Genomic DNA, 144,179 nt, shown 5'->3' on the forward strand with positions numbered 1-144,179 from the left:
TCTTCCTTAAGTAGTGACACGAAAAGCCACACAACCACTTTGCATGATATTTACACTCTGTTTTATATAAAATGCTAGTATATAAGTAAAACATTTTTTTTTTAATTCCATTCATAAAAACAGTAGAGAAAACCCAAACTATGATGAAGAAAATTATATACTATTTGTGTGTATATAACAATGTTTAACTTTCAGCATAAACACAACTAAAGTTAGTTAGTAGGCTGCCAGATGTATTCCTTAAAATTGTCAATACTAAGTTTTCCTAAAAACCTGAAATATTCAAATAAATCGAAATATCTGACAATATGAGAAACAACACATACATACATATGCATGTAGACTGGTACATAAATGCACACATGCATGCACATATAAATTGTAGGATAGATATATTCGTATGAGCAAAATCTATCTTTTTTTTTTTACATAATCACATAAAAGTATTGTATGACCAGTTTTTGTTTTTAAAAGTCAATAATTGTTATAATTAATAAGCCCTTGATTGTATCCGGGATAGTGCATTGAAGTTACAAGAGCGGGGTCTTTTGTAGGATAAATCAGTGTAAGTCGACTTAAAGATTTGAATGTACGACTCGTAAAATAATACTTGAAACGTCTTGAACTTAGCCTAATTACCAGCTCGGCAGGAAGTAGTATCATTTTATACTGAGTACCGTAAGGACAAGATTTCCTACCAAATTACTTATTTATATTCGCAAATTAAATTATCAACCCTAAAAGGCAGCATGTATGTTTACAAAATGGAGAATGTCATTATGTTTGTTTTAATAATATTCTCATTTATTTTTATTTCACAAGGAGGTAAGTGAAATACGTTTTCTGTAGATTTATGTCGCATGCGTCAACTTAAAATGACTTCATAACAATTATAAAGTTATGTTATTTTTATTGGTACTCATTGTAAAAATAAGAAGTTCTGCTGAGACAACTATCCAACAGAGATCAAAATGACGTTGCACTTTACAATTATAGAAATTATTACAAAATGTAAAACAATTCAAACGATAATACTAACTGCGTGATTCATGTACAAAACAATAAACGAAAAACAAATATGATATACAACAGCGATCGACAACCATTGACTTTCAGGCTCCTGGCTTGGTACAGGCGCGTATCATATACAGAATATGGTAAATCAAGATAGTTTAGTCAGAAGATAACGAATAAAGCAAATGTCATTCCTTTCGTAAACTCTTATTGTCGTATTTGTACAACAGTTTGAACAGTACAGTACGGAACAGTACAGTACGGATTCAGACTATACAACAACGAAATAAAGTTTGTTCACATCAAACTCACATCTGTTAATATTTGAAGTTCTCAAAAGGAGTAGGGGAAATAAGGCCCTTAGTTGGCCCAAATGTTTCGCACATTTAAAAGTTATCGTAAGTTTGTTCTATCTGTACTAAGATACACGATATTCAAAAAATAAAAACAAATTTCACATGGCAACATACCATGGAGAGATTTGTATATGTTAGTAAAATTTCTTGATTTTCCTTGTTTTTCGTCAAATATTATGTATATTTTAGATATGAAACGCATGTGCGCATCATATTTCAATAAGGTGTTTATTATGTCAATAGTTATAATAAAGCTTCTCAAAAATCATTTTGTTGTTTGTTTGCTGCGCACGATGTTTCCTTAATGGAAATAACGATGGAAAACTGCATAAATTCTACATTTTGCATCGCTTTAATGAAGACGGTACATATACATGATATAAAGACGCAATTCGGACGTCTTCAGATAAAAATAAATGTTTTTCATTAATACATCTTAAGGTTTTTGACCCCTTCTGTAGCCAGTGAACTGCGAACTTTTCAAACTGCAATAATATCAAAACAACAAATATAATGAATAATAGAGATAGGCCATTTTGTACATGTACCAAGGGAAAACTTCGTGCAAAGCATAATGTGTTACTGATTTGTTGCATTCAATAGAAAAAGAGGACGTTGTGGCAAAAAATCCAAGATTTTTATAGAAAATCCACAGCCTTTAATACAGAGATTTTTGTTATAAAATTTTAAACATAGATTACTCACTTGCTTTTCTATGATATGCTAGCGTTTATTGTTTAAAAAAAGTCATAAGCAAACTTAAAATTCCAAAAACCTCGTGCTGAGTCACTAAACTCGAGCGCACCTTGAAAGGTGTACTTGATTTTGTCCATATCTATATTTGTTTAACCCAATAACTATATTAATAAACTGCATGCAATAATCCTCTATCTAACAGTCGCCGAATTGCCAAATATGAGAGTACAAGGGGAAAGGCTGTGGATTTTCTATAAAATTTCCATATGTTTAGCATTGAATCGACACAAGGGTACATAATCCTTAAATCTTTGCATTTCCCAATATCATGTGCCTTTTGGAATAGTTTTCAAACATTTTTTTTTCTATCTTGGGTCAAAAACGGGCCTGAATGCCCTTCTCCTTTGCCAATATTTCTATCTAAATAAACATAGTCTACATAGAAAAAGATACATGTAGCAGCCATTGTAAAAACGTGAAGTAAATAAGAACTCTTGTCGTTTATACTTAATCTTGTTTTGATTTCTTTTTATTGAAAAAATAAAGAGTAAATGAAATTGCAGATATCATTTTTATCTGGTTATTATATTTTTAGTTAAACACGGCAGAAATTTAATATGGTCTATGAGTCCAACGAGCTTAGGTGTATCTCGAATAGTTGGCATCGAAGGAGACCCGAACGACTGGGTGAAAACAGGGAATGTTACAGTTCGACATATCAGTGCACCTCACTACGGGTGGCAGTTCCGAGCCCTTGGGTTCCATTATACGACGAAATCTATATTCTGGAGTGAGAAAAGTTACAAAAGGATCCAAGAACTAACATTAGATGGTAGTACAGCTACACGATCACTCTTTACAAAAACCTCCGGATATGTAGATGGACTTGTAATAGACTGGATTTCGGATAACATGTATTTCTCGGATTCCAAATATAACTGGATTATCATGGTTCCACTAAATTCTACAGATGTTTACTATAAACTGATTATCACGACTGGATTATATCAGCCTCACGGACTAGCCATTTTTCCAAAGAAAGGGTAAGTATTTATCTAGTAGACGAAGTGTCAAACAAAATCCGAGTTTTATTAACTATTTCTGACAGTTTCCGCGAAATTGGGTGTTGTTAAGATGCGATCACGCAATACGAAACGGAAACGGGAACAGAAAACGATACAGAAAGAATTTAAAGCTTTTCGTTTTGGTTATTTATTTTATTAGGCATGTTTTATATAGTACATGTATATCACATGTTTACGAAAAAGGATACAGAGGAATAAATCATAAATTAACGAAAAAAGATTTGAAAGCATAATGTATTGGAATGAATGGCAGGAGATGATGTGCCTATTATTTTAAATTATCTTATAAGGGCATGCATATTGTATATCATTTATTTGCTTACACTACTCCCAATTGTTGCGTTAGTTCATTTATTTTACATTATACTTTTGCACTTAAGATCATGAACGCTTTATACTGTCTGAAAATTCAGTCTCATTCATGTAGCCGTGAACGTTATTTTATAATTATACAATTGGAAATGTTATCACTCATTATGTATAATGTTTTAAGCATTACTATAATTGAAAGCATTTACACATATATATATATAAGAAGATGTGGTATGAGTACCAGTGATACAAATCTCCATCCAATTCACAATTTGTAAAAGTAAACCATTATATAGGTCAAAGTACGGTCTTTAACATACATGTGTTTATATTCATACACCCCAAAGGAATGTTGAAATTTGAAAGTTATTCGTATTTATATTAGTAGATTTTAATGCAGTGTTTTGTCATAATAACTGAGAAATAATTATTCGCTGTTCCTTTTTTTTTACATATATTTTTACGACCAAAAAGATACTTTATTTTACACCACTGATCGTTTGGGTGTTTTACTGTCCAACACCGGTCCAGGTCTGTGCCTTGAGGTAATCACAAATCAAAGATGGACCAGTTTGGTTTTGTCCAATTTACCATAACTCTTTCTATAATGAGTTTATTCTTTACCTGTGGTAGCATGGAAATGAGTCTATCCAAAATAGTGTTTTACCTGATGTTCCGTAACTGTTTTGTTCAATTTTCTTTGAAGTAGTTCATTTAGGCTGTGCCGAAGGCTTTTCCAAATCTTATGAAACGTCGCACGATACTGGTGTCACCTAACGTTACACACTCAAATACGTAAGCCAAAATAAAAACTTTGGAATGCATGTTGTTCAGATGGCTTTTTACAATAAATTTTAAAGGATAGATTTTTTTCCCTAAGAAAGGATCAATTGTTTTTTCTTAGATAAAAGATGTTGAGCTTTAGTTTTATTAACAAATAAAAAATAAAAAAAATAACTTGAATTGAAACCATTTGTTTTATATATACATTTTAATTATAAAGGCAATCGATTGCCTTTTTTATGAATAAACTATGCACTGCAAATGCACTCATCTTTGCACTCCAGACTGTCAAGACGAAAGGACTACGGCATATCTAGCATGTCAGTTCTGCACAAATATATGCAAGGGAATTAGCGGGAACAATTATTATTGCTGGTTTTTTTTTTCTATTAATTTGTATTATGGCGGATCCGACTATTATAGTCCGGAAAACTTCAGTTCCGCGAGAAAATCCCCCCCCCCCCTTTTTCTCTATGAATCGGTAGAGCTTCAGCATAAAACATTAATTTTAAAGTTTTCTTATTAAGCAACAAAATAAAATAGCCGTATTCCAAATCGTCTGTGAAAACCGCAATAATGACAATTAGACGGAACGTTAGAAGTATATAATTTTATTAAATAACGTCAAAATCGTATGTGGGGACATTTTAGTTTTATCTGATATCTCGTATATTAGATTTAATTTATGGGAATTTAATATCAAAATAGAAATAATTTTTTGTACTTTTATCCATTATAATTTTTTTTATGTAGCGAATGGCACTGTATTAAATAAACATCATGAAAAAAACAGAAAAAGTAACCCTATGTTTAATTTGGTTTGAAGGGGACAAAATGTCGGACATTGCTATTCAACTCGAATAATAAGAATTTATTTTAAAAATTCCTGATTATTGCAGGAGGCGAAATTTAAACCTATCTTTGTACAAAATACTAGTATAAGAATTATTTACTTTCGACATGGGGATTGCTCTGGAATTCCCTTTTTTGGGACAATTTAACAAAATTTACGGAAACCTTTCGTGCATGGGACACATAATTTGTATCATCTTGATCCCTTTTTTTTATATATATATTTCCGTCTTTTCGAGAGAGAAAAAATCGACATTACGTCATCGCCCAATTATGAATTGCTTGTTCTAGACAAACTTTTATATCGTTTGGTAATAAAATTTATATGTTTTTTTTTACGGTATTCAGAATTTCACAAAACTAAAAGTGTAACGCGGACAAGGAAATCATATTGCAAAATAAAGGTTTTATTGAGTTTTAGTTAATGGAAATGGTCTGTTACATATACAAAATTGCAATAATCTGAAAGAAGATTTAAAAGCTTTAAAATGATATACAACACTTTATAATATCAATTTTTATGTTTAAAAATTAATAAGATGAATGTGTCTTGTCCGTGATTTTACCAAAGTAACACCAGTAGCGTGCGACGTTTCTATATAAATATATCTGATTGGTGTTCTTTATCTATATTTTTTGGCCCAATCATTGATGACAATACATAGTTATGTTTCTTGCCTGTGGTATTTACGATAAGTTTATTGTTTGTCATTGATAATATTATAATGATCTAGGTGACTCATTATGTTTGAACATACTTTATGTTCGGGCATCTTGTAGAAATTGCAAGTTAGGGATACTTATAAGTAGTTTACCAGTATCAAATGTCCAGCCTTCTTGAAAAGTGGACATATGTCTGCTGTTGTCCATTCATCAGGTAATGTATTAAGCTGGTATTGATAAATCATTGAAAACAATTTGATTAATGATAGATGTTAGTCCAGTTTATGATTCTTTTAGCATTCTATGGCTCTATTCGTCAGGCCCACTACTGTACGCATATTGGTTGTACATAAAGACGACAATAATTTTAAAAACATTGATACAAATTAAAACACGAAAAAAATGGTATCCATGTAATGAAAACTTATATCATTTTAATGCATCCAATCATATCAGAAAACGTTGGACGTGCATGTGTCGTGCATTCATTGCTATACATGTTCGAAGTTTACCACAAATAGTTATAATTGAAACTTCTTCCGACACAGACATCTTAAATCTTAAATCGTTTTCCCTGATCTCCGGTTGTCCAATTATCTGTGGTCTACGTAGACGCTAATATCCTGTCTTGTTTTTCCACATATGGTACTCTAATACTGTAAACTTTCACTAAAAGCGTGCAGAAATGCTAGTGTAGTTCTTCTCTCCAAAAATTGTTGTCACACTGACAATTATAGATGGACATTATTTGAAACTTCTTCCGACACAGACATCTTAAATCTTAAATCGTTTTCCCTGATCTCCGGTTGTCCAATTATCTGTGGTCTACGTAGACGCTAATATCCTGTCTTGTTCTTCCACATATGGTACTCTAATACTGTAAACTTTCACTAAAAGCTTGCAGAAATGCTTGTGTAGTTCTTCTCTCCAAAAATTGTTGTCACACTGACAATTATAGATGGACATTATTTGAAACTTCTTCCGACACAGACATCTTAAATCTTAAATCGTTTTCCCTGATCTCCGGTTGTCCAATTAGCTGTGGTCTACGTAGACGCTAATATCCTGTCTTGTTCTTCCACATATGGTACTCTAATACTGTAAACTTTCACTAAAAGCTTGCAGAAATGCTTGTGTAGTTCTTCTCTCCAAAAATTGTTGTCACACTGACAATTATAGATGGATGCTATTTGAAACTTCTTCCGACACAGACATCTTAATCTTAAATCGTTTTCCCTGATCTCCGGTTGTCCAATTAGCTGTGGTATACGTGGACGCTCATAATAATTCTATCTTCTTTTTCTTAAGTTTCCCAGTTAGTTTTGGCAGGTGATCAGGGAAAAAGATATTGTATTTCTCGAAATTAATTTTCTTTCATGGGTTATTTAAAGATGAAATATTACTAGGTAATGCCCCAAGACGTCTGAAAAATGTTGAATTCGATTTGATAAACAAAAGTTCTAGAAATTAGTTGTATGGATAAATATAAAAAAGAAGACGTGGTATGATTGCCAATGATACAACTCATCACGTAACGTATGTTTATTCTGATTGATATTTACGTCTGTATATTTAATTGGTTGTTTTTTTTGTTCCATGCTTGTTGAGGAACCGTTTCAACAACTCTCTGGAGCTAACCTTTCTAACATAGCCTTATTACCTAAGAGTCAATACAACTTCCCGCACTGTGAGAAATACTATAACCTGCTCATGGTTATCTTTGGAGAACCTATCTGTTTATGGTTATCTATGGAGAACATACCTGTTTATTGTTATCTTTGAGACCTGCCTGTTTATGGTTATCTTGGAGACCTGCCTGTTTATGGTTATCTTGGAGACCTGCCTGTTTATGGTTATCTTGGAGACCTGCCTGTTTCTGGTTATCTTGGAGACCTACCTGTTTAGAGTTATCTTGGAGACCTGCCTGTTTATGGTTATCTTGGAGACCTGCCTGTTTAGGGTTATCTTGTAGACCTGCCTGTTTATGGTTATCTTGGAGACCTGCCTGTTTATGGTTATCTTGGAGACCTGCCTGTTTCTGGTTATCTTGGAGACCTGCCTGTTTAGGGTTATCTTGGAGACTTGCCTTTTTAGGGTTATCTTTGAAGAGCCGTGTCTGACCATTAGATGCACGTTTTTTTCAGTAAAATTGTATCCTGTTTAAGAGTTATACGTTTTTTTGAATCATGTTAACATTTCTCTTTGAAAAATAAGGAAAGTTTATCCGGATCTTCAAATAACAGTATGTAACATGGTTGCTGCATAAAACTCCTGAAATGAGATTTCTTTTGCTTTTAAACGAAAATTGTCATCTATTAGTATATATTAACCTTGTGATCCTATGGGCGTTTCTCATTTGTTTCCTTAGTACGCGTATTACATTCGACGGGAATCAATAGCCATGTCTTTAAAGATGTATTACACACTTAGGCATGTAAATGTGTTAAATAATTTTAAAGTTTTTAAATCAATTTACACATATGAATTAACAAAATATTAATTTCTGTAATATTTATATGTTTTGAATTGTTTCACATTTTGTCATGGCGAGTCCATAATCTAAATAATAACTAGTATATAGTATTTTTGACATCTCCCTTTTCCTGTGCTCTAGATCTGATCTAGAAAGCAATTTCCAGCGAAGAGGAGTGTCGCTTAGTTCACCAAGGTAACCAGTCCACTAAAAAGGTTTAGTTTTGCTGGTTGACAAGTGAGCGAAGGAATAACAGAAAAAATAAAGTCTTGATTTTTAAGTACTTACTTACTTATCCTCTTCGCTCCGATCTGAGCATAAGGTCAACACAAGTCCTCGCCACTCTGTCCTGTTCTTTGCCATTGTTTCTGCCTCTCCCCATGTCATCTTTAGGTCTTTTAATTCATTCTCTATTGTCCTCCGCCATGTTGTTTTGGGACGTCCTCTTGGTCTCTTTCCCTGTGGTGTCCATCTAAGGGCTGTTTTTGTTATGCTTGAGTTTTCCTTTCTCAAAACATGTCCAAGCCACCGGAAGCGCTTCTGTGTTATCTCGTCGATTATACATGACGACTCTGTCATTTTTAGTAGGTTGGTGTTCGAGATGGTATTAGGCCAAAATATTCTGCAAATTTGTCGGAGGCAGCTGTGATGAAATGAAGAAAGTGCCCTCATATCTGCTTTCGTAACTCTCCAACATTCACTTCCATACAAAAGAACAGGTTTTACGTTGCTATTGTATAATTTGATTTTTGTTTTTCGGCTGTATTGCTTTGATCTCCAGATGTTCCTTAGTTTTTAGAATCTTTAGTGCTGATGACTGTGCCCAAATAAATAAATTTATCAACTTTTTGAATTTCATTTCCATCAACCTCTAGTTTTCTTTGAGATGAGGTGTTTAATCTCATTTCCTTTGTTTTCTGTGTGTTGAGTTGGAGTCCGGTTTGGCTTGCGAAATGGCTGAGTCTGTTGGTCTTTTCTTGCATATGATCATGCCGAGATGATAATAAGGCAATATCATCTGCAAAATCTAGGTCTTCCAGTGTTGTAAACATAGACCATGTTATTCCTCTTTTCTCGTCACTTGTGGTTTTTCTCATTACCCAATCGATTGCAACTAGGAATAAGATAGGAGAGATGATGCATCCTTGTCTTACCCCGGAGTCTACTGCAAACCATTCTGTCTCTTTGTTGTCTAATAAGACAGAACATTCAAATTTTGTGTATAAGCATTTAATGAGGGTCACTATCTTGTCTGGTACTCCGTATGATCTTAAAATTTTCCAGAGTGTATCTCTATGGACGCTGTCGAAGGCCTTCTTGAAGTCAATAAAGTTGATAAAGAGTGGTGTTTTCCATTATATTGACTGTTCTACAATGTTTTTCAGTGCAAAGATTTGATCTATGCATCCTTTGCCTTTTCTAAAACCTGCTTGTTCTTGTCTTAGGATTCTATCTAGTTCTTTATCTATCCTATTGAGGAGTATGCGACAGAAAACCTTACTAGGAATTGATAGTAGGGTGATGCCCCTCCAATTGTCACAATTTCCTAGATCACCTTTTTTGGGAAGCTTCACTATAAGACCTTTTGCCCAGTCTTTTGGGATGATGTTTTTCTCCCAGATAGTATTGAATAGACTGTACAAAACATCTGTTGCAGTTACTATGTCGGCCTTTAAAAGTTCAGCTTGAATCCCATCTATGCCTGCAGCTTTTCCGGTCTTCATGGATTTAATGGCTATTTTTATTTCTTCCTTAGATGGGGAGTTGATATTTATATCAAGTTCACATTGTTGTTGCATGCCTTCAAAAGGTACTGTTGGTTCTGGCCTGTTCAGGACATTTTTGAAATGTTCTACCCATCGTTTGGTCTTTTCATCATGTGTTGTTAACAATTTACCATTTTTGTTTTTAACAGGTGGTACTTGACTGGCTTTTCCACTTAGTTCCTTGGTTATTTTATATACTGTATTTAAATCACCTTTTTTTGCTGCCTTTTCTGCTTCTTCGGCACGTGTCTCGATGAAATTTCTTTTATCCTTTCTTGCTGATCTTTTCACCTCTTTATCCTTTTGGTTGTATTCTTTCTGCAGCTTTTCTTTTAGTCTAAGTGACTTGGTGTTAAGGACTTTTCTTTAATCTTTCGTCTCTCATCAATTATTGTCCAGGTGTCTTGTGTTAGCCATTGTTTATCGTTCTTTCTACGAAATCCAATTGTTTTTTCAGCGGTCTCTTGGTAGACTTGTTTGATGTTTTCCCACTTATTTTCTAGATCAATTTCTTCCATCTGACTGAGATCTTCTAATGCTTTAAACCTGTTCTTAAGTTCAATGCAAAATTTCTTTTTAACTTCTGCATCATAAAGTTGTTTTGTATCTATGATCTTTCTACATGTTCTTTTCATACTTTCTGCCTTCTTCAATTTGAGTCGTACTTTTGCTATTATTAGATGATGGTCACTATTTACATCAGCTCCCCTATATGATCTTGTATCAAGAAGTGATCTTCTCCATTTGCCGTTTATTATAACATGGTCTATCTGATTTTTGTCACGGTTGTTTGGCGAGTTCCATGTTATTTTGTGTATGCCTTTGTGTTTGAACAAGGTACCTCCAATAACAAGCCCATTTGTTGAGCAAAAGTCAGCTAGTCTTTCTCCATTTTCATTCATGATTCCAAGCCCTTCTCTGCCCATTGATCGTTCATGTTGGCTGTTATCATTACCAACCTTGGCATTCTGATCACCAATTATCAGAAGGACATCATGTTGAGGTGTTTTGACTATCTGTGTTTGTAAAGCTTCATAATAAGCATCTTTCACTTCATCTTCTGCATCATTTGTGGGTGAGTAACATTGGATTATTGTGGTCTTTGCATAGGTGAAATTGAAGCGAGCTTTTATGAGTCATTCATTTATTGGCTCCCATTCTATTAAGCTTTTAGCACTTTCTTTGTTCATGATCAGCCCAACTCCTTCTTTATGTTGGTCATCAGCTCTTCCAGAGAAGATGATGGTGTGGTTGCTTGAGACAGTTTTCCCAGATCCTGTCCATCTACACTCACTTATTCCCATGATGGCTATGTTGTATCTGTCCATCTCTTTAATGACTTGCGCCGTTTTTGATACCTGGTACATTGTTCTTACATTCCAGGTACCAACCTTTGTGGTTTTCTTTGGATCCATGAGGTTACGAGTCCTGCCTAAGGCCTCCCTTTGCAGGCTTTTTCCTTGAGCATTCATATCGTTACTTGTATTTAAGTAACTCGTCGCCTCAAGGTTTCCAGCTGTAATTTGATTTCTTGTGTTGATTTCTGTAATAATAGTCTTTTTACAAGATGAGGTTATTAGCCTCATGCTTAACCCCCACCTAGGAGGACCAGGGGTTTTTCATCTAGGTTCCCGTCCTATAGATCAGTTGCCTACCATGGCTATCGAGTTGTGATCTACCCGGTTTAGATAGAGTTTACTCTCATAGATGAGTTACCAACCAAGGTTAACGACCCTCATCTGGCCAACTATTTACCCATAGCTGGGGCAAGGTTGATGAGTGCTAGGGCATGTCCACACGCCGGTGGGCCTACACACTGCATCTCTGGGGTCCTTGCTACTCCGAGATCCTCTACAATTATGCCTTATGATTTTTTAGTGACACATTGAAAAAGTTTGAGAAAACGCCATGAAATGAAAATTCTTGATTAGCAGTACAGCTGCTGTTTATAGTATACATGCGTTCGACCTTTTTTCAATACATTGTATAATGTGTATAGTATGCCTTCGACCTGTAACTCGGTACATTGTATTCTATGTATAGCATGCGACTTGTAATTCAATACATTGTATTCTGTGTATAGTATGCGTTCTACCTGTAATTCAATACATTGTATTTTGTGAATAGTATGCGTTCAAAATATTGAAAACAACACGTTTAATAACTCCATGCATCTGAAGCGCTTTTCTGGATTTACCTTCACCAGGAACGCTCAAAGCCAAACATTTGAAATTCGAAGACGTATAAGTACCGAAACCGTTGAAGAGCTATATAACAAAAATTTCTTAAATATAAAATAGCCAAATTCATCTAAAGTCAACTTTGCCTAAGGGAGTATTCAATACATTGTATTTTGTGTATAGTATGAGTTCGACCTGTAATTCAATACATTGTATTTTGTGTATAGTATGAGTTCGACCAGTAATTCAATACCTTGTATTCTGTTTATAGTATGCGTTCAATCTGGAATTCAATACATTGTATTTTGTGTATAGCATGCGTCCGACCAGTAATTCAATACATGGTATTGTGTGTATAGTATGAGGCCGACCTGTATTCAATACATTGTATTCTGTTTATAGTATGCGTTCAATCTGGAATTCAATACATTGTATTTTGTGTATAGCATGCGTCCGACCAGTAATTCAATATATGGTATTGTGTGTATAGTATGAGGCCGACCTGTATTCAATACATTGTATTCTGTTTATAGTATGCGTTCAATCTGGAATTCATACATTGTATTAACATTATTTCATACTTGTTTGATCAAAAATTGACAGGCAATATAGTTAAAATTGTATTAAATTATTAACCATGCGACATAGTTAACTCGGTTGTAGACATAATGCACGAGCAACAAAGTCAATGCATACGCATCATTGTTTATAGAACATTGCACGCTGTTCCCAAAAATGTCCACGCAGAAAAGCTACAGAAGGCGTGCACAGTGCGAAAACATACAAACTTTGAAAATATAAAAATAAGATTTGCAAATTGAATTTTAGATCCAATATGATGTAAAGTTTTTTTAAGAATTGAATTTCAAAAGACTTTGTTATTTTAAACAGCAGCATACATTCAAAAAAGGAAACTATGTCACCTGGAATGGCGGGTGTCCTATTATCGCAAGATACAACAAACCGCTATGACATTTCAGATACAGATCTTTATTACATACAACGATACTAATCATACCATGCCGTCTACTATTAGTCGACATCTCATATTAGAATAAATGACACTGATCAGCACAGTACTACTTCTAAAGAAAATGCACTATTTTAGTTTGTAATAAAAGATGCCAAACTCGCTGGTCATTCATCCTTTAAAATGTGATTCCACCAGGATTAACGATATCATGAATTGTGAAAAGACTAATATATAAGTTTTTACAGAGTGTGCATTTTGCGTGTTAGTTTTTGGTGCGAGTACCTGGCCATAGATCAGTGTTCAATAAAAAATGCTAACGTAAAAATTTACAGTTCACCATGAAACATTTTATATCTGATTTCGTACCATATGGAACTTTATGAATTAACGATTCTTACCACGTAATACTCTATGTACACGTAGAGGGAAGACTACTGGAATGTGTAACTGGGAACTGCTATATATTATTGCAATTTTCTATTTTTTTATAACAAATTTAGGGAGATAGTATTATACTATGTTTCTTCAGCAGCCATGCGATCGTCTAATCCTACGTTTCATATTTCAACCCATGAACACAGAAGCCGTTGTCTATTCATTAAGAAAACATTTTCATACAGCATTCGAAACGGTGTTATATGTTAAAGTATTTTTGTGTATCAAAGTAACAAATGTCAAAGTTTCCAATAAAGGGGCCTTTCATAGCCGACTTTACGCTTACGGAATTGGTTTTTCTCCTTAAATTGTAGAAGGTTGTACGGATGCCTGTATAACTGCTTATGTCCACTTATTTGAACTTTAATGGATAAAGCTTAATGAGTAAAATAGATAAACCTCGATTTCAGAAAAAAACGGTTTTTTTTACGAAGGAGCGTTCTTCAATCATGAGAGGTTGCATTGTTTGAAAACATCAACAATGGCTTGAAAACTAACAATAACAGGTTTATGTTAGAAGTTTTTTGCAATAAAGATCGAGTCGTCCTCCTTAAAGCAATGTAAAAAGAATGTTAGGATAGCAATTGAAGTAACAAAAATTTATTCTGCAGTATTGGCAGAATTGGTATGAACTAATTATGAGCAACAAATATTATAAGATTCCTAATCAAGTATTTGTTTTCAGAGTATTTGGGAAACTGAATTATGTTTATTGTGTAGACCGATTACCTTTCAATATTAAATACGACTGGATTTATCCTCATCGAAAGCAAAAAAATGCTTAATACATGTGTTTAGGAAACAGGCACAAGATTCATAGTTTCAAAGTCCTTTTGATTAGTATCTTATTTGTAAAATTAATGATAAGTTAATGATAATCAGCATATGAATCAAAAACATTATCCAAACAAATACAAAAATACAAATAACCTTTTAATGGTGTATTGACTTAATACCACTAATAAAGTACAAATCAACTTTTAACAGAACATAAAAATACTAATTCAAACAAACAAAAACGTGTCTTCTTGTAGCTCTTTTTATCAGAATACATCTGTCTTACTCAAAACAAGATTCTTATGTCTTCCCTTTGACGAGGTGACATCAACATATACAATTTTTGCATCCATTCTTTTACTACAAGTTGGTGTATCGCTTATTTCATGAAATTAATGTTACGATGTGTCGCGTTCCATTGGATAGTATATTTTACCTTGTCCTTTGACTTTCAAGGTCTAATTCTTGATCTGATAATGTTCAAAACCGGACATATTATAGCTTCTCATACCAAGACCTTCTATGTCGACATAAGTCACATCACCTCATATGGAATTTTGTAAAATATTAAAAAAAAAAAGAAGAAAAAATGGTCAAATATAAAGCTGTAAACTTTGTATATTCTAAATTACCATATGTTTTGTCCCCAGGAGTAATTGTGAAATGATGGTTGATGGGACTTACTCCTGGGGACAAAGCATATGATATTGCTAAAGAGAGGTTTCACTGTAATGTCGTTGTTTTTTTAAATCGATTTACATTCCAAATGTTTTCAGTTTAAAGGAGTTAGTTTACATTCTAATTCGTTTTATGCAAGTTTTAATTTGACATGTTGCCGATGTGCTCTTAATCATGTTACGCTACAGACGGCCGGGATTTTGCTGTTTCCGTTAAGTGATTTAGGTAGCAATACACAGTTAGGAGTTTAGTTTCGCATTTTTGCCCCTGTAGGAGTTTAGTTTCGCATTTTGGCCCCTGTAGGAGTTTAGTTTCGCATTTTGGCGCCTGTAGGAGTTTAGTTTCGCATTTTGGTTCCTGTAGGAGTCTAGTTTCGCATTTTGGCCCCTTGGATTTTTCAAATAGGAAAGTAATTGTGTAATAAAATTCATTTTTAGACAGATGAGTGCTAATTTAGCCTTCAAAGATGGTTTATAAGTGCATCGATATTATTTTTTTACATGTTTTATGAGCTGTTTTCTGTTTGACAATCCGTATTTTCATAGCTAGACCGGCCATCGGTCCAGAAATTAATGTACTGTTTACAAACACTCTTTTTCTACACGATTTTTCTTAAGCAATTTTACAAAAAAAATGAGACAAAAGACATATGATTTTCATTGGATTTGCTGAATGATATATGTACACAGTTTCAGAAAAGGTATTACTTCAATTCTGCATTCTGCATTTAGCCAAATTTTGGGAAAATAGGTGACATCTCCCCCCCCCCCCCCCCCCCCCCCCCCCCCTTTTGCAATATTTTATATCAAATGAATGCAGATTGTTGCCATGGATATACCAAAAAGAAATTATATTTTACCATTTTATATACTGGATATAAAATATATAGAAGATTCTGATTACATACATATGCCCATATATGACACAAAGTTGAAACAGTAAGCTTGATATTGCAAGAAAGCAATGAAAAGGGGATGGTAAAATTCACAAGAGCAAATTTTAGTATTTTTTCCTAACTGTCAATTGTTTTCTTTTTTCTGTCTGTAAATCCGATATGTTTGTGGTTTCATGATCTGAAATCTTCCAGTTATTGATACGGGAGTTGAAAACATCATCAACATCTTCGCCATTGATAACATGCATTACGTTTTATAACCATCAATTGTACTTGATTCATGATTTTAGTATAGCTATAAAAGAGGGAAAACATTTAAGACTTGAATTCTGTCCTACAGATAAAACATTCAATCACGTTTTTCATTGATGGTTACTTTTTAAACTAAAAACATGGTTTAATGGGATTCATTTTATAAACTAAAACAATCGATTCGCACCATTCAACGCGAAAAATTCATAAGTCACTTCTCAAGACTATAGACCCTTGTTGATACGTTTTGTGCTTTCATTTGAAACCGTCGTTCGGGAAACAAGTAATTGCTGTGCGAATGCTGCCTTGTAGCGGCATTAGCTTGTTACAAGGGTGTATGTTTACGTGCAAGAGATACGGCTCTCTCTTAACACGGGTCAGCCATTAAATCGCCCAATTCCGAAGGACTATCCCACTTTCTTAGGACCATACTTGCAAATGGTGTCAAGAGAGGACCGACAATTCCACATTCTTGACGGTATTATAGACCGACTGAAGATGTAATTTTCAACTAAGTAGTTTGCGGCTTTCGATCTTTGTAGCATTTGACATTTAATCATTTACAAAACTGCCCTCATCTTTCCACTGCAGAGTTATAATACACTTGTTTCCCCGATCCCTTTTTAACTATAAAAATAACTTGGGCTATTTACTGAAGCGTATTAGGACTATCCTTTTTTATTTTTTTATTTAGACTAACTAAAATCACTTTAATATCATTTGACATGTTGTTTATAAGAAATCTGATGACACAGCATGTTGCTCACGAAAAATGAAAAAAGAAAAACTATGAATGTTTATTTTGAATCTAGAATTAATACAAGTAGAATGACACTATGTTATTTATATATTTGACGTAGGTATCTGTTTTGGAGTGACTGGGGAGATATTCCCAAAATAGAGATGTCAGATCTGACTGGAGGAAACAGGAGAATACTCGTCAGTGAGAATATAGTTCATCCACGTGGTATTACAGTTGATTATGACGCCAACGCTATTTACTGGGTCGATAGCTCAAAAGATACAGTAGAAACAGTTGAATTTAATGGAAATAATAGAAGAATAGTTCTTTCACTCCCAAATACAAACTTTTTTGGTATTGCACTTTATGAGGTAAGCATAAAAAAAAAATAAGATTTTTGACACTATAATTTAACAAAAAATACAGATATATGCACGGGAAAATGAAATTATCAAAACTGTACAAAGCAGTTTGCCTGGAATTTATAATATAAAGGTATGAAACCTATACTAGTTATGATAGACACGTGTGTCTGATAGCATTCATGAGTAAATTAACATGCAATCAAGAATGTCTAAGAAGAAAGATAAGTAATAGAAAATTATGTCATTCTCGCACTTGAAATCAACTTACGACATGCTTTTTTCGTTATGATTCTTCAAAAAATGAATACTATTTTTTTAAGTTGATTTTTAAGAACGAAGTATATTTTTAGTGAAAATGAGTAGGCTGAAATATTGAGAAATATGACGACAAAAAAATGTCACACTAGGACTATTTTATTTTACCAAATTCATCTTTATTTTATCTTAATTTTCATTTTAGATTGAACAAGCTTTATTTGATTTCGGGCTTCCCTTTGTTTAATGAGGTTTTTTTTCATATACTGTCCTCACAATTTTGTATTTACATTGTGTCATATATCAAATGTATTCGTTTAGTGTATGTTTATTTGTTTTTGTTAATATGTCTTTTAGTTGAGTTAGGCCATTTCAATTGATATTTTATAGAATGTCTTTCTATGTTGTGATGTTAAATTCAGGTTAGGGTGAAGTTTGGGCCCTGTTAAAATGTTTAAACCCGCTGCATTTGTTGCACTTGTTCTTAGCCAGGAACCTGTTATTCAGTGGTTGTCTTTTGTTGATGTGGTTAATAAGTGTTTCTCGTTTCTCGTCTTTTATATAGATTAGACCGTTGGTTTTCCTGTTTGAATGGGTTTACACTAGAATCGTATTGTATATAATTTATAAAAATAAAGCATTTTCTTCTTTTATAATTACAGAAGTTTATATTCATGACAGAGCAAGAGGAGGGACATTTAAAAATCTATGACAAAATCACTGGTAAAGGATATACAAACTACAAATTAGGCTACATACCATTCGCCATAATGATGTATGATGAAGATATGCAGGCGGGAGAACTTTCTTGTAAGTTATAATTATAACTGATCATTCTATATCTTTTATAGGTGTCAGCGACTTTCTTATTTGTACTTAAATGACTTTTTAATACTATCTGGTAAGAAAATACTGTCATAATAACTGTTGGTTCTGTATCTTTAATTGGTAGCAGCAACATTTTGATTACTAGCACTACTTAATATGACCCTTTAAAACTATCTGGTATAAACATCTCCAATGTTTGATTTCTATTTTGACGGATATTTAAGAAGTATTTTAATTTTAATCTATAATGAACAAACAATTTAAAAATATACCCACTAAAGCGACAAAACTTTCTGTTGTAAAACAACAATGGAAATAAAAGTATTTAAGACTTTTTATGTAAGCATCCGGTCTGATTCAAATATAATATACTTTTGACCAGATAATACATTTACCAGTATTTTATGCAAGGTTTAAGGTATTTAGGAACTCCAAAACCCGTAAATCATGCCAACTCTGAAATATTTATTGCAGATTTCTGTAGTTGACTATACAGTATGAGTTTGCTTATTGTCTAATGACACAGCGTTACCTATACTTACTTTCATGGTTGTCACATAGCCAACCATAACGGTTTATTCCTTGAATGCCAACATCCTTTGATAAACCGACAATTTATCTGTAAAATAATGTTGGCGTTCGAGGAATAGGTGCAAGTAGTTAAAGTAGTTATCACAACAAAAGTGATCCTTATCAAAACAATCATACTAATTAAACACATAGGTATTTTACAGGTAGCTAAATTTAATTCATGCTATTTCAATTGAATGAATGAATGAATGAATGAATGAACGAACGAACGAACGAACGAACGAACGAACGAACGAACGAACGAACGAACGAACGAACGAACGAACGAACGAACGAACGAACGAACGAACGAACGAACGAACGAACGAACGAACGAACGAACGAACGAACGAACGAACGAACGAACGAACGAACGAACGAACGAACGAACGAACGAACGAACGAACGAACGAACGAACGAACGAACGAACGAACGAACGAACGAACGAACGAACGAACGAACGAACGAACGAACGAACGAACGAACGAACGAACGAACGAACGAACGAACGAACGAACGAACGAACGAACGAACGAACGAACGAACGAACGAACGAACGAACGAACGAACGAACGAACGAACGAACGAACGAACGAACGAACGAACGAACGAACGAACGAACGAACGAACGAACGAACGAACGAACGAACGAACGAACGAACGAACGAACGAACGAACGAACGAACGAACGAACGAACGAACGAACGAAAATGGCACAAAATGTACAAAATGGCCTATGTACCCTTCTGTAGCCATTTTTGTACGAACTTTTCAAATTTCAATTGTATCAAAACTACAGATATAATGAATAATAGAGATAGGCCATTTTGTACATATTCCAAGGGGAAACTTAATGCAAAGCATTATTTTTTACTGTTCCATTGCATTTAATAGAAAAAGAGGACTTTGTGGCAAATAAATCAAGATTTTTATAGAAAATCCACAGCCTTTATCCTTGTACTCTCATATTTGGCAATTTGATGACTGATAGATATAGGATTATTGCATGCAGTGCTAGCATTGATTTCCTTAAAACAAGTTTATAAATGTAGTTATTGGTTAAGACAAGTATAAATAAGGCCAAAATCAAGTACACCTTTTAGGGTGCGCTCGACTTTAGTGACTCAGCACGAGGTGTTTTGGAATTTATAGGTTACTTAGAACTTTTTAAAAAAATAAACACTAGCACATCATAGAAAATCAAGTGAGTAATTTATGTTTCAAATTTGATAACAAAAATCTCTGTATTAAAGGCTGTGGATTTTCTATAAAAATCTTGATTTATTTGCCACAAAGTCTTTTTTCTATCAAATGCAATGAAACAGTAAAAAAATAATGCTTTTAAAATCATTCCTCAGTAAAGGACCTAAATATCGTCCCCCATCAATTATTAATTGGAATGAGTGTCGTAATATCATTCACGACTCACTCCATACGTACTGTATGAAATGGATAAAACGGGAAAAAGCTGACAAAAAATCTTTGGACTCTTTTTTTAATTCAGTAATGAAGATAGTTGATATACGTATTCAACATTTTAAAGAAGATTTTACTATAAACAATAACCACAATAAACCTATTTCTCGTATCAAAGACAAACTAAAAGAACTAGCCAAGGAATTTGTTTTTGTCCCGGCCGATAAAGCTGCTAATAATATTATTATTGTTTGACGTAAATTTTACATTGAGGTTCTGAAAAAGGAAATCACCAATTCAACAACATTTCAACTGACTCCATTTTCAGAAAACGAAATCTGTAACAAACATAAACTTTTAGCCACCGCTTTACAAGCAGAGCCAAATACAATGAAAGTCCCAACTATGTATTGGCTTCCGAAGCTACACAAAACCCCTTACAAATATAGATTTATTTCGTCTTCAAGCCATTGTTCAACTACTAAATTATTCTTCTTACCAGCACACTTGGTACAATTAAAAACCTGATAATAAATTGTTCAAATAAGGCCTTCGAAAATAGTGAAATAAATTACTTTTGGAGTGTCAAGAACTCGTTGGAAGTACTTGATAAATTGCATGCTTATATTGGTGATTTTGAATCTGTTCAAAGTTTTGATTTTTCTACCCAGTATACCACATTGCCTCACATTCTCATTAAGAAAAAAATTAAATGGACATTCAAAAAATCAGAATGTGAATATATATGTTCAAACTCTTTTAGGTCATTTTTTAGTAGCAATAAACAAAAAAACTATGTTAATTGGACATGCTTTGATACTATATATGCCCTTGAATTTTTACTAGATAACATTTTTGTTCGCTTTGGGGATTCCGTATATCGTCAGATTATCGGAATTCCAATGGGGACTAACTGTGCACCATTTATTGCGGACCTGTTTTTGTATTGTTATGAGTTACAATTTATGACAAAAATAAGCAAAGACCCATCGAAACAACATCTGATAAACAAATTTAATGATACTTTTAGATATTTGGATGATATTTTGGCTCTAAATAATGACGACTTCAGTATGTATATTAATGAAATTTATCCTGTTGAACTTACTTTAAATAAAGCTAATACTAACAATGACCACTGCCCTTTTCTCGATCTTGATATCTATATCACTAATGGAAAGCTGAATACTAAAATTTATGATAAAAGGGATGATTTTTCATTTCCTATCGTTAATTATCCGTTTTTAGATGGTGACGTTCCCTTGTCACCATCTTACGGTGTTTATATATCTCAACTTGTACGATTCGCTCGTGTATGTAATAATGTTTTAGATTTTAACGAGAGAAATTTATGTATTACTGAAAAATTATTACACCAGGGTTTTCGATATCACAAACTAGTCAAAACATTTACTAAATTTTATCATCGGTATAAAGACATCATTCGTAAATATAGCTCAACATGCAGACTTCTAATACGTTCAGGTATTTCACTTCCAATGTTTTATGGAAATATTCTTTATAAAGCACAAAGGTGTCAGTATTCACCTCAGAAACTTACAAAACCTTTGAATAGACTTATTAAGAAGGGATATAATTACGATACTGTTGTCAAGTCATTAAAGATTGCATATTTTGACGTTAATATTGAGTCACTGATAAGGTCTTTGCATCGGAACTAAACACATTTATTCTAAAAACAGTTGTTGGCATGACATGGGTTATGTTCTTCTCATATATGTTATGATGGTATGATACTAAACCCCTAACGGGAAGGATTGTGCCTGATGTTCATATGATGAAATCATAATCTTTCAGTCAGTTTAATTGAAGTCTGGAGCTGGCATGTCAGTTAACTGCTAGTAGTCTGTTGTTATTTATGTATTATTGTCATTTTGTTTATTTTCATTGGTTACATCTTCTGACATCAGACTCGGACTTCTCTTGAACTGAATTTTAATGTGCGTATTGTTATGCGGTTACTTTTCTACATTGATTAGAGGTATAGGGGGAGGGTTGAGATCTCACAAACATGTTTAACCCCGCCGCATTTTTGCGCCTGTCCCAAGTCAGGAGCCTCTAGCCTTTGTTAGTCTAGTATTATTTTAATTTTAGTTTCTTGTGTACAATTTGGAAATTAGTATGTCGTTCATTATCACTGGACTAGTATATATTTGTTTAGGGGCCAGCTGAAGGACGCCTCCGGGTGCGGGAATTTCTCGCTACATTGAAGACCTGTTGGCGACCCTCTGCTGTTGTTTTATATTTGGTTGTTGTCTCTTTGACACATTCCCCATTTCCATTCTCAATTTTATTTGCATCAAGTTTCCCCTTGGAACATGTACTAAATGGCCTATCTCTATTTTTTATTATATCTTTAGTTTTGATACAATTGAGGTTTGAAAAATTCGTACAAAAATGGCTACAGACAGTCGGAAACCAGGTTGAAATAGAACAAAAGAATCGAAGCTCTTTGTTAGAGAAGGCGATAAATGCTTACTCTTATGTTTACTATAGTGACAAAAAATTTAAAAGTTAATAAAAACAAACGAAATTACAATTTTCCTCTCAATTACGAAGTGTTTTATTTTAAAACACCATTTGCATAAGTTTTCAATTTATCTAGTACATAGTTAAGCAAAACAATTAGATATCAAGTCGACGACATGGGTATCTTTCAAGTTGGATGTAGAAAATGCATAACCTTCGATTTTTTTTTAAAAGTTTACCACGGACGGAAAACATATCAATCTATTAGTTCAGTAATTTTCGTGTCTGCCCTTCCATTATGCAGTCGGAAACCAGGTTGAAATAAAACAAAAGAATCGAAGCTCTCTATTAGAGAAGGCGATACATGTTTACTGTATTGTTTACTATAGTGACAAATTTTTAAAAAGTTAATAGAAACAAACAAAACTGCAATTTTCTTTTCAATTACTAGGTTTTTTATTTCAAAAACACCATTTGCATAAGTTTTCAATTTATCTAGTACATAGTTAATCAGAACAATTAGATATCAAGTCGACGACATGGGTATATTTCAAGTTGGATGACAAAAATGCATAACCTCCGATTTTTTTGAAAAAATTACCACGGACGGAAAAGATATCAATCTATTAGTTCAGTAATTTTCGTGTCTGCCCTTCCATTATGTGACTGAAGAAAAAATTCCAAAAAATAGGTAACAATTGTATCGAAAAGAGAAAATCGAGTGCACCTTTTTATGTTAGGGCGTGTTTGAGTTGAGTATTTTGTCTTGATATCGTTCAAAGTAAGAATATTTCATACATCGTCTCGCTTCAGATTCTATCATTTTTATAAATTAAAGCTACAGGTTGACTGTATAACACAAAAACATAACAGTACTAAAAGATGAAATATATGGGTCAAGTGAAATACCTATCTAATGAGTCACACAAACAGGGAAGGTGTGTTCGAATAGCTATTTTTTTACTGAAAGTACTTGACGACAGTCTTACAAGTTGGATGATGAAAATGCATATCTTCGAAAAATTCTAATTTTTTGTGTGTGATAACTAGGGTTTCTAGTCTTCAACCACTAAAAAAATCAAGTCTGCCCTTCCACGAAATATTTAATTAGATTTTTTTAAAATGTTTATGATTTTTCGAAAATTCCACCTAACAACCGATCAGACAATAGTTTTAAGTTGAATCAATGCAGACAAGATCATTAACTGATGCTCATTAGCTAGTTGATACATTTGTCTTTTAAAATATAACTGACATATAAGGATCGTATTGGTGCAATGTGGATAAATTTATCGGTTTCCAAGAGCAAAATTGGTAGCGCTTCATCGCTACAATGGCTTCCATTTTTACGATTGTGAAAATGAACTGGCGTAATGGGGAGATAATTTTGACGAAGTAGGATCCTGACTGTATGTGACTCAAGAAAAAATTCCAAAAAATAGGTAACAATTGTATCGAAAAGAGAGAATCGAATGCACCTTTTTCTGTTAGGGCGTGTTTGAGTTGAATACTTTGTCTTTATATCGTACAAAGCAAGAATATTTCATACATCGTTTCGCTTCAGATTCTATCATTTTTATATATCAAAGCTACAAGTTGACTTTATAACATAAACAAATCACAGTACTAAAAGATGAAATATATTGGTCAAGTGAAATACCTATCTAATGAATCACAAAAACAGAGTAGGTGTGTTCGAATAGCTATTTTTTTTACCGAAAGTACTTGACGACAGTCTTTCAAGTTGGATGATGAAAATGCATATCTTCGAAAAATTATCTAATTTTTTGTGTGTGATAACCAGGGTTTATAGTCCTCAACCACTAAAAAAATCTAGTCTGCCCTTCCACGAAATATTTAATTAGAATTTTTTTAAATGTTTATGAATTTTCGAAAATTCCACCTGACAACCGATCAGACAATTGTTTTAAGTTGAATCAATGCAGACAAGATCATTAACTGATGCTCATTAGCTAGATGATACATTTGTCTTTTAAAATACAACTGACATATAAGGATCGTAATGGTGCAATGTCGATAAATTTATCGGTTTCCGAGAGCAAAATTGGCAGCGCGTCATCCCTACAATGGCTTCCATTTCTACGATTGAGAAAATGAACTGGTGTAATGGGGAGATAATTTTGACGAAGTAGAATCCTGACTGAGAAGGGTACATTAACCTTAATATTATATATAATCAGGCATATACTTTGAATTTTTTAAAATTCATGCTCGTCTCTAGATCCGAAAGAGTTGATCGGGATTAAACACGTGTTGCTATATGATCCAATCGCAGCTTACCGCCCACAATTCATGACATAAGTTGAAAGATTTTCTTCAGATTTGCTGCTTATTTGGACGTGTATTACATGAACGCTTTTTGTTTATAGGATCAATCGTGCATTGGTGAGTTGATAGGGATTTTATCTTTTAATATCAGATTTGATTTTTATTTACTTATTTCCTGTCTTATTTTTATTGAAATATACACGTCAGTATCATCATTTCTTTACTTTCAGCATTGATACTATTCATGTCCATTTATTGAAGAAAACATTTATTGACCGAATATTTTGCTTCATAAAGGGGGCGGTATGTTCTTTTTTTGACTATATTAACTATACTTTTCAACGCCATCACCCAAATGTTTTTGTTTAAATTAGCACTATTAACGGTATTCAGAAAATCAGGAATAATGTAAAACATTAATTTGTCATCTGCTTGACCATAATGATTTTTTTCTCATAAAATTTGAGATCAAAATATCTATTTGAGGAGAAAACCATACCCCCCTTTTGAAGTTAAATGTCTAATTCCTTAGTGTACTGATATGAATAGTATTTAACTGGAAATGTTTGAAAAAAGATATTGATGCTAACGTAAATATTTTGTTCAATAAAAAAGACAGGAAATAAGTCGGTAAACCAAAAAGTTCAAATCTAATTGAAATTTAAAGTGCCCATGACCTCACTGATCATGCACGAGTGATTCTATTCATAAACAGTGTCCGTGTAACAACTAAAAAGAGTCCGTGTATCGTCTAAAAAGAGTCCGTGTAACACCCATTAATGTACTGTTTTTCTATAGCTCTGCGGGGGGCAAAGTCGTACAACGGTAATTGTACACCTTTGGTCTTCAAATATCTAGCATAAAATTTAAAAGTGTCAATATATGCATTAGCTTTTTCATAGGATAATTTTTCATTTTTCTTATTTATTATACTTCGTAATAAAATAGAGTTCAAACTAGTATGTCGTTAAATTTATTGACCTGTATATAATATAAATTGATAATAATACATGTTTGTCTTTGCAACTTAAGAATGGGAATATTATTTTCATTTTTGTCTTTGCAGCTGCGTGTACACTATTGGAGTGTGAACAAATATGTGTTGATAAGCCAGCATTTGACGCCGTCTGCTTGTGTGGCGAAGGATATGAGTTAAATTCAGATAAAAAGACATGCACTGGTATGACTATGAACAAAATAGATGCGCGTTATACGCTAAGAAGACGGAATCAAATGCCACATATACTATTAAGACATAAAAAAATGTTCTTCAATAATTATAGACTGTTATCCTTAGACTATAACGAACAAGTCTAAACAAATTGTTAATAAACCTCACAGAAACTATTAAAGATCTGTTATCACTTTCATTTACCAAAAAAAAACAACAAAAATAACAAAAATAAAAAAAAAAACCGTACACACAAACAACCACCGAGGAGGTTCCTGGAGGAACAGGTACATATGTGGTTGTGTCAAACAATTAAAGAGTATGTCTGGCAATCACAGTTTCCTTTTCCACATTTATACAAGTGTTAGTTTTGGCAATGTCTATGTAACATACTGTTGAAATTATATACTGACAGTAAATGACAGGGGAGGATCCAGCCATTTTTAACCAAGGATAAAGGGAGGGTTCAACTATATGTCCACTTTCAAATGCATTGATCGTCCAAAAAGGGGGTTCCAACCACCTGAAACCAACGCACTTGCATCCGCTACTCAATGGTTATTTTTACGAACAAACACAATATCTATCTTGAATAATGAATTTAATTTATCTGCTACAGAGGTCCAGGAATTCATACAACCATCACACATCTACGCCATCCGAGATGCTATATGCCAATATCCAGCAAATTTGGCCGACATGTCTCTCGCAAATATTACTTTAGAAACACAGTGTTTCATTAAGATTGCTAAAGGTTATTTGGCACTGTCATATGATAGTATAAATGGTTTGCTGTATTACTCGGAGAATGTAACCAGAAGTATTGGAAGAGTACAACTTCGCCGAGGTTCATTCACCGATACAATTATACGGGGAGTTGGTGAAGTACGAGGTAAGATCTTATAAGGACATGTTTAATTTATGATTAGATACACAATTCACCATATATAATTATCAAACGTTGAGCTTTAATATAAAATGAAGCACTTGTCTAAAACGTTTGACAAATGTATAAAACTGTATGTTCAATTAACTAAACGGGCGTTTTAAAGTTTTTTTGATAACATTTTGACTCTTGTATTCTTGTCTACAATTCTTGGAAAAACCTGTATAATGTATCTCATTGACTTTTTATCCTTTGAATACCATGAATGATTTGTAATAAGCAACCAAACATATTAACACATTTTTTTTTGTAGAGTTGAATATTAGATTATCCATTAGTATTTTTATTTAGGGCTTGCCTATGACTGGACATCGGAAAACTTGTACTGGACAGATAATACTTACAAATGGATCATGGTATCTACAGCAAACGGTAAATACCAGAAAGTCATAGTAGATGGATTAATATCACCAATTGGTATTGCAGTACATCCTAATAGAGGGTGAGTGAAATATCTTCAAGGCATAACTAGTGAAAAATGGCTTAATTTTTCTTCATATTTGAAAGGACAATAAGCGACGTAAATGCACTCTTAGTTTTTAGTACTAACTAACATTATTTAGCCTCGACCACCGTCATTATAGGACAATATAGAGGTGTCCTCGTGCTCAATTTTGAGATACTAGATTCTCACAGATTTGTGTAGTTTCTGTGTATTTCCTACGAAAAAATGTTAAGCTGAATAATAAGGTAGTACAATTACCAAGAATTTGATGATATTTTGTATGAAGAAATTTGAAATGTTTATTTCTAATACTCAAGAAGGGTATCAAAATATTCGAAAAAAAAATTGGAAAATGTGTAAACAAGATTGTTACAGCCCAAGTACCTAGTCAGAGTTTGTTTAAACACATATTGGATAATATTTCAAGTGCATGATTTGTTCTGAAATGTCATAAATTTTGATGTATCTGTATCCTTTACAACTTTATCCAAATTATAAAAAAGTCTAAAACAAATAATTTACGATGCATGGGCTCGACAATATGTATCAGTTTCTTGTGTGCTTTAGTCTAAACGCCATTTACTTTACCATCTAGGTGACCTCCGAAAAATGCCGAGGTCATATGATCCTCTATAAACATTGTTATGAATACTATAAAATAGATAGCGAACCCGTGCAATTGGATTTCCCTAGGTATGTTTGATTTCATGTTAAAATCTAATCCCTATTTAATATTCTTTCTTTAAAAATTTACCCTTGTCGTCACTTTTTGTGTCGTTGATACGTTTATGAGACGCACAGTTAAAATTTCTAATGTGCTGTACTGTGAGATGTAATGTTTTATTATTCATTTATGTATTTCTGTCCTTAGTATTCTTGCATTTATTTGAAATGTATTCCTATCACGCAATATTGTCATTTAAACGGTATTTTCAACATTGCCCTATGAGCGGGAGATTTAGCTAGCCATTAAACCGGCTCAACACACCGTTTTTTTCTTTAAATGACCTGTACCAAGTCAAGGAATGGTAGTGTTTATCAAAAAGTCCGTTTCTGTGTATGTTGTCGTTCGTTTTTGTAGCAGTTCAGTGCTTCTATTGTTCTGTTGTTTTCCTCTTATAGTTGATGTATTTTCCTCAGATTTGGATTGTGACCTAGATTTGTTTCAGTTAAATCGAGTTATGACTATTGAACAACGGTATATTACTTCTTTAGTGTTGTCTTTATAGGTTAAAATATGTTTTAATCATCGTTGTTTCCTGTATAAGAATGAGTTTTTATGGATCGAATCAGTCAATCAAATTTTTTCCTATGTTTCACTTTCAATGTTGACATTCTTTTTCTTTTAATAACACAGCATACCCAAATCATACGTAACCCACATCTAGATAAGGGGTTAGTTTGAAGATTGAATGAATACGGATTCAATGAGGTAAAATTAAACGTTTGCAAGTGAATCATTCATCATCCATGTTTCTTTGCTTAATATGACAAAATTGAAACAAACTGGCTGCTAAAAGCAAACTATTATTTCACTGTTTCTCTTTCATAATTGATTGAACAAATACAAAAACCAATATTTTAAGTTTTTTTTATATTTAAAGTTGATTCCCCTGTAAACAATGGGTTGCAGTCACAGTCAAAACGTCCTTAATGAACTCTCTTCGTATTAGTGATGTTAATTAGCCTGAACATTTTAATCCCATAATCCGTTATATCAAATCTTTGTTATGAAAAGATAATAGCATGCACTTTTATATTAATCCGTTTGTACGCACGAAATTTATAAAGTTGTTGCCATTTAAGAACCCGGCAGTTGACCTAAGAGAACTTGAGTAGTTTATATGTATTGATTTGTAAGTTTCTATTGATGAATTCTTAAAGTCTAGACTTATGTTTTGTTGTTTTACAAAAGGACAATCTAATTGCTTTAAATTGCCTTAAGATCATATGAAAGCATTTCAGAAGGACTTCATCGGTTCTTTTCTACATCAATAACCATCATAGCATACTTATGTAAAAAAAAAAATGTGACTCTCTATAAATATCCATGCGAACTGATTTATATAAGACTCGTGTCTACTGTTCAGATTAGGATATGTTTCATTTAGGGATTATCTCATTCTCCAGCCTACAAAAGAAGAATTTTCGATTTGGATTTACCAATTACTGCAAACTTAAAATCCAAATTTTATTTAAAAAATGAGGTAATTTTCCTCGGAGTTCAGTATTTTTGTGATTTTACTTTTTAGAGAATCTTTTGGCAAATCTGAATGCAAATATATTTGCTGCAACTCATTTAAAGCCTTCTTTTCTAATGAGAAAGGTAACATGCTAGATATACTCACTGGAGGTGTGATGAGATAATTAAAGCTGTTAAGTTTCTCCTTGAAAATATCTATGTACATTTCGGTAACAATAGTTATCGACAGGTTGTAGGTATTCCTATGGGCACTAATTACACCCCGAAATACACACGAAATGTTGTTATATATATTATCGAGTCCATGCATCTTTAATTGTTCATTATGGACTATTATATACGTTTTAGTATGTTATAAATAAAATTAATAATACATTGATTAGCATCAAGAAAACATCTATTTAGTATAAAATAATGGGATGAATGACTTGTAATATGTTATACACATCATACAATAGAAATCAAATGAATAAAGTTACTGTGTATTTCACAATTTTTTTCCCTCTCAATTTTGTTTATTGTTTGTAAACAATTTGCAATGTGTTTACTGACCTATTGCGTTACCATAAATAAATTTAATCCGGTTTCTGATAATCTCTTTACAGTTTCTTCACCTCTTATTGCCATTTGTTCGTTTTTTGAATTCATCCATTCAAAACAAAAGATTTTTAACCACACCATTAAGAGTCCAATCAAACTGTTGTTAAGTAATAAATTGTAGTTTCTACTTGGCGTGTATATCGCAAGAAGCAATAATTCCTACTGCTTAACGAATTTATGACAATTATCTCCAGATTTCTTTCCTATGAATTGTAAAACTACACAAGCAGGACAATATAACATATTTGATCCCTCATGCAAAGGAATCTTTTAAAATTGGTTTGTTTGAACTAAATAGGTATGAGGCTATGAGCAATACTATCGCATTTGTGTTGTTTTACATTTTGACGAATGATGAAACAAATATTATATACATGTACTATGGTAATGTACATTGATTTATTATCAAATTCCTTTGCGAAAAAAATCTTATAATTCTATAAATCAGTACATTAAGTAAAAAATTATGAAACATTGCTGTTTTGCACAAATAAAAACATATGTTGATACTGAAATTTGTCCTATAAACTTTTTTTGTACGTAAAACTGTATTATTTTTTTTTGTATTTCAGGACTTTATATTGGGCTGATCCTGGAAGATCGGTTATCGAATCTTCATACATGAATGGTGATAATAGAACTGTTCTTCCTATTGAAGACATAAGTCATCCAAACCATCTATTTATAGATTTTCGTTTTGATGAGTAAGTATGTTTTTATAACTTCCATTTTCACGAAAATGTTTTTTATTCTGAAACTCTATTCAACCATATTCGTGTTTAACTAGAATACAAGATGCCGCTTTAAAAATTATTAAACTCCATAGTTTTATTCACCATGTCAATGACGCCCATTCATCATTCAAAGTCAACCATGAAATCTCTGCCATTTCCTAGCTTTATTAGACAAGTCAGGGACATAATCATATCAACGAATTGCCTCTGTCAGCTCAAAGACAAGCAATAAAATAGTTCTCCAGAGTTGTCACCCATAAGTTTTTTTTCTTGTTGTTTTGAAAATGATAATTTATATACAATTGCCAAGAGAATCATCAAGAAAAAATCATGTTCCAACGAGTTTCTGATGTCTTTTAGGAATTTTGGTCCTCAATGCTCTTCAACTTCGTACTTTATTTGGCCTTTTTAACTTTTTTGAATTCGAGCGTCACTGATGAGTCTTTTGAAGACGAAACGCGCGTCTGGCGTATATACAAAATTTAGTCCTGGTATCTATGATGAGTTTATTTACAACCACTGGGTCGATGCCACTGCTGGTGGGGATTTATTTCCCCGAGGGTATCACCAGCCTAGTAGTCAGCACTTTTTGTGCTGACATGAATTATCATTGATATGGTTATATTTATAAATTAACTGTTTACAAAATTTAGAATTTTTGAAATACTAAGGCTTTTCTACCTCAGGCATAGATAACCATAGCTGGATTTGGCAAAACTTTTAGGAATTTTGGTCCTCAATGCTCTTCAACTTCGTACTTTATTTGGCCTTTTTAACTTTTTTGGATTCGAGCGTCACTGATGAGTCTTTTGTAGACGAAACGCGCGTCTGGCGTATATGCAAAATTTAGTTCTGGTATCTATGGTGAGTTTATTTACCGAACGTATTTTCTGATTTTCTTAAACTTTGAACTAAGAACGAATTGCAAATCAGCTTTTACGGTGATAATGTTCTAAAGTAACTATTTGTATGTATTGTCTGTTGCTATTGGTATTAATGGTCTTTCAGCTGAGAAGGCAGTCTCGAGACATTTAAAGATACATTGAATATGTTTTTGCGTGTGGGTTTCAAATCATAAATTTGAACTTTGCCTTTAAATTTACACTGTTTATTGTAGGCTATTAAATATTATATCCAAGAAGACATGAGTTACATTCTATTCATTTAGTAGTCCCAAAAGCATTATTTTTTTTAAATCCCGAACTAACGATGTTGATTAAAATAGTTTTTTTTTAACAACATAATAATATTTATTCATCTAATCTTGCTTGTTATAAATTTCACCAAGAGTCTAAGCTTCTCTTGATTTTCCCTGTTAAACTCAACTGATTATCCAGGGAAATAAACAGCTGATCCAACTTATTAACTTATAAAAAATATTATAAAGGATGTATAGTTGTCTTATGCAGAGATTTATCAGTGCTAATAATTCTTTTAATTGACAATAACATTGGACATCTTGATTTATATGCATCTATTCTTTTATTAAATTAATTTTCAAAAATACTAAAGACATCAACAGTTTTTGTTCTCTGCTCAGATACATAGTATAAATTATAAATAGAAAAACTTAATACTGTTAGTATATAATTTCAAAAAAAATAATATTTACTATGTCTCGAGTCTACCTTCTCAGCTGAAAGACCATTAATGCCAATAGCAACAGACAATACATACAAATAGTTACTTTAGAACATTATCACCGTAAAAGCTGATTTGCAATTCGTTCTAAGTTCAAAGTTTAAGAAAATCAGAAAATACGTTCAGTAAAAGACATCAGAAACTCGTTGGAACATGATTTTTTCTTGATGATTCTGTTGGCCATTGTATATAAATTATCATTTTTCAAAACAACAAGCAAAAAAAAGCTTATGGGTGACAACTCTGGAAAACTATTTTATTGTTTGTCTTTGAGCTGACAGAGGCAATTCGTTGACATCATTATGTCCCTGACTTGTCTAATAAAGCCAGGAAATGGCAGATAGTAGTGAGACTGTCATCAAAGTGAGAGGGTTAGCGCTATAAAACCAGGTTTAATCCACGATTTACTACATTTGAAAATGCCTGTACCAAGTCAGGAATAAGACAGTTCTTGTCCATTCGTTTTTGATGCGTTTTGTTATTTGATTTTGCCATGTGATTATGGACTTTCCGATTAGATTTTCCTCTAAGTTCAGTATTTTTGTTATTTTACTTTTTATATCCAAATACCAGATGTTGCAATTTAATATCAAAATCTGTTTTTCTTCTTTTAAAGAGTTCATCGTTTTTTTGCCAAAATTTATTCAAATATCAACACTTCAGAAAATAGTGAGCATAATCTTCTTCTTGCTTACAAAAATTACACTTATCTGTCTGAGTTACAGTATTTCCACTGCAATAACAGTTTTTTAGCTGGAATAATATAATGTAATAATTTCCATCTTAATATTTTTAATTTATTTTCAGTCATATATTCAAAAAATAAATTTGTACAATGTATTCATATTAAGAGTTTCTTGTATTGGTAGGATTTTAAGCCATCTGTTTATCCCTATTGACGAATCTAGTTTTATACTTATCAGAGAGTTATATAACATTTTATTTGTTAATAATGTAGTATGGAATAAATTATTTTTCCATATGATTTTATTTCTCTGATTTTAACTAGTTTTGACAGTATTCTCTTTTTGGACAACTTGAATCCATTCTGCTGATATAGATTTTAAAAAATTTTGAAATTCGGCGATCCAGTTTATTTTGTACTTTAATTTGTTTAGAATGTAGATTTCCGATAATGACATTTTATCATCTAAGATATCATTTATGTAAACTAGATCACTTCTAATCCAGTTCTCAAATATAATTGGTTTATTACCAAATTTTATAGATTTATTTCCCCATATTACTTGCTTTCTAATATCGACAAATGTGTCTGGTTGGTTTGTTTGCCCCCCCCCCCCGCTAGTAAAATTTCAAGACTTTATTACTCCTTTATAAAACGCAGGAATATCTTTAAGATATCTTAAAGATTTAATATCACTATGATTTATATTAAATATTGACAAAATATTGTTTGAAATATTTAAGTATTTAAATGGTATAAGCCTCCAAGTCTCAAGTTTACCATTTACCAATCTATTTACCCATGATGCTTTAAAATCCACAAAATAACTTTTAAAGTCTACCATTTTTAGAATCCCTTTCTCATATGGACCAATCGTCATGTTTCTTATAACCTTGTCTGGTTTCCCATCCCAAATATATTTGTAGCTACTGTTTTCTATTTCTTTTAGATAATTTTCTGGAGTTAGACAGACGCTTCCAAAGAAAGTAAACAAAGGCAATATTAAAGTCTTTATAATTAGGATTTTTCCTAAAATTGAAAGATTTCGTTTTTTCCATATCATAAATAATTTATTCATCTTTTCTATTTTACCATTCCAGTTTAAATTTTTGCATTCTTCTTTGTCATGTCCGAAAACCACCCCTTAAGCTTTATCTCCCCACTTAAGGTAGCACAATACAAATATATTTTTTTTCTTCCAATCACTAACCTTTGAAATGCTGTAACTTTTTTATGAATGCATAGAAAATAAAAAAAAGAGGTATATATAGATAGATAAAAGATTAATCTGTTAAATGAATGTAATATTTTTATTATTCAATCATTATGTAATCAATTATTATGTAATTAGTGGCAAAATCTGGGTAAGTTCACTTGAATGAATTTAGCTCTATCATCTCTTCAACTATACAGAAAATGTTATCGAAAACTTAATCAACACATCATGGGCTTCAAAAGGGTGTCTCAGATTGTCTCTATGGTATTCCATTCTCTCATAAATCTCTAATTAGTGTAAACATCCTAACCACATACAAGAATATAATGTTTAATTAGGTGTGAAATTTGTTCTAAACATTCTATCTGGCCATAGGAACAACATATAATAAAATCAACCCTCTAGGGATACCTATGCAGAAGCTAATTTCATTTGAAAGTGGAAATGTGGTGAAAAATATTTTAGACACAGTTAACATTATAATTGGTTACATAATTGTTGCATAATACTAACATTGCATTAATTTGAAAGAGTAATCTGTTAGCTATCCAAAACTACCACTTTTATAAATTTTCAATCATTATTAAGAAAGTAACAGCATTTTAAAACTTGGGAGTTGGAGTTATAAAATCTTTGTATTGTGCTACCTTAATCCCGATAATTTTATCTTTACAAGATTTCAATTTCCCAATCCATAATCCCTCTGTTTTATTTCTATTTAGTAGTAAACCTGAAAAGGAATCAAATATTTCTATTTCGTTCACTGCAGCAGCTACCACATCGTTTTTATCCTTGCAAAAAAAGTGTTGTGTCGTCTGCTAATTGTGAAATCTTGATATTATGACTTTTCCCATCTAATTTTATATTTATTCCTTTTACATTTTTATTATTCCTTAATCTCTGGGCCATGATTTCAACTACCAAAACAAATAAAAGAGCCGATAAAGGACAGCCTTGTCTTATTGCACGTGAATTGAAAGTTTCTGATACCCTCCCATTGTTCATAACACATGTTTGTATATCTGTGTACATTGCTTTAACCCAGTTAATAAATGAATCGTTAAAACAAAAATGTTCAATGTCCCAATCATAAAATCCCAATTCCAATGAATCGAATGCTTTTGTAAAATCTACAAAAACTAATGCCCCCCTCAATATTGTATGTGTCTGCGTAGTCTATTACATCTTGAATTTGTCTCAAATTAAACCCAATAAATCTATTTTTAACATAACCGGTTTGATCTTCATTAATAATTTTTGGAAGTACCTTTTTTAATCTTTGAGCTAGAACATATGACAAAAGTTTAAGATCTACGTTTAGAAATGAAATTGGACGGTAGTTTTCCAAAAGTAAAGGATCTCCTTTTTTAAATACTGGTACGTTGTGAGTATGATAACCTTTGTTTATCGTAGCCGGTATTTAGAACATCCACAACTTAAAATTTAAGTTTATCCCCAAAATTGTCTATAAAATTCAACCGTTAGACCATCACGCCCTGGTGATTTACTTAGTTTCATTTTATAAATGCCTTGTTTGCATTCCTCTACTGTAACTTTTCTATCGCATATCAGTTTATCCTTTTCGTCTACTTTGTTTTCTAGTTTTGTGTCATTGATATACTTTTTCAGTTAAATTTTTATTTGCAGATTTTCATTATACAAGTTTTCATAGAAACTTTTTATTTTATGGAGTAAATTTTATTGATTAGTAATTAAGTCCCCATCCTCTCCTTTTAGTTTGCTTATTGATTTTTTCACTTGCCTCTTCTTTTCTAGACCGAGGAAGTAGGAATTGTTCTTTTCCCCAAACTCAACCCATTTTTCTCTAGATCTAACTTGTGCCTTTTCGTCATAAATTTTACTTAATTCTTTTTCTAGACCTTTAATTTCTTTTTCCGAATTATGATTTTCACTATTGTTTCTCTCATCTATAAGTTCCATCTTTTGTTCCAGATCTTGTTCTAAACTGCGCCTTCGCTCTCTTGTTAACTTCGCTTTATTTCTACAGTAAGTTGTAGTTAAATCCCTTACCCCGATTTTAAATCCATCCCATGAAAGCCTACAATCTGAGTCTTTTTTAAATATATATTTATCAATTAAACATTTTATACATTCTTGATAATCTTTATTTTGTAATACTGCGTTATTTATTTTCCAATACCCATTTCCCCTTTCTGGTAACCCTGGCTTAAATTTAGAAAATACACTTTGGTATCAGTAGACTGTATAACAGCCGGTTCAATTTTACACCATTCTATAAGAGGTAAAAATTCTGACCCAATAAAAATCATGTCTAGTCTACGAGCTTGTGGTTCATCCTTTTTTCTCCATGTAAATTGCTGTTTATTTGTGTTTAGATTTCTCCAAACATCCGTTAATTTGTTAGTTTTTATTAATTGCTTTAATCCGTTAACAGGTTGAATAAATTTATCAGAACATAAAGACTTTCTATCAATTGGTTTAAGTGCATCATTAAAATCTCCCCGTAGTATATGTTTACCAAGACTGTGTTCTTTCAAACTATCGCTTACTTTTTTTAAAAATGAATTTCTAGAAGTTTTACTGTTCGGTGCATATATGCTGGAAAATGTGAAAATTTAATTATTTAAATGCACATTAATAAATACAAATCTCCCTTCACTATCACTATAAATTCAAAGCTCAGTGACTTTTTAATTAAAATAGCTACAACCCTACTAGCTGTTGTACTGTTACTGCAAAAGGTTTCATATTCCGTTTTATTTTTAATTTCTTTCAATATTTTCGTCAACATGTGTTTCTTGTAAAAATGTAATTTGACTTTTTTGTGCTTTTATCCATTCTATAACTCTATTACTTCTTCCCCTAGAACCGATGCCGTTTACATTGAGACTACATAAATTAATTGTATGTGCTAAAGCCATTGTTAAAGTAACAAATTAATGACCTTATTAGCTTTGATATATTAACTATAGTACACCTCATATTTACTATAAGATTGATATAAATATACATCATTTTACTAAAGTCATATTTATAACACAATTTTAAAAAAGTTTGAGGTTGTCACAGTTGCCGAGAAGGATGGTGCCTAATTGGTCTAGATCAGATAATTTTGCGTACAAAACAATCTTAAAGATTTAACGAAAACCATTTAAACTTATTTCCTCTAGTACTAGGATTAAATATTTATCTCATAACAGGATTGTATAAGCAAAATTATGAACTCAAAAGGTGAGATTTATTTTACTTATGTCAAGGAAATTTTGTGTCAAAGCTTCACGATCGAAATTTTCAAAATTTTTAATTTGTCTCTAAATTGCCCATGAAATATTGATTAACATAGTGTCACGAATAACTTAACAGATTACAAAATATGCCAGGATCTTACACATTGATAGAAAACTGTTGAATAAAACACCATTTAAAGTGAAGATAATAAATATCATAATTAAATAATTTATCTAGGACTCTAACTAGCAACGTACTTTTTTGCAACAACAATCCCATACACACAATGAGTTTTTATACAGGTATTTGTCAACTGAGTTGGTCCAATCTTAATTTCAATATTTGTCAGTTTCACTGCATCTATGGAAAAAAGAACTAGATTTATTCTCTTTGTAAAAATATTTCTAAACATTTCTACATTTGAAAATGCCTGTACCAAGTCAGGAATATGACAGTTCTTGTCCATTCGTTTTTGATGCGTTTTGTTATTTGATTTTGCCATGTGATTATGGACTTTCCCAATTGATCTTCCTCTAAGTTCAGTATTTTTGTGATTTTACTTTTTATCTCTACCTGAAAACATTCTTAAAAATGACGCGGAAAATAACTTTTATTTAGCATAAGGAAGGAAATATAGACGACAATGGCACCAAGTGGTACGAATGATAAATTGGTTTTCTAAGATCCATCAGTTTCTTTATACACCTGTTGATGCTAACAGGTTTATACTTGTAATGTGGTTTCACTTTCATCGATCAACCACTACTTATTGACTTGCCGAGAATGTATGCGTAGTTAACGATACATAAACCGACTGGTTCACGATCTTAAAGTGTACAAGTACGCGAACTTACCATTTAAATGTTTTATTCACATTCCTTGCGATCAACACCATTAAAAAAATCTCGAAATTTTTTATCACCGACGTCGTTCAAAACACAAGTGACGTTGGTTCTCATGTTTTTACCAGATTTTAGTATATGACATTGTTTACAAAGCAAAATAAGAAAGTCATATTAGAATATAAACAGGAGAATGTAACAAACTTGATAATATTCTGCCTGTAACACTAACAATCTGCTTTAGTTCAAACGTTTTTAAATGAACAAATTTTAAGAATGGACGTTTTCATTATGTTACAGAGAACGCGGTAGAGTTGATAACAAATAGGAAATAAGAAAAATACCGCAAAAAAACAACTCAACACGGAAGGAAAGTCTCTAAATAAATGGCAAATGGCTATTCCTCTCACTCGTATGGCAGTCGCAGAAAATTTTGCAATTACATTGTAATGTTCAAAGAAAGATTTGCATTTTAAACAACGACCTCAATCACTATTATAGGGCCTCGGCGACTGACTGGTCTAAGTAGTCGACTACTGTACCACAGGATAATCAGCACTGAGGTTATGAGTTCGATCCCGAGGAAAGTGCACTTGACTCCAATTTATTTGACTAGGAATGTTAGTTTTTTTTCTACTGAAGGTCAATGATTCCCTCAGGGCGATCCGGCTTCATCCACAAATTTAAACTTACTGCCACAGCATAGCAAAATAGCGTTGAAAGTGGTGTTAAAAGACAAATCAACCAATCATGCAAACACTATGTCATGTAATTTCTAATATGGATTAGAATAGCATGTAACTTCCTATCGAAATCAGTTCTATATAATATCAAACCCAATTAGAATTAAAAGATAACTGTATTGTATTTGAAGCTTTGCGGACGTCCATCGGTAGGTTGACTGTCGCAAATTGAGCTTACCTGGTGAAGCGTAGCGGAGAGTAAACGACTATTTGCGATACAGAATTACCGATGGTCGTCCGCAAAGTTTTAAATACAATACTACAGTTATCTCAATTTTAATGCAAAACAAATACTAGTACATTATTCAATTTCTTTCATTTATTTTAGTCTAAAAATTTCATGAAAGAAAATTCCGCGAAAAGATGTTATCTTCTTTGGCCCCTAAACTAGGTGACGTCATATTTATCCGCCGGCGACAAACGTAAACAGCTGATGGTGTTTTATGCCATTTTGGTCGCAGAATTGTATATAATTTGATAAAAGATTTTTTTTAGGTGCAACATGTGAGTTTTCTGCGTTTTATTATAGAGATTAAATGTCATTACATTCCAGAATTTAAAATATCGGCTTCCTTAGCTACAGACAGGGAGGTATGGAATTTCACGCTTACTGCTTCCTATCACAAACATTGATACTAAACAATTATATAAGAATGATTATTTTCCTTAGGTAAACTTCTTTACCTGATACAAATGTCTGCTACAAAAGTCATATTGTAACTAATACATCCGATTTCTATAGTCAAATATTGAACTATCTATGCATAATGAATGTCTTGATTTAGTAATATGCCACAAAGTCAATGTTGTCTTCTTAAGCTAGGCAGGTGTGCTATGTAAGACATATAAAAGCCCATTGTACACAACAAAGTTCATTCATTTTAATTATTGAGCAGCATGTTAAACCCACTCATATTATCTAGATTGTAAAATACAGTCGCGTTGTCTCACAATACGGTTTAAACTAATTACGTCTTATTGTTCCCTGTCTTTCCGTACATTCCTCGTCAAGGACGTCAGGGGGATGGTTTTTCTACAATCTATTCATCGAAATTATATAAAGATCATTTAAGTACAATTTCACTGAAACAAGATAAAGACAATATGACTGAAATGAATTCTTGCATCGCAAATGTTCTGAAGTGATTCGTTGAACTATCTTTTCATATTATGCTTGACAAACATATAACTTTAAAATAAAGTGCTTTGCCAACAGTAGTCTAGATAAAATTGTGATATTGCGTCGAATACAAAATGGTTAACCTACTATTTGCTTGAGTTTTTATGATGACAAAGCGATAACTTTATATTTGCAGGCTGTTCTGGGCTGATTCCGGGCTAAATCAAGTATCTAGTTTTAACTTGAAAACAGGGGAAATCGGTGTTCGATTTAGACAGCAGTCGTCAACATTTTTTGGTCTTAGCATTTATCAGGTAAACAACTGTAGATCACATAAATCAAGAATGCAATGTTTATAAATCACAGCTTCTTGATAATACTCATAGAAAAACTAACTCAAGAATGCAATGTTTATAAATCACAGAGATAATACTCATAAAAAAACTAAATCAAGAATGCAATGTTTAAAAATCACAGAGATAATACTCATAGAAAAACTAAATCAAGAATGCAATGCATAGAATAATATAAAAGTAACTGAAGACACACAAAGTGTAGGGCATGTGTTTTTTTATAACGTTAACTGTCCAGATTTGGTTCATTACATAGAACTTAAATACAAATAAGAAATAAAATGCATGGCTTTAAAGCCTTTTTTGTTGCACTTTAGTGTTTCTGTTGTTTCGTTGTTTTCCTTTGGTGTTTCCCTCCGTTCTAGTTTGTAACCTGGATTTGTTTCTCTCAATCGATTTATGACTTTCGTACAGTGGTATACTAATGTTGCCTTTATTTGCTACACATTAAATGAGATTTTTAAAAACATTGCAACCTCATCATATTTCTCTTGAAATCACCTTGTCTGTCTGTCCGACCGTCCGTCTGTCTATCCATTCAGCTTCGTCTCCAGGCATAGCTGTTCTACTCTTAAGTAAAGGTTGACGACCAGAATTAGTATGTAGATGTATCATGACAAACGTTGCATTACAGTATCCAGACTTTGGTTTGTGACACAGATCACTCAGTCTTGACTTTGAAATTAGTTTGGTTTGTGTCTTTGGCTAAATTGTTTTTCACTCTGATCTTGACTTTGACCTTGGTCTGGTTTGTGTCTTGGGCAAAACTGTTTGTACTATATAATTAAGTTTGATAAGTTAACGTCAACAGAAGGCATCAGCAAACTGTGCCTTATCAAATGACAAATCAAAAGCACAGACACAAAAAACGAATGAAAATCAATTGCCATATTCCTGACTTGGTACAGACAACATACATTTATAGCTAGTTAAACTTCTCACTTGTATCACAATCGAACACAATCCCGTAATATTAACAACAATGCGTGAAAAAAATAAACATACATTATTCGGTCTGGTTGATTTACCGGTAGCCACATGTTAACTTCGAATATATAAAATGACAATGCAAAAAACCTAAATTCTCAAACTGACATTGTGTTGGTAATGAAATACGAAAATGAGAACACAAAATTTTCAACACAACACACGACTCTGCACGAAAAGTTTCAAATCTCGCTTAATCATTTAAAATTGGATATGAAGTTAGAAGAATTCAACAATGAAGGAATGCTTTAAATAAAGGCAACATCAGTATACCGCTGTTCGAAAGTCATAAATCAATTGAGAGAAACAAATCCGGATTACAAACTTAAAATTGTGAAAACAATGAAACAGAAACACTGAAGTGCAACAAAAATCCAAACGACAATGCAGCACGCACAGAAACGAACTATAAGATAACAATTGCCATTTTCCTGACTTGGTACAGGACATTTTAAGAACAAATGGTGGGTTGAACCTGGTTTTGAGGCTAGCCAAACCTCCTGCTTTTAAACTTTATATATATCGATAAAACAACTTGCAAGGTTCATTACTCTTGACAAGGACGATAATTATTTGCAGGACTCAGACCTTTTATTTGATTTACAAATTATTTTAATTTTAAAATGTTTCATTTCTTTCTCAAATTTTTCAGGATTATCTTATATGGACTGATCAAGACAAGAATAACGGTATTCATGTAGCGGATATATCGACTGGAAAGAAAATGAGAGGCATTCTACATCCTCCATTTGGTCAGGCAAATGACGTAATATCTTATGATAAGGCTAATCAACCTCAATTCAATGGTTAGTATACATCTTCAAAACTGGTTTATTGTTCATAACTAAACAACTGCTAGTAAACTAAGTAAATGATCGCTATAGTGTGTACACTAACTGTTTCGTTCAATAATGGGTTATAATGAACTTTCTGGGGGAAAAAACCCCATCTTAGAATAATTTATATGGAATTTCATCTGGCAATGTTCACCCTACAGAGAGAGCCGACTGCGCGATGGCTGTATGGCCATATAAGGAATCTATTTTACTGCGAACCCGTTAGGTTTTTATCATTTAAACATAAAAAGCCATAGTTATATCGATTATTCATTTCTTTCGGGAGAAGTACAGTGTCAGATTTTTGTAATACTCCTCATTACATGCCGGGAAATGAGTAAACCATGGTAAATGACAAAATGTACATTGATTTAATTATTAAGAAAGGTTTTATTATTTGCATGCGTTTTTCATCGTTCGACAATAATAAGTAAACATTTTGACAATTATTAAATATCAAATATTGGTAAATCTATAAAAAAAAAAAGGGGGGCGAAAGATACAAGAGGGACATTCAAACTCACAGATCAAAAATAAACTGACAATACCAAAACCAGAAAAAGATAAACAGACAACTAATTGTACACAAGACACAACATAGAAAACTAAAGACTAAGCAACACGAACCCGATCTAAAACTGGCGATGATCTCATTATAAATTATAATGGATATGTATGTTGAATAAACCTGCTCACGATGCACTAACCACTACACCACGAGAGCCGCGGTTAAGTGGTTAGTGCATCGGACTACTAACACAAAGGTTCCTGGTTCGATTCCCGTTCGGGATAAAAATTTCAGGAACTCAATTTTCGGCTCTCCCTTGACACCATTTGCGAGTATGGTCTTAAGGAAACGATGATAGTCCGTCGGAAGGGGACGATAAATGGCTGACCCGTGTTAAGAGAGAGTCATATCTCTTGCATGTTAAATACACCCTTGTAGATTTCGAAAAAGAGTAGGATAATGCCGCTACAAGGCAGCACTCGCACCCGCAAAGGGATTATCATAGGTTGCAAAACTTGTTTCCCAATCCACTATAAATAAATATGTTTAAACTAAATAAACCTTTTGATTACTTTAATATTTAAATAAGGAACTGTGGTTTGATTGCGTATTAAACAACTACCAAACAGAGTCCAAATGCAGTGGATATAAGCACTAGCAGTTCATTGTAAGTCCAGCAAAAATGTTCAAAATCAAACTGTATCGTCACCAATAGGACCCGAAATGACAAAAATGTGAATTAATTTAAAAAAGAAAACCATCAACCTGATTGGTTAGACATGTTGGTGAGGACTGAACCCAGCCACGACCTAGAACAGTGGTGTAACAGCACAACATATGAACAAACTTGAGAAGAAATGTGGAAAACTTGTTGACTTGCAATTGCCGAAAGCTAATTTCTAATGCAATTACAACTTATAATAAATCATACTTCCATAAGTGTTAAGCAATACATATCAATGTGAGTACCAAATCAAAAACTTTATTCAAAAATCTCACTACACTGTCAAATTGATAACATTCAATAATGAGTTTATTCAAAGGATCAATGAGTTAACATGATTCTTCTTTAAATTTACGGGCTTTGTCAACAGCAAGTTTTAATGAAACCCCCAAACGAATATTTGTATCTATGAAAAGGTAGTTTGAGGAAATTGAACAAAAACAGATATATTTATTTCAATATTATTTAACAACCAATACCATGAAACATAGACTTTCCAAGGTTTAGTAGTAGTGAAAGAAGAAAATCAAAGCGCTGTAAGCACTGTAGGCAGTTAACCAAAAACTAAGGCAAACATAACAAGAGGCTGTCACAACGACAGCAAACTGGATTTATTAACATTTATTTGTCTCCTGGCAATATCACAAGAACCATAACTGATGAACGGTGAAAGTGAAAATCGTCAATATCAAATTTGACCTGCATTTTATCATCAGTATCAACATATTAAAATTTGAAAGAGCTTAGGTTGAATGATTCATGAGTAAATGCAACAACATGAATGGAAACACCATTTTTTGATCTTTCAAGAACCATAACTCCTGAAAGATAAAAGTCAAAATCGACATTATTGAACTTGACCTCCATTTTGTCATCAGTAACAACATATTAAAATTTGAAAAGCTTTGGTTGAACAGTTCATGAGTAAATGCATGGACACGACTGGAAACGCCATTTTTCAATCTTTCAAGAACCATAACTCCTGAACGGTAAAAGTCAAAATCGTCATTCTTGAACTTGACCTTCATTTTGTCATCAGTAACAACATATTAAAATTTTAAAAGCTTTGGATGCATGGTTCATGAGAAAATGCACGGACAACATTTGGTGCCGCCCGCCGTACATCCCCAAATCAATAACCGACATTTTTGTCGCAAAAATCCGGTTAATTATGAAAACTGTGGCAATGTTGATTCAACTTTTTTTTTAAGATTTAAAAGAACAAACATTAAACATTCATATATATAATTGTACATTTATGTTCATTTAATGAATTAATCATTAAGGCAAATAATTCATATTTTATCAAGGTTTTCAATAGCAACGCACATGACCAAGAATGGTCATGAGTCTTTCATGAGTCAGCAGTGGTACAAATTTGCAATGATTGCAGTTCTTCTAGTTGATCGTAATTGTTCGTATTAGTTGACTGTTAGTAGTTCAAGTTGACTTTAGTAAGAGCTTGTAAAAGTATGAATGGACTTGCTTCCCTGGAAAGAAAACTGAGTTTGTGTTGTACAGTACAAAAGTTATGAGACACAAATCAGACAAATGTTTACTACTATAGGAATCAATGGTGAGGTTTGACTGACCTGTCCATAGTAAAGTAAATGACTCCCACCTTCACCCCAAGTCCATGATGTCTCAGTTTGGAATAAAATGACAGGTGTTAGGGTCTAGCAAAGTGATATGCATATGTGTCGCCTATGAGATTGACCTTGTATGTCATTCAATCTTTGTTGAAATGACAAACAGGAATGAATATGGTTTAGGTGTTGGTATCTCAACCTTTTACAAGTTCTCAAAACACACACAAGAGGGTGTTGGGTGACCCTAGGGACTACCCCTATTTTTTCATTTGATTTTTTATATTGTCCCATACATGAATATATATGGTTTATGGGTGGGGATCTCGACCGTTATCAAGTTTTCAAACAGGAGGTGGTGGGGGACCCCAGTGACTTCCCCTATATTTCATTTGATTTGTTATATTGTCCAATACATGCATATGTATGGTTGAGGGGTGGGGATCTCATCTGTTTCTAAGTTATCAAACAGGAGTGGGTAGGGTGACCCTAAGGACTCTCCCTATATTTCATTTGATTAGTTCTCATACATGAATATATATGGTTTAATTTAAAGGTGGGGATCTCGACTGTTTCCAATTTCTCAATCAGGTGACTGCAGGAACCCCCCCCTATATCTCATTTAATTTAGAGTTGGGGATCCCAACTGTTTCAAAGTTCTTAAACATGAGGGTATGGTGACCACAGGGACTTCCCCTATATTTCATTTGATTTGTTATATAGTCTTATACATGGGTATATATCATTTATATGGTTAAGGGGTGATGATCTCGAATTTTTCCAAGTTCTCAAACAGGAGGGTGTACAGTGACCATAGGGACCCCCTTATAATTCATTTGATTTGTAATATTGTCCCATACATAAATATATATTGTTTAAGATTGTGGATCTCGACCGTTCATGATAAATTCTCAAACAGAAAGGGGTAGTCAGAGTGGCCCAACGAACTCCACCTATATTTCATATGATTTTTTATATTGTCCCATACATGAATATATATGGTTTAGGGTTGGGGATCTTGACCATTACCAAGTTTTGGTCATTTTGGTCTCTTGTGGATAGTTGTCTCATTGGCAATCATACCACATCTTTTTTTTTTATATAAGAAACTTCCAGCTATTTTAACTGACCTATCAAAATTGAGAAGAAAAAAATACCACTTGAAATTGCAGTAATATGTTTAATTGAAAAGCATTTAACATTCATTACCAACATTTATCACTGATAAAAAAAATTATACTGTTACCAGGAACATATATATTGTTAGATAAACTGTTCCCAGCTGTCACATTGTATTGGATTTTGACATTAAAATTGGTGTACAAAATATTTTCTGCTTTTTCTTTCTTTTACATATATCTTTTGGTTTTAAATTCTAGTGTTTATATTTATTTACCAGGCATAGATGTATTTTGTCACCTGTCTGGATTTTTTAAGTTGATAGCCAAAACCCGGGATTACCCTTATCCGCTTCCGGAATCGGATCCGATATTGTAATCTCACGGCAGCCATTTTGTTTTCAATGTTGTTTTTGACAGATAGTGAGATATGATTTTACTCGGATTTACACATTATTTATCGGCGATTTTCTGTATAAAGCTAGCGGTTGAACAAATTGAACATCACTGTCATGAATGGTAATGATGAAAATAAGTTTAAGATCGTTTATTAGGAAACTTCGGTAAAAATGTTTGCAAAGTTATTTTTTTTATTTTCTTTCAAGGTCCGTCGGGCGTAGCTAGTAACCAAGTAGAAAGTCCGACTGCAAAAGTGGAAGGTCGCAGACCTTGGACCACCGCTAATTTGAACCCCTGCGTCCAAATTGAAAAGATACGAAAATTTCGTCTTCTAATTCAAAATTGCCGCCAACGGCGTCATCAGTTGAACTTGTATATATTAATAGACTACTGACTATATACGTAGTTGACTACGTATTGACGACAAACAATATTCCTACGACTTTTGTAATTACGGAAATCTTAACTACTTGTCTTTAGAGATTTTCGGCGATTAAATATTTCATACATTTGTTCTTTGACATCTTAGCCAAAAACTCTGGGGATAATAAACTACATAAGGATTCCTAATGTGCTCTACTTCCTATTTGCAACTTCAAAACTTTTGGGAAAATCGACGATCATTTAAGGTTTTTCTGGTCATATTTTTTGTAATCCAGAATGAAAAGTATGAAAAAACTGTCCAATAAGTTATAAATAATATATTAGCCAGCTAGATGATAACAATGGCACGTATTTCAGCATTTATTGGGTAGCACACAAATCCAGGGCGCTCGCATAAGGCAGCTTAACTGCCTAAAAATAGTATAGCTCAATCTGCAAAAGATGTTATGCATCACGACAATGTCCTCCTAAGTTGTAACTATAATGTTGAAAAAAAGTGTTTGTTTTCAAAATCAAGAAACCCTCACGATATTATGTTTGAATCCTTCGCTGTCTATTCTACAACCAAACATTATCAATGCAAACACGCAAACGCCCTCCTGAATATTCATTCAAATTGTTGCTGGAAGTTAAACAGACAAACATCATCATCAAACACGCAAATATGCTGACATGAACAGCTGCTATCAAAAGGATAGATATAAGCTGTTCGTCGAAGGCAAAATTGTTCAACAATAAAGGATTATCAGTTGATTATATAGGCAGTTTTTAACCTTGATTTATTTACTAATTTCGAATTGTATACTATTTTGAAATATATAGCATATAAACAGGAACAGTAATTGGTAATATTGACAGACAATACAAGATTTAAAAATAATATTCAATAAACCCTCTATTGGAGCCAATGCTATTTTTGTGTTTCGACTATGATTGATATAGTTATAATAGATTGAGAGAAACAACACTTTTTTTTAATTTTATGCGTTTGAAGCGCGTATATAGATTTACATTCATCACAAATATGCACTAAAACAAAAAGTTTAAAGCCGATGTTGTCAGCAGGTTACTAAATAAAATGATTACCTATTGTAAGATGTGGTGTTTTCTCGTGTGTCTCATTCGATATCAATACGTGCACTTTATGTATGCATGTTAACTTTGTTACTTAGTATTTAGGGATTTGGTGAGCGCAACTATCGTTAAACCTTTTTCATTCTTAAATGATTCAAATATTTGGTTTTGATGTGTGGATGCAAACGAAATATTACAGCCTCTTTTTAAATTGATTTGTTTAAAGCGTTCGAAATTTAAGATACGATCCATTAACTTTGGGTTACTTTGAAAAAACTCATCTTTAATATTGTGAATTTTACATTGAAGTAAAAATTTTGATATTGTCTTTTTGAAACTTATATTGATTTCATTTTCAATACTTTAATACAAACTAAGCAAGTATTACTATTCAATTAACACTTCTAGTTTATAGCCTGTCAATACGAATGTTTTGGAATTACATAATGCCAGCTTAGCAGATTGCTTTCCAAATTTTATCAATCGTTGTGATCTTATATTAGTCGTTAAACATTGCGTTTTTGATCTTTTAATGAAACTGCAGTGTCTTGTGGAAATAACAACGGAAACTGTGAACAGATCTGCCTACAAAAGAAGACAAATGTCCATTATTGTGAGTGTGGTCTTGGCTATACGTTATCAGATGACGGGAGATCGTGCAATTCAGGTATTGTTAATCTGTCAATATATTCCACACATAGCCAGTACGAATGAAACAATTCGAAAAAAAGACCAGACAAAAACAATTAAAAACAAAGAAAAAGGGCGAATAAACAAACAACAGTGTACCAATGATTATTTTGACGCTAAATAAATGCTCTTGTCTGGCACTTGTTTGTTAGTACTTAAGCATTTACTTACAAGGGAATAGAACTTTTTTAACACTGTTTTTTCTTAACCAACTGCAATAATTGAACACACAAAAATACTAAACTTGTATATAAAAGAAGAAATGTTTGTCTTTTTGGTCTTAAGATGGGATGTTTTTTTTCTGATTTGGTCCTTATTCATTATGGGTATAACATTCAAAGTTTCTTGAACTATTTATAACCTTGTTATACGAAGGCCATTAATGTTTCTTCATTGATGCCTGAGGCCAATACGTTAGTAAAAATCCAAAGCGTTAACAATTATATCCATTTTTAATAATGTCTAAATACCTTGTTTAATGTGGTAAAAAAGAGTTTGATTAGATCTTAATTCGATTACAACTAAATGATTATTTTTCGCCGATAGTTTTGACCTTTTGAAGCCTATTATTTCAGAAATTCAAAGAGATGACTTTCTTGTGGTGGCAGATTCTTATCAACAACATTTGTATCAAATCGGAATGAAAACAGGGAAAGTCAATCCGATAGTGACATCAGAATTATATCGACCAATAGCAGTTGGTTACGATCCTGTCACTCAGAAAGTTCATTGGACAGATAATGAGGCAAAAGTGGTTAAGTCGGCATCTATTTATGGAACATCAGAAATAGTTTTACAAGCTAATCCGGAAGGTACAAAATTGTTTAGTTATTATTCAATTTGTTTTAGTCTCATAAACAATAAATTACCAGATATATTTAAGCCAATTTCTGTAGAACGTTATTTTCTTTTTCAATAAATTAAGCAACAGTATTAAAACTTAAAAGCATACACGTATTACGTAACACTATTTACGACTATCCTTTGGCAAAGATGTACCAGATGTAACTGCGTGTATATATTTATTTTGAAAGTAAGTTCGGTAGCACTATAGGGTTACTATAGATTGTACTTTGCTTTGATTTATATGTTCTTTTGGATGTTTGAGATTTTTACGCTGGTAAAATTGTTTCTGGTTTTTAAGCCTGAAGAGTACAGTTATCAAACGATAACACTGATTTATAATACAACGAAATGAGCAGATCAATTTTATATTTTGTTTAAGGTACTATTGAAATAATGCGTGTAAAAGAATACCAAACGGAAAACACAAGTTTTTGTACAAAAGCCCTATAATTTCGAGTGAATAATCGTTCGCAAAATGTACTAGTATGCTTCTCTTGAAACAGTAACATTGGTGATTGAAAATTACAAAATGCAGACTTAAGTTTTGTTTACCCTTATTTTAATTGTAAACTGAAATAGAACATTAATCGTTTAACATTTCAATAATTTAAATGTAATTGTAACAAATAACAAATTGAAAGAACAATACGAATTAAAGGAGATGTGGCGTATACATAATTGATACGACAACTCAAAAATAATATATCATATATGTTCGTGTCATTTTAAAACTATAGGAACTCCTTTATTCAGATTAAAACCTTGAAAATATTACACTTTCATTTACTCTTTAATATGATAAAATGAGGATTTGATTTTTACATTTTTATATTTTGTTTCAAACTGATAAAACACAGCATGACTTTCTATTGTCATGTACGGATTACACTTGTTTATCTTTTCTATTTACGTAGTTTCTACATTGGATGGACTGGCAGTCGACTATATAAATAGATTACTTTTTATAACTGACACTGGATTAAACCAAATCTCAGTTCTAAGTCTATCCCAGAGCAAATACAACAAAGTTATAATCTCAGAGAAACTAGACCAACCAAGAGCAATTGTAGTACATCCAATGAAAGGGTATGCACTATGACAAAATACATGAAAATTAAAGAGACTACTTTATCCCTCCTTATATTAGTTAATTTTTTGCTTCAGATTAGTTTAAAACTTACGATTAAATATGAAATTTTATGAGCTTCCAACAGTATTTCTTCAATTGTTTATACGCCCGTCGTCTTTTAGACGGGACGTATAATGGTATACCGTTGTCCGTCCGTCCGTCCGTCTGTCCGTCCGTCGTCCACACTTCGGACAATAACTCAAAAACACTTTCACCAATTTCCATGAAATTTAAGCGAATTGTTTATATCTATTGACGTAAGCTCCCTTTCGGTTTTTTTTAATTTCAGATTTTAAGTTTTGGATTTATGGGGCTTTATTCATAAAAAAGGGGGGATTTTCAACACTTCGGACAATAACTCAAAAAGGCTTTCACCAATGTCCATGACACTTTGGTGAATTGTTTATATCTATTGATGTAAGCTCCCTTTCAATTTTTATAAATTTCAGATTTTAAGTTTTGGATTTATGGGGCTTTATTCATAAAAAAAGGGGGATTTTCAACACTTCGGACAATAACTCAAAAAGGCTGTCACCAATGTCCATGAAACTTTGGTGAATTGTTTATATCTATTGAGGTAAGCTCCCTTTCAATTTTTATAAATTTCAGAGTTTAAGTTTTGGATTTATGGGGCTTTATTCATAAAAAAAGGGGGATTTTCAACACTTCGGACAATAACTCAAAAAGGCTTTCACCAATGTCCACGAAACTTTGGTGAATTGCTTATATCTATTGATGTAAGCTCCCTTTCAATTTTTATAAATTTCAGATTTTAAGTTTTGGATTTATGGGGCTTTATTCATAAAAAAAGGGGGATTTTCAACACTTCGGACAATAACTCAAAAAGGCTTTCACCAATGTCCATGAAACTTTGGTGAATTGTTTATATCTATTGATGTAAGCTCCCTTTCAATTTTTATAAATTTTAGATTTTACATTTCCGTGTTATGAATTTTTATGCTTAAAAAAGGGGGGATTTTCCAATTTTGGGACAATAACTAACACTTTCACAAAATTTTATGCAACTTTGATAAATTGTTTATATCTATTGACATAAGCTCCCTTTCCATTTTTATAAAGTTTAGATTTTACGTTTTCTAAAGTAATGAATTTTTATACTTAAAAAAGGGGGATTTTATGAAACTTTGGTTAATATATATAGGTAACATCCCTTTTGATTTGTATACATATTTCTAGTTGATCATATAAATTCATTTAAAGCATAAAAGACAAGTTAAAAGATTAACGGGCGTATCATGCGCTAAAGCGCAGCCCTTTATTTTGTTGGTGTCTTAAAAGATCATATAGGATAACTTAGTATAGAATTACATTTTAAATTATACATTTCTGCGTTGCGTTATTAGTTAAATAACATAAGCAAAACATTTCAAGCTATTGGGTTTTTTAAATCGTGTATCACTTTTTTGCATTTAAAATATCAAAATATTTTTTCAGTATGTACCTTCTACGTAATAAAGAGCGTCGGAGATGTAGAAAATTATATTTCTATCTCAGTTCGAGCAAGGGGTTTTGATCTATATCACATATAGACCCATAAAAAGTGTTAGACTTTTTTTTGTTATATGTTAAAATTGTGTTTTTGACAAATACGCCTAACCTTATAGTTGACGTCATTTTGTTTTGAGATGGCTTGATAAAAATGTACTAACCTTCTAGTATTATGTAGACGTCTTTATTGGTCGGACTGGGGAGATGATGCTAGGATTGAAACAGCAGCAATGGACGGTTCAGACAGATATGTTCTAGTCAATTTTACTACAAAAAGTTGGCCAAATGGAATAACTATTGATGTACTAGGTATTATAATGATTGTCAGTTATTAAAACCTTTTCACGAACGTAGTTATTAATATATAAAAATAAGAAGAGTAGGCAGCAGTAGTATACCGTTGTTCAAAGTCATCAATAGTTTAAACGAAAACAAATCCGGTTGCAAACTTAAATTAAGGGAAACACACAACTATAAGGGGATAATAACAACAGAAAAGAAACACTGAACTGCTACAAAAACAACCGCCAACATACATAGAAACAGACTATTTGATAAAAAAAATCTGATAAATGAATATCCTACATGTGCAGATTATCAAATTAATACGAAAAACCTACTTGTAGTTATAATTGTAATGGATGTGTACCGATTGATGTATATTGTAGTCTGGTAGAACATGATTTATATATAGGTTGGCATTGGCTTTTAGTGCTTGCCAGTACTGTTATTTCGGTGCAATGAGTTGCTCGTTTTTGTTTGTTTTTATTTTCAGGCCCAACTTAGGGGCATCATGTTTTTCAGTCTGTGCGTCCGGTCGTCCATTCGTTTGTCGGTCTGTCATGCTCGAGGTGAAAATGTTTGGTAAAAGTTTTTGGTCAAGGTAGTTTCTGATTTTGATAAAGTTGAAGTCCAATCAAGTTGAAACTTAAAACACATGTTCCCTATGGCATGATCTTTCTAATTTAAATAGAGTTTTGACTACCAGTTCCACGGTCCACTGAACGTAAAAAATTATCGTGACCGCAATAGGTTAAAGTTTTTAGTCGAGGTAGTTTTTGACGAAGTTGAAATCCAATCAACTTGAAACGTAGTACACATTTTCTATTTGATGTGATCTTTCTAATTTTAATACAAATTTAGAGTTTTTACCCCATTCTCATGGTTCACTGAACATTGAAAATGATAGCGTGAGTTGGCGTCCAAGTATTAAGGACAAATTTGTTATTTCATTGTTGCCTCTTCACTATCTTTTGGGTTAGGCCAATTACAACTGATTTTTACAGTTTGCTCCGTGTAATGTTCAGTTTATATTGTCTTGAAAAAAAATCCTCCAATATTAATCTAGAAAAAACAACAAAACATATTCTGTTTGATTATCTTGCTTGCTTATATTTATTTTTCTTCAGAAAACAAACTCTACTGGGTAGACGCGTTCCAGGACAAGATTGAAGTAATGGATTTAAAAAACTCTGATATCACAGTTGTTCTACAAGAGGAAAAAGCTCATTATTTTGGCATTGTTCTATTGGGAGATTATTTGTATTTCACTTGCTGGATTAAAAAGTAAGTTGCCAACACATATGAACAACCTGGAATTAACTAAACTCAAATTGTTTACATCCACATCATTTTGTTCTCTGTTATATACATTCTTTTTACCGTTTCAGTTATATATCACGCATTTCAAAGTCTGGAGGTGTTCCAGAAAGAGTAGGACCTAAAAGATTCGCCAGACTTAATGGCATAGCTGGCTATAGTTCCTCAAAAACAGTCAGAGGTAATTATATATATGGTTACAAGATGAAAATATTGACATATACATATATTTTTAATAATTAGTCTACCTACAATTTCGATTGTCTTCGAAAGTTTTTTACTAATGGTCCAATGACACAGTTATCGTCCTTTGGTTTTCGTTGTCTACGAATATAGTCCCTAGTGTAAACAGTGTATAACTTGCATGTTTTATTTAATACACTTTCCCAATTTATTTATTTATATTAAATGCATGAAATATTAAGTAGGGGGATGTAATTACATGTCAAAAAAATTTGGGTGCTGAAACTTTATGTTAAGGAGTGAATTGGTCCAGTTCTGAAAGGTCAAATTTTATCACGTCTGAAGCTGTCAAACTGAATTTTACACCCCCTTAACACAGAATTGCCAATATTTTGAGTTAGAGCTGGTAGAAGTTTCTATAATTTTGATATTATTTGTCTCACTGGTAGTACACTACACTGTAAAACTATTTTGAAGAAAGAGCAGTTGCGATTTTTTTAATTTGAATTTATTGTCTAAAAGAAATGCACTACGAAATAACTGTGTTCTCGGGCCTAATGTTAAAATTTCAGTTGCATGCGATTGTAAATTATTAACGAATTCAGTGTTCTTTTTCACATTTGTCGCTGTGCTGACAGCTTTGCTTTTAAATTCTAGTATTTACAAGCAAGAAAATCATCTAAGACGAATGCAATGGAAAAATGAACAAAATACTATTCAAGTACATTACAACCTTTTCCATCTTGAGATGCTCATAACCTAAATAACTCTAAATAATATGACAACCTTATTTGGGCTAGGTCTCTGTCAACATTGGGTTAGGCTTTCTTCTTAATGAAGGTAATATCTGGTAAAAGATTAGAAAACGAAAATCAATAAAGTTTTTAAAAAAAATACCTTTTCAATCATTTAATTACAAAAACGAGCTTCTATAATGTTTGGTTTCTCTTATCGTTTGGAAGCGACAAATTCCATTTACGAGCATAAACATATTATTCACAATTTGAACAAGTTAACACAATGTTATGCTTTAATGGTAAGTCATCATTTTGAATATTGACGTGATGAGCATTTTCAAACATATAATTACCTATTACTCATTTCAAATTTCAAATTGATAAATTGATGAAATATTACATTCATCAAAGCCCGCGTCTTCCGTATTGAGATACTGGTAAATCAAATTAAAACACCCCAGTGAACAATTGAAAGGCTTTTGCGTCGGAAAGCAATTCCCAAAAGTGCTTTAAAAAACTTTAATATCATTATTAAGTAATGAGAAATGCAACTGTTACCATATATAAAACAAATATTCCAGTTTTTTGCAAGTCAACACATTTGTGATTTTTTTTAAAATTATTTAATGAGAAGATTATTAAATGAAATCTCTGTATTTTGTTCAATTGGATCTATGTCATATTGTACTATTTCGGTACCATAAAGAAATCGTTTTAGTACGTTTTTCCGCATTTCATACATTAGCCTTTGGTAATAAAAAAAGTTCTGGACAGATAATAAAGATAAAAAACTAATTTAGCATGACAGTTTTATGTCAAGCCTATGAAAAATAAAGGGCTGCGCTTTAGCGCATGATACGCCCATTGCTCTTTTAACTTGTCTTTTATGCTTTAAATGAATTTATATGATCAACTAGAAATATATATACAAATCAAAAGGGATGTTACATTAATATATTCACCAAAGTTCCATAAAATCCCCCTTTTTTAAGTATAAAAATTCATTACTTAAGAAAACGTAAAATCTAAATTTTATAAAAATGGAAAGGGAGCTTAGGTCAATAGATATAAACAATTTATCAAAGTTGCATAAAATTTTGTGAAAGTGTTAGTTATTGTCCCAAAATTGGAAAATCCCCCCCTTTTTTAAGCATAAAATTCATAACACGGAAATGTAAAATCTGAAATTTATAAAAATTGAAAGGGAGCTTACATCAATAGATATAAACAATTCACCAAAGTTTCATGGACATTGGTGAAAGCCTTTTTGAGTTATTGTCCGAAGTGTTGAAAATCCCCCTTTTTTATGAATAAAGCCCCATAAATCCAAAACTTATAATCTGAAATTAAAAAAAAACGAAAGGGAGCTTACGTCAATAGATATAAACAATTCACTTAAGTTTCATGGAAATTGGTGAAAGTATTTTTGAGTTATTGTCCGAAGTGTGGACGACGGACGGACGGACGGACGGACAGACGGACAACGGTATACCATAATACGTCCCGTCTAAAAGACGACGGGCGTATAAAAATGGTATATTTAAATGTAGTTCATTTGACCTCACTGGTTAAGTAAGGGGTATATTGTTAATTATGGTATTCCGAGGGTTGTAATATAAATTATTCACGGTAAAAACCTTAATTTGAATGGGAACACTATCGGAAATATAATATAACAGAATTGGAAAAAATGGTTTAAATCATCTTATTCTTTTTTGTTATTATTTCTGGAATATTTTTGTATAACATTAACAATCGTCGGCTTAGTTCTAAATTATTGTATACACAGTATGGCTACCAACTATTTTTGCGGTGTTTCTATTTATATATTCCTCGTACATATAACTAATTACCAAAAAAAAGTTTTCATTGGCACCTCTCCACGAGGGACAAAATTTCGTAGAAGTTACAACTATGGATTGGTCTTCATATAGATGAAACATATTTTTGTTCAATTTCTTTTAAAAAAAATATTATGGTATATTGTATCTTTTGTCATCCCATTATAAGGAATGGTTCATATCGTTAGTATTCTGTTAGAAATTTACTTGAACTCTTTTTATCGTTATGTTTTCTTCACAAGCACGGATATTGAAATTTTGTTTATCAAATAAAAAAAACGGTTCTTGATGATTAATATTCCAAGCATATCTAACATCAATTATGAGTTTAGTATGGATAGTTTATAGTGTGGGCTGTTAACTTAAACTTTTTTTCTTGATAAGGACGAAGTTTTGATTCCTTACTGAGTTAGACACATCTTTATTTATTGATTTCCTTTATGATGCATTTCTTTTCATTATGCTGTGCCTATAGATATATTCAGTTTCAATAACTTCGATCTATTTGTACTGGGTAATATAATTATAACAAAGCCGCCTTTATATTAATACTAATTACTGAGATTATTTACAATATCATTCTGTCTATATAAAGACTTTCAAAGGGTATCTACACGTCTCAATCTTCAGAATCGCTTATCTAAAAATACTACAATAGCTGACGTTTTTAACAATAAAAATCGTGGTTACCCTTCTATCGATAAGTGTCATGCCAAAAAATGACTTACGTGTCCCCGTCTTTCCACCAACAATACAGTAAGGTCCACATTTAATGGTCGCACATTTTCTCTAAATTTTGAAACTGATATTACTTGAAAAACAAACAGTATTATTTATTTACTCACATGAAACAAACCGGGATGCGGTATTCAGTACGTAGGTGAAACTGGGCGATATTTATCTAAACGCACGCAAGAACACCTGTATCGTTTTAAAAGACCCAATAAATTCAAAAGTATCATTTATCAACATCTTAAGAAGCACAGTCATCCTATTAAATATTTAACAGTTCAACCTTTAGAAGTAGTAAATAAGCAGCCTGGTGAATCTCATTCCAAGTTTGTACGATCACGAAAAATAAATGAATTAAATTGGATTAAAAAATTACAGACAGTCTACCCTCTCGGTCTTAATGATAATATCATGGGAATTGGCAATATATCAAGAACCGATTCTGTTAACATTTTGGATATAGTTTCTAAAACTGTTCGTAAAAATCGTTCTCATGGACGCAGAAAAAATCGCAATCAAAGAAAATTTCGGACCAACCATACAAATATTTCGGACCTAATTTCCATTTCAAAAAACAACGGCAGACATTATCTGTTAACCAAGCTTTGTTCTTTACCTATAAATAAATTAAATAAAATTTTAGAGGATTGCAACACAATTTCATATTACAGTCCTAAGTATGAAATTGTCCAAATTATAATGGCATATTGTTATTCTAAACTGTTTCCAAAAATTGATCGCCCTGAAGATCATAAAAAACATTTTATTAAAATAAAGTATGTCAATAAAGGTTTTGATTTTGTAAATATTGCCGGTATTTTTAACGACCATTCTGTTAAAGACCAAATTCCTGGATATTTTGATAATACTGAACTCCCTCTCATTTGTTATATTTACAAGAAATCTACCCGAAAATATGTGTTTAATTATAGCCAATTGTGTAAAGATGTAAATATCACTGAAAATACACCTATGTCGTGTTATTGCAGTAATTCAGAATACACCTATGGACCAATTTCCCATGTTATAACAGGAGACCTTAACATCGTTCGCGACCGAGAGTTAAAATCATTCCTCAGTAAAGGACCTAAATATCGTCCCCCGTCAACTATTAACTGGAATGAGTGTCGTAATATCATCAACGACTCACTCCGCGCCTACTGTTTGAAATGGGTAAAACGGGAAAAAGCTGACAAAAAATCTTTGGACTCTTTTTTTAATTCAGTAATGAAGATAGTTGATATTCGAATACAACATTTTAAAGAACATTTTACCCTCAACAAAAACTATAAAAACCCTATTTCGCGTATCAAAAATAAACTAACAGAACTAGCCAAGGAATTTGTTTTTGTCCCGGCTGATAAAGCTGCTAATAATATCATTATTGTTTGACGTAAATTTTATATAGAGGTTCTGCAAAAGGAAATCACGAATTCACCAACATTCCAACTGACTTCATTTTCAGAAAACGACATCTGTAACAAACATAAACTTTTAGCTACTTCTTTACAAGCAGAACCAAACACAATGAAAGTCCCAACTATGTACTGGCTTCCGAAGCTGCACAAAAAACCTTACAAATATAGATTTATTTCATCTTCCAGCCATTGTTCAACTACTAAATTGTCTGTTTTACTTACTAGTACACTTGGTACAATAAAAAACCTGATAATAAATTGTTCAAATAAGGCCTTTGAAAATAGTGGAATTAATTACTTTTGGAGTGTCAAAAACTCGTTGGAAGTACTTGATAAATTGCATGCATATATTGGTGATTTTGAATCTGTTCAAAGTTTTGATTTTTCTACCCTATATACCACTTTGCCTCATATTCTTATTAAGAAAAAATTCACATCCCTAATTAACTGGGCATTTAAAAAGTCGGAATGCGAGTACATATGTTCAAACTCTTTTAGATCATTTTTTAGTAGCAATAAACAAAAGAACTATGTCAATTGGACATGCTTTGATACTATTTATGCACTTGAATTTTTACTTGATAACATTTTTGTTCGCTTTGGAGATTCCGTATATCGTCAAGTTATTGGAATTCCAATGGGGACTAACTGTGCACCACTTATTGCGGACCTGTTTTTGTATTGTTATGAGTTACAATTTATGACTAAAATTAGCAAAGACCCATCAAAACAACATTTGATACAAAAATTTAACAATACTTTTAGATATTTGGATGATATATTGGCTCTAAATAATGACGACTTCAGTATGTATACTAAAGAAATTTATCCTGTAGAACTTACTTTAAATAAAGCTAATGATAGCAATGACCACTGCCCTTTCCTCGATCTTGATATCTATATCATAAACGGGAAGCTTAATACAAAAATTTATGATAAAAGAGATGATTTTTCATTTCCTATTGTTAATTATCCATTTTTAGATGGTGACGTTCCCTTGTCACCATCTTATGGTGTTTATATATCTCAACTTGTACGATTCGCTCGTGTATGTAACAATGTATTAGATTTTAGCGAGAGAAATTTATGTATTACTGAAAAATTATTACACCAGGGTTTTCGATATCACAAACTGGTCAAAACATTTACTAAATTTTATCACCGGTATAAGGAAATAATTCGTAAATATAACTCAACATGCAGACATCTTATACGTTCAGGTATTTCACATCCAAAATTTTATGGAAATATTCTTTATAAAGCACAAAAATGTCAGTATTCTCCTCAGAAACTAACAAAACCTTTAAATAGACTTATTAAAAGGGGATATAGTTACGATACTGTTGTCAGGTCATTAAAGATTGCATATTTTGGCTTTAACATTGATTCACTGATAGGGTCTTTGCATCGGAACTAAACACATTTATTTCTAAAAAAACAGTTGTTGGCATGACACGGGTTATGTTCTTCTCATATATTTTATGATAGTATGATACTAAACCCCTAACGGGAGGGATTGTACCTGATATTCATATGATGAAGACATAATCTTTCAATCAGTTTAATTGAGGTCTGGAGCTGGCTTGTCAGTTAACTGCTAGTAGTCTGTTGTTATTTATGTATTATTGTCATTTTATTTATTTTCTTTTGTTACATCTTTTGACATCAGACTCGGACTTCTCTTGAACTGAATTTTAATGTGCGTATTGTTATTCTTTTACTTTTCTACATTGGCTAGAGGTATAGGGGGAGGGTTGAGATCTCATAAACATGTTTAACCCCGCCGCAATTTTGCGCCTGTCCCAAGTCAGGAGCCTCTGGCCTTTGTTAGTCTTGTATTATTTTAATTTTAGTTTCTTGTGTATAATTCGGAGTTTAGTATGACGTCCATTATCACTGTACTATTATGCATATTTTAGGGGCCAGCTGAAGGACACCTACGGGTGCGGGAATTCTCGCTACATTGAAGACCCATTGGTTGCCTTCGGCTGTTGTTTGCTCTATGGTCGGGTGGTTGTCGCTTTGACATATTCACCATTTCCTTTCTCAATTTTATTCAAGAGGTTTATCTAGAAATATCATTAGCAGCAGATTCTTAAAAGAAATAAAGTTTCTATGGAAACGTTATATTATAGATTTTGTACATTATCAGAACGTACAACTATATTTGTTGTTTCTTGAATAACATGCAGCTTATTAATCCCATTTTATATTTTGATGTAACATTTTTTACTTTCATTATGTTATTCGTTAATTTTTTATATAGCACATGAAATATGTTTAAGAATGATATTTTACATGTCGTCGTTTTGTCATGGTTTTTTTTACGGATATCATAGTCAAGAAAACATTTGTACTATGAATCCGTTCTCCATAATTACTGACAATCTTGAAACAACACTGTTGTTGTACTGTGAATGTTAATTATAAAACCACATCATTGGAATATTTGTTTTATGATTCTTATAGTGTGTAGATTAATTCTACTCATTGTCTAATTTTAAGTTCAGACATTGTGAAAGGATAGAGCACAACAATCTAACTTCAACAAAGTGTTTTGTTTGTCATCCTGTTGTATGCTTTTGGTTTTTTTTAATTTTTTTTAGATAATACCCCAGACATCGTCAGTGAATACATTCATAGGTTTTTGTGTTGCCATCGTAGTTAAAAATAACAGTTCTGTAGTTGCTGTCTTTGAATCTCAGGAAGATTAGTTTCAAACAATGTGATTGTCCTCTTGAAATACAGATTATTTATGTATTTTGGTAGTTTTACTGGCAACCCTTCGCGGTATTTTATGAACGTCTTCAATTTGACGGCATCAACTCTACAACTACAATAAAGTTATTCTTATTCTAATGTTGTGCAAAAAGAAATAACACATAATAGCTTAAAAAATGTGTAAATTTAAAATTAATAAAATTTCTCAAAACTTCATGTTTGTTTTGTGCCTAAACTTCATGCTAAACATTCAAAATGTCAAACGTTACTTCTATGATTCATTGAATAATTTCAAAACATCGTTTTATAGGGTTTTAAAAGCTTTGACCTTCCGCACATTTTTTAATAAAGCGCCTCTGAATGTCAACGTTTTTAAACTCCAATAACTTCACAAAACGAAGCATTCAATTCTTAAGAAAGTAGTATATCAGATGACTACACAAGTCTGTTAAGAATTTAGGATGAAATTAAACGACAGCTTTGTGTTTAAAATGTTATTCTCTTAATAATATAATAAAAGACGATGATTTAAGGTCCGTCTTTTGTAATCTGAATTTTTTTTATACATTTGATAGGTAAATCAATATGTACGGCAAAGTGTCATCATCTTTGCTTGCCAGTATCCGAAACGTCATACAAGTGCGCATGTGCCGATGGATATACTTTAGCAGGAAAAGTCTGCCGATCTATAGGTTGGTATACTGATGTTCTTTTTCGTTAACGCTGACATGCTATCAAAGGCAATGTTTTTATGTTCCCCATTGACTTATGCTACTAACTAGGATGATCATTGTACATGTTTATTTTGAACACATAGAGTTTTTATGGAAATACATAACATGTACCCGCGTAAGAGCCATGGTTGTTTTTTTAATCTTAATCTTGTGGTAAATTTCTCCTCAATTTTTCTACCTTGATACAAACTTCATTACTGGTGAACTCGAGATCGAAATTTTCTACCTTGATACAAACTTCATAACTGGTGAACTCGAGATCGAAATATTCAGTAGATGTACCACTACGTTCATGTGAGAAAGAAAGCACCGACTACAAGGCAGAAGAAACTCGGAGGTACTAACAAACGTCACGAATGAAGCCTTAATACGTACCTCAATAGGGAATTCAAAGAATTGCAATTGTTTTCATTATGTTTTTAGACTGGATTCTAAATGGTATGAAATGTATTGTAAAAGTAAGAAGAAAAAATTGGAAATGAGTTTCGTTTTCAAATATTACATAAATTTACATAAACCATGGTACACTGAATTTTTCTTCACACTGTTTTCTTTGAGCTAAATATTTTATTAGAAATTATTAAATACATTGTCTATAAAAAGTAAAATCACAAAAATACTTCACTTAGAGGAAAATCTAATCGGAAAGTCCATAATCACATGGCAAAATCAAATAACAAAACTCATCAAAAACGAATGGACAAGAACTGTCATATTCCTGACTTGGTACAGGCATTTTCAAATGAAGAAAATGGTGGATTAAACCTGGTTTTATAGCGCTAACCCTCTCACTTAGATGACAGTCTCATCAAATTCCGTTATATTTACAATGATGCGTGAACTAAACAGACATAATAAATAAAATAGTCAAAATGTGGGTATAGCAGTCATCATCGTGTAACAATTTTAAAAGGAACAATTTAACAGAACACAAAAACATCTATCTACAAACACATTCATTGATTCACGTGTCTGACGTCAGAAAATTTTACACGTCACATATATTTGTCGTCCAATGTATATACAAACAATTTTAAAATTTCACATAGGCAATGTTAGCATACAGGGTTAAAAAGCAAAAGTATGTAAGAATTAATTTCAGAAATGGACCGAGATTTAAAATAGTCCAAAAGTTATAGAGAATTTATAAGAATCCACAAATAGTTCATTCCACTACGCGATTGAATAATTTTGACGTTTGTGGTTCAACGTATTTTGTAATTCATATTAGAAATATATCATAATGACATAAATTAGAACAATATCATACTGACGGGATCTTTTAAAGTACAGAGTCACGTTATAAGAACCAAAGAAATTCAAAAAGTCGCATATACAAAACACACCAGCAAAAAATGAAAGATAATACAAACAGATTGACGGGATGTTTAAGTACCGAGCCACGTTAAATGGATATCACATAAAACAATCCAACAGTAAAAGTAATATTAATAATAGGACAAAGACAAATGAAAGAACAATATAACACGTTGTTAAGATGATAAACAACATCAGTACGCAGAATCTATACATCAAGACCATCATGTATTATTTGTGAAGTTGATACGGAATATTTATCAACAAGGTCTTGGTACCTTCCGATGAACTTTTTTTTGAACTTTGTGTTTGTACAAATCTCCCATTCAGTCACACACTTTTTGACAACGCTTTTGATATTGTCGATGTCTGATAATGTTCAGGAAATATTAAGCATGACATTGCATGCAGCCTATTTGGCATGCACCTTCATCTGCTCGATAAAGATCACATAGTGATATTCACTAAAACCTAAGAGCTTGAACCAACCTATAATTAACAAATAATGAAATGAAGAGAAAAAAAAGATTTTTAACATGTTGACATGAAGTATCATAGAACAATATAAGTAGCATATTTAACCTAAACTAAGATTCAATAAAACAGTTACTTACAAATTGAAAACACCAGTATCACCTATGTGGTGTTTTCAAAGCATGACCATTAACAATATTTTGAAGTTAAACCGCATAGTGAATATTCGAGTCGATGGTTTCGCAACATTAAAGATAAATTAAATAGATATAGAAAGATGTGGTATAAGTGCCAATGAGACAACTCTTTATCCAAGTAACGATTTATAAAAGTAAACCGTTATAGGTCAAGGTACGGTCCAAAAAACTACTAGTGTAAAACCATTCAAGCGGGAAAACCAACGGTCTAATCTGTATAAAATGGATAGTTGTTTCGTTGACAATCAAACCAAATATCCAGAGTTTATATACATTAATGATGTACTTTACATATATAATTTGACCAGAGGCAGACTGAAGTAAAGAAAATAACTTTCAACATTTCAAGTAGTATATTATGCATGTTCAACATGGTTGTTGATTTATATGTTTAAAAAATGTTCTTATTATTTCAGGAAACAATACTACAAATATGCCAGGTAGGAAATTACTTGATCAACCTTATCCCATCCATTTCATTATTTCACAACTTAAGCTAGCATTAAGATGATAAAGAAAAACAGTGTTAGATTATTGTTCACTTTTGACATCTATGGGGAAAAGGTATAAAAAAAACACTTCCTTCGATCAAATGGAGTGAATTGTTTCGTCAACGCATTTTTACCAATATCAAAATTCATAGTAACATTTTGATTTTGATGACTTTTAATCCCCCTTGGTATCTTCCATTTGTGACAAATGAAATAGTATACGATACAAAATTTAACAACAAAGCATAATTACAAGAACACCATCCTGAAATGCTAATGTATAGGTTTATCTATGTAGGTGTGGGACCACAGATTCCAATTTTTTCTCCAAAACAATTTTTCAATTTTCACAGCTTTGTAAATATTTTACCTTAGTTTTAAATTCATATAACCAGGTTTATCCGGAATCGTACACGTATCATCTTTCTACACGCCAATTTTCAACCATTGTTTAAGGTCTTGTAGTAAAACATGACACATCTGAAGGCAATTTTTTTAATACAGACATTAAAACAAATAAACGTTGACTCAAAAAGGTCTAAATATATTAATCATTAACTTCAAGTTTTGCTCTGCAAATATTTAGGTTAGTTTAGGTAAACAAAGACAAAATAATTTATATCTGTTCTAAATTAGATTTGTCTGACATCTATACCTGAATCGCAGGCAGACAATTTGTTATACATAAACCTCTTGTTTTAAGCATTGGGTGATATTTCGATAGGACCAAGAAATGTCTTTGACAGGTGCGATGAACCGTTGTTTTGATAATTGGATGTTAAAATTTTGCTTTCAATGTTTTAGGATATAAAAGCACGGACATTCCTGGTAAGTGTTAATATGCTGTATTTTTTCATTAGAGTATGAGTATGAGAAAATTGCTTTTCGACTTTCTTTTATTATAGTAGAGTAAACTTTCAGAAAAAAATAAACGTTCACCAAAATGAACAGCTATATTCATTATTGATACATGTATGGAGATATTTTCTTATTACAAATAATTGAGTGGTGTTTTTATTTTATTGGTTTCAAATTTATTCAAAGCAACCTTCTACCCATCCATCATTACCGAACTGAACAAAGAAATAACACGACGGGTGCCGTATACGGTGCAGGAAATGCTTACCTTTCCGGAGCACCCGATTTCACTCCCGGTTTTTAGTGGAGTTCGTGTTGTTACTTATTTATTATTTATAACTGTTGATGTAAATGTCCTTTGGTTTTTTTAGTTTTTTGTTTACTCCTTGGTTTTGATTGTTATTGTCTTATTCAAAGACACCTTCTACCCAAAAAATAAACCATTAGTTTCGTATTATACACAACTCTGTAAAAAGAAATCAAATATACACAGAGGTAAAGAGTCGGCGAATATATTTTCGAAACCGTGTATTTAGTATATATTATTTATTATTTATTAGTATTAGGATGGAGTATACCTAACCGCCTCATGACATTGGACTGCATGAACTTGAGGGCATAACAAGAAAGGTTGCTAATGTGTATTTTCTTGCACAATATTATTTGGATTTGAACTAAAAAAAGTTCTAACACAAAGATGAACAACTGGTAAATAAGTCGAAGGCAATTGAAGCATAGTGTTTCTTAGACATATATTCAGAGATAAATGCTCTTCAGTGTTTTCAACTTTATTTCGTATGTTTCAATATTTGATTTATTTTTAAATGCTTAATATATGATGCATAGGCCTAAATGCAAATATATTTAAGTATGAAGTTTCAAATGTCTAAAGATGCATTTCTGTTCTTGTAATTTATTATGCTAAATGGTCTTTATATGTATATGTACAGGAAAAACATCTCAACGTAGAACAAGTGAGTATTTTCTTTTAATATGCATGTGTTGAAATCAGCTTTTCCCTCTAGTTTGTATAGAAACCATTGCTCAAATATCACGCGACAACAAACATTTTCATAAGAAAACTGTATTTGTACATTACCTACTTTTTTGTGTATCTCCTAATTTTTTGAATGCATTAAAATTTTCTTTATTTAGATTCTGAAAACATATTCTTAAAAAAAATCAGGTAATAAATACATAATTGTGCTGTTGTTTTGTTCATAACGAAATGGCCATTATCTAAGTCACTGCCAAACACACATTAAGGAATATCATCTTGCCTACATATTACTTACTTAAGCATTCTTTTTTTTAAAACGTTCTATCATTTTCATTCTAAATTTTGATAATATATCATTGATGCAAATTCTACATTTACATTTTTATATTTGATATATACAGCTACTTTTTAACTTGTTCAAAGACCAGACATACCATTTTGGGTTGTTGTTTTTTGAAAATTTTGATTAAAACAGTCTTAAAATATTGTTCCAATCTTGACTGGCAATAAACATAATCTTTATTCATATATGCGAGAAAAACACTACATATAATCCTCAATGATTTCGATGTTACTTTCAAATCTGGTGATAGTTAATGCATTCATTCATATGGAAGAAGATGTGATGTGATTGCCAATGAAGACAATCAACAATATACCTAATGACACAGACATTTACAACTATAGATCAACGTACCGCCTTAAACAATAAGACTTAAAAATGCATGCATTGTTGATTGCTGAACATCTATGTGTCCTTATATGGTTTCGATTGTTGATAAGGGCGCTTAATACTATTTTAGGCGTTATAAACATTATTATAAACTGTTGTTACACCGGTGTAACGATATTTATTAAGGGTTACAGATTATTTGATGTATAGGATAAGCGTCGTTATAAAATCTTAATTGACATTTATGTATTTTCAATTCAATATTTTATTTAAGTCTCATCTCTCAATAATATATAATACAAAATTACATTTAATGTAAAAATATATAAATATAAAAGGAGAGCCATTCTGTACAGAATTACAAGAGACTATAACATTAAAAATTATATAAAGAATGCATCTATTATAAAACATATTGACATTAACATTATTTACAGTATAAAACATTTCTACGTCTATATAAAATAAGATTACAGGCTTTGGCACAGCTACGAATCATATTATTATCTGTAAATAAAAACACTAATTTCTGTTTATCATCATAAGACATAAAATCACTATTAAAATGTGTTGCTTCATCAAATAATTTTTTTCTAAAATCATCATACAAAGGACACGATAAAATAACATGGGCTTCATCTTCTAAAATATTCATACAATTATCACAGACTCGATCTTTTAAAATTAATTTTTCAAATCTCCCCGTTTCTATTCTTAGTGGTGCTACACCACATCGAAATTTGGCAAAAGAACTCCTTTGCAAAAATGGCATTGGAATTTTACAATAAGTTTCCGTTTCAAAACTGTTCTTAAATAGATTATATGTACGAAGTTTGTTACCACCTTTACCAGATAAAGCTTTCTCTGATTGTAAATTGCCTTGCCACTGTTCGACATATTTACTAAACATTTTAGACATAACAGTATTGACAACTGAGGTACTATCAACATAATCTGTAATGATACACAAATGTTCTGCATTATACTCAGAAAACGTTTTCCTTACATAAAAATTCCATTTTTTTATACACTTATGTTTTTTACTCATAATGTCTGCCCATATGAAAATTTTTCTGTTTAAACGATCAGAACTTATATTGTTCAAACGGCACCATAGTCGAATTAAGCATTGCCATTGTTTTTGAAAGATAGGTATCCACCCCATATCCCCTGCAACTGCAGCATTTGGAGTATATTTACCCACTCCAAGAAAAAATCTGCAAGCTCTATTATGGATGGCATTTATAAAAGAAAAATTTTTGCAACCCCAAATACCAGCACCATATTCAACAATTGGAAGCACCAAACTCTCATATAATTTTGAAAAGACATTATGAGTAACACCACCTAAGATTTTGCACTTGGCTATAACAAGGCCAAGTGCTCTATTTGCAGAAGCTGCAACAGCTTTAGCAGTTACATTATAATCTAAAAATTCACTTAAAACTAAACCTAAATATGTATAAGTAGTAGAATATTCAATGATATCATTCCCACATTTAAATTCAACATGTGACTTATCAACAGAAGGTGTTCTAAAATGCACAATATTACACTTTTTGGAATTAATGGTCATACAATTATCTCCACACCATATATCTAATGCATTAAACAGAATTTGTAATTCTTTTTCATCGTTTGCAAGTAAAACCACATCATCAGCATAAAGCAAAATACAAACTTTTTCATCATCAATATCAATACCACACTCATATGATTTCAAGAATGAAACTAGGTCATTAATATATAAATTAAATAACAAGGGAGATAATGGGCATCCTTGTTTAAGACCACTGTTAACATTAAACCATTCTGATAAATGGCCGTTTATGTAATATATAGGTTACAACAAAATCTGATAATACAGACTTTAAATGCATTTGTTTTATCATATGTATTTCTGCCAAAATACAGGTTGTGTCTTATTCTTAGATATAAATACGAAAAACGACTAGTTGGTGATTGTAACTATTTAGTTAAATTAAAGCATTTTTTAATTGAATATATCGCTAATTGTTGTCAAAGTCTTACAAAGCTATGCATGTAAAATAACTTCATCAATATTCATTGTTCTTTCAATATATTTAAACACAAAATATAAATATTTGCAGTGAAAGACATGCAAATGTAAAATAACAACAATACCGAACTCTAAGGAAAATTAAAACTAAAATGTCAGAGCCAACACATCAAACGAATGGAATACTGTCATATTCCTGACTTGGTGTAGTCATTCCCTATGAAGAACAAGGCTGATTTAATATCTACTATGTCATATTCCTGACTTGGTGTAGTCATTCCCTATGAAGAACAAGGCTGATTTAATATCTACTATGTCATATTACTGACTTGGTGTAGTCATTCCCTATGAAGAACAAGGCTGATTTAATATCTACTATGTCATATTCCTGACTTGGTGTAGTCATTCCCTATGAAGAACAAGGCTGATTTAATATCTACTATGTCATATTCCTGACTTGGTGTAGTCATTCCCTATGAAGAACAAGGCTGATTTAATATCTACTATGTCATATTCCTGACTTGGTGTAGTCATTGAAGAACAAGGCTGATTTAATATCTACTATGTCATATTACTGACTTGGTGTAGTCATTCCCTATGAAGAACAAGGCTGATTTAATATCTACTATGTCATATTCCTGACTTGGTGTAGTCATTCCCTATGAAGAACAAGGCTGATTTAATATCTACTATGTCATATTCCTGACTTGGTGTAGTCATTCCCTATGAAGAACAAGGCTGATTTAATATCTACTATGTCATATTCCTGACTTGGTGTAGTCATTCCCTATGAAGAACAAGGCTGATTTAATATCTACTATGTCATATTCCTGACTTGGAGTAGTCATTCCCTATGAAGAACAAGGCTGATTTAATATCTACTATGTCATATTCCTGACTTGGTGTAGTCATTCCCTATGAAGAACAAGGCTGATTTAATATCTACTATGTCATATTACTGACTTGGTGTAGTCATTCCCTATGAAGAACAAGGCTGATTTAATATCTACTATGTCATATTCCTGACTTGGTGTAGTCATTCCCTATGAAGAACAAGGCTGATTTAATATCTACTATGTCATATTCCTGACTTGGTGTAGTCATTGAAGAACAAGGCTGATTTAATATCTACTATGTCATATTACTGACTTGGTGTAGTCATTCCCTATGAAGAACAAGGCTGATTTAATATCTACTATGTCATATTCCTGACTTGGAGTAGTCATTCCCTATGAAGAACAAGGCTGATTTAATATCTACTATGTCATATTACTGACTTGGTGTAGTCATTCCCTATGAAGAACAAGGCTGATTTAATATCTACTATGTCATATTCCTGACTTGGTGTAGTCATTCCCTATGAAGAACAAGGCTGATTTAATATCTACTATGTCATATTACTGACTTGGTGTAGTCATTCCCTATGAAGAACAAGGCTGATTTAATATCTACTATGTCATATTCCTGACTTGGTGTAGTCATTCCCTATGAAGAACAAGGCTGATTTAATATCTACTATGTCATATTCCTGACTTGGTGTAGTCATTCCCTATGAAGAACAAGGCTGATTTAATATCTACTATGTCATATTCCTGACTTGGTGTAGTCATTCCCTATGAAGAACAAGGCTGATTTAATATCTACTATGTCATATTCCTGACTTGGTGTAGTCATTCCCTATGAAGAACAAGGCTGATTTAATATCTACTATGTCATATTCCTGACTTGGTGTAGTCATTCCCTATGAAGAACAAGGCTGATTTAATATCTACTATGTCATATTCCTGACTTGGTGTAGTCATTGAAGAACAAGGCTGATTTAATATCTACTATGTCATATTACTGACTTGGTGTAGTCATTCCCTATGAAGAACAAGGCTGATTTAATATCTACTATGTCATATTCCTGACTTGGAGTAGTCATTCCCTATGAAGAACAAGGCTGATTTAATATCTACTATGTCATATTACTGACTTGGTGTAGTCATTCCCTATGAAGAACAAGGCTGATTTAATATCTACTATGTCATATTCCTGACTTGGTGTAGTCATTCCCTATGAAGAACAAGGCTGATTTAATATCTACTATGTCATATTCCTGACTTGGTGTAGTCATTCCCTATGAAGAACAAGGCTGATTTAATATCTACTATGTCATATTCCTGACTTGGTGTAGTCATTCCCTATGAAGAACAAGGCTGATTTAATATCTACTATGTCATTCCTGACTTGGTGTAGTCATTCCCTATGAAGAACAAGGCTGATTTAATATCTACTATGTCATATTCCTGACTTGGTGTAGTCATTCCCTATGAAGAACAAGGCTGATTTAATATCTACTATGTCATATTACTGACTTGGTGTAGTCATTCCCTATGAAGAACAAGGCTGATTTAATATCTACTATGTCATATTCCTGACTTGGTGTAGTCATTCCCTATGAAGAACAAGGCTGATTTAATATCTACTATGTCATATTACTGACTTGGTGTAGTCATTCCCTATGAAGAACAAGGCTGATTTAATATCTACTATGTCATATTCCTGACTTGGTGTAGTCATTCCCTATGAAGAACAAGGCTGATTTAATATCTACTATGTCATATTACTGACTTGGTGTAGTCATTCCCTATGAAGAACAAGGCTGATTTAATATCTACTATGTCATATTCCTGACTTGGTGTAGTCATTCCCTATGAAGAACAAGGCTGATTTAATATCTACTATGTCATATTCCTGACTTGGTGTAGTCATTGAAGAACAAGGCTGATTTAATATCTACTATGTCATATTACTGACTTGGTGTAGTCATTCCCTATGAAGAACAAGGCTGATTTAATATCTACTATGTCATATTCCTGACTTGGTGTAGTCATTCCCTATGAAGAACAAGGCTGATTTAATATCTACTATGTCATATTCCTGACTTGGTGTAGTCATTCCCTATGAAGAACAAGGCTGATTTAATATCTACTATGTCATATTCCTGACTTGGTGTAGTCATTCCCTATGAAGAACAAGGCTGATTTAATATCTACTATGTCATATTACTGACTTGGTGTAGTCATTCCCTATGAAGAACAAGGCTGATTTAATATATACTATGTCATATTTCTGACTTGGTGTAGTCATTCCCTATGAAGAACAAGGCTGATTTAATATCTACTATGTCATATTACTGACTTGGTGTAGTCATTCCCTATGAAGAACAAGGCTGATTTAATATCTACTATGTCATATTACTGACTTGGTGTAGTCATTCCCTATGAAGAACAAGGCTGATTTAATATCTACTATGTCATATTCCTGACTTGGTGTAGTCATTCCCTATGAAGAACAAGGCTGATTTAATATCTACTATGTCATATTACTGACTTGGAGTAGTCATTCCCTATGAAGAACAAGGCTGATTTAATATCTACTATGTCATATTACTGACTTGGTGTAGTCATTCCCTATGAAGAACAAGGCTGATTTAATATCTACTATGTCATATTCCTGACTTGGTGTAGTCATTCCCTATGAAGAACAAGGCTGATTTAATATCTACTATGTCATATTCCTGACTTGGTGTAGTCATTCCCTATGAAGAACAAGGCTGATTTAATATCTACTATGTCATATTCCTGACTTGGTGTAGTCATTCCCTATGAAGAACAAGGCTGATTTAATATCTACTATGTCATATTCCTGACTTGGTGTAGTCATTCCCTATGAAGAACAAGGCTGATTTAATATCTACTATGTCATATTCCTGACTTGGTGTAGTCATTGAAGAACAAGGCTGATTTAATATCTACTATGTCATATTACTGACTTGGTGTAGTCATTCCCTATGAAGAACAAGGCTGATTTAATATCTACTATGTCATATTACTGACTTGGTGTAGTCATTCCCTATGAAGAACAAGGCTGATTTAATATATACTATGTCATATTCCTGACTTGGTGTAGTCATTCCCTATGAAGAACAAGGCTGATTTAATATCTACTATGTCATATTACTGACTTGGTGTAGTCATTCCCTATGAAGAACAAGGCTGATTTAATATCTACTATGTCATATTCCTGACTTGGTGTAGTCATTCCCTATGAAGAACAAGGCTGATTTAATATCTACTATGTCATATTCCTGACTTGGTGTAGTCATTGAAGAACAAGGCTGATTTAATATCTACTATGTCATATTACTGACTTGGTGTAGTCATTCCCTATGAAGAACAAGGCTGATTTAATATCTACTATGTCATATTACTGACTTGGTGTAGTCATTCCCTATGAAGAACAAGGCTGATTTAATATCTACTATGTCATATTACTGACTTGGTGTAGTCATTCCCTATGAAGAACAAGGCTGATTTAATATCTACTATGTCATATTCCTGACTTGGTGTAGTCATTGAAGAACAAGGCTGATTTAATATCTACTATGTCATATTACTGACTTGGTGTAGTCATTCCCTATGAAGAACAAGGCTGATTTAATATCTACTATGTCATATTACTGACTTGGTGTAGTCATTCCCTATGAAGAACAAGGCTGATTTAATATATACTATGTCATATTCCTGACTTGGTGTAGTCATTCCCTATGACGAACAAGGCTGATTTAATATCTACTATGTCATATTACTGACTTGGTGTAGTCATTCCCTATGAAGAACAAGGCTGATTTAATATCTACTATGTCATATTCCTGACTTGGTGTAGTCATTCCCTATGAAGAACAAGGCTGATTTAATATCTACTATGTCATATTCCTGACTTGGTGTAGTCATTGAAGAACAAGGCTGATTTAATATCTACTATGTCATATTACTGACTTGGTGTAGTCATTCCCTATGAAGAACAAGGCTGATTTAATATCTACTATGTCATATTCCTGACTTGGTGTAGTCATTCCCTATGAAGAACAAGGCTGATTTAATATCTACTATGTCATATTCCTGACTTGGTGTAGTCATTCCCTATGAAGAACAAGGCTGATTTAATATCTACTATGTCATATTACTGACTTGGTGTAGTCATTCCCTATGAAGAACAAGGCTGATTTAATATCTACTATGTCATATTCCTGACTTGGTGTAGTCATTGAAGAACAAGGCTGATTTAATATCTACTATGTCATATTACTGACTTGGTGTAGTCATTCCCTATGAAGAACAAGGCTGATTTAATATCTACTATGTCATATTCCTGACTTGGTGTAGTCATTCCCTATGAAGAACAAGGCTGATTTAATATCTACTATGTCATATTACTGACTTGGTGTAGTCATTCCCTATGAAGAACAAGGCTGATTTAATATCTACTATGTCATTCCTGACTTGGTGTAGTCATTCCCTATGAAGAACAAGGCTGATTTAATATCTACTATGTCATATTACTGACTTGGTGTAGTCATTCCCTATGAAGAACAAGGCTGATTTAATATCTACTATGTCATATTACTGACTTGGTTTAGTCATTCCCTATGAAGAACAAGGCTGATTTAATATCTACTATGTCATATTCCTGACTTGGTGTAGTCATTCCCTATGAAGAACAAGGCTGATTTAATATCTACTATGTCATATTACTGACTTGGTTTAGTCATTCCCTAGGAAGAACCAGGCTGATTTAATATCTACTATGTCATATTCCTGACTTGGTGTCGTCATTCCCTATGAAGAACAAGGCTGATTTAATATCTACTATGTCATATTCCTGACTTGGTGTAGTCATTCCCTATGAAGAACAAGGCTGATTTAATATCTACTATGTCATATTCCTGACTTGGTGTAGTCATTGAAGAACAAGGCTGATTTAATATCTACTATGTCATATTACTGACTTGGTGTAGTCATTCCCTATGAAGAACAAGGCTGATTTAATATCTACTATGTCATATTCCTGACTTGGTGTAGTCATTCCCTATGAAGAACAAGGCTGATTTAATATATACTATGTCATATTCCTGACTTGGTACAGGCATTCCATATGAAGAACAAGGCTGATTTAATATCTACTATGTCATATTCCTGACTTGGTGTAGTCATTGAAGAACAAGGCTGATTTAATATCTACTATGTCATATTACTGACTTGGTGTAGTCATTCCCTATGAAGAACAAGGCTGATTTAATATCTACTATGTCATATTCCTGACTTGGTGTAGTCATTCCCTATGAAGAACAAGGCTGATTTAATATCTACTATGTCATATTCCTGACTTGGTGTAGTCATTCCCTATGAAGAACAAGGCTGATTTAATATCTACTATGTCATATTCCTGACTTGGTGTAGTCATTCCCTATGAAGAACAAGGCTGATTTAATATCTACTATGTCATATTCCTGACTTGGAGTAGTCATTCCCTATGAAGAACAAGGCTGATTTAATATCTACTATGTCATATTCCTGACTTGGTGTAGTCATTCCCTATGAAGAACAAGGCTGATTTAATATCTACTTTTGTAAGTTTGTTAGACACTGGTAAGAAATTCTTGTTCTTTTTGTACAGTTTTTAAATGTGAAAAACTATGAAGTTTGAATAAATGTTTTCCAAATATTTTACAGATATAGATAATTCTGGTCTCCCAGTAGCAGGAGTTGTAGCTGTTGTTTGTGCCTGTTTAGTACTTGCTGCATGTGGATCCGTTGCTGGAATATATGCATATAGAAGGTATGTATAAACTAATAAAAATATGTCTAAGTCTTTGCGGTTCCTGTTTGAGTTTATTCTTTATTGGCAATTCTAAAAGCCCAAAACATAAATAATTTGTTTATATCAAAACCAAATGGACTTAAAAAAATCAGCCATTTTCATAAATGGTGTAGTTGTTGTGTTTTTGTTTCATTGACTTGTACTCAACGTGTCCTTTTATTCATAATATAATGCAGGGCACAACATATAACAATAATCGGAACAGGCAGTATCTCTCACTATGCGCAATGGTGCAGAAAACATAAGTACCGTTAAATGTTATTATTGCAGTCAACATGCAACGTAGCATGTATAAAGGGAAATTTTAATCGATCGAACAATATCTTCAACGTAATTTGTTATAAATATTCCTTAGTTTCCTTGTGTAACATATCAACTACTAGTAGTGAATGTGAAGATCGGATTTTTTAATTAGCGTTATGAAATCAATGTCATAAGACATAAGAGAAAATGGTTTAAACACATGTTGAAGCTAGATAATTGAGAACTATACAAAATTAATTAACGTGAAAATTGTTAACTTAATTAAAAAAATAAAATCTTCCTTAGAACTCTCTGTCTTATTAAGGATGTAATTAGGAATTTATGGCCAAGTTTATGAACTTGAACGACTCGGATGCACAAGATGTCGTAAGAGTCTATTTATTCGTTCCTACCGTCCTCTTTTATAACTTTTCACCGTAATCAACTTAACACTGCATTAGTCCTTGTCATGAACAACACGACGAGTGAGACAAGTTCACAAATTATTCAGTTTCCAAAGTAACTAGGTTAATGTCTATTCTGGAATGGGTTTTCTTGTGCCTAAGTCACGTTATAAATGTTTTGTGGACATTATATTGTCGCCTTTCAATTTTCATCAATTGGTAGTTGTGTTGTTTTCTTTTTTGTATAATATATTAAAGCATCTTCATTGTATTTAGCGTATAGGTACATCATTAACAGATAATTAAAGGAAATTTCATATTCTATACAATATTGTTTGGAAGTGTACTTGTCCAATGTTAGCGGTAGAGTTCGGCACAATTCGGTATGTGCTTGTTCTAAGTCATGTGATTAAGTTGTTGTCGTTTGTTGCTGTGTTATGTATTTGGTTGTCGTTTATTTTGTACATTATATTCATCGATATATAAAATCTTAAAATGGCTAATTGATATGAAGTAGTGTACTAATGTTCAAATAAAATCTCCCTTAGTTCAGGTATACACTATAATGGATATTGTAGTTGGTATAACATCTCCCTTAGTTCAGGTATAAAATATAATGGATATTATAGTTGGTATAACATCTACCTTAGTTCAGGTATAAAATATAATGGATATTAGAGTTGGTATAACGTCTCCCTTAGTTCAGGTATACACTATAATGGATATTAGAGTTGGTATAACATCTCCCTTAGTTCAGGTATACACTATAATGGATATTATAGTTGGTATAACGTCTCCCTTAGTTCAGGTATACACTGTAATGGATATTATAGTTGGTATAACGTCTCCCTTAGTTCAGGTATACACTATAATGGATAGTATAGTTGGTAAAACGTCTCCCTCAGTTCAGGTATACACTATAATGGATAGTATAGATGGTTTAACGTCTCCCTTAGTTCAGGTATACACTATAATGGATATTGTAGTTGGTATAACATCTCCCTTAGTTCAGGTATACACTATAATCGATATTATAGTTGGTGTAACGTCTCCCTTAGTTCAGGTATACACTATAATGGATATTATAGTTGGTATAACGTCTCCCTTAGTTCAGGTATACACTATAATGGATATTATAGTTGGTATAATGTCTCCCTCAGTTCAGGTATACACTATTATGGATATTGTAGTTGGTGTAACGTCTCCCTTAGTTCAGGTATACACTATTATGGATATTATAGTTGGTATAACGTCTCCCTTAGTTCAGGTATACACTGTAATGGATATTATAGTTGGTATAACGTCTCCCTTAGTTCAGGTATACACTATAATGGATATTAGAGTTGGTATAACATCTCCCATAGTTCAGGTATAAAATATAATGGATATTATAGTTGGTATAACGTCTCCCTTAGTTCAGGTATACACTGTAATGGATATTATAGTTGGTATAACGTCTCCCTTCGTTCAGGTAGTTGGTATAACGTCTCCCTTAGTTCAGGTATAAACTGTAATGGATATTATAGTTGGTATAACGTCTCCCTTAGTTCAGGTATACACTATAATGGATATTATAGTTGGTATAACGTCTCCCTTAGTTCAGGTATACACTATAATGGATATTATAGTTGGTATAACATTTCCCTTAGTTCAGGTATACACTATAATGGATATTATAGTTGGTGTAACATCTCCCTTAGTTCAGGTATACACTATAATGGATATTGTAGTTGGTATAACGTCTCCCTTAGTTCAGGTATACACTATAATGGATATTATAGTTGGTATAACGTCTCCCTCAGTTCAGGTATACACTATACTGGATATTATAGTTGGTATAACGTCTCCCTCAGTTCAGGTATACACTATAATGGATATTATAGTCGGTATAACGTCTCCCTCAGTTCAGGTATACACTATAATGGATATTATAGTCGGTATAACGTCTCCCTCAGTTCAGGTATACACTATAATGGATAATATAGTTGGTGTAACATCTCCCTTAGTTCAGGTATACACTATACTGGATGTTATAGTTGGTGTAACATCTCTCTCAGTTCAAGTATACACTATAATGGATATTATAGTTGGTATAACGTCTCCCTTAGTTCAGGTATACACTATAATGGATATTATAGTTGGTATAACGTCTCCCTTAGTTCAGGTATACACTATAATGGATATTATAGTTGGTATAACGTCTCCCTTAGTTCAGGTATACACTATAATGGATATTATAGTCGGTATAACGTCTCCCTCAGTTCAGGTATACTCTATAATGGATATTGTAGTTGGTATAACGTCTCCCTTAGTTCAGGTATACACTATAATGATGGATATTATAGTTGGTATAACGTCTCCCTTAGTTTAGGTATACACTATAATGGATATTATAGTCGGTATAACGTCTCCCTCAGTTCAGGTATACTCTATAATGGATATTGTAGTTGGTATAACGTCTCCCTTAGTTCAGGTATACACTATAATGATGGATATTATAGTTGGTATAACGTCTCCCTTAGTTCAGGTATACACTATAATGGATATCATAGTTGGTATAACGTCTCCCTTAGTTCAGGTGTACACTATAATGGATATTATAGTTGGTATAACATCTCCCTTAGTTCAGGTATACACTATAATGATGGATATTATAGTTGGTATAACGTCTCCCTTAGTTCAGGTATACACTATAATGGATATCATAGTTGGTATAACGTCTCCCTTAGTTCAGGTGTACACTATAATGGATATTATAGTTGGTATAACATCTCCCTTAGTTCAGGTATACACTATAATGATGGATATTATAGTTGGTATAACGTCTCCCTTAGTTCAGGTGTACACTATAATGAATATTATAGTTGGTATAACGTCTCTCTTAGTTCAGGTATACACTATTATGGATATTGTAGTTGGTATAACGTCTCTCTTAGTTCAGTTATACACTATTATGGATATTATAGTTGGTATAACGTCTCCCTTAGTTCAGGTATACACTATAATGGATATTATAGTTGGTATAACGTCTCCCTTAGTTCAGGTATACACTTTAATGGATATTATAGTTGGTATAACGTCTCCCTTAGTTCAGGTATACACTATAATGGATATTATAGTTGGTATAACGTCTCCCTCAGTTCAGGTATACACTTTAATGGATATTATAGTTGGTATAACGTCTCCCTTAGTTCAGGTATACACTATAATGATGGATATTATAGTTGGTATAACGTCTCCCTTAGTTCAGGTGTACACTATAATGGATATTATAGTTGGTATAACGTCTCTCTTAGTTCAGGTATACACTATTATGGATATTATAGTTGGTATAACGTCTCTCTTAGTTCAGTTATACACTATTATGGATATTATAGTTGGTATAACGTCTCCCTTAGTTCAGGTATACACTATAATGGATATTATAGTTGGTATAACGTCTCCCTTAGTTCAGGTTTACACTATAATGGATATTATAGTTGGTATAACGTCTCCCTCAGTTCAGGTATACACTTTAATGGATATTATAGTTGGTATAACGTCTCCCTTAGTTCAGGTATACACTATAATGATGGATATTATAGTTGGTATAACGTCTCCCTCAGTTCAGGTATACACTATAATGGATATTGTAGTTGTTATAACGTCTCCCTTAGTTCAGGTATACACTATAATGGATATTGTAGTTGGTATAACATCTCCCTTAGTTCAGGTATACACTGTAATGGATATTATAGTTGGTGTAACACCTCCCTTAGTTCAGGTATACACTGTAATGGATATTATAGTCGGTATAACATCTCCCTTAGTTCAGATATACACTATAATGGATATTAGAGTTGGTATAACATCTCCCTTAGTTCAGGTATACACTGTAATGGATATTACAGTTGGTATAACGTCTCCCTCAGTTCAGGTATTCACTATAATGGATATTATAGTCGGTATAACGTCTCCCTTAGTTCAGGTATACACTATAATGGATATTATAGTTGGTATAACGTCTCCCTCAGTTCAGGTATACACTATAATGGATATTATAGTTGGTATAACGTCTCCCTCAGTTCAGGTATACACTATAATGGATATTATAGTTGGTATAACGTCTCCCTTAGTTCAGGTATACACTATAATGGATATTAGAGTTGGTATAACGTCTCCCTTAGTTCAGGTATACACTATAATGGATATTATAGTCGGTATAACGTCTCCCTTAGTTCAGGTATACACTATAATGGATATTGTAGTTGTTATAACGTCTCCCTTAGTTCAGGTATACACTATAATGGATATTATAGTTAGTATAACGTCTCCCTTAGTTCAGGTATACACTATAATGGATATTATAGTCGGTATAATGTCTCCCTCAGTTCAGGTATACACTATAATGGATATTATAGTTGGTATAACGTCTCCCTCAGTTCAGGTATACACTATAATTGATATTATAGTTGGTATAACGTCTCCCTTAGTTCAGGTATACACTATAATGGATATTATAGTTGGTATAACGTCTCCCTTAGTTCAGGTATACACTATAATGGATATTGTAGTTGGTATAACATCTCCCTCAGTTCAGGTATACACTATAATTGATATTATAGTTGGTATAACGTCTCCCTGAGTTCAGGTATACACTATAATGGATATTATAGTTGGTATAACGTCTCCCTTAGTTCAGGTATACACTGTAATGGATATTGTAGTTGGTATAACATCTCCCTTAGTTCAGGTATACACTGTAATGTATATTATAGTTGGTGTAACATCTCCCTTAGTTCAGGTATACACTGTAATGGATATTAGAGTTGGTATAACGTCTCCCTTAGTTCAGGTATACACTATAATGGATATTATAGTTGGTGTAACATCTCCCTTAGTTCAGGTATACACTATAATGGATATTATAGTTGGTGTAACATCTCCCTTAGTTCAGGGATACATTATAATGGATATTATAGTTGGTATAACGTCTCCCTTTAGTTTAGTTCAGGTATACACTATAATGGATATTATAGTTGGTGTAACATCTCCCTTAGTTCAGGTATACTCTATACTGGATGTTATAGTTGGTATACCGTCTCCCTTAGTTCAGGTATACACTATAATGGATAGTATAGTTGGTATAACGTCTCCCTCAGTTCAGGGATACACTATAATGGATATTATAGTTGGTATAACATCTCCCTTAGTTCAGGTATACACTATAATGGATATTATAGTTGGTGTTACATCTCCCTTAGTTCAGGTATACACTATACTGGATGTTATAGTTGGTGTAACATCTCTCTCAGTTCAGGTATACACTATACTGGATGTTATAGTTGGTGTAACATCTCCCTCAGTTCAGGTATACACTATACTGGATGTTATAGTTGGTGTAACATCTCCCTCAGTTCAGGTATACACTATACTGGATGTTATAGTTGGTGTAACATCTCCATCAGTTCAGGTATACACTATACTGGATGTTATAGTTGGTGTAACATCTCCCTCAGTTCAGGTATACACTATACTGGATGTTATAGTTGGTGTAACATCTCCCTCAGTTCAGGTATACACTATACTGGATATTATAGTTGGTGTAACATCTCCCTTAGTTCAGGTATACACTATACTGGATGTTATAGTTGGTGTAACATCTCCTTCAGTTCAGGTATACACTATACTTGATGTTATAGTTGGTGTAACATCTCCCTCAGTTCAGATATACACTATACTGGATGTTATAGTTGGTGTAACATCTCCCTCAGTTCAGGTATACACTATACTGGATGTTATAGTTGAATACTGATTTTGAGGAACTTACAGTAAGACCCCATATCAACAGACTATAATGTTGAACATTTGAAGCACCGTGTTATCTAGTTAAAATTCTCATTTAAATTTGCAAGTCCATAGCGAACTTTATACGATATACTTGCTGGTAGCTGAGAAGATGGAATATATAAGAAATAAAAAGATTTCTTTTGTTATTTCAATCAGTAATAGTTATTTTGAAAGATATTTAGAACGAACTATTTCATATGGTGTTTTTTCATTGATTCCATTGGTTCTGTTTAAACTGGTTATTTTTATATTTCAGATGGCGTTCACCATTTATTCCACATAATCGATTAATAGAGGACAGTCAAGTTGATACCTTTTATAGAATAACTTTTCCAGATAAAAATAACCGAGACGAACCAGGATTAGATTCAAATTTTGACTCAGGAATAGAGAATCCATCTTACGACAAAATGGAAGAACAAATATTGAAAAACTAATAATACATTTATTTCAATCAAACTAACAAGAACTGAATGTTTATTTCAAATTGGCCAACATATTGTCTGAATTTGTAATAAAAACAATTGACGGAAAACATGTAATTACCTATTTTTCTAAACAACGTGTGAAAAAAATATTGTACAAACTATATTGTTTCCTCTTTTTGAAACGCCTTTATTTTGAATATGAGTATTCGAGAAGTTAATACACTACCATACATGTTTAAACTCGCATCATTATTATCCCAGTCTAGATGTTCTATTCTATATACACTTGTGTATAAGTTGCACGTGTAATGTTGAGAGAGATTTCATTGGCTGTGCCTTTTGCTCAATATTTTCATATCCTCATCAATATAATATGTTTTCAAATATAATAATACATATTTAGTAGTTAAAACAACGGGTACGCGCCTAATATCACATCGTTGTATAGTTATATTATTCTTTAATTAATTTTTTTTTCATTAAAGATGAATGAGTGTTAAATACTTCGATGGTTATGTTAACTATAAAAACATGAACATAGACTTTTACTTAACACAAAAAGCTTTAATTCAAGATATGTACTGTTTTTGAATTATTGACTCTTATTCAAACAACAAACCTGGTCAACTGTGAAAATAAAACACACTTGACAAAAGAGAAAGTAAACCAACGTTACAGAAAGATGGTATTTACTAATTCTGACGTGAAAATACATCATTGAACAACTGTTACGACAAAGTTTAAATAACACATGGCATATTATAAATAAAATATTAAAAAATATCATTCTCTACCATATCATTAATATTTCAAGTGCTTCATGCTTCTTTGTTGGTTGTTAATCAACGTTATGATCGGTAAACCTCAGCAACCGATCCCAAAAGTTGTGAAAAACCGTAATGTTTTGCCAAAATGCAAAAGATGAAATTATGTTCTCGATTATATGTTCTTGCATCGTAATAAATATATAATTTCCCTTTATTAAGAACATATGTTACATGCATTGATTGATTCAATAACTCTATCATTAGTAGAAACTACCTTCGTGTGACTTTTTACAGCAGAGTTGACTATTCAAGTAAAATGTCGTTTGTTTATCTTATTTGTTTCATATTCTGACATCAGACTCGGACCTCTCTTAAACTGAGTTTTACTGTGCGTATTGTTGTTCGTTTGTTTTTCTACATTGGCTAGAGGTATAGGGGAGGGTTTATATATCAAAAAGCATGTTTAACCCCGCTGAAATTTCGCGCTTGTCCCAAGTCAGGAGCCTCTTGCTTTTGTTTCCCCAGTTCCATTCTCAATTTTATTGATAACATATGAAAATATATTATCTTGTTTATATTTCTGTCTTTGTTTTATTGATATGGAAGGTAGCAGGGTATAACAAGACATTAACCTGATAATATCCAAAATATAAAGATAACTTTAAGGTCACCTCATACCAAAACACTAATGATGAATTGGAGTACGAGGAGAAATTAATCAATAACTGTGCATTTTCGGGTATTTGGATGAGTTTAATAATTTTATTGTAAAGAGAAAGTCCATATTAATGTGCTCTCGATGTTTGATTTAAAAAACAATAAACCCATTCAAGTAAATAAAGTCTGGAGGTCAGTGATTGTCGTTGATCCATGTCTGTTATATCTGTTTTTCGAAAACTGTTTTTAGGCGAGTGACATTCAGACCTAAAAAATATTTTTAATGCACCTATCTAACACACAGCTATATTATATATCATTCGAAAGGAAAACATGTGTAGATTCCATTTTTCCCGGTCGTAAAAGTGAAATATGGTGCAATTTTTTTTAATTGGGGTCAAAGGTCATTCATAAAAAATTGAAAGAATAACACTTTTGTAGTATTATTGACTTATTTGAAGCAGCTGGTAATATAGTAAATTCAAATTTTACTTTACACGATACTATGATAACGTCTCTCTGATTCTTAGTTGCATATCGTTCATGTTTTGGCAATAATTGACGTCATTTTGTCGTTTTCACTCTGCTATAGGTAAAACGGTACTTTCTACAAAAACGACGTATTATAACAAATAGTTGACCTTAAATGTGTTAATATTTTTTATAAGTGATGGCGTGCCATGCAAAACAAAAAAATATGATGAAACATTTTTAAGTTGGACGAGTAAAAGGGGGAGAAAACAACGCAATAAAGAGAGTAAAAAGTAGACGTCTTTGTCACATCAAAAGTGACAATAGTCTCCTGTTTGTTAACAGCCTACAATCCGTGTCAAGATCGGAAATCACTATCTTACATGTTTAATACAACCACAAGCAAAGTTAAAGAGGATATATGAATCACATTTTAAGTCTGTTCGTCCGTCAGTCCCCACTTGTTTGTGGCCCGTGTCGAATTAAATCAGGTAACTTTTACATGTATACAGATATACAGTTCATCCAATAACCAATGATTTCAAATATAAAATGCATTGCTTTGAACTATAGAAATGATGTTAAACACACTTAGTTCAGAGATGTATTATGGGATGGTACGTGGTTCTTCATAAATTAAATCAGTTCATTTTGACATTGACATTGACATTTGAGCCGTCAAGTTTTCAAACATTGTTTGATTCGTGATTGTCTGGTATGTGTCCGGTCTATATCTTTTGAACCGTTGAACCTGGGTTTTCCAAACTAAGTATGAATATACATCATATAATAGGGGATGGTCATAAACTAAAATCAGGTCACTGTGATAAGGATCCAATCATATTGGAATCCTGCCCGCGACATATATAGCTGCAAAACTAAGGTTTACCAAACTTCAGATACAGAAGTCGGTTTCACAAAAAAAATTAAGACAAGATTAATCGTAAGTTAACTGAACTATTCATGACTTACGACCAGCTTTAGTTGTAAGATGCAAAATTAGAATGCGGTGATTTACAAACTAAAGTAAGGTCCCACGGTGACCTTTATTCTGATTATATAGGGATTATATAATTTACAAACACTTTAATTTCTTAACGTATTTTTTTTATTACGACTGCATTTATTTTCACTCACATTAGTGCGGTCAAAGGGTTTGCAGTAAAAAATGCAAGCATTGATTTCTCACCAGTATTCAAAACTTAGATATATATATATATATTTATCAACTAATATGAATTTGCGGGATTTAATTCGGCTAAACCTATATATAGTTGTTTTCTTGTCATTCTAGAGGAGTTTCTGTGAATAATCTATTTCTTTAAAAGAAATGAAATAAATCCAATTCATTACAAATAATGCAATTTTCAATTTTGTGATTTTTAACAATATAAGACAGTCGAAATTCATGCTTTAAAACTGAGCCTGTGAAGATTTTGCTTTACTGGAACAATGCCTGATACTTCGCTGTTACTGACATAATTCTGTGTAACAGAGGCTTACAGTGATTTCAGTACATGCACAAGTTCTCTAATGCATATATTTTTCCTTCAAGAGAACAAATTTATCAAATCCTGAAGAAAGTATGACGTATTTAAACAACTTTTGTCATCCGTACTCATACTTGGGTAAACATACTGCCGTATTTCTTTGTTATGATAATGACGCCTTGTCTTTGTTTGCTAGCTTTCAGAACATGTAGCTTGAATGATGATGCACTTGGTGGTAGGCGTGACACGATGGCAATCTTTTTGGTTGGAAGTCTAATATGTAGCTTGCTCAAATCGTCTTGATTAAACTTATTTTTGGTTTCGGACACTTTAGAGTTTTCTTGCAGCACCGATCTACGTGTCAATATGAATTTTGTTTAATTTGTGATAGACCCGCCATCTATTGATGATTTCGAAAGCGTTAAAAAGGAGTTTTCTTAGGAACAAAGATAGATGATGAGCTGTTAAAACTTGTAAGAACATGAACTGCTGGTAAAGGTACACAAAAAGACATGCACAATAAACATGGTGCATCGCCAAGCATAATTCCCACTGGTTATAGAACTCGTAAACAGCATGTCTAGAATACAACGAAGTGTCAGGTCATCGTTGACACTCTGACATTACTCCTCTTAAATTGTTAATCCGTATTTAGAATAAGAAGCCTGAAGATATCATATTATAAGCCCGGTACCTTTGATAAATATGATTAAAAGGACACTATGATCTTTGTATACCAGAGACTGAATGCTTTGAGGTAAACAACTATATATTATCGTATGACCTAAAACAAGAAGCAATAGCCAACACTGTATAATAAGCTATAAAGGTTCTAAAACAATTTTAATTAAATACCCAAAAGCTTGATTCATGCTCAAAACTCGGACAAAAGCAAAAATCATAAAAAGCAACTAACGACAACCATAATTAATAACAAATCAATTTGAAAGATATCAGGCATATGATCGATTGTTTACGTTAGACACGCGTTTCGTCTACATAAGACTAATCGGTGACGCTCGAACCAAGTAAAACTTCGAAGAATATTTAAAAACACGTTATCCTATTTAAAATACGGCTTAGGTAATATACACGCCTGAGGTAGAACATTTATTGTATTTCAAATATCTACGAAGAATTTAAAATTTGTCAACTGAATGAATAGATATCCCCATATATTAAAGTATTTATTATAGCATTCCAACATACGTGACCCTAGCACATACCCTATGCTTCATCTAAAATACTGACCAAATTTTCACCATCAATTAGTCTACCGTATGCGATGGTTAAAACGGTAGCAAATTTAAAAGGTGGACATATCTCACGTTCAAGTTCATGGGGAAAATATCAGATTTGACATTATTTTACGAATTTTAGTTGCAAAACTAAAAATGAGCATTGATCCAATTGAAAAAGAAGAATTTTTCAATAGTTATTCATAATCTCCTTTTGTAAGTGCAAATTGACTAAGAAAAATAAGATATTGGTTTTCTACCAAGAAAAAACGTTGACGTCTTAGCTTCTATGATCCTTTGAATTTTTTTTAATACTTTGCGTTATATTAGTTCCAAAAAAAACTTGCCTTCATGGTTATTCATACTCTTTTTCGAAGCGTTTAGGTCCGTTAACTCGAGGGAAATTAACAGAGAAAGCGATTTCGGAAATTTGATTGAAAAGGGGGAGTGTGTAAAAGTGTATGAAATCCAGAATAATACAGTGATAACGATATGTATTAAACAAGTAATGAACTTTTGAATTATACGAACATCATTAATTTGGGTTTCAAACCGAAAATATCTAAAAAATGAAAAAATATGAAATTGGCACCATTTTTATAAAAAAATCCAAAAATGTTACAAAAATTACTTCTTTTATTTTTAAAAAGTATTTTTTTATACATTGACATGTTAAACGTACATAATTTTTGCATTGTGACAACAAAAAATAAAGCTACTTGTTAATTTTTCACGGTTCAACACCGTTGGTCGTTTTTCAATTTGGAATTATTTCTCGATTTTAATACAATTTTTACAAAAATTGCACCGTACGATTTTTTTACGACCGACCAAAAAGGAAGTTCAGATATTATACTATAACATATAAAAAATTCAGCTGTGTATTAGGTGGGTGCATTAAAGTCACTAACTAGGCGTCTTTTCTGATAATGTCACTCGCCTATTTGTCATTAATTACGCCGTCAGTTTTCTCAATTGAATTGTTTCATATGTTTTATATCGTGGCCTTTTAAAGCCGACCATAATACGGGATATGTTTTCTGATTTTTGAAGGCCGTACGGTAGCCTATAATTGCTTATATCAACTTCATTTGAATTTTTATTAATAGTTTCTCATTTGCAATTATACCACATCTCCTATCTTTCTTTCTTTTTTAAACATGTGTTTTCTTTTCTTTTCTTTTCTTTTTTAAAATTTTAAGTATCTCTTGCTTTTGTAATTAGTATGTACTGTACGTGTTATGGGTCTGGCAGCAATACAGTTTTTTTTATTCAAATCATTTAATTAAATGTAAAAATAGTCCAAATTATTTCAAAAACTGATATTGACATATGATTCATATATGCTTTTTTTGCACAACATCTGGTATTTGAATAGCAAGATGACTTCATTATAAATTTTTCATTTTATTTCATTGTTGAGAGTGTTATTATAATGTTTAGACTGAAATGCCTCAAGTGAGGAGCACTGTCTTACAAATTATATTACTTTTTATTAATCTTTAAATTGCAGGGGAGTGACAATTTGTTTAAAAAAACAAATGTATTGGTTTTCTTTCAATTGTGCTTTAGTTCTCCTGGTAGTTTGAATGTCCCTCTAATAATTTTCAATCTCTTTTATAATAACTAATTTGCAGTTTAGGTTGTAAAATGTGTAATCATCATTTCGTGGCATATTATATGTGTTAAGCACTCACACAAAATAACATTGTCAAGAATTCGAAAACCAATTACCGTCAGATGACGCAGATGTTATGTATTATATATATACGTATATATACATGCATTTTGTCAATTATTGCCGTTTTTGTATCATTTCTAAAATATCGTGTCATTTGAATTCCTTGAGGAGCTTTGATCATTCAAATATGAAAATATAAAAATTTCCTTAGCATGTTTAACTTTTTTGCAAAATTTAGTTGATGACATAGAAGGAAACAGGGAAAAATGACTTACCTCATTATCTTGAAAATGAACAGTAAAGGCTTATCTCAGCACAAAATAGGAGAAACATTCAAAAATAAAATGATAATCTATTGCTTATGTCGGAACAAGTTTAGGTTTCATCAAGAACGCTTAAAACAAATATTAGAAAGCAAAGGATGTACAAGTTATATAAGCTTTGGATTTCAAATATTTTGGCCACGAGCATCACTGAAGAGACATGTATTGTCGAAATGCGCATCTGGTGCAAGAAAATTGGTACCGTTAATTTTATTACTACCACTGGGTCGATGCCTCTGCTGGTGGACTGTTAGTCCCCGAGGGTATCACCAGCCCAGTAGCCAGTACTTCGGTACTGGCATGAACATACGGATTTTTTGTGTTATTAAAATTTGCTGTTACAAAATATTAGAAATTATTATAAATTAAGGAATGTATCTCCCTCATGCAAAGCTCTGATTCCTTTCACGGATTTGGCTATACTTTTTGGACCTTTTGGATTATAGCTCTTCATCTTTTATATAAGCTTTGGATTTCAAATATTTTGGCCACGAGCATCACTGAAGAGACATGTATTGTCGAAATGCGCATCTGGTGCAAGAAAATTGGTACCGTTAATTTTATTATCAGATTTACATTGCTGATGATCAAACATTGAGTAGATATAAGCATTCTAACACTACATCAAATGTAATATGATGCTTCTCCTATAGGTCATTAAAACATTTTTGTAAATATTAAAACTCACTGTCGAAAGAGGAAAACTATCGAAATTTGGGATGATAATTAACGAGTTTTGTTGCCGGTCGTGACCTTGATAAACAATCAACGCAGAATCATAGTTCACATGAAAAAAAAGTATGATAAAGCAATGTTAATAATTTTCTTTTATTTTCTAAGCGTTTCCTTTTGTTAATTGAGATTTGTAAAATAATCTAGTGTATTAAAAATTTTAATCAGAATGAATTTACATTCTACGTTTTTTAGAAATAATATAACTTTTAATGATTTTTTTAAATGCATGTTCGTTACAATTTTCTTAAAAACAAATGTATAGAACACGATTTTTTTTTTAATTTATTTTAGCTCTAATTCTCTTTATAGCAAATAAAATTCAGTTTAGGTAGTGAAATGTAATATCATCATTATGTGTCATATTATTTTTGTTAATCATTAGCACTAATAATACATTAGCTAGTCGAAAACCAATTACCATCAGATTTTACAGATGCTCTGGATCATATACATATACATATATATATAGTTTAGTACACTATTGGTATGCATGTATTGCTTCAATAATTTATTACACGATATCATAACTGGAAAGTCTTATAAACTTGATTATTTATGAGATTATAATATCTTACATAACAAACTTATTTTAGCTGCGCATTTAAAATGTATATTTTTTATACCAATGCAAAAAAGGAGAAACATTTTATGTGTCGAATTTCGTGATATGAACGATAAAAACATCTTAAAGCAAAGGATGTATCAGTAAACATACCAGCTTAGGTCCACCTCTAGGTGTGGGATTTTCTCGCTGCATTGAAGACAAATTGTGGGTCTTCTATTGTTGTCTACTCTTTGGTCGGGTTTTTGTCTCTTTGTCCCATTCCCCATTTCCATTGTCATTTTTTTTTTGGAAGGTAAATGATCAAATAAGAATGAGAAACAAGTATTTTATCATACATTAAGTGTAAATTTATCTCCTATAGAGACGTTAAAAATTTTAAAAAGTCGGAAAGCGAACCTTATCGAGCATAATGATAATAAACTTTTGTGAGAAGAGACATAAAAATTTTGGCTGCTAATTATCTTCGAGTTTTGGAAAGCAACAAACACAGATTCATGGAACACAAGCAAGGGAGATTAAGAAAATTAAAGCGATGTAAATTTATTTATCTTATAGTTTCCATGTGTTTCGTTATATTATTTTAACTTTGTTAATTGATTTGAATTATTAAAAATTAACACTTTCTACATTTTATAAATCTCTAAATGTAGAGTGACAATCTTATCAAAACGAAATGTATATATAGACACGGTTTGTTCTTGATATCGGCAGTTGAACACCGTATAGCCACCAATTTGCAGATGTAAAATGTATTATCATCATTATGTTTCATATTATTTCTGTTAATCACTCACACAAAATAAAATTGTCAACTTGGCAAAAAACATTTACCTTCAGATTTCACTGATTTCTCGATGGTTCTTTATAGGGTTTAGAAAATATGATTCTACTTTCAGGTTCAACAATGGTTTGGTCTCATATTGATAAAATAGACATTGACTAAAATATTTTCTCTCAATCACCAATTGTAACGATAACAAAACAGAATGTTTGTAATATTTGGAGAAAGAATTCCCTAAATCATAGCAATCAATGTAACATTTGTTTTTTTAAACACATATTCAAAGAAGTGTTTTTGATAAAATATCTCCATTCCGTCATTAAATAACAGATTTCTTTATTCTTAATCTTAACATGATATTATTTCATAACAAAGTTTATATATCGTACGATAACCTATATCTTCCCTAACTTTTATGGCATTTGGTCTAATCGGCCACGATTCCACATCTTTTTTTTTTTCATTTAACCTGCATTTGACAAAATGTGTTTGTAAAGTTTCATTTTGATACTCTAGTTCAATTCATTTTAAAGGGATTTATATTTTGTTGTAGCCACAATCCCAGAATCTCCTCCTTGATGGTGACGTCATTGAATGCCACTGATCCGATTCTGGCATGCCATGAACATGATTTCGTCATTACCACAAAAAATAAATAAAAGTTTTATATACGAAAAAAAGTTTGTTGATCATGAATTTTGCAAGTTTAAAAGCCACTATAATTGTGCTTTAAACAAATCAACACTGACGGTTTGCTCCATATATTTATATTTTCCTGGATATTGACACAGATGGACGAAATCCCATTTAGCAACCGTTAAATACCTTTTTCTCCATCGTATGTCATTTAAATATTTCAACTGAAACGTTTACACGATATGGCGTTCATTTGCAATTTGATAGATTAACGGAATACCTGAGATATGTAAATGGCATACGATGAGGCAGAGGGTGTTTTTCTGCTTCAAAGATATTGAAATTATTACGTTTGCCATATACTGAAGTTGCAATTGGGATATACGATATGTAATTACTCATTGACATATAGGTTATTGAGCCACAGAACATCATCAACATATCTGAAAGTGAAATTAAAGTTTAAACATATGTTTCTATATTTAACTAAAACTCTTGCATAACAGTCGCATAAAATTCCATTAAATTGACAAAGATGTGTGAAAAAGACAAAAGAACATTAATAAGTCAAAATGTAAATATAAGGGGTACAGCAGTCTAAATTGTCTTAATCATGATAAAAAAAACTAGAAATTTGTCAACATACCGAGCAACGTCAAATGTCCATTACACAAAAATTGACTTAACAGTTAAAGTAATATGTACAAAAAACAAAGAGAAGTGTACTATACAACGTTATTAAGAAGATAAAAAGCGTCAGTCCTTAGAAACTAAACTTCATGACCATCGCGTATTATTCTCGAAGTTGATACAGAATATATATCAACAAGGTCTTGGTATCTTCCGATGAACTTTTGTAGAATAAGGACAAGACGTTCTTTGACCTATCCCTGGTTCGCCAACTTTCTTTTCCGACACTTGTGACGTTTTACAATGTCTGAGTAGCAGCTGCCACCTCTTAAATACCGAATAAGTTTTTAAATGTATATCCTTTATGCAGGTGGAGTTAATATATTGCTACCTATTGATAATTTCAAAATTAAAATCGTCTCGTGTGTCGTAGATTCTGGTACCAGTTATGTCAGATTCGCGAAATAAGTGTAAAACGAGACAGAGGAAGCCGTGTATGTTGTTTCTTTAGTTTTTACTTCTGAAGGATATAATTATGGAATCCAATCAGAAAAGTTTGGATGATTTATGTAAAAAACATTGTCAATATACTAGTATCTGAATGTATAGTTAAATTAACTGGATTCTTTTATCTCCTTGTCTTTGACTAGTGTCTGAAGGCACTCCGACTCATATGAAAATCATAAGAGGTCAGCAAGGAGAGGCACACAGTTCGTGCCCATAGAAAGGCCGACAATTTGTTGAAAAAGTCTACCGAAAACCACCATACTAATCACTTGTTCCTCTGTGTAGCATATTTTACATTTCTGGTTCACTATTAACGAAATAGGCCGTATGGTATCCCACATTAATAAATTTATAGTGTATGCTACCATTTTTATGTTAAAATCTTATCCATTTTTTCGAATCATGTCTTTCGTCTGAAAATATCGTCAATTTCGCACGCCTTTATGACGTAATTTTTCAGAAAGATGGCGCGCCTGTATTCCTGCTCTTACAAAATTTCAAGCACTTTCAGAATAGTCATTCTGAAGGATAATTTGGAAATTATGTCTGGTCCGTAGGTACGTACTATTATTTTCCAAACCACTTAGAAGAGGGTGACTAACTTTTCCCAAAATATTTTGTGCAGTAAGATCAATTTTTTTCACCCGTTTCCTCAACATGTTGGTCATGACGATGACCTTTTTAGTCACGTGGTGGTTGAAGTCAAATGGCAGATTCAACTAAATGCCGTATCTCGGATCTTGCCTATTTTATGCTTTCATCTTTTGTGTATTTGTTATAGGAATGAATGTTTTCCAAAGTTAATAAAAAATATAGAATAAAGCTGTATGAAAGCAGGAGGCGGACAGATAGATGAAAAACAACAAAACCAAACTTACGAATAAGAATGCAAATTATTTTGAATAATAGCTAGATTTGAGAAAAAAGAATATGCTTAAAAAAGATAAATTCTTTTTTATCTATGTCACTGAGATATTCGTAAAAAAAAAGAGCATTACAATTGTATTGCTGAGTTATCATTCGTATGTAATACAAATACAATCTGAACGCATCACTGAAGAGACATTGATTATTGAAATGCGCACCTGGTGCAGAAAAATCGGTACCGTTAATATTATGGGTACAATGTCATCGATCAGAAGACCGATTCGTACAAATAAGTTGTTGAATTTATTACCATTAAAACGTAACTTCATTTGAAACCGTTGTACATTCTTATCTTTAATATTTAGAACATTCATTTACGGTGTATCGATGATATATTCCAATAAGTGTATTATTTTACAAATCTTGTTAAATGTTTACATCGCGATGACCGTTGTTGCATTGATTTTCAGTTTTATATGTATACATATTCATCTTGTACGTTGTGACTATATATTTTTATCATTACACAGACTTTCTAAATGATTAATATATTTGTTGTATAAAGACCATTCCTATCTCATCGCCTATATAGACATTTAGACCAGATTTCCTTAAACAAAAACTATTCCAACAGAGAGCTATGGTGAAGAACGACTGAAATCGACACTTCAAACGTTTAGCTGTCACAATCTGTCACAGTCTTGATATATATAGAGATACCACCAGTATTATCGTCTAATTTGTTATCCTACGTTGCGTGATTTTTTTCCTGACTGTGACAGTTTGAGTGAGGGCGTATTTGTTGTAGGATGCATGCATAGCAGGAGAAGCTTACATCGTCCTTCTTTTACAGCGTAAACACGATATCCTCAGATTCTTTTTGTACTATTTTATTTTTTAAATGTCATTTGGTTTTAAGAGATTTGATTGATTTTCTTTTACTTCCAAACAGTTTATATCATACCTAGCATAAATATATTATTTTGTCGCGCCAATTGTGTAGACAAATTAACTTATTTTTTCCATGCGTAAAGAGAGATATATCAATAATTTAAAATTATTGACACCCAATCCGCAAATCATCTTTTTTTTTTTACTTTGACGACTTGGCTAGTAAGGCCCGCTATACATGTCATATCTGGTCACAGGCCTCGACCACTCTAAATATTGTTGAAAACTGAGTCAAAATGTCGAACAATTAAGATAAGAATTAAAAACCTATTGTTCAAAGAACAATTGAAGGTCTTTCCACATCAAAGAAATTTTGAAAAGAAGCTTCTTACTTTAAACCGATGCGATACATAAGCGGTTTCGATATACTTTTGAGTGAAATAAGGGAGATAATTAGCTACTTCCGATGATGTAAATGTCTCTTCCGGTCTCATATGATAGCTTTTTTTCACACTGATTCCAAAAATATATAGTTTCTATATACTATTGCCTTAAAACAAGGAGATAACTGGCCACTTCCGGTTCATCGAAAGTCATTGCTAGTCTTGATTGATAAGTTCATGTATTCGAATTACAAAATATATGAATTCTGAGTGCTTTTTAATGAAAAAAGTGTAAAAATGGCTACTTCCGGTTTTCACAAGGTCACTCCCGTTTTGTCATTTTTCAAGGTCATATGTCACCTAATCTTTTGTACAAGGTCATATTGCTTTATAATAAACTTAGTTATTATCAAATAACCTTATATTAAGACATTTCAGGAGCACTTACTTCTATAAGATGCCATTAAAATGTATCAGATCAAGGTAACATATCTTTATTACAATAAAACATTTTGCACTTGTTCTTTTATATGTATCTTTCAAATTGTCAGAGAAAATGCAAAAACAAGCAAAAGTCACAATTTAGAACTTGACCTTGACCTATGACCTTGACCTCATTTTCTAAGTTAGGACCTAGGAGCCTCAAATAAAGACATTCCAGGGTTATACGGTTAACGGTTGATGAGTTGAAAACACATACCGACAAATTTATTGTGTAAGGGTAGATCACTCCTATGAAATTTCATCTTATCGCTTCGATCCAAATTAGCCAAAAATTCCTGAAGATGTAACGAACAATATGTTAAAATAATTTTGTCGATATATTTTTTTGTTACGAAGGAGATGCACACAGATGATAAACAGTGAATAGAGAAACAAAGAAACAACCTTAGCAATGTCACTATTGAGGAAAAGAGTACACGATTGTGTTTACGGCAGTTGGAACATCCAAAGTAATCTTGGAAACAGATATTATATAACGGTCACAAAAATCTTGATGACGTCTACTTAATTTTCGATGCAATGCCTTCAGCTTTCCTCTGCCTTATATTTAGACTTATGCCTCGAATTTGACATAAGCGATAAGCTGCTATTTCTGTACCAGAATCCATGATAAAAGACGATTTTAAGGCAGTAGCATATACCAGATTCATTTGCACAAGGGATATACATTTTCCAACTCATTCTACAGCGAGCAGCTTTTGTAAAACGTCACCAGTGTCTGAGCAGAAAGTTGATGAACCAGAGGTATGTCAAAGGTTTATCATTAATAACGTGTTATATTAAAAGTGTTCTTTTATTGGTCTTTGTAAATTTTTACTTTAACTATTTAGTCTCTTTTTGATAATATCCAGGTGACGTGGCTCTGAACATATATATATCTCGCCATTGTGTTATTGTACTATAATCAATTTTTGTATTCTTGTCTTTCGCCTCTGCTAATGTGATTTGTCTATAAGCTGTTTTGTATATCTTTGTTGACATATTTTCTGGTTTTAATAGTGATTAAGATTATAGCATAATTTTGACCGATTCACCCCTATTTTTGACATGTTTACCTGTTTTGTTTACACAGCGACATCCATTTTATGGAATGAATTTGATGCAACTGTTATACAAGTGAGAACTTTAGCTAGCAATAAGACCAGATTGAATCCACCACTTTTATAAAATACATAGGAAAATGCCTATACCAAGTCAGAAATATGACAGTTGTTATTCTGTCATTTGCTTATGAAATTTCCGTTTAGAATTTTCTTCGGAGTTTGGTATTTTTGTCATTTTACTTTTTTCTTTATATCCCATTAATTGGGCCTTTGCAGTAGATGTCACATGAATTATCGTTTTCTTTTTCATGTTTATCTGTATCAATAACCTCAAAAGTACTATACCAGTTCGAAGTTGTATCTATGTTTCCTGTTTACGTTCTATTCATGTTAAGGAGAAGCCGCAACAGATTCTTTATGAGAAATTAAAAACAAAATTCCAAAGAAGGATTTTGGTTCTTTGGCCGCCTGATTATATCACTTCGACGACAAATATAGATGATCAGACAAACATATACTAAGGAGTGAGATTATTAGAATATGTTATACGAACGGAAATTAATTTCGTATCATATGTTTTTTATCATATATTATAAATAAATGTGTTTATGGGAATACCTTGGGATATTGAAAACAGTTGAAAACAGAAATAAACATTGTGTACAGAAATTCATTCATTATCTAAAAAAATCTATACCGAAACTATTGACGTCTTTTTACATTACATTTCTTTTGTTAAAAATAAATCAGCTTCCCTGTTCTTATATTAACAGCCAATAAATAGACACATATAATATATATTCGTCGTAAGGTTTCATAAAAATTAAATGTCACGATTAATTATCACAATCGAACAAAGTTGAATGCACCATTAGCGTACGGGTTTGATACTAACAAGTTTCTTTACAGTAACGTATTTGCAATTAATATTTCTCGTTTTCCTGTTTATTTGTGAGTTGAATAATCTTGGATATTCAGCTCATCCCTTGCCAATTTGTAGAATAAACATATGGAAGCAATAATTATTTTATTTTGATGTTAAAACCACATCCATCAAATAAAATTTAGAATGGAAACGGGGAATGCGTCAAAATGATTTTAAAACAGCGAGAAAATCCTGAATCCTTTTAATATCTAACTATTTCCATAAACTCCATTTTCAAGGTAACTGATAAACGTTTGAAAAGTAAATCATATTCAAACACAGGTATCGTGAGGTAGCACGGTAGTATTTGCATTCAATAATTTAGGTTGCTCGTTTGTGTACCCTGCTTATGTCAATGTATCTGCACAGTGTGATTGGACAAAAATAACAGTATCAATTAAGCATACGTTTCCATACTGACGGATGAATCAGGTGTAGAAAATATGAAATAATTTTACATACAGACGAAAATGATTTTTTGAGATTTTTTAAAATTTTGTATTCACTGCATGATAAAATACATAAAAACACTAATGGCCTTAGGTTTGTAAAGATAGCAAAAATAAGTAAACGTTCATGATACATATTTAAATTCATTCTGAATAGTATAATGAAAGTACGTCTGTTAACTGTGTATAGTGAATTTTTGGCAGTGTTAGAAAGTGGTGAAATTCTTAAAAGGCTATCATTATCCCTTGTGAACAGGAAACTACAGTGCCACCTTGTGAAAAAGAAAACACACATAATAATCATAAAAAAGTACGGTGTAAATCCGTTATTTATTCCTATTTGTAAGTAGACAACAAGAAAACAATGAATCGATTTATATTGATGTCTATTTATTCTATGTGTTATGTTTTATTGTATAATACTAACATTTGTATACTAGTATATATTTTATACTTATTGTCTGGGTAAGAGTGGAATAATAAGTTTATTGTCCCCTAGATGCAACTATTGCCATGAGGCGTAGCCGAGGGCAATATTTATGTCCGATATAACTATAAACATACTGTTTCACGAATATCCAGTCAGTAAGTATTCATTTTATCATAAAAGACAACAGACAATAAATGTCGGAGCTTTATCAAGTACTATTTTATAAAAAGCAGAAACACAACCATACTGTTTCATTTATTCATATGAATTATGAGTCCCGCAGTTGCGTTAAACCTAGATGAAATAGGTAAACCACTACGACGTTACTGCCGCGTTATTCTTAACATTATCCAATCATGTAGCTGCATTTAAAATTCACCGAAATATAATGCATTTTGCTGTCAAGTAGTTGCACCGAGGTCCATTAGTTGGAAACTATTGACCGGTCAATTAGTTAAACGCTTAAAATTAAAACAAATAGTAAAAATATTGTGTATTTAATTTATATGGAAAATGATAACTGATGTATAATAATATATCATATCTTCCCTGCATAAATAATAATTAAAAGATAGGGAAACTTAGCCCAATGCTGTAAACTAAGTTAATTGTTAAACAGCATTTAGTGTAATAAAGATAAAAAAAAAATGATTAAAAAAAGGAACTATGTCCGTAAACATTAAGCTGGAAGTGTGAACCTATTTTAGAATGTAATTCTTATGCAATTGTAAGCAGTCTTAGAAAAAAGGTTTACTTTATAGGTATACATAATCAATTTAAAAAGTCAAAAACACTGGGACAGGTTTATCTTAAGGAAATCAAAGTTTGGTCATAATGAAAAGGAGAAGGTGAAATATACTACAGGGATATCATAACTCATAAGTCGAATATAAATTGACACTGCATGAAAAAAAAGGTATAAGACCAAAAAGACAAACAAATGTTTACAAAACACGACATCGAAAACGTAAGACTGAGCAAACTTAAACAAAACAACTAAAATAAGAATGTTCTAACTAAAGACTAGAGATTGAACAGCTTTCGTACTAACTGTATCTTAAATGTATCTTCCCAACAATGTCACTAACTTGTGTGTGATAATAATTCTACATTGGACTATTTAGCATTCCGCATACAATCATTACACAATTTGATATTCCCCCATCATATAATTTCCTTTTGGCTTTTTTTGGTTATATCAGCTGTTCAATGATTGAGGTTCAAATTATTTTAGTTACTGAAAGACATCACATTGTCTTTGGCAATATGATGTTATACAATTTAACAATTAACAGTTATATTTTTCTTTAAAATTTAGTTTTTTTTCTCAATTTCAATTACACTTTTCATTAATCAATGTCAGCGTTAAAGGCTATCACTACCTTTCATAAACATTGTATGTTCGGTCTCATGATATTTCTTGATAGGAATAGCAATACTAAAATTAATATAATTCACTTTAAAAAATTGAAGTGTGATAAGATTATAATTCACGTGAGTTTTAGTAGAATATCGTGCTGTTCTCAATTAGCACCAAAGCTATAAAGCAAATATCGAAACTGAACACTGTACATTTTATCTTTCTAAAAGCTCAAAGTTTTCTTGAACTTCCTCATTCGATTTTTAAAGAAAGCTTTACCATATTAAAAATATACATTCCGGATAACTGAGTTCTAATCGAAAACATTTTTTTTTAATTTCACAGATTTATTGAAGTCTTCAGATTATTCATCAAGCTTTTTAAATGTATTTCTTTTTTTATTTTGATTCCAACGAAATTACTGCGACATTTTCATTTATTTAGGTGTTTAGTATATATACTGTGTTGTTTGGAAGTCTCTTTATCCATACAAGAAGATTAACGGGCCAATTCGCTTTTTTTTTTTTATGTTATTTGTTTTTTTACGATTGTCCTTTGGTTGATGCCGCCCTAAATATGTATAATTATTACTGCTATTTTTCTGTTTTTGAGGTTAAAGTCACCGGTATTATTGATGGTGTTGTGCCTGTACCAAATAAGGATCCTGTAATTCAATGGTTGTCGTTTGTTGCTGTGTTATATATTTGTTTTTCGTATATCATTTTGTACATAAATAAGACCGTTAGTTTTCTCGTTTCAATTGTTTTACATTTGTTATTTCGGAACTATTTATTGCTGACTATGTGGTATGGGCTTTGCTCATTGATGAAGGCCGTATGGGGACAGGCCCGTAGCCAGGAATTTCTAAAGGGGGGTTATTTGGCCTCAAAAACTCGACTTTAACAGTCACAATTCGAATAGAACGTTGACTTTAACAGTCATTATTTGTTTTCAAGGGGGGTCGTCCGAACCACCCGAACCCCCCTGGCTACGGGTATAGGGGACCTAGGGTTGTTAAATTCTGTGTCATTTGGTCTCTTGTGAAGAGTTGTCTCATTAGCAATCAAGTCACATCTTTTTTATATAAACTCGTCAGATCGATGAAAGTAGAATAAAAACCCAACCTGAGTAGCTGGGGATTTATATATCGTCAAATTAAAATAGACACAACAAACAGATTTAAGAGTACTTAGTACTTTCATTAACTTGCAGCTATTTTAAAGCCATTACCAACTTATGAAAAATCATGAATCTACGACTGCATCATAAATCAGTACACATTCAACATCCAAAGGCGTAAAGACTACTTTAAGAGTCAGAGAAAACTTGACCTTATGGAATGTTAAAATATAGGTGTCGACAGTTTGCAGAACCGTGAATGTGTATATGTGTATAACAATAGTATTTAGTATGGTTTTGATTTAGTAATAACATAAGTAATATGTATTGCAATAGAAAAATACTCAAATATATTACTACAGTTATGTGTTATCAACCTTTCAGAATAAGTCTATTTAAGGGATCGATAAGTATACCCGGATCATATCTGAATGTACTTAGTAAACAACATCACCGTGAAAATTATAAAAAAAAGTACAGGCAATCTTCCAAACAACATCTATTTATCTATCACTGGTGGTAAGCGGATGGTCGTAACTTAACGTTACGATTAAGTTACGACCATACGAAGATGGGAGACAACTCTAGGGATACATTTTTCTTTTCCAATTTTCGTGCAGTAAAACCGCTTGTCTCATACATACTAATCGTCAGTGCGTTGATATTGAAACAAAATTGGATACATAAAAACATTCCAATTTTCGTAAAATGATCATTCAATAATTCGAACATGATGGTCGTAACTAAAAAAACAAAAATGTTCAGGATGGTCGTAACTTAAAATTGTGATGGTCGTAACTCTTTATTAAATAGGACCTAATAAGACAAGTCAATAGTTTTAAACGTGTCTGTTGTTATATGAATATATTATATGATATATTTGTGAAGTTGATTTCACTAAATGATAAAAACTAAAAGAGGTGAAGAGAGGGATACCTGTAAAGTGCGAAAGGAAAGAAAATTGGAACGAATCGAGAAAAAAAACCAATACAAAATGAAATGACCAGTCACTGTTGCTTAAAATATAATGTATAAAATCAACCAAGAGGCAACTAATTATAAGCTGTTAAGTTTAATAACAATATAAATTCTCAAAAGTGGAGAGTTCATTTTAACACACAGCTCTGGTTATGATCATTCTTAGTTACGAATTAAGAAAAGGCGATTTTAACAAATTTGACATCACATGAAATAACAGTATCCTGATTTATTTTCTTCATATTTTGCATGTATTGAAAAGATAAACTTTTTAAAAACTAGTATGTACCTACTAGGTGGAATTTAAAAGAAAAATCTACAATTTAAAATTGATACTTTAAGACGAAAGAGCATAAGTAAGGAGTCAAAATAATGTTATGTGGATCGTTATCGAGACAAGACCATATCCGCGAATTCGCAGGTCCGTAATCGAATTTAACAACATACATCGTATTCTTAGCCTGGATTTTGAGAAGTCGTATTGTCATTTGGTATATAGTCAAGCTGATTATAAGGTGCAAATTCGAAGTTCAGGTATAATTATTACCCGTGGTTTTAGAAAATTCTGAAAACGCCTATTGGTACCATGCTATCCGTTATACATCTTTGTCTTTCTTATGGAAAATACCATGAACCCTGGACCACACGTTTTTTATTCCCAATTCATAAAGGGAATGATGCATCCGATCTTAATAACTATCGAGGAATTGATGAGAGCCAAATTTGGTTTACCAAAAAAAAAAAAAAAAAAAAACACGACCATCTGACCATATGTTCATTCTAAAAACTATTATAAATAAGTATTGTAATACAAAAGAAGGTAGAATGTTTGCCTGCTTTGTTGATTTCCAGAAGGCTTTTGATACTGTCATTCTCCCAGGGATAAAACTTAAGCTATTGAATATAGTTAGAGTATGGTAAGAGATCTCTTTAGAACTAAAGTTGGAGTAAAATAGGGAGACAATTTTAGTCCGAATTTGTTTAAATTTTTTATAAATGAACTTCCTGATTGTGTTAAAAGTTCCCCTGATCCAGCTGTTGTTTATTCGCGACCAGCCTATTCTTTACTATACATATGCTGATGATCTTGCCATTTTTTCAACTTCAGCAAAAAAATGTAGATCAGGCTTATCCTAAGATTCTTTCAGAAAGACTACGCATTGAATTTTGTAAACATTTACTTGGTGTTACCAAAAGAGAAACACATTTTGCCAATCTTTCTTTGCTCGGTAGATTCACTCTGTATTTTGTCATTGCAAAGTCTATGATCAGATACTGGCACAGGCTTGACAATTTGGGATCATCTTTCCACTACTAGAGGAGGCATATTTAGAGTCAAAATTTCTACACGAGTTAAAAACAATTCCTTCACAGTATGGATCCTTAAACTTCTTTCTAAGGAATATGGGGTCAACAATTCACATTGTTTACTATGTGCTGATGATAATGTATTTTTTTTTAATTTCAGCAAAAGGACTTCAGCAAACAATATTCATACATAGCTTGTAGCCAGGGTAATATTTAAAATATAGATCTTTATGCTTCAACTCAGCGTGCTGGTCTTTTAAATCTGAGTACATTCATACAATATAAACATATAACATAAATATTATTTTCAACCTGCATATGTATGTGATAGTTGCCGCAGTACATTTAGTTCTACCTTGTAATATTATCTTAGCTACAAGGCTGGCTATTAACTACTAATATTTGATCTTACTCTTAAATTCAAAGCGTGTATCATTGTAAAATATCAATCTAATTAAAAACCGATCTCTCATCGCTCCTGTTTCTGATATGTCGCGTGGGAGATCTAACGAAACCCGCTTTGAGGTCACATGTGAGTGACCTCGTAGGTGTGTCTTTTTCGACCAATGAAATTGAGTCTTCCACGATCTTGGAAGTTTAACGTAAGGCAAAGGGATGTAACTCATTTTATTTAGGACGAAATCGTCAGTCAAAATAATTCATAAACTTTTTTGATTGGCTTATTAATAAGTCGTCAACTCATTTGCATATCTTTATAAATTCATAACTTTTAGTTCACTCACATGTGACCTCAAAGCCGGTTTCGTTAGATCTCCCACGCGACATATCAGAAACAGGAGCGATGAGAGATCGGTTTTTAATTAGATTGGTAAAATATATACCTGCATATATGTATGTAATATTTGCCGCAGTACATTTAGTTCTACCTTGTAATATTATCCTGTCTACAAACTACTGATATTTGATCTTACTCTTAAATTCAACGCGTGAAGCATTGTAAAATATCTCAACCTTATTCATACTTTCTAGGTTAACACAATGTTCATTGCGACACCATGGATTAAGTTTTTATTCTGAACCAATACTTAGAACAATTATCAATGATATACCGCAAGATCGTCATGCAATCGATAAAAAATAAAGACAACACGATAAAAACACCAGGCATTTGTGGAGTTTCATTAATCATGATTCACCAAAAGCCGAATATTTGAAAGCCAATGGTTTATAAAAGCTGCAATAGCTGATTAAAAGTTAAAGAAGATTGTTCAAAATTGTACGGTCAATACTTTCATCTGCCGACATGATTGCAGGAAGTAAAGAGTCGTAAATAAAAAAAAATCTGAAAGCAAATATTCAACAATTTTATGCCTTAACGTACAGTAAAAATATATTAATACTCAACCCTAACATATTATTTGGCTTAATGCGAGTTGATTAGTTTTCACTGTTTCTCCTAAATGATGGTCGTTTGGAACATATTAAAAATGTATGATTGATATTTCTTTAACTTAATTTCTGCATACCATTATCAGAGTAACAAATGAAATAATATTTTTTTGTAGTAAACTTTATATAACAACTGAGTTTATTAACATGGTTATGCATGAGCACAGTACTTTTAAAATAGCTTGATAAAAGTTCGTCTAAATACTTGAGTTACGGTCATCTTTCAAAGTTACGACCATCTTGTGTCGGTTACGACCATCATCCAAATTACTACAGTTGACATTACGACCATCACAAGTTAAAGTTACGACCATCATTCTCGAATTTTTGAATGACTATTTTACGAAAATTGGAATGATTTTATGTGTCAAATTTGGTTTCAATAAGAATGCACTCACGATATGTGTATATGAGACAAGCGGTTTGACTCAAATGAACCTTTTACTGCACGAAAATCGGAAAAGAAAAACTTATCCCTAGAGTTGTCTCCCATATTCAGATGGTCGTAACTTTTAGTTACGACCATCCGCTTATCACCAGTGATCTATGGAAGTAGTAAGTAAATTCTCAATTGGTTTGTGATTATATAATGCGGGACTCAATAATTTATTAGTAATACATAGATTACGTTCATCAAAGCCAAACCGCAACTACAGACACGGGCAAAGCGAACAAGTTGCGATACATAAACACTGTAAAATGTTGCCCAACAAACATCACCGTCAACAACAGAAAAATAAAAATTAACAATGGACAACGATAATTCGTCCCTTTCGTCGTTAATTTTTGTGTAGTTTCCAGTGTAACACTGATATCTAATTTTAAAAACGGGCAGTTATTAACGATTATATTTCATTTATGTAAGGTAAAATCATTTGTATAAATGTGGCAGTTTATTTAGAAAATTAATCTCATCGCACCTCCAATAAGTATATCAAGCATATATACTTTTTTTTTCTCAATAGTGAAGCATGCCTTGTATGAGTTTGAGCAAATCTATTTGTATTAAAATAAATCAAACCGTTTAACTAATTAGAACACTGTTGTTTGATCAGATTGTGTAGATTTTTAGTTTTTTGGGGGATATTCTTTGCTAGGAGATATTACACGATCAATTGAGTGGATCCTTAATTTGTAAAGACTTAAATTAAATATCTATATTTCTAGTGAATAAACTCATCAGGGATACCAGGATTGAAATTACATGTTTACACAGACGCGCGTTTCGTCTACAAAAGACTCATCATTGACGCTTGAATCAAAAATGTTAAAAAGGCCAAATAAAATACGAAATTGATGAGCATTGAGAACCAAACAATAGTAAAAGGTTTTAAACTCTTGAATAATGAACTTCATTCGTATTTAAGTTTTCATACAAATTGTTACAGTACTTGGAGAATAGCGTTTAACTGCAAACATACGATTGTTTCTGTTAAATTTATTCACACAGTATTCGAATTTGTGACTTTAGAGAGGTTGACATATTATGTAGATATCTGGTTACTGTTGGAAACTATATTGCCCTGTAGATGTCCTTATGTTGTTTTATCGTTTAATTGATGTATTTATTTTACCAACATCTCCAAAGTTTTAGTTCCGTTTGATATATTCTTAAATCGGTTTATAGCAATTATAACTGAAAGGGTTATTGAGTATATTCTAATTGCTTTTCTTTCCTTCAAAAATATGCACTGAGAAAGATTACTTGAAGAGAGATGTACGTTAATCGATAGTGCAAAGTACCCCCCCCCCCCCCCCAAAGTCAGACGTATTAAATTCCATTGAAAACAAATCAGATTTTACTTATTTGGATAGTCTAAAGAAAAACAGGTTCAACCCACCATTTTTTCTTTAAATGTCCTGTACCAAGTCAGGAAAATGACAGTTTTTATCTTATAGTTCGTTTCCGTGTGTGTTGCATTGTTGTTGGGTTTTCTTTTGTTGCACTTCAGTGTTTCTGTTTGTCGTTGTTTTCCTCTTATAGTTGATGTGTTTTCCTAAGTTTTAGTTTGTAACCCGGATATGTTTTCTGTCATCGATTTGTGACTTTCGAACAGCGCTATACTATTTTCTTTATTTATCTATGATTTACAGTGTAAACAAAATATCATACAATGTTCAAGAATGAGAAACACTTTCTATTTCATATTTTCAAACGACAAATTTTGCACAAAGTTGTTAGTTAATAAACAATGTCGGAACTTCAAGGCTAATGGTGGATTTAGAGGAAGAGGGCGAAGAGGGCGTATGCACCCCTTTGATTGGAAAATTATATTGGTTTTTAGCATGTCATCGTTAAACCCGGCGGTATTCTGCCATTTTATGGTATACGCACTTATTTGATAAGTCCTAGTTCAGTCCCAATATGTAAAAGTACATTTTAACTATGCAATATTAATAAGGAAGTTAACGCACACCTTTGCTGTGTATTATCCAAATTATAGTACTGTAAGAACAAAGAGATTTTGTCCTATGTTAAATTATAGATATTGAACCAAACAAGTCGATGATATATACCGATTTGATTGGCCAATAACTGTTTTAACACATGATGCCATCAACTTACGTGAACATTTTGGAAATATGCGGACGATATTTTGCAGTCTATGTCAGTTTCTTGTAGGGTGACCTAGGGTAAAGACAAGGGTAAACGCTTTTATGTAGTAAAAGTTATGTAAGTATTGAATTATTTACGTTTTGTAAACTTAGGCTTCTTCCTAAATTTTTTCTCGTTCGATTGCTATAAATTACATCTCCTACAATTTCAGTTCCGTTTGGTGTACTTTTTAAATCGATGTAAGATAAAGCACTTCTGAAAGGGCTATCGAGTATAGATTAATTGCCTTTCTTTCCCTCAATAATATGCTTAGAGGAAGATGAACCGAGGAGAGATGTACCTAAATTTAGAATATTAAATAAACTGGAAAAAACATGTTTATCTTTTCAATCAAAGATTGTATGGTGTACTGATGGAATTTTTAGTCTGGGTCATAGGAAAATTAGTTTGTTGAAATATAACCAGCTATTTGTGATTAAGAATACTGTAAGATTTGTTTCTTTGTTTCAGTTGTACTTTGTTAGTTGCTTTTATGAATCTTTTAATCTGATATCTACATTTTGTTCAAATTTAGAAGTACAACAACACTGTTCTATGCTAAGGTATAACTGGGAACTCACAAACATGTGAAACCCCGACACAATCATTTTGTACCTGTCTAAATGTAGCAGTCTGTGTTAGTGATGGCTTTCATTAATTGTTTTCGATTCTCGTAAAATTCTACCAGACAGTAAGTTTTATCCCTGGAGTTTTTCACTTTAGTATTTTCGTTGCCTTTAACGGCTTGGTTCAGATCAATTTTAAAAGCCATACGATGCACTGTAGTTTATATCCTTGTTCTTTTTGGTGTAAGGTTTTCTCTATGAAAATCATTCTACATTTCCTTCTTTTATATACATTCAACTTATGTTATATAAAACTCAACGCCTAATCAATCTTTTTCAACACAAAATTAGTATTCAAATCCCAAAAACAAAAAGATAAAAACTAGAATGATTGAAATATCATAAAAACAATCTACAATCTACATCAGATAAATAAATTATTTGCATTTTGCTTCCCTAAATTATCGGGATTTTGTCTTATGATTGAACCATTAAAAACAGGTATTGATACAATCAGCGGAGATGATGCTTTACGATTGGTTAACACGAAGGACAGAAGAGACAATTTTACCTTTAGTGGTGATAGAGCTTTAACGTTCAGAGAGGAGATAACGATCTCTAATCGAAACAAAACATGATGAATAAACTGGTAAGCTATTTTACTTATCATTTTCAAGCAAATTTAGTATGTATAATTGTAGATATATTTTTATGGTCAAACTTATGATTTTTATATTGTAGAGTGAGAAACTTTCCAGTTTGTTGATGCATCAAATAATGCTATCAAATTGTGTTTTTTTGCTAATTTGATTCCGTCACAAATTTTGCAATACTAATATATTAATTTGTATACTTTTCAGTGCATTACAGGTTGCTTTTTTATTTTTTAATGAAGTATTCAATTTTGTTCCATTTTTATCTAATGGTTAGGTGTTTTATGAAAAGTAGTTGTAAGACTAAATGACATTTTGTTTCCATTAAAAATTCTAGGTTTTTGATAATCATGTTTGGAAAAAGAGTTTGGCACTGATTTCTATTTATAACTCGGTAAAACTATTTTTTTTTTTTTTTTGTTACTTTGTTTTGTTACTTTGTTTATGTTTGTTGTTGGTTTTTGTTTTGTCATTTTAATTTTAATAAATTATAACAAAGATATATTTAAAATTGACCACTTATATCACCTTTACTGGAGTACATTCTGCTTGCAAGTGAGGTTAACCGTTTCAAAAGTAGTCATCAGAAACTTATTACCAGTCATAAATTTTGAAAAGAGATATAAACACTGTACTGAACAGAAATGTGTGTATTTTTTTCTTCTATTTTCTATCCTATTTTCTAAACTAAGTTTCATATACACATATAAATAGTTTTAGATTAGTCATATATATAATTACTCAAAACCTGTACTCTATTATTCTATAGATACAAATGATTATTTGGCTGTACCAGTAGAAAATCTATTTCAAACGGGATAACATATTCGAATTTTGTATGTATATGTAGATACTATACGGGGAAGATACAATCCTTTTTAAAAACCGTATTTCAAAAGGTTATCAATTCTCTCAACTGTAATTAGATCTTTAAATATTGTTTTATTGGTAAAGATATTGATTTTTTTTAATCAGTTAATAAAAACCAAACTAATATTGTAATGTGCATATTAATATGCACGTTCACGATTGTACAATCTGTCGATACCTGTATTTTGCTATTGTACAATGTCAAGTTTTTTCTGACTATTAATGACGTCTTTACAAAAAATCCATAAATAAAGGCAACAGTAGTATACCGCTGTTCAAACTCATAAATCCATGGACAAAAAACAAAATCGGGGTAACAAACTAAAACTGATGGAAACGCATAAATATAAGAAGAGAACAACGACACAACACTACAATGTAACTAACACACACAGAAACGGACCAATAAAATGGTTGATGTATACTGAGGTGTACTGATCGATAGTTTAGTCTAAGATACACGATTTCTTTATAAGTTGTTATTGGCTTTGAACAAGCTGTCAATAACTGTGAGTACTCTCAGATCTGTACTTGGAGGTTTTTTGTTGTTGTTGTAGGTATGTATATATACCTTGCCACGTCCAGTCTGTGTTTTTGTTTAAATCTTTTCCTGCTTTTTATCGATTTGATGAGTTGAATAAGTCCTTTTTAACTGATTTTAATAGTTTGATCATATATTTAACTATTACACTACTCTTAAAAGTTGGACAGAGGTTTGGGCGCCCGCTTACATGCTTAACCCCGCCGCTGTTATTCAGTGGTAGTCGTTTGTTGCTGTATATTAAATAGCATTCCATTTTAACGTGAGTTTGTTTCTCGTTTAAATTGTTTTACATCTGTCATTTCCGGGCCTTTTATAGTTGATAATGCTCATTTTAAATAGCCGTTAGGTGTCCTATAGTTTTTTAAAGGGGGACTAGCTACGAGATTTATAAAAAAAAAACATATGATAATTTTTTTGTTCAATCATCATTGAAAGTGAAATAATAAAATAATAATTCGCTTTTATCAGTTAGTATGGTTCAATCTTGTCCAAATAAATTACGAAACATCAAACTGTTGTTATCATTTCTTTAAACCATGTGTTAACATGCCTTTACATATATTTCGTACGTAAATCCAAGTACAACAATCGAAAAATAACGCTGAAGAAATAAAATGTGTAGTTCATCTTAACCTCATTCGTCTTTAAATTTTGATAAAAAAAAAACGTGTAAGAGCTTACCATCAATTTTTTGTTTCTGATTGTCGTTTGAAACTATGAAATATAAAGTGTTTCTCATTCTTGGCTAGAATTTCTTTTAAAGAACACATTTTCTTATATCATATGAAAACAAACTGTTGAGCTGTTGATCTCAATCGCAAAAAAAAAGACCAGCCATACAAGGTTGATAGGGAGGGATTCAAAAGTAAATTTGTCATGTGTAGATGTCCATCTCTTTTCGCTTGATATACTCTTGAATTCTTTTATATGAAATACGTTATATTGGTTTCAGCTTTCCAACTGAAAAAAACCAGTTCATGTTTATGTTGCAACATTCAATCAGGCCTTCCATATAAGGTATATAATTCCAACTTGATACGATCCTTAATGGAGGATTGCTACATACACAACAGTTTATAATGTGTTAAGTCAAAAGGCAATACCATCGAACATTTGACAGATACCATAGTTTCATCGACAGTAATTTATTATCTGGGTCACACAAGACGACGAATATCTTCTATGTGTCATGTTCACAGTAATTCAGTGACATCACCAAAAGACACTTATCACCAAATTTATTCTTTTGGGTAGCGCATGTGAAGCAGGATCTAATTACCCTTCCGGAACACTTTTCGTCGTTTTTACGGTTAATCTTCGATTTAAGATTTTGAATGTTTCCTTGGTGTTTCCGGCTTAGTTTTTAATTCAACGAAATGATTGTTAAAGTGGTAAGCTTTGCACTCACCAGTAAACAAAAAATGATACTGAGAAACTGATTTAAAATAATAACATTTATATTTGGCTCACAGTTTGCAGATAAAAACCACTGGAACACAATTTCAATCCTACCCCTTACCCCAGAAGCAACCCGATCTATGCTCTACATTTTTATCAGCTTTATCTGCATCGATGATGTCATCCAACAGACTTTAAGTAATCACAAATTGTCATAGGAAATAAACTCATCATAGATACCAAGATTAAATTTTGTAATTACGCCAGACGCACGTTTCGTCTACAAAAGACTCATAAGTGATGCACAAATCCAAAAATGTTAAAAAAAGGCAAATAAAGCACGAAGTTGAAATGCATTTAGGACCAAAAATTCCTTAAAGTTTTGCCAAATACAGCTAAGGTAATCTATTCATTAGATGTCACAATATGTAAACTGATGTTTTCACTGAACATAGCAGGCAAAAGAGATATCTAAGAATTGAACGCAATACGTACATTGGTGTGTACACACACCAGACAACAATCTGTGACCACAATATAAACAACAATGTTTTCATTGAACAAAGTAATCACAACAGACATCATAGAAGTGAACACAACATTTTCCCGATGCAATTACTGAAGAAAGTGACATGTTTTATGTGAATTCAATATAAATCCCATGATTTGCAAATGAAGCATGATAATTTTTGTTTCGAGAGAGAGAATAAGCTCTTATGCACGATTCAAACGCGATAGGGTTCCATATAAATATCCAATATAAATTCCGAACCCAGCTACACCATCCAGTTATCATGTCTCGTTGACAACTTATGACATGATTGGAGTGTGACAGAGTCACCCTTAACCATTATAATTAATGGTCAAACATCGAGAAATATTTGACTTACAGCTGCAGAGGTTTCCGTATAGCCATTATACTCTTAAAATTCAAGAGAATAACATGATTAACTTCATGGCACTTCTTTTTTGCTAAAAATACAGCATGGAGTTAATAAAACTTGGTTTATATTATTATTTGTGTTTAACTACAACATAGCTTTCATAATTTTTTCATTTGCAAAACAATCTGTATGAGTTACATCTGTAAATATTATTTGGTATTTAATCAATACCTTGTTATCAGTATCATTCATCAAATGCTTTTTCGGGTGTACATTTTGTTCATTTGTCATTTTCGCCTACCAAACAAAGCTGATATTTTTAGCTAAAATATATAGATAAAGCAAATTTATCAATTTTTATCAATTTAACGAGTTAAAATACATGCATAATGGAATATGGTCGAAAAGGGCCAAATAATGAACAATTTTTAGCTGAAACTTCCAATGAGGATTTGACGGCTTTCTTCACAATAAATCATAATTAGGAATAGAATTAGATAGGAAATATGTCTTATTGTTTCATAATTAACGTAATGTTTAATTTGACTAATGTACTAACTGATTTGAATGATCACTTTGTCGAATCATCGGCTCATTTCCCTTGAAACTCAAAAGCTATTGTCATTTTTCATTAAATATCGTTTTAATTTACCTCTTCAGATTGTAAATTTCTCAGCTTCACTTTCTTAACCGTAAATGCATCACTTGTTTTCATCTTGACATAATGCATATAATAACATTTCCCCTTATCCAACTACTTTAAATTTAAATGGAATTAGCTTCAAATTCATATTCACCGATTTAACTCGAATTCTCAAATTTGATTCATAACATACCAAAACGTATATTTAAATACTAGTATTAGTTTCAAAAGTCTAAAAACAAATAATTAACGATGCACGGATTCGATTATGTTAATTAGTTTTTCGGGTGTATTTTTGTCTATACTTCATCTAACTAACCATCAAGGTGACATCCGAAGACTACCGATGGTCATATAGTCCAATATAAAAACAAATTAACACATAAGAGATAGCGATCACATGCAATTGTATTATTCTCGGTCTGTTTGATTTCAAAATGTAGGTTAAAAGTTTGTTTATCATCGTTTTCACCTTCATAAGAAAGATTGTTTTGGATCAAATCAGTCAATCAAATGGTTAATTTTGTCTCATATTCTCTACATTTTTTATTTTATTTCTATTTTCTCTCTGTTATTTCAATAACATTCAGACCCTCGTGGGGGCCTCGGTGTCAGAGTGGTCTAAGTAGTTAATACTGTAATCACTAGGCAGTCCACACAGAGGTTATCCAGTCAACACTTAGGTTATGAGTTTTGACCCCACACGTACGGGTGCACTCGACTTCAATCTTAATTGACTAGGATTTTCAGTTTTCCTATCGAAGATCGGTGGTTTTCTCCAGGCATTCTGGCTTCCTCCATCAATAAAAATTGGCCTCCACGAAATTGCCTAAATGCGGTGCTTAAAAGTGGCGTTGAAACAGAAAAAATCATATCAAATCCAGACCCTCGTATAAGTTACGTATGAAAAACATAGTTATTATCGTCACATTATAGTTTCAGTGCGTGTATCTAACATTTTTACCTTTTTAACTACAAATGAAGACTTATATGATTTGTCGCAAACATGTAAGAAAACATACAAAATGTACTATTATTTGTCTGTTTGTTTTATTCCCTTTTCGCAATTGCGTTGTCAGTTTATTTTCGATCTATGAGTTTGAATGTCCCTCTGGTATCTTTCGCCCCTCTTTTTTAGATGTTAGTTAAGATACGAGAAGAAATAAACTGTATCTGTTGTAAAAGAGGGACGAACGATACCAGAGAGACAGTCAAACTCATAAATCGAAAATAAACTGACAACGCCATGGCTAAAAATGAAAAGGACAAACAAAGAATAGTACACATGACACAACATAGAAAACTAAAGAATAAGCAACACGAACCCCACCAAAAACTAGGGGCAATCTCAGGTGCTCTGGAAGGGTAAGCAGATCCTGCGCCACATGTGGCACCCGTCGTGTTGATTATGTAATAAGAAATCCGGTAAATAGTCTAATTCGGTAGGTCACATTCATGAAAGGGAAGGGGATTGTTGTTATGACGTGAGGAACATATCCGATATCATTTGTGAAACGGTTATTCCATAACGGTCAACAAACTCGTGATGGAGTCCGTAAAATTTACGAAGGGATGATTTCAACTTCACCATTTGAAACCCTTGGTTTAATAGCTTCATTGCGAGCAGCAACCCTCTATCAAGAAATTCATGATAGGAAATGCAAGCACGGGAATATCGTAGCAATGGGGAGATAAATACTCCGTATGCAGGTGTTGCTGGAATGTTGCTACATAGAAATGGAAAGTTCACAATTGGAAAGCTGAAATCATCTCTTTTCTCGTAAAGTTTTGTTTTCACCCGACCCTCATTGTCAATTTCTAGATGTAAGTCTAGATATGAGGCCGACTTAAATATATCTGTAGTATCCTTTATCTCTAGTTCGATGGGATAGATGCGTTCCACATAGTCACCAAATCTTGAATTATTTAGTGAAAGAACATCATCTATATAGCAGAAAGTAGAGTTAAAGGATATCATTAATATCTAATCGTTCTTCCTAAGAAGTTCCTGTATGAAGTCAGCCTCATAATAATAAAGAAACAAGTCGGCAAGAAGAGGGGCACAACTTGTTCCCATTGGAATGCCGACAGTCTGTTGAAAAACACGTCCTCCGAAAGTAACAAATATGTTGTAACATTTATCTTAGGTTCGATGAAATAGATGCGTTCAACATAGTAACCAAATTTTGAATTATTCTGTGAGAGAAAATCATATTTATAGCGGAAATAAAATTTAAGGATACTGCTAACTGCTTTTCCTTCTTCCTAAGAAGTATGAATTCACCCTTGAAAGAAACAATCCGAAAATAGAAGGACACAGTTTGTTCGCAGAAGAATATCGATTGTATGCTGAAAAACACGTCCTCCAAACGTAATAAATATTTTCAATGATGAAATCCAGCACCTGGATAATGTCAATTTCAGAGAATTTTTCGTTTGAATCAGTGTGTTTTTACAAGGTAGAATGTATCCTTCTCTAAGACAAAATAACGTTGACAATCAATTTATAAAGAAGTCAGATTATTTAATTTCACTTTCAAATATATTGATGATGTTCTTTCCATAAACAATCCGAACTTTTCTGATTGGGTCCCATTAATATATCCCCCAGAACTAGAGATTAAAGAAACAACAGACACGGTTTCCTCCACCTCATTTTTAGACTTATATCTCGAATTTGACTTACACAGTCATCTCAGTACCAGAATCTATGACAAACGAGACGATTTTAATTTTGAAATTATAAATTTCCCCCACCTTAGTAGCAATATACCAACTTCACCTGCATATGTGATATATATGACCCAACTTATTCGATATTCAAGAGCTTGCATCTCCTACTCAGACTTTGTAAAACGTCATCAGTGTCTGAGTAGAAAGTTGATGAACCAAGGGTATGTCAAAGAACGTCTCGTCCTTTTTCTAAAAAAAAGTTCATCGGAAGGTACCAAGACCTTGTTGATAAATATTCCGTATCAACTTCTCAAATAATACACGATGGTCTTGATGTATAGATTCTGCGTACTGATGTTGTTGATCATCTTAACAACGTGTTTTATAGTTCTTTCGTTTGTTTTTGTTCTATTATTAATATTACTTTTACTGTTGAATGGTTTTATGTGATATCCGTTTGACGTGGCTCGGTACTTATACATCTCGTCAATGTGTTTGTATTGCCTTTCATTTTTTGGTGGCGTGTTTTGTATATGCGACTTTTTGTATTTCTGTCAATCTCGGTCTATTTCTGAAATTTATTCTTACATACTTTTGATTTTTTAACCCTATATGCTAACATTGCCTATGTAATTTTTAAAATTGTTTGTATGCACATTGAACGACTAATCTATGTGACGTATAAAATTTTCTGACGTCAGAAACACAAATCAATGAATGTGTTTGTAGATAGATGTTTTTGTGTTCTGTTAAATTGTTCCTTTTAAAATTGTTATACGATGATGACTGATGTACCCATATTTTGACTATTTTATTTATTGTGTCTGTTTATTTACGCATCAATGTAAATATAACGGAATTTGATGAGACTGTCATCTAAGTGAGAGGGTTAGCGCTATAAAACCAGGTTTAATCCACCATTTTCTACATTTGAAAATGCCTGTACTAAGTCAGGAATATGACAGTTCTTGTCCATTCGTTTTTGATGCGTTTTGTTATTTGATTTTGCCATGTGATTATGTGACTTTCCGAATTGATTTTCCTCTAAGTTCAGTATTTTTGTGATTTTACTTTTTAATCAAACAGAGCAGGACCAACTCTTTCAGTTTGTCTTTTAGTTTTGGATGGAGAGTACTTGTGTCAAGTGTAGAATACCGAGTGTTTTAATGCGTTTGCAAGATGAAAGAGTCTTAGATTGTATGTACTCTAAAAGATCTTTTTAGTATCCACATCTGATTCACGACACTTCTAGAGTATTTAGTTTCACAAGAAATTTAAACTAGCGTTAATTATTTGGAAAGAAGAGCATTTGGAAAACCCAGCAATAAACAGTTGTTTTTAAGGATATTTATGTAGGCTCACAATATTTCTTGCCTTTGGTTATCACATTTCGTAGAGAAGTGTTATTGACAATGTGTAGGTCACCAGGTTAAGATGGTTAAGACTTGAAATCGTCATTAGTGTAAGGATGTCGTTTACTATTTCTCGAGAAATAATTTAAGCATTTAGGTGGTCATCACTTTCTATTTGAAAATATGTCAATAAAGCTTTGAATATAATGATTTTTAAGCTTATCTTTGCTTGAATTGGAATTCACGTGTCTTTCTACGACTTAACTTTAAATCTTATTGACAAAATGTTTCATATATAAGATTAAAATAACGGTATAATTAAAGTTAACTGCATGTTTTGAATATAGTTCTATTGGTAATAGCACAAGAACAAAAAAAGTTTGATAATAATAAAAAAAGCGTTAATTAGAAATTGATCAGAGGAAAATATAGTGGAATGATGTAAAAAATCAAAATTTTGATATATGCTTTTCTTTGAATAATGTAAAAAAAGAAGCCATTTCCGTATTTTTGTAAGAACCAAATTTCAAACGCCTTACCTGAACAATATATACTACTGCTGCCTTTATCTACATGAGATTATAAAACATACCGGATAATTGAAGTCGCACAAATTTTTTAAAACCCTCAAGTTTAAACCGCATAATTGCCAAAACACACTGTTATGCGTGGGACAAAGGCAAAATCAGGAGGTACAAAACAGAATGCAATACATGCCAACGGAATTGGTTTACCTTTCTAACAATCATAACAGTCATTGCCCTCGACGGTGACAAATCCATTGATAAGAACACCAGTATTTCAGTGCATATCAAATGCTTTGAACATAAAAAAAAATGACGTAATAAATTCAACTTTCGAACAGTATTTTTTTAAAACGATGAAATAATGAATAAAATTGATAATCCTACATTGGTGTTACAGAAATTTCATATTTGAAAATCATAATTAAAAAGAATAATTTAGTGTTGCGTTTCTAATTTTGTCAGTATATGTGAGAATTTTCCTTTTCATAAGTGTTGGCTCGTTAAAAAGATAACTTACATTAGCCTCAGCCTTATTAGTATGGAATTCAAAGTTCCTTTGACTAAATATGATTCAGAAAATTATCTATAAGATAAGATATATCGAATCTTTATTTTGCTTACGTTTCTCTAATTTTTTTTAACTTGGTTAAACCTTGGGCTTAATACTTTTTAAATAACAGTTCTTTTCTTAATTAGATCCTATAATTAGTACGCAAAAATAATCACATAATCATCTTATAGATACCTATCCTTATGGCTTAATTCAGAATCTTGAAATAATATGAAGTGCTCGAGGCTAAAATCATTTATTATACCTTTAAACATATAATATTGATTTCATGTTCAGTTCGAAAAAATACATTTAATGGATGAGTTCTTTTAAAGACCTTTTAATTAAATATCAGTACTTATACAGATGATAAGAATTCTAAAAGAGGGACGAAAGATACCAAAGGGACAGTCAAACTCATAAATCTAAAACAAACGGACAACGCCATAGCTAGAAATGAAAAAGACAAACAGAAAAACAATAGTACACATGACACAACATAGAAAACTAAAGAATAAACAACACGAACCCCAACAAAAACTTACTTACTTAAAGGCATCAATATGGCACCTCATTAGAATTCTTAATATAATGAATTAGGATTTGAAAATTTGTATATATATTCCTTTATTAGTTAGTGTAAAAGTGAAACTGTCTTAGTAACAATTTTTTTTAAATATTTCCCAGCTCACATTGTACATGTTGGGACAAAAATACTTAAAATTTGTTAAAATATGCCACGATAATGGTTTTGGTTCTCGTCAGGAGTTAATGAGTATGAGTTTTGTTTAAAGGTAAAACATTATATTGTTTAAACCTTTGTATACAAACGAGGTAACAATGATTTTTGAATAATATTTTGAAAAAAAAATTATAATAAAAAGCTAACTTCCGAGGCTCTTTCCTTTGTTTTCTTTTGCTTGATGGAGTTCGAACCTTAGTTTATAATGTCCACGGGTAAAATTAATCAACTAAGTCATTGTTGAATATATTAACATAGATATAGGAAAATGTGATATGAGTGCCAATGAGACAACTCTCCATCCAAGTAACAATTTATAAAAGTAAACCATTACAGGTCAAAGTACGGCCTTCAACACGGAGCCTCAGCTCACACCAAACAGCAAACTATGAAGGGCCGAAAAACTTACTAGACTAAGTGTTAAATCTGTCAAACTGGAAACCAACGGTCTAATCTATATAAAAACTATAAACGAGAACAACTTATGATACACATAAACAGACGACAATCACTGAACATTAGATTCCTGACTATGTACAGGTGACGTTACGCACGTTATTGTGTCAATACTGTGTATTCAACAAGTCCACACTAATAAACAGCTTTTCTATAAAATCATTACAGTTAAGATATATAAAACTTATATCCATAGACTAGACAGGTAAATACTATTTCGAAAAAAAGTGCAAATTGTTTTATCATACTTTACTATAGTCTAAAATAAGGACAACATATTGACAAAACGTCAAAAATATGCGTGTCAGACGTAACAGACTATACGCATAATAACTTTAGCAGGGGTGTTTGTGTTCTTCAAAACAGTGTTATATCCACGAAAATTCGAATGAATGATATGCTTTATATATAAAGTATTACAATATTACTGAATATGCGTTCCTGTAACGATCAACGCTATTTTTTGGTAAGTTATCAAAATTTATAGGTTTTAAAATATAAGATTATATGATATTTCGTTTGTGTAAATTATGTTCACAAAAGTAAATACATAGAACATATCAGAATCGAATTTTTGCAGCACTCACACTTTATATAAAAATGCAACGGCTTCTGGCAAATGTCTTGCAAGATATCCAATGTTGGATTTTGCCGCTTTTTACAAATAAATTGGCATTTGCGACGCTTTTCATTGAAAAATTAGATTAGTTGCATGCTACATAGTGCTTTTCCGTAATTGTGCTTTAACTTTGCAAAACAGCTACATAGTTTTTAATAATTTGCGTGTCAAAAAGGCTTCGTTTTTCAAAGAAATGAAATGTCTTTCAAGTTTGTCCACTGGACGATTTTCATACGTTTTCAACGTTGTCTATTCGGGGTACGCTATTTAAGGTGGATCAACTGTATATTTCCTCAGACAGAATTTTCTTGATGGTCAGATACTATCAATGAGATCACAAAGTATTAACAAAAAACCCGATGACTGGGGTTGTTCGTTTAGATGAGGTTCTTAAGTTGTGAAAAAGTTAGTATCATGAGAAGATAAAAAAAATCCTCTTTTTCAAATTTTAAAATTTGGGAAGCGTTAAACTTCGATTTTGTTTTTATTTCTCTGCAATAAGATTCATTATGTATAGAACTTGAAAGTAAAAATGAAATTTGGCCTAAAGCGTGCCTTTGGCTATTTACACCGCTCCACATCAAACAAAGCTTGTACATATTATGAGATGAATTATAATTAACCATTTATTTCTGACAATCGTTTCATTTCTTAATCTAATTGTACCGCTATTAGTAAATTGAATTTTATAAGCAAGACCCGTTTAACTTGTAATTCCCGACAAACTTTTTATAGTAAAGCAAAATATATATCGTCCTCCTTTTCGTATCTAAATGGGGAAACATTGCATTTTATTACGTTTTATGTCAATTGGTCTCTAATAGAGAGTTGTCTCATTGGCCCTCATCATACCGTATATATATCTTCTCATTTCATATAGATTAATGCATTACCCAAATACGATATATTTTGTTGTTTGTTGCTTACGTTACTAACAGTGGGAAATATTTCATGCATATTCAGTACAACTAATCAATAAGAAGTATCCATATTGATATGCAAAACAAAAAATTACAAGCGAAATAAAAAAACTTATCCCAAATAATCATTAATCGCCGTAAAACGTAAGAAATTGACGTTACCATTTGAAACGCAATATCGTGCTTAACGTCAGGTGCAAACAATTGCAGCAGCGGGATTAAACGTTTTACTGGTACCAAACCTTCTTCCTTTTCAGAAACAATAGTATAAAATCACAACATAGAACGCGCACTACAAAATATCAATTGGAAGGCTTAACTCAATCAAAAAACGTAGTAACACAAATGAACAACAATGAACGAATAAATTTGATCTGTGATACAATGTAAATACATAGCTAATAAAAATAAGTGATGAATGATTTATGTAAAAAGTAAATAGATAGGTTTAAACTGAGGTTAAAGTATAAAACCGCGGTGACTTGTTAAACAATTTTAAAAGATCAACTTTGAAAACAATTACGTCATATTATTCATAGGTAGATGAAAATAATTGTGTTGTTAAGTATACTTCTTTTTCTGTGTGCATAATCTTCCGTTCATGAATACCAAGACATGTCTTGCATATCAATAAAACTAATCTTAAACTTGGTACATGTGTGGTAATTATCAACAATAAACATTTACAATTGGTGCTCGATAAAGCCTCGCGTTCTTCGTGTACAGCTGCCGGAACAGTATTTAAGGGGAAATGAAATAATTTTGATTTTCATAGTACGAAGAAGTGAAAGTTTGTAGTTATTCCAAACAATCAAGCTGGTATATAGACAAGTTCCGTGTTAGCATTAAATAACAAAACAGCATTACAAATAGTATCAACAGTTCATGCACATGTTTACATGCGCCTTAACTCCTGTCAATCTCATAATTGTACCATAAAACAGTTTACAAATTTCCTGTTAACAAAACTTTCTATTTTTCGAAAACGTAAGGTTTTTTTTTATCCCAGGCATAGATTACCTTAGCCATATTTGGCAAAACGTTTTAGAAATTTTAGACCCTCAATGCTATTCAACTTTGAACTTGTTTGGCTTTATAAATATTTTGATATTAGCGTCACTGATGAGTCTTATATAGACGAAACGCGCGTCTGGCGTGCTAAATTATAATCCTTGTACCATTGATAACTATTTTAACTTACTTATAAAAATTGTTTGTATTGAACTGTAATGGGAATATTGGAGTTTTCCTACTACGAAAATGTTTATTGAATTACATTTAACGAAGCACATATTCACAAATCTTCGTGCATTTAACATTTGACTTCTAAATTTCTTAGCTTAAATACATATGCTTTAACCATGTACTCAATAAGTATTTAAACATACGAAGATGTAGTGTGATTACAAAAGAGAGACGAAAGATACCAAAGAGACATTTAACTCATGAGTCGAAAATAAACTGACAACTCGATGGAAAAAAAACAAAAAACAAACAATAGTATACAAAACACAACAAGGAAAACTAGAGATTGGACAACATGATCCCTACCAAAAGAAGAATTCAGCTCCGCATGTGGCACCCGTCGTGTTGCTCAAATAGTACTAACCCGTTTATAAGATACAACGAGTTCAATTAATGTGGATATTAGTCGGTGACTATGTGGAACGCATCTATCCAATCGAACTAGAGATAAAGGATACTACTGATACAGTTAAGTCGGCTTCATATCTTGACTTACATCTAGAAATTGACAATGAGGGTCGGTTGAAAACAAAACTTTACGACAAAAGAGATGATTTCAGCTTTCCAATTGTGAACTTTCCATTTCTAAGTAGCAACATTCCAGCAGCACCTGCATACGGGGTATATATCTCCCAATTGATACGATATTCCCGTGCTTGCATTTCTTATCATGATTTTCTTGATAGAGGTTTGCTGCTTACAAGGAAGCTATTAAACCAAGAGTTCCAAATGGTGAAGTTGAAATCATCCCTTCGTAAATTTTACGGACGCCATCACGAGTTGGTTGACCGTTATGGAATAAACGTTTCACAAATGATATCGGATATGTTCCTTACGTCGTAACTACAATCCCCTTCCCTTTCATGAATATGACCTACCGAATTAGACTATTTACCGGATTTGTAATCACATAAGCAACACGACGGGTGCCACATGTGGAGCAGGATCTGCTTACCCTTCCGGAGCACCTGAGATTGCCCCTAGTTTTTGGTGGGGTTCGTGTTGTTTATTCTTTAGTTTTCTATGTTGTGTTGTGTGTACTATTGTTTTTCTGTTTGTCTTTTTCATTTTTAGCCATGGCGTTGTCAGTTTGTTTTAGATTTATGAGTTTGACTGTCCCTTTGGTATCTTTCGTCCCTCTTTTCTTCTACTATGGCATTTAACAACGAACAAAGCTAATACCGTTTGAACCCCTATAAAAGACCCGAAAATAAGAAATGTGAATCACTTCAACTCAGTTAATCAACGACCTGATTTATAACAAAAGAATAATCGAATAACAGGAACAGAACATGTATAATTTGTGGTCTTGCATGTTTGTGAGCGTTCAATCTTCCCCATACATAGAACAGTGGAATAACAACACAACATCAGAACAAACTGTAAAAGTGTATTAAATCCATTTAAAATTGCTTGACTCATTAAATTGACACAATATATAGAAATTAACTAACGATAAAAAAGGCGATATATGGGTATTCGCTTGTTTTGAATGTTAGTTCAAAGCCAGTCACAACTATAAATAATTCATGGTCTCTCAGTCTGAAGTATCAATCGGTAATTATCAAACAGATTAAGTGTAAAGACGTCATACACACTTTGAGAAAAAAGTTGACCTTTTGTAATGCAGAAATATCAGTACCTGCTATCGACAGAATTTTGACCATAAGTTTTCATAATTATATAGCGATATATGACTAAAAACAACAAAGTAAATAAACTCATCATAGATACCAGGACTAAATTTTATATATACGTCAGACGCGCGTTTCGTAAACTATACAAGATATAGTGCTGTGTATAAAATCGATACCATTTTAGAATACTTGTATTCATAAGGATAAATTATGGAAGTTAACATTTTATTGTAAGCATGGTAATGTGCGCCGAACGATAAATGCAATACGATTTTTTTTGTTTATGTTTCAAATATACTGTCACATGTAAATAAAACGGAAACGGATTAACAATGAAATTGTATATATTGTAAGTTGTAAATCTTAAATATGAAAAAATCAGAACATGTATTTGTTGTAAAAAAAAAATTGTATATGAAGGACTATTTGACTATAAACATTAAATGATAATAACAGTTTATAAATATGTGCGTCGAATCGTTTTTCAAGTTTAACTTTCGTTATATCTCAAATCCAAATATTTGACAGCAAAGGGTGTTAAAGTACTTGAATATGTGAAGAGCTATATGACAAATAGACCCAAATGAGTATGGCAGATCCATATACGGTCAATTTGAGGGTACAGTCCTAAACCTATGCACAAGAAAGTTAAAATTTCGTATCTTCTCTCAATTATAAAATGGTTAAGTATGGCTATAAATCTGTCATTGCATACTGATAAGACGACCTATAATATTACTTATCAAACAGATGTTTAAAACACAAAATTGTTTAACTTTAAAAGTTTTAGGAAAATGCACAGACACATGAGGTTTCCCCCCCCCCTTTTTTGTGTTTTTTTTTGTGGGGGGGGGGGGGATATTCTTTGATGTTGTTTGTCTTGACATTCAAGATTATTTGAAAATCTAATTATTTTAAAATATGGTTTTTAAAACATTCTTATCTTAGAATTTATTGGAAAAAAAAACAATTTTGTAAAAATATCAAAATCACTTATAATGAAAAAAAAAGATACATTTCTTGATTGTATTGTGTATTTCGTTTTTTTTTATCCATTCTTGCAACAATTGTCACCTTTAAATTGAGAAAGAAACCATGTGGTATCTGTGAAATAACATAATATAATTGATGTGACAGTTTAAATTGAAAATATTGTGTTTTCTAAGTGGTGCAGGAGATAAGTTTAATTTCTATTCAACATCACTTTGATGCAAATTCGTGGGCATATATATATGACTGGGTATGAAAGGTGTGTTATAAATCACTTTAGCATCGAAAATTTGATTGAGCTGATAAAAACATCTGACACTAGTAATCCACTAGCAGTGGTATCAACACATTATTTTTAATAATATAATAGTTCATCAGAGATTTGAGATTTTTTACCCAGCTGCTACGAGTCCTAATTCGATACTTAAACATCTTCTTTTATTATTATTTCACTTGCAGATATACTTTTTTATTTCTGTATCAATCTTTTATGATAACATGCTTTGAGCATTATACTCATTATTGTTCCCATTATTGTTATATAACAAGATAGGTCGAATAGAATGAGGTAGTTTTTTTTTATTAATATCGACAGAAGTAATGCTTGAAAGATTCACACAATAACTAGTTTACCCACTTACAGTTGACTGCATCTTTTGACATGAGACGACAGACCTTTTTTGACTAGACATAATCATGCTGTTTTCGTTTACATTGCATATTCAAAAACTCACGAATTCGATAAAAACTTGTAAGATAAAAAGTCTGCAATTAAAAATAGTAGAAATGTTCACTTTCAAGAACTGGAAAATATCACATATACGTGACACAACTTTATTTATTTGTATGAAACGTCGAGTTCCTTTTTTAATAAGAAAGGATTGTATGTATTCAACTAACTCCCATGATGTATTTCACTTACAAACACGTATATTGGATACTTTTGTAGGACATGCTCCTCTTGATATTTTTTCATTATTTCATTACACAAAAAAATCGAGTATTGTTAGGTGATAATGTCAGAAAATTCCATTTGATAAGCATTGGTTAAATTTGTTTTGTGTTATTAGTACAACATTGAAATTTCCTTTGAACGAAAATGATTAAGAAAATTACCTAGAATGTACAAGATAAGACATATTGAAGCCTTGTTTTGCGTTTGTTTATCTTTTTTGTTCCTCACGTTAACCACGTGCGTTAACTTTATGTGAAATGCCTTTTTAAAAATTACAATTTTGTATATAACTAGGTCCTAGCTATCTTAAGCAAGCTTAGATAATCATCTTATCATCTTATATATTCTTCATGTCTAAAGGTATAATCTTAGAATGTAAAGTGCATAAGGCTCATATGACTTTCTTATTGTTCTTATGTATATGGTATTGGCTATTTTTTCTTTCCAGACACTAAATATGACAGAGGCAAATAAAACATTGGAAACAGCAAAATCCTTACTGACTGAAAGTGATTATCTAGCTGTTGCCAGCTATCTTGTTATACTCGGTAAGTTGATTGTTTCCCTTGCTTTTTGTTGATGTTTGAATATTGAATTAGTCATGTATTTCGATTTCTATCTTTTTGATTTAGCTCATATATTATTTATACATTATCTGATCAGGTGCAGTTGTTAGCATTTATGGTTTTATTTGTTATGCACATGGACGCAAAAAGATGCATGGTAATGGTTGAATTAGAGAGATATATAAAGTATTATTAAATATATGTAATTGATTATATGGGATTTTATGAAAAAGTAAAATCACAAAAACACTGAACTCCGATGAAAATTCAAATAAAGAAAGTCCCTAATGAAATGTAAAAATAATAAACAGCTGCGCCATGAGCGCATGATACGCCCGACGTCTTGTGTGGAAGTTTAATGCAATAATCATACATAGTTTCTGAGAAAGTTTTAAGCAATAACAATTTACTGTTTTTGGGACACGGCGGGACATGTGAAACCACCCACCCCCAATGTTTTTTTTTACAAATATCACTAAAATAAAATTTTGAATCAAACCAAAAAGTATACAGATCTTAAAATTAATATAACAAAGAAGTGTGTACAGTTTCAAGCAATAATCATAAATTGTTTTTGAGATACGGCGCGACATGTAAAAAAACCCTCCCCCTTTTTTACACAATACTCAATAACTCAAAAATGAAATTTTGAATCATCACCAAAAAGTATACAGATATTAAGATTAATATAACTAAGAAGTGTGTAAAATTTTAACCAATAATCAAGAATCGTTTTTGAGATACGGTGCGACATGTGAAAAAAACCACACCCCTGTTTTTGTTACAAAGTGCCGTAACTCAAAAAGTTTAAATCTTATTTTCACCAAAAAATATACAGATCATTTGACCATCATATATTAAGTTTCATGAAATTTAGATAAGTCGTTCTCAAGGTACGGTGCGACATGTTTAAGCCGGACAGACAGACGGACAGACGGACTGACAGACGGACAGACAGACGGACAGACAGACGGACGGACAGACAGACGGACGGACGGACACCGGACATTTGTATACAATATTACGTCCCGTCAAAAGATTTACGGGCGTATAAAAAGCGCAAACACATCAATCGAATGGATACCAACTGTAAGTTGGCCGGATGCGGCCATTTAACCTTTCCGTGTTTTCGTGTTTTCTCCTTTCACTTTGCAAACTCGAAATCGGGCAATTGAGAAATCGCGAGAACGGGAAATAGAGAAAGCGAAAACTTAAAATCGAATTCCCGTTTTCACGTTTTTTTATTCGCATTTTCGCGTTTAAGCTTTCTTGATTTAGCTTTCCCGATTTCTCGATTTCACAGCGTACTTATTAAAAGTGCTACTAGTGATCTTTACAGTTAGCAAATGGTCTTCAATGGCACGAAAGCAAATACAGACGTACCATGTCTTCATTATTAGTTTTAAGTTAAATGTTAGCTAAGAGATCTTTTGAAAATTTAAAAGGCTTTCAATTTAACAGTGTAATAATTATATTTTACTAAATTGTTTTTTTGTACTTAAAATGGATTTTGTTATCAATTAATTAAAACACAACTAAATATATATAATTATACAGTTATTTACACCACACTAAGGTTCTACATCCTGTCAATACTTATCGTTTGACATTGCAATAGTTCACGTTTTCCTAGAAATGTTACGATGTCTTAACTCTAAATCAATTGGCTGAGTACTGATCAACACTCTCAGATCAGTTCTAACTACTTTGTTTTTTTTCTAGTTTTTTCAGATGTTTTCGTGTTTTTAATTGATCTTTTGGGTCGCCACTGCAAACATGAAACTCTGCCCCATTCTGTGTGTGTCTATTCCCGGTCCCTAGTCAGAAGCTTATAATGTAGTAGTTGTTGTTTGATTATATATATCATACATTATTTCTTTTTTTTATTTCGCAATTTCAATCATATAATTATTAACATTAGCAACAACATTTGAGAAAAGACGGAATACAAGAAGATTATTACTGTTTGTTAAGAATAAACTCATCATAGAAACCAGGATTAAATTTGGTAAACAAAAAATGGGGTGTGATGCTTTAGACATGAGGACAGATTACAAAAACAACATTTCGGTTGAAAACAAAACTTTACGACAAAAGAGATGATTTTAGCTTTCCAATTGTGAACTTTCCATTTCTAAGTAGCAACATTCCAGCAGCACCTGCATACGGGGTATATATCTCCCAATTGATACGATATTCCCGTGCTTGCATTTCCTATCATGATTTTCTTGATAGAGGGTTACTGCTCACAAGGAAGCTATTAAACCAAGAGTTCCAAATGGTGAAGTTGAAATCATCCCTTCGTAAAGTTTACGGACGCCATCACGAGTTGGTTGACCGTTATGGAATAACCGTTTCACAAATGATATCGGATATGTTACTTACGTCGTAACTACAATCCCCTTCCCTTTCATGAATATGACCTACCGAATTAGACTATTTACCGGATTTGTAATCACAAAAGCAACACGACGGGTGCCACATGTGGAGCAGGATCTGCTTACCCTTCCGGAACACCTGAGATTGCCCCTAGTTTTTGGTGGGGTTCGTGTTGTTTATTCTTTAGTTTTCTATGTTGTGTCATGTGTACTATTGTTTTTTCTGTTTGTCTTTTTCATTTTTAGCCATGACGTTGTCAGTTTGTTTTAGATTTATGAGTTTGACTGTCCCTTTGGTATCTTTCGTCGCTCTTTTACAGAATTGTAGATCGATTTTCTGTTTTCCTTCTAGATCATGTTAGTAAGGGGACAAAAATGATCATATCACTTGTAAAAAAGTTTGAATTAATCTATAAAACTTTTTCAGGTGGATATGCAATTTTTCAAAAATAAAGTTTTTTGGTGAAATAGAAAAATATTAACATTTTCCGAACCAAAAACACGAAAGAAAAAATAGAGTTTCATCTCTATAATTTGATTGCAGATGTGCATATGTAGTTTTAAGCAAATTGTTAATATCAATGGAATATTTCGTGTTCTTTATTCAATTATCTCACCTACTTAGCCGTATTGAAGTTTGTGCGATTTCCTCTAAAGACATATTCTTTCATTTTAACCATATTTAGTTAAGTATAATTGGTCGTTAGTATATAAAGTTAAAGATATCGATTCTGTTTAAGTGCAAATTACTGATGATAAGCATTCGGTAATAAGCTGCATTCGATGGTTGATCATGATGACAAATAGCCAGTGATAATCTGCATTCGATTGTAGGTCGCTAATGAGGAATGGAGAACATGAATGTGTCTCCAACGCAATACAAATCATTTTGGTTTTAAGAAATTCTCTGGTTTTAATGTTTTTGTATTTTGCTATTCGAAGAGTCAGACCACGCGACTCCTTCGTGAGTAATCAGTATCATGAAAAAGTTCTATAATACTAGTATAACAAAATTTCGCACCTAACCAATCTGTTAACGGTTTGAAAACCAAGCAGTGAAAATTAGACACACCAATAGTTTATCGGTATTCAAATCTCATCAATCCAATTAGAAGATAAAACTAGATGTAAAAATAACAATCTCAATAAATCGACTCAAACGTTAATGTTTTGTTTCAAAACCGGAGACTTACCTTATTGGATGTTAAGTATTAAACCCTCCGATTGCCGTGTGCTCAAACAACGTCAAAAACAATTTACACGTATGCTTAGGTAATATTACATAATAGAACTTGAAATTGGTTCTATTTAAAGATTATGTTCTATATTTGAGTTTTCCCTATATTCTTCCATTTTTATTCGCAGGTATTATGGCTATATTAGCTAACTCATTTGTCATCTTTGTCCTGCTAAAAGGAGAAGTCAGTTACTACAGAATTCACAAGAAATTGCTTCTAAATATTGCAATAGCAGACTTAATGCTATCACTGATAGCTTTCCCATTCTTTGCGTCTTCTAGCTTTGCAAACCGGTAAGTATGTACCCTTTTTATTACAAATTAGAGACATTCATGCTTTACTATTCATGTTCAAGTCCATTGACAAATAGATGCATGAGTTTTCTTATCATGTTTGGACTTTTTACAGCATTATATACAGAATTGATTTTGATTTTTTTTTCTCGATAAGTGTACCAGTAGCTTGCCAATACATAATTTTTTTTCAAGCAGCTCATTTTAAGTGATGCACAGATATTCTTGATTAAACACAGTTTAAAAAGATGTTTTCATAAAACCTAGCTAGCAAACTTCATCTAAAATAAATCTTAGCATAACAGTGAACAAAAGATAACTTACTTTTACATAACTTTATAAAACGTAATCATTCAATACGCATATGGATTTTAAATAGTCAACTGTAATGGACAAAGTTGAACTTATATTGTTTTGGATATCCTTTTGCCATATACCTCGCCAAGTATGTTACATCCCTAGCTTTCAGATTGTTTGATATTGAGCATTCCCGATAAAATTAAATCTGGACAAGTTATTTGGACGCAACAAAATTTATATGGTTACTTCTGAGTGTTAAGTAGAAATGGCTGCATGTTAACCTGGTTAAAAATTAACTTCGTTAATCTCAAAGTCAAAAAAAAAATTTACATTTCGATCATTATTTTTAGTTCTGTTCAGTGGGAATTCATTCAAAGAAAATTAAGAATGGCAATCAATATATTAATCTATGCAATATGTTGCCAATCATTTTTATTGTTTAGAGGTTTTTTTTATATAAACAAACCTTACAGTGTCACAATTGTCCCTCAATTTTATATTTTCATAATAATAATGTTTTTACTAGGTTTTCGAAAGAAAAGAACACATATATCAAAAATTGCGAAGTACGTCCGGAATGCGGGTTGTGATTGTTAACAGTTTCTATGCAAAAACTTGTAACCCGCTGAATCAATGTTTTTCCAACTTTGATATGTTGATAACAATATGGAGGTCAAGATCGATATTGACGATTTTCACTTTTTTTGTTTACCAGTCAGGAATTATAGTACTTGGTCTATAGTAAAAAATTAAGATGTCGATTCTATATTGTTCATATTCACGTTCGCTCTCAGAAGTAATGTCTTGATAGTTTGAAGAATAAAACGTCATGTCGTATCCTCGCAATTACTTTTCTACCGTTCTGTCAATATTATCAAAATTTCAATATGCTGTTACAGATGACAACATGGTTATTGGTTTGATATTGACGATTTCCATTTTTTTTTTGCCTTTCTTGGGTATTGATCATTGTTCGATTGGCATACAATATGTCAGGTAAAAACACCTTAAAGTATCTGTCAAAATAAAAACAAATGATGACAGTATAGCACATATTTGTCTCCGCTTGACCCTCTTAACTCAGAATCTTTATTCAATGAAATGTTCTCAGTATCTTTTCCTTTTAATGACTTGCTTACCTATTTTTCTATACAAATTTGTTGTTGTTTCTCCGTATCAAAGGACCTTGTCATTGATTGATATCAAGGGTACCATCTGCAATTCTTAAATTCTGTTAAATTCATTGAATTGTCCTCATGTTCTTTAGCATATAATGCTGTTGTGCATTTCTCTTTATGATGTTTTTTATATGTATTAACTTTTGGAGATCCTTCACCATAGCATTGACATTATCCTTGTTTTAATTAGGGGTCACGAATTTGTATCCACAACTACACTCCTTATTTCAATTTATTGCAACTTTCTTACATCATGAACCATATAAACTTTTCTAGTAGTCAGAATAATTTCGTAGTTTACATTACCAAATCAAGGGCTTGCTGTATTTGGGGTACCGTATTTGTATCCGCAACTTCTCCCTAATCCTTTACCAAAATTATATGAGATTATCAAAATCTTTAGACTATAATAGCAAGGGTGCATTTCTTATTTTGTTTATGATCTCAGATATTAATTCAGTATTCTCACCATAGCCTTGAGTTTGCAAGGGGTGCACATTTTTTATCATATTTATAGTAGTCCGTCGCAACCTTTTTTAAAAATTGTATGCGAAATCCTTTGTTAAGTAAAACAAAACTGTTCTTCAATAGCAATAGCTGGTGGTCGAAAGTAAACTCACCACATCATCACTTGAAAAAGTAACATAAAAAATGAAACGAAAAAAAATCTAGATCTGACAATACTACATTATGATTTTGAATATAAGTTTCTAGCGGGACCTTTTTTCCCCTTTTTTAAGATCAAATAACAAATCATTAAAACAAACACAATGATAATTCACTACACAACACTTACCAAAGAGGAAATCCTAGATAATCATAGGTCTGTTCTATGTTCCTTTGTAATTTCAACCAAAGATGATGAAGAACTGGATCTTCCATCACTGTATTGGATACCTAAACTACATAAGTGTCCTTACAAACAACGGTATATTGCTGGGTCTTCCAAGTGCTCCACAAAACCTCTTTCTAAATTATTAACATCTATCTTATCAGCAATCAAAGACGGGCTTCAAAGTTATTGTGAAACTGCCCATTCTAAAGGTGGCGTGAATCGTATGTGGATACTTAAAAATTCCAAAGATCTTTTAGAGTACATACAATCAAACTCTCTTTCATCTTGTAATAGTATTAAAACATTTGACTTTTCTACTCTTTACACAAGTATTTCACATTCCAAACTAAAAGACAAATTGAAAGAGTTGGTATTGCTTTGCTTCATTAAAAAAAGAATGGCCAACGTAGATACAAGTATCTTGTCTTAGGGGGGGATAAATCCTACTTTGTAAAGGATCACTCTGATTCAAACAAAAAATTCTCTGAAACTGATATTATCAAGCTGCTTGATTTCTTGATTGACAACATATTTTTTACGTTCGGAGGACGTGTTTTTCAACAGACTGTCGGCATTCCAATGGGAACAAACTGTGCCCCTCTACTTGCCGACTTGTTTCTTTATTATTATGAGGCTGATTTCATGCAGGAACTTCTTAGGAAGAAAGACAAGAAGTTAGTAATGTCCTTTAACTCTACTTTCCGCTATATAGATGATGTTCTTTCACTAAATAATTCAAAATTTGGTGACTATGTGGAACGCATCTATCCCATCGAACTAGAGATAAAGGATACTACAGATACAGTTAAGTCAGCCTCATATCTTGACTTACATCTAGAAATTGACAATGAGGGTCGGTTGAAAACAAAACTTTACGACAAAAGAGATGATTTCAGCTTTCCAATTGTGAACTTTCCATTTCAAAGTAGCAACATTCCAGCAGCACCTGCATACGGGGTATATATCTCCCAATTGATACGATATTCCCGTGCTTGCATTTCCTATCATGATTTTCTTGATAGAGGGTTGCTGCTCACAAGGAAGCTATTAAACCAAGAGTTCCAAATGGTGAAGTTGAAATCATCCCTTCGTAAAGTTTACGGACCCCATCACGAGTTGGTTGACCGTTATGGAATAACCGTTTCACAAATGATATCGGATATGTTCCTTACGTCGTAAATACAATCCTCTTCCCTTTCATGAATGTGACCTACCGAATTAGACTATTTACCGGATTTGTTATCACATAAGCAACATGACGGGTGCTACATGTGGAGCAGGATCTGCTTACCCTTCCGGAGCACCTGAGATCACCCCTAGTTTTTGGTGGGGTTCGTGTTGTTTATTCTTAAGTTTTCTATGTTGTGTCATGCGTACTATTATTTGTCTGTTTGTATTTTTCATTTTTAGCCATGGCGTTGTCAGTTTATTTTAGATTTCTGAGTTTGACTGTCCCTTTGGTATCTTTCGTCACTCTTTTACTAAGGTGTCAAGACCATGGAAATTTTTATATCAATCTCTGCAATTTTATACACATTGATATCGAAAATATCAGCCGTAAGCCACCATGCGATTTTTGTTGGGGAGAGAGCGCATCGAATTCAGATAAATCGATAATCTAAATTAGCATGCTTTTTTCGTCCTTTTACCTCCATATAAAAACAGTTTGACGCTTAACGAAAGTCAGCTTGATAACGTATTTACGCATTGTGATCACATCCTTGATAACTTCTGCTGAAAGTCAGGCATTATGACTTTCCTAATATATGTTTCTCGAGTCCCAAGGCCCTGATTCCAGATATGCGGAGCTATTATGCAGGTTAAACCAGGCAAAGTGGTGGAAGTTAAATATAGTTATTCTTTACTTCAGGTGGCTGTTTTCCGATATCGGATGTACCTTTGCTGGATTTTGGATATTTTTGTTAGCTCAGAATGATATGAATACTCATGCTGCAATTGCAATTTATCGGTATATCATAATTTGTCAGCCATCTTATGGTGAGTACATATTAATGCATAAACAAAAAAGTGCGAATGCACAATATGTTAAGGGCTTTATTGGATTCATCTGTTTTCATTTAAAATGCTGCAGTTTTAGTTCATTCCTTCAACGACATGATTGGTATGCATTTAACAGTTCGTTATGCTCTAAGATCTATGTTCGTTATGTACAGTCTAACACCTTTGTGTATTAAAATAGGTAAATCAGCGTAAAAAGTAAAATCACAAAAATACTGAACTCCAGGGAAAATTCAAAAAGGAAAGTCCCTCGGTCACACCTTACAGGATAGCATGAACGGAAGACTAACGGATGAAAATAAAAGTCGTCCGTTGACAAAATTGTTAATCCGTTCGGAGTCCGTTGATGTACTGACCGAATAAAACGGACGTGTAACGAATGCATAACGGACACACACCGGATATGCAACGTACGAGAAACGTAGACGTACCGGGCAGAACGGATGTCGAACGTTCATCCAACGGACGAGTACTGCATAAAACGGACACCTAACGGAAGCGTTCCGGATAAAACGGATCAACAAAATATACGGAAAAGTAAAGGCGATAATAATAATAAATGTAAATCGCATAAATATTCAAAATATTTCTGTGTAAAAAGTAAAATCACAAAAATACTGAACTTAGAGGAAAATCAATTCGGAAAGTCCATTATCACATGGCAAAATCAAATAACAAAACGCATCAAAAACGAATAGTTTTAATTTGTTCTTCAAAATGTCGCCAAAGGGCAGTGTCTGGCATGAATAAGAGCTACTTTATTGTAAAGATTTGTCTTTACTCTAAGATCGATTATGAATAATAAGAATTCATAAACCTTAAGAAATCTGACTTACCAATAATTTGCATTTATCCGTTTCTCATTCGTTCAACATCCGTTTTATCCGTTAAATGTCCGGTAGAAGTCCGTTGGTGAATTTATCTTCCAGACCTCCAACGGATGTTTAACGGACACGTAACGGATACCAAACGGAAACGAAACGGACGAGTACCGTACAAAACGGACGCTTACCGGACGTTCAACGGACATTTCATCCGTTGGACGTGCTTTCAAAGTTTTGAACATGCTCAAAAATTTCCACCGGACAGAACGGACGTCGACGGATAAAACGTTCGATAAACGGACATGCAACGGATATGGCCGGACGTCTAACGGATAAGGACGGACGTCTAACGGACATGAACGGATTGAAAAAAAAGTTATCCGTTAAGCATCCGGAAATTGATGAGACTGTCATCAAAGTGAGAGGGTTAGCGCTATAAAACCAGGTTTATTCCACCATTTTCTACATTTTAAAATGCCTGTACCAAGTCAGGAATATGAGAGTTCTTGTCCATTCGTTTTTGATGCGTTTTGTTATTTGATTTTGCCATGTGATTATGGACTGATTTTCCTCTAAGTTCAGTATTTTTGTGATTTTACTTTTTAAGGTGTGACCGAGAAATAATCAAATAGCAATATCAAAAGCACAAACACATCCAACACATCATACAAATGTATGACAACTGTCATATTCATGACTTTGTACAGGCATTTGGCTGGTTTAATTTACGAAAGGGGTATGTCTATCTCTGTTTCTCAAATTAGTCGATTGATCAATGTTTGCTTCACGTCCACTAGCAAACACAGCACGTATGTTCATGACGAGAACAAATTGAGTATGTAAACATCCCAGAGAATCGAATGGAATAATTACTTTGACAAGTGTTCACTGCCGATTGGAAGAACAAACGCGATCGTATTTCTAATATAGATTCACCCTATGGGTGCTGTTTCTTAATATAATATTCCATTTCTTTAATGTATCAATTCTTATTATTTTTCAAAATAGTTTCCGGTATTTTGTATATTTCTATAAAACAAAATAATAAAAGTGATGTATTTACTTCGTTACTTTTATTTAAACTCATTCACATTCAACAACAAAGTTGAGATGAGCTTCCGGGTAATGTCAATGATACAGCGAACAAAACACACTGTGACACCAAGATCAACATGCATACAGTATTCAACAATAAACAAGTGTATCTGCCACGAGACCAGTAAATTTGTTGAATTGTTATGCGAAACGTGAATCTAAATACAAAGAATCAATTTAAAGTATCTATGGATAAAATTGAGAATGGAAATGGGGAATGTGCCAAAGGGACAACAACCCGATCATAGAAAAAAACAACAGCAGAAGGTCACCAACAGGTCTTCAATGTAGCGAGAAATTCCCGCACCCGGAGGCGTCCTTCAACTGGCCCCTCAACAAATATATACTAGTTCAGTGATAATTAACGCCATACTAATTTCCAAATTGTACACAAGAAACTAAAATTAAAATAATACAAGACTAACAAAGGCCAGAGGCTCCTATTTTGGAACAGGCGCAAAAATGCGGCGGGGTTAAACGTGTTTGTGAGATCTCAACCCTCCCCTATACCTCTAGCCAATGTAGAAAAGTAAACGCATAACAATACGCACATTAAAATTCAGTTCAAGAGAAGTCCGAGTCTGATGTCAGAAGATGTAACCAAAGAAAATAAACAAAATGACAATAATACATAAATAACAACAGACTATTCCTAAAGTAATGAACTAGAGCAGTTCTCGATCGGACACACACTCCATAATCTAGTATATCATAAGAGCATAAACCTGAAGCACGGGGAGGCACTCTACTGCCTCCACACGTCACTAAAGACAAACCCTTTTTGGAACAGTTTTATCAAGTAAGACACCTTAAAATGCTTAATATTTGGTGAAAATATTTAATTGAATAAGCATATTTTCTCTCTTTTTTAGCTCACCTGGCATTGGACCAAGTAAGCTTTTCTCATCACTTGTCGTCCGTCGTCCGTCGTCGTCCGTCGTCGTCGTTACCTTTTACAAAAATCTTCTATGAAACTCCTGGGCCAAATCCAATCAAACTTGTCCATAATCATCATTGGGGTATCTAGTTTAAAAAATGTGTGGAGTGATCCGACCGAAATGGCCGCCATGACTAAAAATAGAACATAGGGGTAAAATGTAGATTTTGGCTTATAACTCTGAAACCAAAGCCTTAAGAGCAAATCTGACTTGGGGTAAAATTGTCAAAAAAGTCTGCCCTGACATTTGCAAATGAATCGGAAAACCAGTTGTTGGGTTGCTGCCCCTAAATTGGCAATTTTAAGGAATTTTGGCTGTTTTTTGGTTATTAACTTGAATATTATTATAGATAGAGATAAACTGTACACAACAATAATGTTCAGCAAAGTAAGATCTACAAATAAGTCAATATCACCAGTCAGTTGACCTCTTAAGGAGTTATTGCCCTTTATAGTCATTTTTTACCAGTTTTTTTAATTTTGTGTAATCTTGTACAAAAATCTTCTCTTCTGAAACTACTGTGCCAAATTTAACCAAACTTGGCAACAATCATCATTGGAGTATTTAGTGTAAAAAATGTGTGGGGTGACCCGGCCAACCAACCAAGATGGCCGCCATGACTAAAAATAGAACATAGCGGATTTTGGCTTATAACTCTGAAACCAAAGCATTTAGAGCAAATCTGACTGGGTTAAATTGTTAATCAAGTCAAGATCTATCAGACGAATCAGACAACTGGTTGTTGGATTGCTGTCCTGGAATTGGTAATGTTTATGGAAATTTTACCGTTTTTGGTTATTATCTTGAATATTTTTATAGATAGAGATAAACTGTAAACAGCAATAATGTTTAGCAAAGTAAGATCCACAAATAAATCAACATGACCAAAATAGTCAGTTAACCCCTTAAGGAGTAATTGCCCTTTATAGTCAATTTTTTACAATTTTCATAAATTTTGTAAATTTTTACAAAATATTTTCCTCTGTTCCTAATTGGCCAAGTTCATTATAGATAGAGGTAATTGTAAGAAGCAAGAACGTTCAGTAAAGTAAGAACTTCAAACACATCACCATTACCAAAACACAATTTATTCATGAATTTATCTGTGTCCTTTGTTTAATATGCAGAGAGACCAAGGTGAGCGACACAGGCTCTTTAGAGCCTCTAGTTATAATTTCTTCTTATTTTGTATGAGACCACAAAAATCAGTATCTTCGATAGTATTTGTTTTGCAATTCTTATCATGAATTTTTTTTACTATCAATATAGTCAATTTATATGGTTGTTGTTTACACTGAAGCTAATATAACAAAGTGTATTTTGTGGTTAAAAATGATAATTAAAAGTGGAATTTATGTCACTGACATTTTTTTTTTGGAAGACATTATCCTTTGGTTGATCGTTTTAGGTTTTCTTTATTACGTTGTTCCGTTTGTAATACAATAACAATACTACAACCACAGTTCAGTCTTTTTGACTTATTACACTTATTACTAACTTTTAAATGTGCGATATGACGGCAGGAACTTAAGGTTCTAATGGTGCAAACATTATATTCCCTTCTGATTCAACTTTGTTGTGTTATGTGTTTTTTCGTCATTTTGTCATCATCATGGCAATGGATGCATGATTGGTACTTTTTATGTTCTTGTTTCGATTGCGCCCTTAGTATCTATTATTTATGGAAATAACAAGCTGCTTAAAGCTACAAATGACACGGCTATTTAAGGTTATTTAATGTTACATCTTTTTTCAAAATTATAATCGGAATTCTGTGATTGTATAAAAACCATTTTTTTTATTTTTTTCTATTTTTGTCATCATTTTTTCCTGTTTGCCATTGTGATATTGGACAATGCCGCCCATCAGCTGCGATTTTGGTTCAATGAGGGTATAATCTAATTGTTGTATACAGGTGTTCAAGGAAACCTCATTGTAACAAGTATAAAGCAAAAAATCATTTGTGTGAAATCATATAGAATTATATCAACTATAAACGAATCGAGACCGGTTAGCAAATCCTTCTCGGACATTATCAGATATTATTCCAAAATAGGATCAAGTAGCAATTATCAGAGACATCATGTTCAAGATAAAACCGGTTAATATATCAGATATACATAATGAACATGTGAGGGATCTATTAAAAAGCTAAAAGTTCAAGAGTGATAGATCAACTAATTTATGATTGTGATCGTTCACAAAGTTTCTTTAATATTGGCAAATTATCACTTCATCAGTCTACAATGCAAATATAGGAAATACAATCATAAAGAGAGGTGTCAGGCCAATTAAAGGCAAATGTTAAAGTAACTACGACAACGACTGATCGTTAGTGTACTGAATTGTTCCTTTTTATTTTATTAATTTTTTGGTGTAAAACCGACTCCGGTATCGTCCCATTGTATGATACATATATCGTAAAAAACAAATGTGTCATACAAGCAATATGTATACGTAAAGTAAAGTATCGTTCCCTTGTCTAGACAAACAATGAATCAACAAAACAGGAAGCATTAAAAATATACCCTCAACACTAAATTTTCTAACTAAATTTTAAAGACACATATTAACGAGGTTCCTCACATTTTAAAACTCTACCTTCTTCGTTAACAAAATCAACGAAACAACCACTGGTTTATAGGATTGTGGATAATAATGAAAAATCAGTACGAAAATAATGACAATTATTATATGCAGCAAAACAATCCAGCTGATATAAGTTTAGCCAAGCTAAATAATGTAGTATCAAAGAAAGAATGCAATTACTAAATACTTTCTTTCCATAAAAATAATTCTTTCTTTCTTTCAGTTTTTGGTTGTTACCTTATTTTGGCTTCTTACTCGATTTCTAAATTTAAACATCAGTAAACATCTGTTGTCTTAATTTACAAAACTATGAACAATTGCCATTCAGGGAGGTTTAGCTATATATGAAACTAAGTTTAACCAACCCCTTGTTTGTCTGTACCAAGATATGAATATTCTATTCGTTACGTTGGCTGATAACGTCAAGAAATATGTTTGTCAGGTTGTAAGCACCTATATTAGGGCTGTTGTTCTTCACAAACTCTTGAATAGTGTAATACTACAGTACTAGATATGTTTGCGACGCTTTTCAATAAATAACATGTAAATGAAACATGTCTAGTCTTGTTTAAAGTTAAGATAAGCCATCTGCCATTTAGCCTAAAGATATTAGACGCAATGACAACACTACAATATATAGAGATTAATACATGGCCTTTTTCATATCAGCCTGGGTATCATCCCGAGACCCCCATATCAGCCCGAGACGGAGTCGAGGTGCTGATATGGGTCGAGGGATGATACCCAGGCTGATATGGAAAAGGCCATGTATTAATCACTTTATCATATACTTCCGACAATAGTTTTATGTAAGGCAAATAAACAAATGCAATAACTAAAACAGTCAAAATCTTTATAAAGAAAATAAATTATGAATCAAATATACTATAATTGTCCAACAACAGCATCACTACCTCCTTACATATGTATGGTAACATTTCCTATAGAGGCATTTTGAAACATTGAAAATTTGGAAAAGTTTTATGATCATTACTAATCCATGTTTGTTGTACTATAAAATAATTCATAATTGTCAATGGCATTTGTTAGCAAGTACTATACTATCCCCATAAAAGTTCCCGTAAATTTCGACGTCGTCATAAAAACATCTGACGTCACAATGGAAAAGTAAACAACCGATACCGGAAACACCGGAAGTAACTTGCACGAGAGGCACTATTATGGGTTTTGTGCACGAGATGCACATGATATGGGTTATCAGCCCGGGTGGGAAATTATGACTTGTGTACTTCCGCTCATTACACATATGCAAAAGCTATCATATCAATGCTAAGTATATGATAAATATATATAATCAATAAGTCGATTGTTTATTCAAACATAAAATAATTAATATCGTACATGTTTTTAGTTCTAGAAAGAGGAAAGGTTTCACTCGATTTTGAAAGTGATAGGCCATTGTGGTATATAGGCCCTATCTCTTTGACATTCTAATCAAGATCCAAAGGCTTTTTTTGTATTTTCCAGAATACTATTTGAAGAGAAAACATGCCAGTTTCTACATCCTGGGTACTGTTTGGGGTCATACTTTGCTTTTCACTGGTTTACCATTAGTTGGTTGGAGTAGATATCAACAAGAAGCCTTCGGAACTTCATGTACTATAGCCTGGGATGACAACAGGCCCGCAGAATTGGCTTATAATATAGTGATAATAATTGCATGTTACTGTGTACATGTTGCTATCTTTATCTTCTGCTATTACAAAATAATAAATGAGTTTTCCTCCGCTAAGCGATGTCTTGATCGTCTGAGGGAAGAAGTGATTACTGACAGAGAAACACTTAGACTTGAACTGATGTTAAAATACCACAAAGTAATGACATACAGAAAGGTTACTGTGGTAAGTTCATCTATATATGTGTGTATATGTTCCTAACCATATGAGTATTTGGACCATACGCGTATTGGCATGGCCATATGCGTATATTCATATGATCCAACCGTTCGCGTATGGTCGGACCATATGAGTATAATACTCGTTTGGTTATTAACGGGCCGGACCACATGAGCATTTGAACCATATAGATATATTTTTTATTTCAAATTACATTATTAACGTTTCAATAATACAAAAAAAAACTTATCTAAAAAAACAATGATGCTCACATGACAATTTATTAATTTTATAATCCAAAAACTACGTAAAAATTAAGCATTGATGCCATAGTTAGTTTTAATCGCTAGTTACATTCTTGCATGTAAGCTTGGTGTGACATTCACTTTCAAACGGTATCATAACTTTTTTGCATTTGCAAGAAATTTGTACACGATACTTTACATTTACACCTTTTGCTTGCGAGTGAAAATCTAGCCTTTTTGCAGCTGCGTACAGTGATACCGAGGTATTTTGCCATTCTGGTGTCAACGGTGTTTTTAAGAAGATGTAGATCTAAAATATCGTAAAATGACTGCAATACACCATATTCACAAGTCAAATTAAATAAACTATGTTACTTTCCAGTGAGTTCATTAAGAAATTTTTGGATTTAATTTTTTAGTCGACATATTGCCATTCACTCGTAATAACAAATTGGTAATGACCATTGGTAATGACCATCGGTAATGACCATCGGTAATGACCATCGGTATAAATTTGACAATGAAGTAAAATTAACTATATGAAACTTCTTATTTTTATTTAGCTTATCTTATTATTTATATAATATAATAATAAAATTACCTATATGATAGCGTCTTTTAACTGAACGGTCATACCATATGAAGAGTTTAGAAGTATTAAAAGTAAAACTGTAACAGAGTGTTAATTACCCCGACCATACGCGTACGGTCGGACAAAACGCGTATGGTCGGACAATATGAGTATATACCCGTATGGCCATGACTATACGCGTATGGTCCAAATACTCATATGGTCCGGAACATATACATATTTATTTTTGTCTGTATGTTTGTAGATAAGTTTGTATGTATGTATGTTTAATTAATAAAATACCAAACAAAGATATAAGGCTTATAATATGATATTTGTAAAAATTGAAGTGCCTAAAAGATAACACTTTACACTCGATTTCTGACTTTTGAACACCGGTATACTACTGTTGCCGTTATTTACCACAAATACCATGTTCTATCAAAAACCAAAGACATACAGAGGAAAAACAACAACGATTAAATGCATCATTTAAATAGCCTGACCTGATTTAGATGTAAAATTTGTCGGGATAAAACCAGATTTCAGTGTGCAGATAAAATGTAAATCTTATTGTACTTGACATTTTTTCATTTCATGTAATGTAGTTCTATAAATCACAATCGTATACAGTTTAAAAATAAATCACAATAACCTCAATAATACAATACGCTTTATTACCTGTTAAAATATTTAATCAATTCAAGACTTCAGAAATATTCTATGGACATTACAACTGTCTACTTTCTAATGCGTTTAGCTTTTCAAACTTATGATAAAGAGGGTACATGTTGAAGCTTAGAAAACAAATCCGGGTTACAAACTAAACCCGCGGAG

The 144,179-nt window shown here is 32.3% G+C and overlaps 2 protein-coding genes across 2 annotated transcripts in view; both read left to right on the plus strand.

Annotated features, from left to right (window-relative positions):
* Positions 1–526: 526 nt before the first annotated feature.
* Positions 527–83,610, plus strand: LOC139517503 (low-density lipoprotein receptor-related protein 4-like). The gene is made up of 22 exons (XM_071308654.1): positions 527–825; positions 2,662–3,109; positions 17,051–17,303; positions 18,215–18,362; positions 26,213–26,326; positions 26,937–27,209; positions 27,555–27,705; positions 31,084–31,215; positions 40,899–41,016; positions 42,695–42,848; positions 49,216–49,338; positions 49,937–50,173; positions 51,122–51,293; positions 53,024–53,154; positions 54,255–54,411; positions 54,516–54,625; positions 62,652–62,768; positions 65,215–65,238; positions 66,094–66,117; positions 67,098–67,121; positions 76,398–76,503; positions 83,278–83,610. Exons 1-22 carry the CDS (start codon positions 750–752, stop codon positions 83,456–83,458), a joined length of 3,273 nt encoding a protein of 1,090 aa, XP_071164755.1. The 5' UTR covers positions 527–749; the 3' UTR covers positions 83,459–83,610.
* A 43,264-nt stretch (positions 83,611–126,874) lies between these two features.
* The window catches only part of LOC139515439 (rhodopsin, G0-coupled-like), a 22,691-nt gene continuing 5,386 nt past the window's right edge, over positions 126,875–144,179 (plus strand). Inside the window, exons 1-4 of the mRNA XM_071305008.1 lie at positions 126,875–126,965; positions 130,727–130,892; positions 135,076–135,203; positions 142,159–142,532. Coding sequence (XP_071161109.1) covers positions 126,875–126,965; positions 130,727–130,892; positions 135,076–135,203; positions 142,159–142,532 — 759 coding nt within the window. The remainder of the gene's footprint in view (positions 126,966–130,726; positions 130,893–135,075; positions 135,204–142,158; positions 142,533–144,179) is intronic.

Source organism: Mytilus edulis, chromosome 3, assembly GCF_963676685.1.
Source record: "Mytilus edulis chromosome 3, xbMytEdul2.2, whole genome shotgun sequence".
NCBI lineage: Eukaryota > Metazoa > Mollusca > Bivalvia > Mytilida > Mytilidae > Mytilus > Mytilus edulis.

Coding starts and splice junctions, on each gene's coding strand:
- LOC139517503 (XM_071308654.1), top strand. CDS start 750: ATGTATGTTTACAAAATGGAGAATGTCATTATGTTTGTTTTAATAATA. Junction 26,327..26,936: donor AGATAAAAAGACATGCACTG/GTATGACTATGA, acceptor TATCTGCTACAG/AGGTCCAGGAATTCATACAA. Junction 54,626..62,651: donor TTCCTCAAAAACAGTCAGAG/GTAATTATATAT, acceptor TACATTTGATAG/GTAAATCAATATGTACGGCA.